We start from the raw sequence: 144,179 nt of genomic DNA, 5'->3' as shown, positions 1-144,179 counted from the left end.
TTGGACTATTGTAATGCTCTTTATCAGGGCATTAATAAAGGTCTTATTCACCTCCTACAGATGCTGCAGAATGCCGTGGCCAGACTGGTGTTGAACCTTCCTAGACATTATTCAGTCTCAGCCTCGATTAAGCTTCTGCACTGGCTTCCGATGGACGGTTGGATCAAGTTCAAGATCTTATGTTTGATTCATGTAGCATTTATGAGTCTGGCTCTGAGGGCATCAAGGCGAGTGTCCAGCATTATGCTCCCACAAGATCAGGTTTTCAGGTTCAGGTTTTAAAGTCTTTATTTCGATTATTAGCAATCATAAAAGACATATTAAAATACAAAAGAATATAACTGGTTCATTTAAAATATCCAAAGGAAATCAATGAACATAATTATTATTTAGACACTCACAAAAATACATAAGTGCACAAACAAAAGAGCATTTCTTAACAAGTGAATAAAACAGGATTAAATTTCAATTAGTGAATAAAAAAAACCTGAATATTTTATGTAGAATTTAAAAAAATAGGAAAAGACAAAAAATATTTAAAAAGTTAGGATTACAGTTCTAGATCGCGAACAATGAATGCAGTTAATAGGACATAGTCGTAGGGTGGTTTAACAGGTGTATACTTAAACTAAACAGATTATGGCAAATAGCAGAACGACTTTTGCACTTGGCGCTAAGACGAGCGCTTTTTTAACCTAAGGAGCCAAGCCCAGCCCAAGTACTTTGCCAAGGCTACCACAAAGACCTCTGAGGTGTTAGTCCTGAGCACCTGTATGGCTTCCATTGCTGTTTTATATGGTAAATTTTGGAACAGAGGTTTTAGCCATTTTTTCCGAGGTGCTCCATACCTAGGACAGGCAAAAAGGAAGTGACCTTCTGACTCAATATGACCTAAGCAGCACATACAATAAGGTGATATCCCTGTGGACCATTTGTTCAGAAAGATGTTTAATGGCAAAGCGCCCACTCTAAACAGTTGGTACAATTTCTTATCTAGCGGTCGGGAAATAACATCCCAGTATGGCTCTCTCAATAGGTCAATTTTGAATGTTAGAAACCTGCCTGTGAGGTCATTTTTATTGGACAGCATCACTCTTTTTAGACGGGTAGTGGCCCAATATAGAGATTTAAATTCATCTTTAGGTGGGAAGGGATTAGATTGTGGGGATGACCAAAGATGTTCCAAGCCCATGTCTATCAGAATTGTTTTTACAGCAATGAGCCATGGTATTTTCCCTGAACCCCTGATGGACCTAACTTCTGACAATTCCTTTGCAAAAAGGAATAAGTCTGGGGATGTCCATATTCTTCTCCACAATGCCACTAACCTAAATCTTGCCATTTCATTTATGGGGGGGGGTGCCAAGATCTAGGCAGAGAGGGAGCGAGGGTGTAGACTGTGGAAGGCCCACTAGGTTTCGGAGGAATCTACATTGAGTTTTATACAGATTAGACAAGTCCATAGATCTGCGCCATATAAGATGGCTGTAGAGATTTTAACATCATAGATCTTAAGGGCCGGCAGGACCCGTCTAGTGATTGATTCCTTCTGCTCTTTAACGAGACAGCCAGTAAGCCTGGCAAGTTTGAGTTGCTGCATATTGATCTGATCCTTCCATCTCAGACGGCTATCAAGGGTGACCCCTAGATAGGTCATGGTATCAACCTGTTCAAGGTTTACTCCATTCATCTTCACTGAACTTCGGACTGGGTGGTTTTTTGTGAAGACCATAAATTTTGTTTTCCCCACGTTGACTACCAGGTTGTTGATGGCACAAAACTCCTCAAAGCGGTCCAAAGCCCGCTGTAGTCCGCTGCGTGTTTTAGAGAGGATTAGAGTGTCATCTGCAAAGATGAGTAGCGGGAACCTCATCCCTGCCAACATTGGGGCATCAGTGGGAGTATCCAAGAAAAATTTAACAACTTGGTTGATAAAAAGGAGGAACAGGGTAGGGGCCAGGACACACCCCTGGCGGACGCCTCGGGTTACGGGGAAAGTTTCTGTGACTTGTCCCTGACCCCCCCACCTCACCCTCGCAAAGTTGTCCTCGTGGAGTCTTATAATAAGGTCCAATAATTCGGGTGGGCATCCCAAAGTTACCAGCACACCCCACAACCTGTCCCTAGGCACCAGATTGAAGGCGGACTTCAGATCAATGAATGCAGCATAGATGTTACCACCACCTAACCAAACCTCCTTCCAATAGATCAGGCAGAATCTAAAAACCTGATCTATGGTGCTCATTCCCGATCTGAAGCCCACCTGCATGGGGGACAGGATGTTCTCCATTTCTATCCAACCCTGGACCCTTCCCAAAACCATACGCGCCACTATCTTTTGAATCGAGTCGATTAAACTGATAGGGCGGTAGTTTGCTGGAATAGATTTATCACCCTTTTTATAGACTGGAACTATTTCTGCCCCTTTCCAGGATTTCGGGACTGTAGCTCCAAGTGCCAAAGTATTAGCTATTCTAGTGATATACGGGAGCCACAAAGTGGGATTAGATTTAAAAAGATCCGCCGGGATTAGGTCCATACCGGGGGCTTTGCCTCGGAGAGTAAGTGCCAATGCCAGCTCAACCTCAGCAACCGTAAAGGTGAGTTTCCCGCTTTCTGGGGTCTGCGTGAGTGGATTGCCTGAGGGATTTGAAGTATCATCGTCCCCAGCTCTAAATTGGGCCGAGTAAAATGATACCCAATCCTCGAGTGGCACATTATTTCCGGGTGTAGAAGAGTCGATGTTTTTGCCCCATTTAACCAACTCCCAAAACCTTTTCTGGTTATTAGAGGATGATGCCTCTAAAAGATCTGACCAGAACTCATCCTCCCACTCCCTTTTGGCTTTGCTAAGGGTTTTTTTGTAATGGAGTCTAGCAGCTCTCACTTTAACCATGTCCCGAGATTTAATGGCAGAGATGAGAGCTGTATGTGCCTCTCTACAGTCCTTGTTATACCATTTTTGGGGCAAGGGATTAGTTTTAGTAACAACTTTCCTACATGGTTTGGATAGCATTGATTTTAAGCTGTCAAAGCACTTAATATGAACACCCATCACACTATTTGCAGCTCCAATCTCCACCCGACATATCTATTTGCAACATTTCATTAAGTGCATTTCCTACTACAACATTGATATTATTTAATAAGCATTCATCTTCTATAACCTGTGACCACTTCAATCTCCTCCTATCATTGGTAAGTAGGTCATCCCCTGTATAGGTTGCAGATGGTTCCTCCCTTCTATTTAAATCCGGTGTCTTCATCGATAGGGACAGTGGGTTATGATCGCTTTCCGGGCGCTCTAAAACTACCATATCAATTAAGAGAGCCCAATGCTCCATGTCCAGTAAAATATAATTAATGCGGCTTTGCCTATGGCCATTATCAAAAGTGCTTTTTCCCTTCGCATCAGAGGCAGAGCGGCCATTACATGCCCTGAACCCATTTTGTAAGCAAAAGGCCGTCCAGGACACTGCAGCCTCTGTAGCTTTAGCCATCTTCTCCACTTGTAAGTCTGGAATACCCCAAGCAGAATCATCTGCCATAGTCCATGTGTCTCCCATATCTAGCACAGGTTCTATAGTACAATTTAGGTCCCCAGCAATGATGGTAGTAATACCTCCGACCATTTTCGTTATCATGTGATCAACAAGGTTCAACAGGGGTGGGCATCGACCGCCAGGAAGGCCTCTAGCATAGATGTTAATAATATTCATAGCTTGCTTGTTCCCTTTGTTTAAAACAATGGATAACAGATCCTGATTCTCCACTGGGAACTCTGTTGGGTAAAAGCCCAGGGATTGGATTGTTTCACCCAGATTAACAAGCCACCTGCGGCCCGCCCTTTACCTCCTTTAGTTGCGGGTTTGAAAAAGTTAGTATATCCCAGCTTATGGACAGGTTCCGTTGCCCATGTTTCCTGCAACAGGATAATATCGTAGTTGTCCATAAAACTTGACCAATACGCAGACACAAGGCGTGCCTTAATACCCGCTATGTTCCAGGACAAAATTTTTAGATGGTCATTCAAATTGCCTGGCAACAAAGAGTGTAAGGGCTGTACAGATCCATGAGCAGCCCCTATATCATCATTATCCACTAGATGCTTAACACAGTCTACCGGGGCAGTGATTTTCTCCTCGATCTGGGACCCCTGGGTAACTACGTGTGGTCTAGGGCTGTTTGGCAGATATGTTCGGCCTCCCTCCCCGTCAACTAGATTGGTCAGTTGAATTGGGCATACCACGTTATAATCACTGGGGACTTGGGCTATCACACTACCAGTCGGAGACTCGCTAAAGGGATTGTTAAGTCAATCTATAGCTTCCAAGCCAGAAAGGGGGCCAAAATGATTAATGAGAAAGGGGCGCTGGCAGTCAATCGGGGTCAGTACCATGGGATGGCTTGCAGCAGGACCTTTACGGAACAGAGGATAGGATTGGAAGGGTATATGCCTGCGCGGGTAGAAGTAGGATAAATCTAGTGTTTGTACATCCCCCTGCCTTGCAAATCTGGGTACTCGTTTAATAGCATCTACTACCCATGAGTCTTTGAACGATATAAGGATACAGTCTCCTTCTAGATCTTTAGCCTCAGGCCCCACCCAATCTACTCTCCTCACATACAATATCTCCGTAGGAGTGGAGGGGGGTAGCGGGCGATTTTTGTTCAGCCAAAAGGTGACTTTATTACGAAGGTCACCATATGATTCCCTAGATCCTGGTTTTAATGGTGCTACGCCTGTCAAAACGATGGTGTGTAAGGCCGCTTCAGGTGGAAGATCAACACTGGGGATGTTTGGCCTTTTACGCCCCCCCTCCCTGCGACTGGTAGAAGCAGTATTTTGAGTTCTTGAAGAAATTGGTGAAGGACGATTTATATTAGATTGTATTTGAGGACCCATGTGTTGGCGCCCAACCATATTTTGTTTAGCCTCTGTTTTCGTTTGGGGCTTTAGTATCTGAGTCTGAGAACTAACACCTGGTTTAGAAGAGATGGTAGAAGAGGTATTGGTTTTTTGACCCCCTTTAGCTATGGTGTTATTTATTCCTGTCGTTTTATTGAGGGAATTTTTGCCGTTTTCCATATTCTTACTAGTAACCTTATTAGGTGCCTTACTTGGTGCTGGTGCATTAACAGTGCCCTTATTATTTAAGCCACACAATGCTTGCAACATTGCGTGGTTTGATTGGATCAGACCCTCCATACTATCGATCTTTGAGGTCATGAGCCTAGTCCGCTCCAGGACTGGTAAAAGTAGTGTTTTAAACATGGCCTCCATTTTTGCCAGCAGAGCCTCATCACTATTGAGGCACATGGGACATGTAGTGGAGGAACCCAAAGCCAAAAGTGAGGGGCATAGCATATTATTATTGTTAGGCACCGAGGGTTTTAGCAGGTTTAATTGGGGCTCGGGCCCCTGGCGCCATTCCCCTTGGACTGTATTTGCTTTATTGGGTGTCATATTTCTTTCCCCTGACATTCTAGAATCCCGTTTTCTCTTTTTGGTATTGGGGGCAGAGTTGGATATAGGTGAATTAGCCTTTACAACAGGATTAGAGATATTGGATTGATTAAGAAGAGGAGTTCCGGATAATTGGCTAAAATCCTGCTCCTCATTAATCACAGAGTCATTATCCACCATCCCAATCTCCTGCGTATCTTTAGAGTCGTTAATACTAAGCCTTTTTTCCATTATTTTGTCTCTTGTGGACAGGCTACCCCCAATATTTTCTATATGGACTATTGCGTCCGTAGAGGTGGTATGGACACAATTGAAGGCAGCATGGGGTACAGATGGTGCAGGGGAGACAGATGTAGCTAAAGCCCCCAGCGAGGATCGTTTTCCACTAATCAGGTCTATTGAGAGCCTTTTCTCAACCATGGCAATTTCCTTTTCTAAGATGCCAGTGGCCCGGGTGATAAAAGCGTCCAAGGGGCCAGAGACGACGCCATTAGATGTGTTGATTTGTACAGTACGTTCCTTCCCTGATCTTAATGGCATTTTGGGTGGTCTTCAGAACGTCCAGGGGGAGTGGGCCTGGGCCGGACTCTGCCGTACTCGAACGGCCTCAAACGGCCCGCTCTTTGCCCGGTCTCCGCCCCGGCCGTTGCCCCGCGCGCGTCCTGCGTGCGCGTTGTCCACACAAGCTATGAAGGAAAAACAAGAGGAAGGGGCGGGAAGAGGACCAGCTGCGGCCGATCCACGCCGCTAGGAATGCTGGTCCTCGCAGTCCCGCCTCTACCCCTGTTGACCAGATGACAGCTTGCAAGGGGCGCGTTGGTGCTCAAAGCACGTGAAGGGAGGCAGAAAGGATGTTCCCCAGAGAGAGTCTAAGCCTACGAGCGGCTCCCGTGAAGCGGGGGCCGCGAGGCGTGGCGAAGTGGCCAGACAGCAACAACACAGGAACAGCGCTTCTTTGCAGGAAGGGTCCCAGGGCTCACTCACTCCACACAGATTTTAAAGAGGAGGAGGAGGGGGCGGGAAGAGGACCAGCTGCGGCCGATCCACGCCGCTAGGAATGCTGGTCCTCGCAGTCCCGCCTCTACCCCTGTTGACCAGATGACAGCTTGCAAGGGGCGCGTTGGTGCTCAAAGCACGTGAAGGGAGGCAGAAAGGATGTTCCCCAGAGAGAGTCTAAGCCTACGAGCGGCTCCCGTGAAGCGGGGGCCGCGAGGCGTGGCGAAGTGGCCAGACAGCAACAACACAGGAACAGCGCTTCTTTGCAGGAAGGGTCCCCCACAAGGTCCCTTCGGTCTGCGGATACAAATTTGCTTATTATTCCGAGATTTAAGAGGGTTAAATGGGGAGGCAGAGCCTTCTCCACTGCTGCACCCAAATTGTGGAATTTGCTTGGTCTCCTTACCACAAATTTGCTTATTATTCCGAGATTTAAGAGGGTTAAATGGGGAGGCAGAGCCTTCTCCACTGCTGCACCCAAATTGTGGAATTTGCTTGGTCTCCTTACCACTGTTTCGCAAGGCCTTAAAGACCTGGCTTTTTTGTTGTTCCTCTGTTTAAGCTGGTTCTTCTCCCTCCGTCTCTCTGTCCATGGATGTTTGCATCTAGCACCTTGACGCCCTTGGGCTAAGTTTTGCGCTCTAAAAGTCTAATTTGATTCATTGATTCATTCAGTCATTCATATTATCTTTCCACCACTCTGTTCAAAATACTGTGTTTACTGTTCCTCTGCCTTTCAAACTTTCATTAATTCCCTTGTATCTGTGTTAAGTTCCAAGAAATGTGCTCCACTTCCGCTGAAGGTAGGTCCGCACAATAAAAGTATCAGAAATTAAGTAAAATTCCTCCACACCTCCCCTTGAACAAAGTGCTTAATTTGAGCCGGTGGTTTCCGGTGATGGGCACCTGCACTTATTTTTCAACACCAGCATAAATAACAGTCCACCACATAGGGGCACTCTCCGACTAATTTTAAGATGACCACAAAAATAGTGTTTAATAATTCAATATACATCAATAATTGAATAATTCCTGCCACCAATTACTTTAGCCTAACTTTGAGGGACTGGAATAGTCTGAATTGGCAGCCCTAGCAGGGACAATGGGTGGTGCCACCTGCATTGCCTTTCTGGAAAGGGCCCTGGCATTTGTTTCTCTTTTACAAACTAAGCACTGATTCCTTCATCAACACTTAGTGCCTGATCTAGACTTTGGCAGACAGGCTGCTTACTCCATCCGAAACATGGCGAATACCCCGCCTGCTTATTACCAGCGCCATGAACTTGTCTGCTGCCAAGCTTCCATTTTACAGCATGTGCTGGCTCAATCCAGTGAAATCTCTCACTTGTTTTCTCACTATAGTCAACCGAATGTATTCAAGAGGTACACCAGTTAAGTAACAAAAGGGGCATGCACCATCAAGAGGCAGATCCTGCATATGTCTAACAACTCACCTGAAAGATTATATTTATCGAATCTCTCCTCTGGCTGCTGCTTTGCATAGAATCACTCAGGAGAGGTGTCCGACTCATGAGGGCGAGTGTTTCTTTCATAATTTTCCAAGATAGGCTTGCTTCAAAGTGAAAGAATACTGATTGTTTGAAAAAGTCTTACAAACTGACAGCGCCTGACAAAATAGTATATAATTTTTGGTCTGTGGCATCCTGTTCTGCATGCCTCGGGGTGAAGTCTCTCTGGGACTGAAACACTCTTGAACAGCATTTCACAGCACAAACACCGGTGTTTTAGGTAACACCTGTTCCTTGAAGTATTCTACAAGGCAGCAGGTCTCAACCCCTGAAGTTTTTTGCACAATTGTGGAGTTTGAACATTTGTCCATTTGCATCTTTACACACCATTCGGAAACCCACCAATTCAGCCCAATTCATGTAACTTTACCTGTAACCTATTTCGTATGTGACAATGTGCTCAGAAGTGGCCACAAAGTGACTTGCTTGGTGCAGTGCTTTCTTAAAGTGGAATGACAACGGTGGCAGGCCCCAAAATGGGTGTGGCGTGAGAAGTCTCTCTAAGAAATCGTCCCAAGAGGCTCAGCCTCTGTAGCTAAGGGCTCTACACATCCATATATGTAGTCTTACTGGACAAAGCACAATCAAAAAACAGCAGGACACTTTAATTCACTGTTTAAATAGCACCTTTATCTTTGCTGGTAACCAATAAAAATAGTTGAGAAAGTAAATATGAAAGTAATTGACTATAAATTGCTTATTCTATTGAAATTAAATAGTGCTTAGGCACCGGAACACAACAGATAAACAGCAGCTCCCATGATGCTTAGTCCCCGTGCCACAAAGAGGACTGACTTCCTGTACCAATGCACTCTTGCACTAGAGTGTTTCAGGGAGGCAGGTACCGTTTTTACCCTTCAGCCGGCGAACAACAGAAATAAAGAGCCCATAGGGCTCTGCTTCAGCATCCATATTTTACTTTGCCAGGGACCCGCCTTTGATAACTTTTACATTTTTCATGCAAATCTTCTATTCTTCCTTAGTTGTCACCCCATTGGGGCACATCACTTTTATTTCTCCACTCAGAACCTATTATTACCAAGTTGTGCCGATGGCTAAGGGGCTCAAATCACTCGCCCCTCCTCACAAAGATGGCGCCCAGGTTTTAAGCAAATAACACCAGGCATGCTCTCTGCCCATCACTCAGATGGCCCCTGAGCACGTGGAACACAGAGCACTCTGTAGACAACAAATTGTAGCTTTTATTGGAAAAAAGTGAAATGCAAGTTAAGATATACAGAATCATTTGGGGCTCATTCACAAAACCGTGCGCATGTGCACACAACAGACATATTCTGGTACATATTTGAAACCAATGGAAATTCCCGTGGAAGTGGCCAGTTTAACGCCTTGTAAACGAGGCGAAATCCATACAATGTATTCTGAACTTTGCTGCTACTGACATGCATCTCCAATGCTTGTATCCGCTATGTTCACAGTTAACACCGACATTTAACAACTGAAGGTTTTCAGGCCTAAGTGCTACAGTTAAGGGTACCACATTATTTCCGAATCAATTCAATTCAAAAAAATCTTTATTTCGGTAAAAGTTTACCATAAAAGACAATTATATAAAAACAATTCATTTAAATGATTTATACAGCGAATTGTAAAATTCATAAAACGTTACTAAATTTATTTTTTATTTTATTGAATTTATATTGCGCTCAGCTACCCATAAAGGGTTTCCCGGCGCCAGGGACAGCCTAAAGAAGAGGGATAGGTATTTGCTGAAGCAGGGAAAGCAGAAAACATTTGATCACCTAAAACAGAAAGGTTTTTAGCTTTTTGCGAAAAGCCAAAAGATTAGTCTCCGTTTTGAGCGTCAATGGAAGAGCATTCCACATCTTCGGCCCCAAATGGGCAAAAGAGCGACCTCCCATTTTTGTCAAGCGAATTCTAGGAATTACAAAATTTTCTTGATTTGATGACCTAAGGGAACGATTTGGCTGATATGGTCGGACAAGATTGTGCAAATATGCAGGAGCAGAACCCTGATGGATCTTAAACATAAGGCACAAAGTTTTAAAAGCTACACGGTCAGCAATTTTTAACCAATGAAGGTCACATAGGGCTTGTGTGGCAGACATTCTGCGAGGAACATTGCACAGAAGGCGGGCAGCTGAGTTCTGCACAACTTGGAGAACATTCATTGTAGCTTTATCAGCTCCCAGATAGAGCACATTGCCGTAGTCGATACGAGACATTACAAGAGCCTGGACAACAGTTCGACGAGTAGACTCAGGCAGCATCCATAGGATCTTCTGCAACCAGCGTAGAGTATTAAAGCAGATTGCAGCGACCTTAGTTGCCTGTTGACGCATCGAGAGTTTCTCGTCGATTAGAAAGCCGAGGTTACGAACAACTGGCACGGGGGTAGGCAGTGGGCCCATATTACTAGGCCAATGTCTGGAACCCCACAGATCTTTATGTTTACCAAGTATGATAACCTCGGTCTTTTCACCATTGAGTTTTAGCAGGTTAACCTGCATCCAGGCTGCCACCCTAGAAAGGCCGATTTTAAGGGCAGAGGTGTCCTGAGACCTGCTGTCAGACAAGGAGAACACGATCTGCGTATCATCTGCATAGGAATAAATAGACAGACCGGCGTCTTCTACAATCGTGGCCAGGGGTCTGATGTAAATATTGAACAATTGAAAAAAGAAATCCTTATATACTAAACACAAGTCCGCACTCAAGTCTGTGTTTTGACACATTTCCTTCTGATAGACCAGAGGGCACCCAAGTACTTGGCCATAGCAAACACAATATGGTCTGACAAATCAGTTTTTAAGACTCTAAAAGCGGCCAAACACTTCTTGAATCCCAGATTCCTGCATAGGGGAACAATCCAGTACCTTCGGATCTCTCGGTAAGCTGGACAGAAGAAAAGGATGTGGAGCTCACTTTCATCCAAAATTCTGCATGCTGGACAGGTACTACTTAAATCATGACCCCATTTGGTTGTGAGAGTTCTGATAGGGAGTGATCCATGTCTCCACTGGAGGTATAGTTTTCTTAGAAAGGAGTGATAAATTTTATCCAAAGTTGGTTCCATATTGTAATTCACCTTGTGGGACAAAAAGGAAGCTGTCAAGGACCCAAGATGTTGGTGGTTGAGTATCAGGGAAAGTTTGCTTTCTCGGTATGACCTGGCTAGATCCTTTTTAGAGAGGATATGGCACGTGTTCTGGGGGTCAGACCACATTGTTGAGAGACCCAGGGCCTCCAATTCTATTTTGATAGAATTGAGCCATTTAATTTTTCCAGCACCTGGAGTGGCAAGAACCTCCCGGAGTCCTTCCCTGTAACTGGCCAATTCTGGAGTTGTCCATATTCTGCGCCAGAAGGCCAGTGGGCGTAGAGCCAGATCCTCATCAAGCGGGCATAGGCCTAGTTCCATCCTGAGGGGGACAAGGGGGGTGCTCGGTGGTAGCCCAACAAGGTTACGAATGAATTTATTTTCCACCTTCAGCAGCTTTGATGTTTTCTCATGGCCCCAAAGTTCAGATCCATAGATGACAGCCCCCTTGGCCTGAGATTTGTATATCTGTAATGGGGGGCTAATCGGCCTGATTGAGGATTTGTTACTTGCCAAGAGCTTCATTATGCCTCCCGAATGCTGGGTCAGTTTGAGTGCAGCTTTCTCCAGGTGTGAGCTCCAGGTGAATTTATCATTTAGTACAATTCCCAGGTATTCGAAGGTTTTTAGGTCTCGCCTGTCGATGCGCATGCGCATCGAGCAAGCGAGACTATTGCGAGTTATCCACTCTTTATCTGCACTGCAAGGAATCGTGGCGATTCCTTGCAGTGCCCGTGACTTTTAAGGTCAATGCGCATGCGCATTAAGCTTATGCGCATGCGCATTGACCTTAAAAGTCACGGGCGCGTGCATGTCCGTCTTTGTTTACCCGCTCCGCCCCCTCCCGCCGTGTCGCCTTGTTTAACTATGTAGACGTATACTTTGTTGTATTTCTTAGGTTTGCTGACAGACTTAATATACATAGCAAGTTGTTTTATCATCAACCCCTTACCAAGTGTCACATTCGTTGTTCCTGGTGGTTGGCTTTTCTTTTTTCTCTATCACGCACTTTTTAAGATTTTTCCTACTCCAAGATGGCCGACACCAATTTGCGGCTTAGTCCATTTTCCATCTTCATAACACATATGCGTTAAAACGTCGTGTGATGGAGTCGACGTTTTCTAGCGAGACTCGAGCGGTGCCGTCCTGACATCACGCTGCGGTAGAAAATCTTGCCGAAGCTTTGTTTTGCATGCTGGCGAGTCCCCTCACATTTGATTAAGTTTCACGGCATTTTCGTAATTACGGCACTCTAGATTACAAGTAGCTTACTGCACCCGAACTGCTGTCCTTAAGTCTGAGCTTCAAATGGGTCAAATCAGGCGAACAGTTAATAAGCAGCCTTCGTTCTATGTTTAAGTGCAGTTAAGTTTATCCTGACTCTGAAAGATGGGCTACTTTACTCTTTATTTTTTCATTTTTTATTTTTGAGGCCCCGCGTTTTCCCTCTGTAAGATCGCCGTTTTCTATACAAGCAATTTTCAACCTTCGTTCAGTTAACAGCTTTACCTGTGATTTATGATCTACGGCCGCCATCTTTCCTCTCTAGAACGTGCTGGTTTACGTTCTAGCATTCCGGTGAATCGTTATTACCAGGTGTACACACTTGTACGCAAGGCGTTTTGTATTTAAACCCTGCTCCAGACCTCGCCTCTACCGTTTCCGGCCTGCACGTTCGAGGGGCGTAGCGGCTGGCTTTCCGATCGGGCTGGACATCCGCTTTGTGTGAGGTAAGCACCCACTGTGGGGGTTCGAGTCTATCACTTTATTATCTCTGGCCTGATTCGCCTACTAGCAATACGTTCTTTGCTTTTTTTCAGGCTACCCATTACTACATGATGTCCTGAATCATAAGCTTCCGACTCCCGATAGTTACGCTGTTTATATTTCCGGTACACTGAATTAACATGGTAAATATATTTTGTGTGTGTACCCATATACACACCATGCTTTTTGGGATGCCTCCTTCGGACTCCTTTGTTATTGAGCCTGATTGCCTTTTTTCGATAGTTCTCTTATGTGTGTCATTGCTCCTTTACCGGTCAGAATACTTTGTTTCACATTGCTTTGTTTATCGTCTTCAGATTTGCCCGTATTTTTCTCCCTCTAGGTCCGGATTTCGCATCGACCCCTGGTGCCCCTCAGGTCCCGATTCTTAAGCCTCACTGTGTATAGCTGCTATTTTATCGTTTTCCTGCAATCTGTCTGTACCTTTGGGTGATTGCTTATTCAGGACTTACGACTAATATTTACGGTAAACTTCCTCATTTCATCCTCGATTCTCTGCTATTTAGATACCAGGGAGTCTTTAAAGGCGCCCTCACCCTCACTCACCCCCACTCACCCTCACCCCCACTCACTCTCAACCCCTCACCCTCAACCCCTCACCCTCAACCCCTCACCCTCAACCCCTCACCCTCAACCCCTCACCCTCACTCACCCTCACCCTCACTCACCCTCAACCCCTCACCCACCCTCAACCCCTCACCCTCAACCCCTCACCCTCAATCCCTCACCCTCACTCACTCACCCTCACTCACCCACACTCACCCTCACTCACACTCACCCACCCTCACTCACACTCACCCTCACTCACCTTCACCCTCACTCACCCTCAACCCCTCACCCTCACTCACCCCCCCTCACCCTCAACCCCTCACCCTCAACCCCTCACCCTCCCTCACCCTCACTCACCCTCAACACCTCACCCTCAACCCCTCACCCTCACTCACCCTCAACCCCTCACCCTCAATCCCTCACCCACACTCACCCACACTCACCCCCACTCACCCACACTCACACTCACCCTCACCCTCACTCACCCTCACCCTCACTCACCCTCACCCTCACTCACCCTCACCCTCACTCACCCTCACTCACCCTCAACCCCTCACCCTCACCCACCCTCAACCCCTCACCCACCCTCAACCCCTCACCCTCAACCCCTCACCCTCAACCCCTCACTCACCCTCAACCCCTCACCCTCACTCACCCTCAACCCCTCACCCACCCTCAACCCCTCACCCTCAACCCCTCACCCTCAACCCCTCACTCACCCTCACTTACCCTCACCCTCAACCCCTCAGCCTCACCCTCACTCACCCTCAACCCCTCACCCTCACTCACCCTCACTCACCCTCAACCTCATGCTAAAGATTTACAAAAAAAACCATAAACAATTCTAAAAGCACTAACTCTAATGCTGCGAGACCTATTGCATTTCTAATGCTTGTTACTCTTTCCAGCTTGATATGTGCAATGCTTGGACTAAAGTGAAATTTCTGTGGGGGGTTGAGGACCATGAATTTCGTCTTGGTGGCGTTAATTTCTAATCCATGGGCCTCACAGAAGTCCACAAAGCCGTCAAGGATTCGCTGGATGCCTTTTGCCGACTTGGATACTAGCAGTGTGTCGTCGGCAAACATAATGGCTGGGACCCTCTCAGCAGCCAATTTTGGGGCGTCAGAATTTGGTACACCCGCTAAGTGGGAGATTACCCCGTTGACATAGAGGCAGAACAGGGTTGGTGCAAGCACACAACCCTGCCTTACCCCCCTGCCAACGGGGAACCTCTCAGACAATTCCCTCATCCTGCCACATCTAACCTGGGCAAAATTAGTGGTGTGGAGGCGGATTATCATGTTCAAAAGACCTTCGGGGACCCCCAGTTTGTCAAGGACCTCCCACAGCTTGTTCCTCGGGACCAGGTCGAACACTGCCCTCAGGTCCACAAATACAGTGTAGAGGCTGCCACCCTCCAACTGCACTGTTTTCCATTGTATGAGGACGAGACGAAAGACCTGGTCCACCGTGTAGACCTTCTCCCTGAAGCCTGCTTGAAAGGGGCTAAGAATGTTGAAGTCCCTGATCCACTCATGCAAGCGATTTAACAAAAGCTTGGAAAAAAGTTTCTGGGATACATCAATTAGGCTTATTGGCCTATAGTTTGCAGGGAGGAGGGGGGACCCCTTTTTGAAAATTGGCACTATTTCGGCCCCTGGCTAGGTGGAAGGGATTGGCAGACCTTTCAAAATGGAATTGAATAATACCCCAAGATAGGGAGCCCAGACTTTAGGTTCATGCTTGTAAAGATCGCCTGGAAGCCTGTCTAGGCCCGGCGCCTTACCTGCAGGCAGGGAGGAAATTGCCAGGGTGACTTCCTTTAAGGTGTAACTATCCATGGCAATTGCACTATTTTTTATGCTGGAACTATCCATGGTAATTACACTATTTTTGATTTTGGGGGACACTCCTGCAAGTTCACTTCTCCCACTGTCACTGCTATGTGGATGGTATAGATTTTTAAAATGCTCCTCCCAGACAGATGGTGCTATGTTGGCCTCAACTGCTGCAAGTGGTTCGGCCGAACCATGCCTAACAATTTGCCAAAAGGTCCGTGAGTCTCGGCAAGCGAGGGCAGCTTTTCCGAATCATAAAGTGTAGTAATTTAAGACATCTAAGGGACAATTCCTAAATGTGGACATGTGTAGTCTATTCCTTCCTCTGAATTGCATTAATTCGCATAGATAATGTGTGACATACAGACATTATACATATACATGTCAGAAGTGTATATGAAATAGCTAAACATAGATAAATTATGAACAGGTTTACTTGAGGGGTAAATAACGCCCCTGGAAGCCTACACGTATTTGTGCGAATGAGGACACAGTGTTCATTGACAATGTGAACAATCTAAAGTAGGCGCGTCCACCCACAAGCTTTCTACCGAGTTCCACCAGACATATTTTGGGACTATTCCGAAAGATTATAAAGCTGTAAAAAATGTATCTATTAGTAAAGTGCAAATCAAAGATCAGATATGCATAGTTAATGTAACAATAAGAGATATAAAGTTTACTTTGTGTGGGCATCAATCTAGTCATGCCTCATTGATTGAAGACTACACATCTTTGGCATACATTGACTTATGCACCATGGCTAAAGCTATGGGTCATTGCATGACTGTAAAACCACGGACTTGGTTACACCAGGAGCAAAGAGCTGAAGCTCCCGCTGTGCCCCAGTCAGTCCATTACAAGTACAGTGTCCATAAATATATCACGCCCAATTCAGCCAAGCAGGGATCACTTTGGTGCAAATAAAACACCGCTAAATACATTAACATCGATTTGCTGCTTGTAAGGAAGAGAGCAAATGGTATCTGTAGGAGGACAAAGTACTAAAACGACAATGTTATATGGACTTTTCAAATATGTAATTCGGAACTATGTTTCAGGGTAAAATATTATGTTCTCTCAGTTGTATTAGATTAGGAGCAAAACCGTGGCAAATCAGTTTGCTCTATCTTCTTATAGGATTTTTTGTGTGGGTCAAGGTTTCAAGGCTAAAATCTGTGTGACACGAATAAATAGTTTAAAAGCAAAATATGCATTACATACGTTTAGCAGTGGCTCTGCAGTGCATTTTGTAATTTTTTGCATGGTGCAGGAAACTTTCCATAACACGGACTGGGCTACAATTATTCGCTGCATTCTGCATTGCACAAGCAGAGAAGTTTTCAGAATTGTTTGTTTTCGGTTTACGTTACTGCCCCAAGTGCCACTTAGGTGCATTAAAATTTAGATTTGGCATCTTAAAATGCACATCTTGATACACAGAATAAGATTTCGAGGATTTATTCACGTGCAAATCACTTGTGAGAAACAGTAGATCTGCCAACTACATCTATTTGTAGATTCTTCTATGTGAGTAAGTAAGTGTTAGCAGATAGGGAGGCATTGAAATAACTTGCGCACATCGGCAATGCTATTAGTTTTTTAACCCTTCATAAACATTTCTAAGTGTTTTCCACAGAAGAAGCGCACAGGTTGCTATTAGTGGCAGGAGTAAATATTTCCAAGGCTGGGAAAAGAGCTGGAAAACTGCACTACACAATACATATCATAATATCAGTCTATCGGATTTATCGTAGTATTATATTTCAATTGAAATCACTGAGTAGAGAATATGATATTCTAGTATGAGCATATCGACCTACATAGTATCAGGTCATATCACTGCGTAGACTGGTATATCACAGGATCAGCATGTCAACTGATAGTCAGCGTAGGGAATATCATAACATAATATCTGCATACCAACTGATGGTCAATGTAGGGAATATCATATCATAATATCCGCATATCAACTGATGGTCAATGTAGGGAATATCATATCATAATATCAACATATCAACTAATAGTCAATGTAGGGAATATCATATCATAATATCAACATATCAACTAATAGTCAATGTAGGGAATATCATATCATAATATCCGCATATCAATTGATGGTCTATGTAGGGAATATCATAATATACGCATATCAACCAATAGTCAACGCAGGGAATATCATATAACAGGATTAGCATATCAACTAATAGTCAACGTAGGGAATATCATATCACAAGATCAGCATATCATAGCATAATATCCGCATATCAACCGATAGTCATTGTAGGGAATATCATATCATAATATCCGCATATCTAGTTTTATGCCATAATATAATTAAATGGTGCAGACTGGCTTATCATAATAGCAGCGTATCGAATGATATAATATCATATCACATGACAGGAGTCAGCCATATCAAACAAATACTGTTCTACAACTAGCAGGACCACTCAGCAGGCGATGAACCAACCCCCTGTTTAACCTGCAAGTCACAGGACTAAATCCTGGCAGGGATGAGGTACCCTCTTCATATATCCCAGATAGATACACAAATAGGGTACCATTCCATCCGGTATTCATATCCCAACATATTAAATAACTTCATATCACATCATAACATTGGGATATCCATTTTCATTGTTATAGCATATCACACCCTGTGACAGTAAATGATTGCAAGAGCCACACCATGCCAATGTTCCTCCCCAACCAATAAGATTTAAAGGTTCACTGAGTAGAATTTTGGGTCACTTCAAGTCAAAGATCTGACTCCTGCAGGGCCCACTAGATGTCTCCTCCTTCCAGGGTGACATATGCAGATCAGCTGCATTAAGTAGTGGTAACGACAGTTATTTACAGTGCTAAGAAGCGGTGCAGCGGTGTCAGTAATAGACAGGCACGAATTCGGGATTTTTAATATTATTGATACGATCAAATGAAGCAGAGGTGACATTATCGGTACATCATGCGATGTCCCACCTTGACCACTGACATCCCACAAACTAGAAGCGCGTAACTTTGTTCCAACCCAGAACAGATAGCAGCTCCTTTTGCATACACTAATCTTCACCTTTTTGAAAGTTCCTCAAAAGAAGTTCCCTAAAAAGTTGTACTTTGCATAAAATATGCTGAGATTTTTGACTGCGCTAAATTGGGGGTGCAAACTTCGGTTCTCAGTGCCTAGAAGTCGCTATCGCAGGCATTCACATGCCAGAACCATAGCTCCGGGCTCTTAGTAAAATTGTCCCCATTCTGAAATGGTGCTTTTCAAGCATAGCTTCACATAAAGCGTTTAATAGGATTTACATGATAGCATGGACTCCTATCTCAAACATGATATTACTACACGCTTTAAGGACCCATTTCACAACCTCTCCTGCACTGCACCTGCGCCTTCCCACACTCAAAGGGCATGCTTCCACTGCAGCACTACATTCTAATACTTTTTGTAAAACAAAAAGCGAGGCTCCTTGTATACCCCAAAATCCAACTTGGTGTGTCCCTGCCCACGAAAAAAAACAATCGTAACATTGCTTTAAATTAACCTTTAATCGGTGGTGTTTGACATAATATAAATGTAATCTGACTTCTACCGTCAGAGGTAGATAAGAAGCCATTGGTCTGTAAAGTATTGGAAATTGGAATTGACTTATATAGCGCTTACCGCCTCCGACGAGACGTCATAGCGCTTTGCGGCTACTAAATCGCTAAAACATCCCAAAGTCTCCCGAAAAAAACTTCCGCGCGGTATCTTTTGTCGAGGTCCATCCCAGAGGGCTGTCAGAGGCCCGCAATAAATAAATCATTTATTAGTATAATCAGACTTACAGAGGATGAGCAGCAGAGACAGCGACGAGCGTGCGCAGGTCTCCATGGCTAAGCGTGGCTGCCCCGAGGGATCATTCCGTTCGCTGCCTCTCTCCTCACACCGGACTGGGTTTGCGGCCTGGGGACGTCCCTTTATAGCCTTTGGAGACTAATCCGGGGCGCGGCGCATTGTCGCCGCGGCAGCCCTTGCATTTTTAGGATGTCAAACCTGTTTTCCCCTGCGTCACTCACTTCGCAGGTGAGCTGGTCAGAATAACGTCTTTATTTAGCTTTTCATATAGCGCTCAGCACCCCTGCCAATTATCAGACACTTCTACTCTGTCCTGTTATAGCTCCAGTTTTTAAACATTGAACAGGTGCAGCTCCAGGCTGAGAGACATCGTGGACCGGCGGGCTTTTATTTTCAAGGTCGGTGCGAACAGCGAGCTGAGAGGGGAGCATCTGATCTAGGATGCTGGGTGCGTCTTAGAAACAGCGTCGCGGCGCTGTCTGCTATGTTGCTTCCTCATTACGAGTTGACTGAAAATAATTGAGTGGATACGGTGTTTGGAGGAAATCGCCGATTCCCGCCCGGTATCCCTACACCAAATTACAGAAATAGATGGTAGTTTCCCGCGCATTTTCTAGCCTATTCTAGGGAGCAAACCACGGGCATTTACCACCGGTCCCAGGCAGGTAGATAGAGTTTCCTCTGCCTGAAGACTAGACTGGGGTCGAGTCGGGGTCTGCCCTGAAGACATTTATATACTCAGGTATTGCCGAGTCCACTCCCATTGGTTGATTGGTTGACCCAAAACATCCTTCCAGACAGGAACCCTGTCCATCCCCAAAAGGGGCCGATAATAAACCATCCAACACAGAACTTGGATTAGGGGTCGGATAACCCCGGCCGTATTTTATTAAAAAAAAAAATTATAATTAACAATTCTTGACACAATTTTAATACGCAGAAAACCCAGACATATTCAATAACATTTCATATACACATATTTACACATCTTTAATGGCTAACCTTAACACGAGTCTAATACATAGCCATACCTAACCCAAAACTGGAATATGTTCTGTTTGTTTTCTGTGTATTCCTGATGAGCCTATGTGCAAGGTCATGACTGTTCCCAACTACTTGCCAGGTCCCCCTTCTTAGAGTAGTGACCTTTCGCAGGAGGCCCATCAGATTCCTTTCTGCAGGCACCCCCCAGGCCCTCCAATACTACCTCCCAGGGACTGATGTTATCAGTGCTTAATTTGAGCAGGTGCTTTCAGGTGCTCAGCACGGGCACTTCTTTCACAGGGCTGGGGCTACGATTTCTGGTCCTGCTGGTGATGGTTTCAATATTATTTGCCCAATTTAAAATAAAAAGAACCACATACCTTGCATGGTGCAGGGCTGTTATATTTTCATAGGGAGGCATACATCTGTTCAGGCAGGCATGGTTGTTTATCATCACTTTAGTGATGATGTCATCACGCCTGTCATGGATCCAAGAAGTCATCACTAACGAATGGCTTGCATTCTATTCCCAGAGTCTGCTGCCCCCTGCCACTGCCTGGGCCTAAGCCTCCCATTGGATAATTGTAGTGGGGGTCCGCAGCCCGGCATTGCTACTATCTTCAACGTGCTTGATGTGGCTGTGGCTCACTGCAACTTTTGTGCACTATGGAGTCACCTGCAGTTTCCATGCGCTGCCTCCAAGCATGCTAATTGCTGACTGTGCTTGAGCCCATTAGGTGCAACTGCCAAACTCACGTCTCACAGGCATTACAGCATTACGGTTGGGGACAGTGCTTTTGCTGTAGCAGGCAGGGTCACAGCAAGCTGAGCAGTGGATGCCTATGCCCTCGCCATAACTGGACCAAACTAATTACAGGCAGCACTAGCAGTGACATGACCTGCTGTGCTCAAGCAGCCTCCTGACCTGCAACAAACCCAGTCAGACCGCACTGATTAATAGGTTAAAAAAAGCATTTTTATTTGGTGTATATTTTGTTTTCGCACTTATGTGTCGGTGTAGGTAAAGAAGTAAAACGCATGTCTTATGGGACAGACAGCACAGTATGGTTACAGGATAGAGACTGAGGCAGTGCGGGTGTTGAACAATGGGCACACCTGAGGGAGAAGTGAGATGTAGCCTCCTTGGCAGCATTTTCAGCCCCAGCACTTCATTTTTTACAAATTAAGCACTGAATGTTATGCCACCTTTGCGCCCTTGCTCCTGTGCAGGGGTTGGCCCAAGGGGCCTGCCAGAAGCAGAACTTCCTACCCCGCACCCTGCAGTCTACGGCCGTAAACGCCCCCGCAGTGTGATGAGAGACCACTGCCCCCCCCCCCCCCAGGCGTCCCCATTAAATAATGGGATGCCTACTAAGAGATGTAAAAATTGACCTAGCAGTCATGACCTTACCGCCACAGGCCAGTATAGTTGATCAACTATATGGCCTTCTGCATCCCCTGCTGACAACAAGGTCATGTCCTGTTTGTTGCCCCTAACATTCAGGCTAGCACGTTCTCAATGAAAAATTCATTGCCCTTCTTAGAAAGGTCAACCCCATCCTGTAGAAAAAAACACTACCCCCCCCCCCCCCCCCCCCCCGGATGCAACCATGTGCAATCGTCTGCAGTTTGGGAGACTGGAAACGCTTATCAATCCTATAAAGGAAACTAGGGTTTTGTTTCTCACAGCACACCATTAGACATTATTTAGTCATTTGCACATATATCTCATCTAGGGGTATGAATAACCCCAATACTGTTTACTCAAATTTCAATTGAAATTGAAAATAAAGGTATTGAGACTCAAGAAGACTAATTGTTTTGGATTCCGATTTCCGGATTGATATTGTTGACAGTGTCTCTGAGTAAACAGTATTGGGGTTATTCATACAAACAGATGAGATATACGTGCAAATGACTAAATAATGACTAATGGTGTGTTGTGAGAAACAAAACCCTAGTTTTCTTTATTGCCTTTTTGGCACATCTAGGTGTGTCAGTTACACCTCTAGGTAGAAGGTGTTTAGGGTTAACTAAAGCACCGACATTTATAAATTGTTTATCTCTATCTGTTGACTTTCACGCCTCCATATTTATTTTTGTACAAGTAACAAACTATCTTTCTATTGAATGTGTGGACATTTCCCTGTCAGGGAACACTACTACCTGTGTGTTTTCCATAAGCTTATCAATCCTGTTATCAATCCTCTCTTGGGAGTGATTCAAAGCCCACACGGGCTTGCCCCCACCATTGGAACCTCGGGATCATGTGAGACCATATTAATACTGCCTGTGGGCACTGCTTGGCCAACCATCCCACTTCCTTGATCAGTGCCTCCATCACTCCTTTCCTACCCATGTGTACGAGATCATTGCCTCCTAGATGTATTATTACTACGGCGGGTATCACTGGAGACCTAGCCAACAAAGCACAAAGACATTATGAAACTGGCTTAATCGTATTCCCCATTGACCATGCAATGGCACCTTGAAACCCGCCTGGCAGGCCCTGTCGCAAAATTTCCTGTGAAAAACTGCTGCTTCAGCCTGCTCACATATGAATGGCCTGTGATCCAGACTTCTCTGTGTCCTGGCCCCAAGGCGGGTACCTAGAATATGCGAGGCTCAGTTGACAGGCGGACGATGGCCAGCTCCACTCCTGCGGCACAGGATGTAGAAACTGCAGAGTATTGAAACAAAACCAAACATTAGCAATAGCACTTAAAGTAAGTGTAGCCGCACATATCGTTTGTAGCAGTCCAAAGACCAACGCCCTATTCTTTGACCCTCATGTCGCATCATTCCCCGAGCCGTGGCTTCAGTGGCTGCCCGATCCTGAAAGAATGGGTACCAAATTTGGAGGCATCTAGGCCTGCCCCCCCCCCAGCGCCAAAGTCAAAATACTACGAAACTGAAACCTTGTGAGGGGAGTCCCATCCTGGTGGATAAATAATAGCTCTCTTGTGCCCCTTTGTCTGCAGGCCTGACACTCCTCCAGGTTGCCCACTGGACAGAATGTGCTCCCTAGAGCTTTGTGCAAGAAAACGTGATCCCCCTCCCGTTCCGATCCATTTTTGATCTGGGAATTGATAAAGATACAGAACCTCCCTGTAGGTGAACATGGGCAAATTATATCCCACCCTGCCAATCGTGTTTATTGCGCGCCACTAATTCCCCTACCCTGAATGCGCCATTGATGGCAAGGGAAAAGGCAGACCTGAACAGCTGGACCTCCCCAGTGGATCTACATACTTTCCCCAATGCCTCCACGAGGGGTGACTGTACTTCAATGATATTCAGGTGTCGAATGTCCGGCTTGGCACCTTGCAGGCGTTGCCACCCTTTCATAGCCCTTTGAACTAAGAATAAGCCCGTGGGATCACTATGCCCCAGCATCTCCGCAAAAAAGGGCTATTGTGGCGTTTTGCGCATGCCACAGAAGGCCCCCTTATGCCTCAATTCCCTCACAAATGTTATGACAGACGCTGGCTCATGCCATGCCCCTTCCCATCCTTCCCCTAGAGATGTGCAGTATGTGGGAAAGACCCCCTCATAGGCCCGCCTAGTCCTAAGTGCTAGGCTAGCTGCCACGAGGTCTGGTAGGTTGGGACACCAAGTTGACACAGATGCTCCACAAAAGGTGTGGGACAGTTCACTGGTTCCGGGTGGTAGGACCTAAAAACCTGCATCTTGAAACAAGAAAATGCGTAAACTGCGTGGTTGAGTATTCCCGGGATATGCCTGGCCCTAAACGTCACATTTAATCTCATACATTGCAGTACTATCTCTCTGAGCAAGGAAAGCATTATTTTAAACTTAGCAGACTGCTGATTAATGCATTCAACCACTGCCATATTGTCGAACCAGAAAACCACAGACTGATTGCAAAACTGGTGTGGGCAAATGTAATTGCCACCAAAATGGGGATTTGTTACAGAAAATAAATTTTACTTGTTACACCGGCGTCAATCCACCAAGTGGGCCAATGTTGCGCGGCCCATTGCAAACCCAGAATGGCTCCAAAACCCTCACTCCCTGCAGCGTCTGTCATGAGGCCAAGTTCCGACTGGACCTGGCAGGGCTGGGTCACACTACTGTGCAAGTGAAATCATGCAGGTATGCCATCCAAATCCGCATATCCTGCTTAACCTCGCTGGAAAACCGAGTGTAGTAATGCTTTTCTTTGAGCCCTGACATTGCCTGTGCGATGGAACGTGAAAAGAGATTCTTAATGCAAAGTGAAGCATTCCCACTGCCTCTGTAGTTGATGCAAAGTGACCTTTTACTTGCTCCGACATTCCACCAATGCTAGAGTGAAACCTTTTACCTTACTCAGTGGCAAGCATGATACACCCGCAACAGAATCCAGTTCTATTCACAGGAACTCAATGTTCGAGGCATATGGGCTGCAGATGGTACATTATGAATAGATCGCCATCTGGTGTTGGGCTCGGATGATTGCACTTTGTTTTTCTCTTGGAGAGTCTTTTGTATCTTGGTGACTCCTCCCTTAGTTGGTAGTGCGCATGGGCATCGGCTCCATCCTTAGATTGTTTTTTTCCGCCATCGGGTTCGGATGAGGATCGAGACGCTCCAGATCAACTTCAGAAGAAAGTGATTTATCGGCGCGTATTCCCTTTCCAATTCGACGGTATTGTTATCGAACGAGTTTCATTTCCATTTCGACGCGTTGCAAATTCAAAATCGAAGAGAAAAACTTGGATCTACGTCGAAGAACAGGAGGCCTTTCTCGACGCAGTCAAGCCCGGAGTCCATGGAAAGGACTCCATTCAAAAAATGTCCAACGTGTGGTGCTAAGTTCCCACACAAGGACCTACACGAGGTGTGCAACCTCTGTATATCGCCTGAACACGAATCCAGGGACTGCGAAGCCTGTGCAGCATTCTCCTCCAAGCTAACGATTAGAAATCGTCGAGCTCGAAGACATGAGGTTTCCAGAATGCAGGCGGAGGCGATCCCGGAGCTGTTCGGAGACGAACAAATCGAGGAAGAAGAGGACCAGTCGGGGTCGGAAGGGGACCAGTCGGAGGTTGAAGAACTCATCGAGCAACAAACCGTGAGTGACGACGTCCCCTTACCGAGAAACCGACCCCGTGCGGTAACGACCCCGCCCTCGGGCCCGGTCAAACCGCAGAAAAAAGTTTCCGACGCCCCGCCCTCGGGCCCGGCAACGAAACTGAAACTGAAACCGAAACACTCGGACCCCCACCATGTCGAATCCGAGAAAAGGACGACATCGACTTCGGCACCGAGGCTACATACAAGGGAAAGCTCGGTATCGAAACATTCCATGTCGAAACATAAATATGATTTATCGTCCAAGATACACTCGATACCCAGAAAGTCGGAATCGAGCAGACATTCGGTGTTGAAAACAACAAGATCTGACGATCGAAAACAAAAGCACCTCTCGGAACCAGGACCTTCGGTACCGATTCAGGAGCAACAGACAGATCCAAAACAAAAGATCTTGTTTATTGATCCGCAAACTGGGAAAGTGGTCACGAAGAAGAGAAAGAGTGAACAGTCAGAAGATAAACCTCTTCCTTCAAAAAAGAGAACAATGGGGACAAATATAACTCCTCCTGCTTATCCTCGACCTAAAGTCACACCCTCTTCTCCTATTCCTCACAATAGGCCAAATATTCCTACACCTTCCACACCAAGACCAGCTACACCTCAGTCAGATGTAGACAGTGATCTAGGGGAGGGAGAACCTCAAGGGGATGACGAAACTATCCCAGATGAGGAGGACCCATGGGAAAATTATGATGTAGGGTCAGATGAGGACAACGACCCAGAGCTATATCCCTCAAAGCCTTCACCACCTGATGATAACACAGGTTTTGTGCAGCTCATTAATAGGGCAGCAAAATATCACAAACTAGATATGCATACAGAACCTCAAATAGAGGATTTCTTGTTAGAGACTCTACCTAATGCACAGAGAACATCAAGTACTCTTCCTATGTTGAAGGGTCTTCTTAGTCACACAGAGGAAATATTCGAAAACCCAGTGAGAGCCAGGGTGTTAAACCCAAGAATTGATAAAAAATATAAAGCGGCTCCAAAGGACCCAATATTTATTAAAGGGCATGTACCTCTAGACTTGCTGGTGGTCTCAAACGCTCGTAAAAGAGCAAACTCATTATCTACAGGAGAGGCTCCTCCACCAGATAAAGAGTCAAAGTTAATAGATGCATCAGGCAAAAGAGTAGCATCACAGGCAGCGAATAGCTGGCGTATAGCCAATACACAAGCACTACTCGCACGTTATGACAGGGCACATTATGATGAGTTAGAGAAACTTATCACACATCTCCCCAAAGAACATCAGAAAAAGGCAGATCAATTAATACAGGAAGGTAAAATAATAACTAATACTTCCATTAAATGAGCACTAGACGCAGCAGACACTGCAGCAAGATCTATTAACACCAGTGTCATGCTAAGAAGACACGCATGGCTTAGAATCTCAGGATTCAAACAAGAAGTACAAACGGCCCTACTGAACAAACCATTTGATCAGAAGACACTGTTTGGTTCAAGCACAGACGAGACCTTAGAAAAAATGAAGAAAGATACAGAAACGGCTAAGTCAATGGGAGCATTGCAACAGCCAACACACAGAGGTTCCTTTCGTAGATCCACCTATAGAGGGGGCTCAAAGAACACAGGAACAAATCAGCAATCCACCTCTTTCACACCAACATCACCCAGAGGTAATTCAAGAGGCAGTTACAGAGGTAACAACAACAAGGGTAGAGGCCGCGGAAATAATAACAACCGCAACGCCTCAACACCAAAACAGTGACTTCATAGAACTCCCCCCAGACCACATAACACCGGTCGGGGGACGTCTATCACAGTTCCTACCTGTCTGGGAAAACATCACATCAGACAAGTGGGTGAGACAAATTATCCAACATGGTTATTGCCTAGAACTCACAGCTACCCCACCAAACATCCCCCCCAAACAGCGTCCAATGAGTCAAGATCATCTGACATTATTAAGAAAAGAAGTTCTAGCACTTCTACAAAAGCATGCAATAGAGAAGGTCCCAAAAGATCAACAAGGAACAGGAGTATACTCTCTATACTTCCTGATCCCCAAGAAGGACGGGTCCCTAAGACCAATATTAGACCTCAGACCTCTCAATGCTTACATAAATTCGGAGCATTTCCACATGGTCACGCTCCAACAAGTACTTCCTTTACTGAAGAAAGGGGACTTTCTTTCTACACTGGATCTAAAAGTCGCTTACTTTCATATCCCAATTCACAAAGCCCACAGAAAATACCTAAGGTTTGTGTTAGAAGGACAACACTACCAGTTCAAAGTCCTTCCGTTCGGTGTCACAACAGCACCAAGAGTTTTCACAAAATGCCTAGCTGTGGTGGCAGCACACCTAAGAAGACAACAAATACATGTCTTCCCATACTTGGACGATTGGCTAATAAAGGCCAAGTCAAAAGAAGAATGTCTTCACAACACACAGAAGACAATTCAATTGCTGCACCACCTAGGGTTCACGGTGAACTACAAAAAATCGCACCTGCAACCAAACCAGATTCAGCAATACCTGGGGGCTACAGTAGACACAGAGAAAGCAATAGCATACCCCAACCCAGTCAGGATACAAACAATGTCTGGGTTAATACAAAGATTTCAACCACAACACTCACTACCAGCACGAGTGTTTATGCAACTATTAGGCATGATGTCCTCATGCATACTGCTAATACCACATGCCAGACTTCAAATGCGTCCACTACAGGAGTGTCTAGCGACACAGTGGAATCAGGCTCAAGGTCAGATTACAGATCTGGTGTTGGTAAACGACCGGACGTACCGCTCTCTGAAGTGGTGGAACACAGAAAACATTTCCAAGGGACGGTCGTTCCTAGAGCCAATTCCGCAAGTAATAATAACAGCGGACGCATCGCTCTCAGGATGGGGAGCGCATATGGACAAATACACAGTGCAGGGGAAGTGGAGTGTGCAGCAAAAGAAACTGCACATCAACTACCTGGAACTATTAGCAGTGTTTCTAGCACTAAAAGCTTTCCAAATGCAAATAAAAGGCAAGGCAGTCCTGATCAGAACAGACAACATGACTGCAATGTATTATATTCAAAAACAGGGGGGGGGACACTCTCTCCAACTATCCAAACTAGCACAGGACATTTGGAGATGGGCCATTCCTCAAAAGATCTATCTGTTAGCAGAACACCTGCCAGGAGTTCAAAATCAGATAGCAGACATCCTAAGCAGACAGTCAGAGCAAGTACACGAATGGGAGCTGCACGACCAAATACTGCAGCCATTCTTCCAAAAATGGGGGCAACCAGAGATAGATCTGTTTGCCAATCATCAGAACGCAAAATGCAAAAACTTCGCATCCAGGTACCCACACCAACAGTCCCAGGGCAATGCACTATGGATAAATTGGTCCAACAAATTTGCTTACGCGTTCCCTCCTCTACCACTAATTCCGTTACTGGTTCGGAAGCTGCAGCAACACTCAATGACAATGATACTAGTGGCACCCACGTGGGCAAGACAGCTGTGGTTCACCACACTGCTTCAACTCTCACAAGTACCACATCAAAAGCTAAGATTATTACCCATGCATCTTACACAGAACCATGGAGAAATAATTCACCCAGATCCCAAACAACTGAACCTAGCGATCTGGCTCCTGAGGTCATAGAGTTTGGATATTTAGATCTACCACCAGAATGTATGGAAATCATTAAACAAGCAAGACGTCCTACCACCAGAGCATGCTACGCAGCGAAATGGAAAAGGTTTGCTATACACTGTAACAGTAAGCAAATCAACCCTTTGGACGCATCCACTAAACAAATCATTTGCTATTTACTACACTTACAGCAATGTAACTTAGCATATACCTCTATAAGAGTTCATCTCGCAGCTATAGCGGCGTACCTACAAAACAGGCAACATCTTTCCCTGTTTAAAGTACCAGCAATTAAAGCTTTCATGGAAGGACTCAAAAGAGTCATTCCACCAAGAAGACCACCTTCCCCAGTCTGGAATCTCAACATAGTACTTACCAGACTAATGGGGCCACCCTTTGAACCCATGCATAGGTGTGAAATACAATTCCTCACATGGAAGGTGGCCTTCCTCATAGCTATCACGTCACTTAGAAGAGTAAGTGAGCTGCAGGCTTTTACAATTCAAGAACCATTTATGCAGTTACACCAAAATAAGGTGGTTCTTAGAACAAACCCAAAATTCTTACCAAAAGTAATTTCAGCATTCCACATCAATCAGTCAGTGGAATTACCGGTTTTCTTTCCAAAACCACAAACAGTAGCAGAAAGAGCCCTACATACATTAGATGTTAGAAGGGCCATATTGTACTATATAGAAAGAACACAAACTTTCAGAAAGACAAAACAGCTATTTGTTGCGTTTTCTCCAACACACAAAGGCAATCCCATCTCTAAGGCGGGCATTGCCAGATGGATTGTAAAATGCATTCAAATATGCTACTTAAAAGCAAAGAGAACATTAACTGTTCCTCCTAGAGCTCACTCTACACGTAAACTAGGAGCATCTATGGCATTTCTGGGAAACATCCCACTAGATGACATATGCAAAGCAGCTACCTGGGTTACACCACACACCTTCACAAAACACTATTGTGTAGATGTGCACACAACACAACAAGCTAGAGTGGGACAAGCAGTATTAAAAACTTTATTTCAGACAGTTGCAACAGACACTGGCGACCACCGTTAGGGAGAGAACTGCTGTATAGTCTATTCATAATGTACCATCTGCAGCCCATATGCCTCGAACGGAATATGCTACTTACCAGTATGCATCTGTTCTTGGCATAGAGGGCTGCAGAGTGGTACATGCCCTCCCAGCCTCCCCGGAAACCTGTGTCTGTTCCAACATTATTCTTATTTAGATACACTTACATGGGCATTCTTATCTGTATTCTACTACACTACTCCATCTAACCCTACTATGGCAAAACAATCTAAGGATGGAGCCGATGCCCATGCGCACTACCAACTAAGGGAGGAGTCACCAAGATACAAAAGACTCTCCAAGAGAAAAACAAAGTGCAATCATCCGAGCCCAACACCAGATGGCGATCTATTCATAATGTACCACTCTGCAGCCCTCTATGCCAAGAACAGATGCATACTGGTAAGTAGCATATTCCTTATGTGGCCGGCTCCACTGTCTTTCCTTGCACCAGGGGGACCCCAAATTCGCTCATGAGTGCGCAAAATTCTTCTAAAGCCCTGCCACACTCCTGTGACTCTGGCGCCCCTAACAACAAGAAATAATCCCAGTAGTACAATACCCAGTCGTGCCCAGTCACCCGCCTGAAAACCCACTCCAGAAAAGTGCGGAATTTTTCAAAATATGAGCAAGAGACCGAGCATCCCATTGGCATGCACTTGTCCATGTAGAACTTTCACTCTAGCTGGAACCCTAAAAGATGGAAATCTTGTGAATGAACTGGTAGTAAACGGAAGGCAGATTCTATGTCAGTTCTCTTCCAGGGGATCCTCATCAATAGTCATAAGCATTAGAATATTCCTGCCCATGTGCGGGACCCCGGAAACACTATATTATATGTGCCCCACATATATATACACATTTATATATAAATAATATATATATAAAAAAACAAGCAATAGCAGCCAAATCACATTAGAACTGAAATATGCTGTACAGAATTTCCACCATACATGAAAAATAAGCATTAGAAACATGAGAAACAACACCAAAGATTGTTTAGAAATAGTTTTAATGCTCAGAAAGCAGTAGAAATTCTCAGAACTCACTGGAAGCATAGGAAGCTCCCAGGCTGCATTGCAAACACACAGTTAAGGAGACTGAAAAGCTAACCTGTAGCTGAATAGCAAAAAACTGACACTGTGCCTTTAAGGCACTCATGACCCCCTGTATCCCATCATGCCCCAGGGGTGGCAGTTAGGTCAGTTGTTCTTTCCGGCTCCTTCAGTGAAGGACCCTGGTTGCACAGCTCCACTATTTTTCTGGTTTTTGACAGAAAAATTGCTTCTTTTTGACAACTTTTGCTCTTACTTCGACTTCTTACATCTAGTCAAGTAAGATACTGCTTGTTTTCAGCAGTTTGGTGTGCATTTTCCTCGGAAAATGCCTTCTCTCTTTGATAAATGCCCTTCTTGTGGCAACAAGAAGGCCAAATCAGATAGCCACGACGTTTGTATCCTTTGCCTGCCTGAAGATCACGATCCAGGCACCTGTCCTCATTGTGAGAACCTCTCAGGAAGGACTCTCAAGGACAGGGAGAGAATTCGGATTTATGGCCTGGCTCACAGAGCTTCGAGAGGGAGATCTCCAGTGAAGAAGGGCTCCAAGAAGACTCATGCCTCTTCAAAAAAGAAGTCTTCACACCCTTCAACTTTGCACCCTTTGCACCAGAAAAGGTGCCCAAAGTCACCTTGTACATTAGGGCGGCCATATGATGCGAATAAAATAGTCTCTTTTAGACCTAAACCGCTGAACAGTCTTATTTAGAATAGCCTTTTTCAGACATGAACTGCTAAATAGGTCTCAACCTCGGGTTTGGTCCGCCTCTATGGCATTGAGCTAGACTTCGAGAGCTAATCAACCGAGCATTAAGACTCCCCATTCCAAGATGGCACCCACAGTCAGTTTGCACATCAGGGCGGCCCGTTTGCGTAAATAAAGCAAATAAAACAAACACCCCTCGGGCATACCCTTACAGCGCCAGTAAACCAAAGGACAACACATTAAAGGTGTTGTTCTTAGCCATAAATAATATATAGGGAGGATATACACCATAATCCCGGCATCATTTCACCATTCAAAGATGGCGCCCACGTTAACGCCGGTATTTGGAGCCGGTATTCGGCGTAAATAAAATAAACACCCCTCGGGTATACCCCTACAGCGCCAGTAAACTAAAAGACAACACATGAAAGGCGTTGTTCTTGGCCTAAAATAACATGTGGGGAGGATATACATTATAATCCCGGCATTATCTCACCATTTAAAGATGGCGCCCACGTTAGCGCCGGTATTGGGAGCCGGTATTCGGCGCGCTCAGCCAGGTGTTCTTAATTAGGTATTATCCAATACATATAAATACAGGCACCACTTAGACACATTAGAACGAGTGAAGGAACGAGGCAGAAGCACGACTACGGCGCATTCTGGGTAAGTTACTCGCCAGTCCACGTCTCCCTATGAGAGGGGTCCAACACATGGGGTGATGCTAGTTAGTTCGGTGCAACTAGAGGATTAAAGGGTCCTAGCTGGAATAAGGAGAGGGAAGATCATACACCCTAAACCCCTTACCTTCTAATATAATGTGGGAGGTAGCAGATGTAGCATTGACCTCTGAATGCTTTCAGTGGTAACTAGAAACAAGTTGTAAACCCCCACCTAAACCGGCATGTATGGGGGGGTACACAAAGTAGTCAAGTACCCCATCCAGGTCATGTTAAATTACCACTGACAATAGGAGGATTATACAGAAATGTGAGACTTGCCCTGTAAATAGATGGTGATGGGCCAACTACCATGGGTGGATAACAGCAGCTACCACACAGGAGCAGTATAAGAGAAGAGAAGGGAGTCCCCTTTTTTACAATAAGAACCTTAGCACAGGAAAACCAAGATATGATGGTAGTATAAACAGTAACGGTTCCTTCTTATGTATATATTTTTTAGACTAACAGAACATATCCAGTTCTTGGAAATACCGGTGACATTCTATGCCCGTTCAAGGAATGTTTTAATATACCATGAGGTAAGAGATAGATATAATAGAGTATTAGATTAGAAACAGGCACACAGGCAAGACACAGTAAAGATACTATGTTCATTACCTCTATAGATATAAGAAAAAAAAAGTGAAATAGCCTGACAATACTCAAAGAAGACACCCCAAGAGAAGGAGCTCCTAGGCTAGGAGAGAGGTAACTATATAAAAAACTGTTGTCCAATATAGCTTATAAAATGCTAGAAAACGATCCTTTAACAGTATGATTTTATCTGACAGAAAATATCCACGGTAGAGCCTGCAGAACCAAAGTGTGACGCAAAGCAGAACCTAGTTTGGAACGTCTCCTACATCATTTGGGGGTGAGAGTATACTTTTTTTAGATAGAATCCCTCCCGAGTTTAAAGCAAAGACAAAAAGGTTTTCCACACCGAAAACGATTCGGAGGGCATGTCACGCTAGATGCGTAATAATTCTACTGTAAATTTGGTAGGGCCTTGTCGTATAAGTAGTGTACAATGCAAACAAGGTCTAGTTATCTGATGTATCTATAATGAGTTAAAAAGTAACAGCCATCTAGGACAAGAGAAGTCAAGACATATAGCTTTAAGAGGAAGAGAAATTGGCATGATGTACGATAAATGACTCCGTACATTTCTCCCTATATACCTACAGATACGGTGTAACTATCCACTTCTTGAAACCCCAGCAAGAGAAGTCCTGAGGAAGGTGCCACAGAATCTGTTGTACTGCACCGAAACGCGTCGACGCATTGTTCTTTGTTTGAAAGAATCCAGTCAGGGCCGGGTAAAACTTTAGATGGACACTCAACCTCTGCACTAAAGCTTTACAGTAGTTAAAGTGGTTCAGGCCATTGGATCTGGTTATATTCAGTGGCAGAGATATCAGGGAGCCACATCAATACAAGGGGTTTTGTGATTATATATAGTTCCGTTTCTTGTCTATCTATTGTCAATATGTTTTAGATATGTCTCTATGGGTCATGTATTTTATTATTATTGTGTCTGTATGATATGATTATGTTTGTATAATACTGTCCTTATTTAACTTTTATCTTTTCAAGGTATTTTTCCTTGGATTTTAAATTGTATTGTAATAACTGTATGAAATTGTTTTCTCATTTTGCTTGATTTTGGCTTTTAATAAATATATAGATTGTTAACGATTCTATTTCTGTGTGGAAACCCACTTTTTTTTATATATATTGCACTGTGTGACTTCCTTCCCTAATAAGATAGGTTAGGAGTCACTGCCTAATGAGCTGACTCCAGGGATCCCCCTTTGACTAACTGAGAATGCGTCCTCTGCAACAGGCTCTGGAGGATCAGTGGGACCAGGCAACTGGGCGTTGGGAGGACCGAATCCATCTCTCCCAGGCGACGAAAGAGTCCATCAGATGGTGGACTCGGAGACACAATGTGATGGTGGGAGTGCCGTTTCACCGACCCATTCCATCCCAATCTATAGTGACAGATGCCTCCCTGCAAGGCTGGGGAGCACACATGGGTCCGCTTCAGATTCAAGGCCGGTGGTCTGCGCAGGAGCAGACATACCATATCAACATGCTGGAACTCAGGGCGGTATTCCTGGCTCTCAAAGCTTTCCTGCCAGCGATCACATCCAACTCAGTTCTGGTTCAGACGGACAATACAACAACCATGTTCTATCTGAACAAGCAAGGAGGCACAAAATCTCGCCCACTGTCTCGAGAGGCTCAGGCAATATGGCATTGGCTTCTCGCTCGAGATCTCACAATAGTGGCGGTGCATCTTCCGGGCGAGTTGAACTCAAAGCAGACGCACTCAGCAGGCACTTCGAAGATCAGCCAGACTGGGTGCTAAACAACGAAGTAGTAGAAGAGCTTTTTCGTTGCTGGGGACGTCCATCCATAGACTTGTTTGCAGACGACGAAAACACCAAGTGGCGCGCCTTCGCGTCCAGGTTCCACAGACCAGGGATGCAGGGGAACGCTCTTCTGTTGGATTGGGCGGGGATGTTCGCATACGCGTTTCCTCCCCTGGCTCTGATTCCGAGAGTGGTTTCCAAGCTCCTCAGGACGGACATGGAAATGATCCTGATTGCTCCAGACTGGCCTCGGCAGTGGTGGTATCCGGACCTTCTACATCTGTCTGTGTGTCCACACAAACGACTCTCTTGCAGACCGGACCTGTTGAGCAAAATGAACGGGAGGATAATGCATCCCAACCTCCCGTCATTGAACCTAACAGCATGACTCCTGAGGTTCTGCAATACGGACATTTGAACCTGCCTCCAGAATGCATGAACATTTTAAAGGAGGCTAAGAGACCGTCCACAAGAGTATCCTACGCCTTCAAGTGGAAAAGGTTTTACTTGTGGTGTAGGGATCATCATTTGGATCCGATTAAGGGGCAGGAGGATGTCATCTTACCATACCTCCTTTCCCTCGCAACAGCTGGTCTAAAGTACGCTTCCATTAGAGTGCATTTGTCAGCTATTGTGGCTTACAGGAAGTCACCTGACCAGGTGTCTTTCTTTCAGGTTCCAGTGGTCAAGGATTTCCTCCAGGGATTGAAGAAAGTGTATCCCCCTGTGCAAAATCCTTCTCCTCCGTGGGAATTAAACCTAGTTCTATCAAGGTTAAAGTCTCCACCTTTTGAGCCCATACACAAGGCTTCTTTACAACATCTCTCTTGGAAGGCAGCTTTTTTGGTGGCAATTACCTCTGCGCGCAGAGTCAGTGAGATACAAGCGCTCTGTGCAAAGGAACCTTATACTGTATTCCACCATAACAGAGTAGTCCTAAGGACTCACCCATCCTTCTTGCCTAAGGTCATCTCTGATTTTCATATAAATCAGTCTATTTCCCTACCCTCCTTTTTTCCTAACCCTGCGACCCCGGCCGAGCGGTCACTTCACTCCTTAGATCTTAAAAGAGTGCTTACGTTTTATTTGGAAAAGACTAAAGGGATTAGGAAAACGGACCAACTGTTTGTGAACTATGGTGCAATGAGAACTGGCTTTCCAGCTGCAAAGAGGTCCATTTCCAGGTGGATTGTCTCTTGCATTAAGTTGGCCTATCAACTAGCAGGAAAACCTTTGTTGATGTCTCCGAAAGCGCATTCCACTAGAGGGAAGGCGGCTACAGTGGCTTTCTTGCATGACCTTCCCATGTCGGAAATATGCAAGGCTGCAACCTGGAAATCAGTGCATACCTTTACGAGGCATTACTGCCTCGACTCTGATTCCAGGACCGATACTCAAGTGGGACAAGCCTCCTTGAGGAATCTGTTTGGGTAGTCTGTTTGTCTACTCAGGCTTATTGATGAGATTTCTGTCTTATTTTTCCTTTGCCCGCAGGGATGAGGAGAGGCTCGCTATTCTATTCTAATGCTTATGACTATTGATGAGGATCCCCTGGAAGAGAAGGATTAGTTACTTACCTGTAATCCTAGTTCTCTTCCAGGGGTATCCTCATCAAAGTCATAAGTAACCCTCCCGCCTTCCCGGGCAAAGGATACTCTTTCATAAGGCGATATTGTTAACCTATTTGTTATTGGGTTTGTTTTTCAGTCTCCGAAAAGAACAACTGACCTAACTGCCACCCCTGGGGCATGATGGGATACAGGGGTTCATGAGTGCCTTAAAGGCACAGTGTCAGTTTTTTGCTATTCAGCTACAGGTTAGCTTTTCAGTCTCCTTAGACTGTGTGTTTGCAATGCAGCCTGGGAGCTTCCTATGCTTCCAGTGAGTTCTGAGAATTTCTACTGCTTTCTGAGCATTAAAACAATTTCTAAACAATCTTTGGTGTTGTTTCTCATGTTTCTAATGCTTATTTTTCATGTATGGTGGAAATTCTGTACAGCATATTTCAGTTCTAATGTGATTTGGCTGCTATTGCTTGTTTTCTACTGTAAATTTGGTAGGGCCTTGTCGTATAAGTAGTGTACAATGCAAACAAGGTCTAGTTATCTGATGTATCTATAATGAGTTAAAAAGTAACAGCCATCTAGGACAAGAGAAGTCAAAACATATAGCTTTAAGAGGAAGAGAAATTGGCATGATGTACGATAAATGACTCCGTACATTTCTCCCTATATACCTACAGATACGGTGTAACTATCCACTTCTTGAAACCCCAGCAAGAGAAGTCCTGACGAAGGTGCCTCAGAATCTGTTGTACTGCACCGAAACGCGTCGACGCATTGTTTTTTGTTTGAAAGAATCCAGTCAGGGCCGGGTAAAACTTTAGATGGACACTCAACCTCTGCACTAAAGCTTTACAGTAGTTAAAGTGGTTCAGGCCATTGGATCTGGTTATATTCAGTGGCAGAGATATCAGGGAGCCACATCAATACAAGGGGTTTTGTGATTATATATAGTTCCGTTTCTTGTCTATCTATTGTCAATATGTTTTAGATATGTCTCTATGGGTCATGTATTTTATTATTATTGTGTCTGTATGATATGATTATGTTTGTATAATACTGTCCTTATTTAACTTTTATCTTTTCAAGGTATTTTTCCTTGGATTTTAAATTGTATTGTAATAACTGTATGAAATTGTTTTCTCATTTTGCTTGATTTTGGCTTTTAATAAATATATAGATTGTTAACGATTCTATTTCTGTGTGGAAACCCACTTTTTTTTATATATATTGCACTGTGTGACTTCCTTCCCTAATAAGATAGGTTAGGAGTCACTGCCTAATGAGCTGACTCCAGGGATCCCCCTTTGACTAACTGAGAATGCGTCCTCTGCAACAGGCTCTGGAGGATCAGTGGGACCAGGCAACTGGGCGTTGGGAGGACCGAATCCATCTCTCCCAGGCGACGAAAGAGTCCATCAGATGGTGGACTCGGAGACACAATGTGATGGTGGGAGTGCCGTTTCACCGACCCATTCCATCCCAATCTATAGTGACAGATGCCTCCCTGCAAGGCTGGGGAGCACACATGGGTCCGCTTCAGATTCAAGGCCGGTGGTCTGCGCAGGAGCAGACATACCATATCAACATGCTGGAACTCAGGGCGGTATTCCTGGCTCTCAAAGCTTTCCTGCCAGCGATCACATCCAACTCAGTTCTGGTTCAGACGGACAATACAACAACCATGTTCTATCTGAACAAGCAAGGAGGCACAAAATCTCGCCCACTGTCTCGAGAGGCTCAGGCAATATGGCATTGGCTTCTCGCTCGAGATCTCACAATGGTGGCGGTGCATCTTCCGGGCGAGTTGAACTCAAAGCAGACGCACTCAGCAGGCACTTCGAAGATCAGCCAGACTGGGTGCTAAACAACGAAGTAGTAGAAGTAGTAGAAGAGGCTCCGAAAAGAACAACTGACCTAACTGCCACCCCTGGGGCATGATGGGATACAGGGGTTCATGAGTGCCTTAAAGGCACAGTGTCAGTTTTTTGCTATTCAGCTACAGGTTAGCTTTTCAGTCTCCTTAGACTGTGTGTTTGCAATGCAGCCTGGGAGCTTCCTATGCTTCCAGTGAGTTCTGAGAATTTCTACTGCTTTCTGAGCATTAAAACAATTTCTAAACAATCTTTGGTGTTGTTTCTCATGTTTCTAATGCTTATTTTTCATGTATGGTGGAAATTCTGTACAGCATATTTCAGTTCTAATGTGATTTGGCTGCTATTGCTTGTTTTTTATATATATATTATTTATATATAAATGTGTATATATATGTGGGGCACATATAATATAGTGTTTCCGGGGTCCCGCACATGGGCGGGAATATTCTAATGCTTATGACTTTGATGAGGATACCCCTGGAAGAGAACTAGGATTACAGGTAAGTAACTAATCCATTTTGCCAACAAGGTGCCTGAGCCAAGCGACTGCAGCATTGCAATTGCTTGATCTAATGATGCGTATCTCACGGTGCACAGGGCACCATCAATAGCATCATTCATTGACTGACCCCTGGGAGCGGATAGGTTATGAATCAAGCAGAACTCCCCCGGGTCCTTTTTAGGCACCACACCCAGTGGTGAGCAGACAAAATCAGCAACAGGAATTGAATCAAAGGGACCAGTCAGCATCCCCAAATGCAATTCCTTCAACATTTTAGCTATTGCCACTGGCATGTTATCCCTCACTGACTGCTGATTGCAGCAGTTAGAGACCCCATAATAGCCAGGATCAGGAATCCTGAAGCCACCCCTGAATCCTTCCAGCAAAATCTGGGCTGTGTTTGGGCAGCAGTATTTATTTAACAAGAAGATCACAGCCATTGTGTTTATGGGTGAGTGTGCCTTACTAAGTAACAAACCCTCATTCCTGTTTTTTACCTCTCTTTTCCTTTGATTCCTTAAAACACTTTGATTCTGGATGGGAGGATAGGCCACAGAAAGAGCAGGCATGCTTGAATTTGCATGACCCATTGGGCCTAGTGCTGGTCCATTTGTTGAAATTCCAACATGCTCCCTTCTTGCCACCCCCTCCCCCGCAATGGGGTGTACATGACCAAAAGGACTGCCCTCTTGGCATGTCCTGGCTTGAGCTTCTCATGTGCCTTAACCACAAAATGACATCCATTTGATTCCATGTTAGGACCGGGTCAGAGGCCTTCACCCTTCTAAATTACTTGTCATATTCTTTCCAACACACTCCCCCATACTCATTATGTGCACATCTGATCCTATTCTGATTGCACGCCAATTCAGCACCGAGCCCTGGGAACTTCACTATCATTATCGTATTAAAGTTAGAAAATGCCTTTATCCAGTTAACCAAGGTTTCATCAATCTTTTTCCTAGTGGACCAATTGCTCCAATCCCTTTGATGAGCCCATTCCCTTAACTTTTTAGCCTCCTCTTTCTCATCCTTATCAACTAACAAAGAAAACATGTCAACATATTCCCCTTTCCAGATTTGTTCCTTCACATCCTGTGCGATGTGCCTGCCCAGATTCTCTCTGTGCTCATCTCCCCAAAACTAAACTTGGTAACACTTGCACCGTACCGGCAGACGTGCTGGCTTGCGTGTTCAGTTCCTGCAGCTGTGACCGTTTTGGGGGACTGTGGGCCACTCTTGTCGCTCCCTGTGCTCTTTTGCCCTGCTCCACTGGCAGCCCAAACAACTGCTGCTGGTGAGCCCGTCTCAACCGACTGTGGCACCCCCTACTTAGACCTTTCTCCTTGCGCTATCAAATGCTTGGCCCTCTCCACTGGGCCCCCCTCAACTAACAGGACCCCACTGCCTACAGAAGGAATTACTGTCTCTGCCTTGGCTAGCCCTTGGAGTACTGCCACTAGATTGGCAACTAAATCTGGTTGACATGGAACTAAACTCCTCAGGGAACCGCAGGCAGTTACCACTGGCTGGGGTGGAGCCCCCTCTAAACCAGGACCCCCGGGCGCACCAGGCTGACATGGGCCACCTGTGTCCCCTGGTGGTGCTACTCCCAATGGAACTGCTCCATTCCATTCCTCTGGCTGGGACCCCCCTGCTGGGACTGAAGGTCCTGGGATCGCTGTACTCGGCAAACCTGCTGGAACTGCCCCCTCTCTCCCACGCTTGGGCTTAGATCTCCGGGGTACCGGAGGAAAAGGCGCCCTTGGGTCCACCCCAAAACACATGGGCCTGACCTCAGCCTCTTCCTGCCCATCCACTCCCCTATGTAACTCTGCCACGATCTGACCCAAATCATTCATTGTGTGCATCATTGTAGCCATCCACTCCTCCATTCAAGCCGCATCATCGCCGCACTGGCCCCGCAGAAGAAGTGTCCCGGGGACCGGAACAACCGCCACATTGGCGGCGTGACCGAGTTTGCGGTGGCGCCTCTGGATAAGTGCATGGCCTGCAGTTCTACCTAGAGTATTGCTCTGGGTGAAACAGCATCACTGGTTGTGTGAGGTTGTTGGCCTAGAGTAGGAGTGTCTAAATGTGACTTCCCTTCCTGCTCCCCGTTTCAAATCCTGGACCCTGAGTCACACTTACTAACCCCTGCACTTGGCTCACCCCAAACTTTCACATTATAATAACTTCTGTTAAAAAGACATGCAACGTGTGTTGCGCTTTTGGGAATTCTTGGCTGCAGTTTTATTATAATGTACGATTGTCACTGGTCCGTCATTTGAGGCCATACATCGCTTGGACAGGGTCCTATATCATTCTAACAGGGTCTTAAAACTTTTCTGGCAGGTCAAAGATCATACCAAGTTATAAATCAATCACGCTTGGCCATAACTCCTGCCATAAATAATATCATACTTCACTTGTTGCTATGTCATCAATTATACACGTCAATTTTCTGAGGTAAATAGAGTTTCTGTGTTGGATTTATCCTCTGACTGTCAGGGGGGTTAGCCTTTCACTGCTGTTAGGCTCAACTCGCTGCCTTGTCTGTCCATTTGTGCTCTGCAGTTGGCGGGTCTGGGCTGTGAGCGCTGTGCTCTGCGTTCTCCCCCATCTGCTGTAAGGCATCCCCACGAAGGCAGCCTTATTCTGGCACACCGCTCTGCCTGAGTGCCTCCTTTTTCCAATGCTTGTTCCTTGTTTTACCGCCACGCCCCCTGTGGGTCACACATCTCCAGATGACTCCCTCCCGATGCGGGGTTTCTCACCTCTTTTTCTTTTCTTTTAGGAGCAGCCTGTCATCACCATGATTTCTCACAGGTTCACTCTGCACACCTCAATGCCCTTGTCTGAATGGTGCACTCCATCTCCAGCGTACAACTCCAGGCGGATGTATGATGTTAAAACGCATACTTTTACCACACATACCATTACAACGCAATATTGACAACGCAGAACCCTTTACAACGCATACCTTTACAACGCATGACATTACATCGCAGATACTATTACAACGCATGCCATTACAACGTAAGTATAGGTAAGTATATTATTTTTAAATATTATTATATTATTTAAAAAAAATATATAATTAATAAATATTTAATTATTTTTATTTATTAAATCAGTTTTTTATTGGTCATTGCAATTTTAAAATTATATATATATATATATACTTTTTTAAATAAATATAATTACTAAAATAAATGTATTTATTTAAATTTAAGTATTTTTATAAAACTGAACCCTTAAAATACCCCTGTTCCCCAAAACCCAAACCCAGCCCTGAATCCTAAAAATACCCCTGTACCCCATAACCCAAACCCAGTCCTGAACCCTAAAATTACCCCTGTACCACATAACCCAAACCCAGCCCTGATCCCTAAAAATACCCCTGTACCCCATAACCCAAACCCAGCCCCGAACCCTAAAAATACCCCTGTACCCCATACCGCAAACCCAGCCCTGAACCCTAAAAATACCCCTGTACAGCAAAACCCAAACCCAGCCCTGAACCCTAAAAATACCCCTGTACCCCAAAACCCAAACCCAGCCCTGAACCCTAAAAATACCCCTGTACCCCATAACCCAAACCCAGCCCTGAACCCTAAAAATACCCCTGTATGCCAAAACCCAAACCCAGCCCTGAACCCTAAAAATACCCCTGTACCCCAAAACCCAAACCCAGCCCTCAACCCTAAAAATACCCCTGTACCCCAAAACCCAAACCCAGTCCCGAACCCTAAAAATACCCCTGTACCCCAAAACCCAAACCCAGCCCTGAACCCTAAAATTACCCCTGTACCCCATAACCCAAACCCAGCCCTGAACCCTAAAAATACCCCTGTACCCCAAAACCCAAACCCAGCCCTGAACCCTAAAAATACCCCTGTACCCCAAAACCCAAACTATATATAAAATTACTTTAATTAATTAATTAAATTTATTTTTAATATTTTGGTAATTAAAAAAAAGGTAAAATAAAATGATATACTTACCTATACTTACGTTGTAATGGCATGCGTTGTAATAGTATCTGCGATGTAATGTCATGCGTTGTAAAGGTATGGGTTGTAAAGGATCCTGCGTTGTAATGGTATGCGTGGTAACAGTATGCGTGGCAAAAATCGCGTTGTAACAGTTACATACCACTCCGGGCGCCTCAGGTTGATCAGCTCATGCCTGATACTCTCTAAGCCATTTGCCTTGCAGAACTTGCTGACTGCAATGTTAAGTTTTCTCCTGGGGGTTTCCACTGCCCATTCAATAGGGCCCCTCCCTATTTCTGTGTGGGAATGATTTCGGACCACATGATGTTGGCCCTGCAAAAGGATTTTGCGGCTTCTTTCAGCCCTATTTGGATGCCATGGAAGAGGTCCTGCCTCCCAAACTGGGCGGGATCGTTGCCACCCATGTGTATTATTAGAATATCCAGGTAATGTGAGGCACTTACCGATAACTTGGCCAGGGTTGCCGCCAGTTGCCCCATCTCATACCTGGGATGCCCCACCATCTTATTTTAGCGGCCTTGGCTAACTTGTCTAGTGTCTGCGTATGTGGTTCTACCACGTCTGCATCAGCTGAATAAATGAATGACCAACCACCCAAGCTGTCTTGGGTCTGTCCCCTGCCCAGGCAACAACAAAAACTGTCAATTTGCATGTCTCGCGGTCATGTGTAATCATGATAGTTGGTGCAACATGTAACGTTGTAAGCATTGGAGTGTCACCTGCCATTCGCTTTGATCCCTGCCTCTGGCATCCCGTATTGCATGGCGTTCATTGTCACCCCATCATAAATGAGTGGGACCCAAATAAAGAAGATGATAGGCCCACCCACCCGAGAGCCTTGAGAGCCTTATGCATTGCTGCTGTGAATTGAAACTTGATCTTGTGCCTGAACAGTGCCTACCCCTTGTGGGCCACTCTACCAGGTAGGAATACAAGGAGTACACTGGGCAGTACTTGAAGCCCACTGGACAATGCAGTATTACCCAGGACCCATTGCTTATCTGTTTCTCAGTGGTAGCTCCACCTCTGTTAAGCTTGTTTTAGCATCCGCCGCTTGCAGGCATGCTGTGCTCGCTTCCCTTTTTGCTGGGATCATCAGCTCGCTCAGTCTGAATGCCCCAAAAAACGCTGTGGCAAACACCGCCTTGAACACAGAGTCCTCAAATGTGTCTACGGCCACTAACTCAAGAGCATCCATGATCTGGGTAAGCTTTTTGAAGTCTATGGGTAGTATCATGTGATGCATTTTCCTGTCAAGGTGCTTCCAGCCTTTCATTGCTGCCCTTATGTAGTGGGAGGTGGTAGGGTCCATCCCTGAGATCAATCTGGTAAAATGTGCTAGTGCAGCTATGTGAGCTTGTGCCCATGATTTTGACTTTCTCTGGTTGTATGCCCATTGGAAGAATCATTTCCTTGCTCCGGCCATGGCTTTCATGTCCCCAGTGTCTGCAGCCCTTTTACCTGCATCATTGTGCTTGTATATTTATTGTGGTGCTTTGCTGAACTGGGTGTGAGTGCATGTCAGTCAGACATCTGGAAATGAGAGAGATACCCCGTGAACATGCCTTACCTTTATCTCGAGGTTGCCCTCTAATTCTAACTTCACCATGTACTTCATAAGCCTCAGTATAATAGGACATCTGGCTGAATTATTGTTTATTGCACGCACCACCCATTGATTGTCAGACCAGGAGGTGTGTTTCATGTCTCTCAATCTTTCCTGCCCGACTGTCAGGGCCACCACTATGGGGAACCACTCTAGGTAGGTGATTTTCTTTGTGACGATCAACTCTTATCACCTCCTGGGCCATTTCCCCACCCACCATGAACTCCCTAATATTGCTCCAATGCCTTGGCTACGTGCTGCATCATTGTAGAGGGCTATCTATCTGGCAGTCACCCTTCCCTCTCACCATATTAATTGACCATTGAATGCCTTCAGGAATAATTGTCATATAGCCAGGTCGTGCTTTACCCTTGCACCAAGCCTAACAGGGTGATGCATGATACTTCTCATACAATCCAATGGTCAGCCGGGTCAGGCACCTTGCGAAACTAGCCCTGCTGGTGTAACTCTAGACGTTAAGTTTAGCTTTCCTATGAGCCCATGTAGTTCCTGGAGCATCACTTTTTCTTTGCTGCATATCTTCCTTAACTCCTTTCTCATTGCACAGACCTTGTCTTCTGGTATCTCGGATGTGGCAGCTATGGAGTCTAACTCATTCCAGAAGAACTCCAGTTCTGTTGCAGGGTCCACCATCATGTTTGCTGGTAGTGGAACACGTAGCTTTAGTTTTTGGAATGTCTTCAGTGCGTCCTTATATTCCCCTTTTCCTGCTTGTCCAACAAACAAGTAGCCGTCCAGGTGGTGTAGTTTGCCTCCCTCCAGGTGTTGCTTGTACAGGGCCCATTCTAAAAATATGCTGAACCGCTTGAAATAAGAGCATGATACTGAGCACCCCATTGACAGCTCTTTAAATGTAATGGGAGGAGCCAAAAGGTGGAGTCAATGTAATGGGAGGAGCCAAAAGGTGGAGTCAATGTCCACCTTTGCCATGAAGGACCCTTTTCCTGTTACCTTTACTAAATCTATGGCATCTTCTACTGTTGAGTACCCCAGTGAGCATGCCTCTGGATTGATCCCACCATTCATGTGCGCTCCTTTTGGGAAAGATAGATGGTGTATGAGTCTGAATTGGCTGACTTCATTTTTTGGTACCATTCCCAGAGGGGACATCACCAGCCTGGCCTGCTACTTTTTTGGTTATCACAAGCCCCTTGGGGTACGGTGGGGATAGCAGACCCTTTATTTGACCCAGGTCCTTTTTAATCTTTAGGCAGACTATTTCTTGGTGCTGGGCAGACGGTAGGTTCCTTGCTATGCTTGTGGTGATGGAACCTTCGAATGGGATTCTAAAACCTTCATTGAAACCTTTTATCAGTAGTGCTGCATCCCTTCTGTTGTAAATATTAGCTAGCTTTCTGAGCTTGTGTGTCTTTGTGGAGGATTTGCCTAGCTGGACCCCCCCACCCCCTATTCTCTGAGGTCCCCCACTATGGCTGACCCTGCTAGCACTTTTTCTTGTCCCCATCCCCCTTGCCATGCCTGAGGGTGGGTGACTTCCCCTGCAGATAACACATGCAAGCCATGCAAGCCTGAATGTCCATGATGCGCCCCATGTGCACTCATCTGAATTGTACTTCCAGCATATTGCTGTACTTCCATTGTCCAGCTGGAGTATGACTTTGCTTTGTAACAGGATCTCTGCATATCTTGCCTCCCCTAAAGGGGGCACTCCGAAAAGGCTGTTCTACCTTTCCTGCCCATCCCTAGGCTTCCTTCAGCACTGTCATTTTATGGATTAACTTATTGATGGCCTCCTCATCCCTCTCTATGTCAGGGTGTGTTTGCATCTTTTTGCGTTGTCTTTTTGCTGTCCCTGAGTCTTTTGCGCTAATTGTCAATTGCTGTCTGAGGAGGAAGGGGAGGGAAGAGGTGACGGGGGTCTGGGTCGTGTACTTTGTGTTGAGCTGTCTCTAACCTCCTTAACACCTTGGCTGCTAAGGGGTTCCCCCCCCCCCCCCTGGTGCTGGATTCCCAGATTTACCATTGTTCATGACAAGGTCAACTCGTCATAAGCACAGGGCAGGTAAAACCCATGACGAGCTGACCTTGTCATGAGCATGTAAGGGGTTAAACAATGTCCTTGGTTGCACCCTGCTTCCTGTTTATATCCCGGAACCTCCGCTCTTGATGCCTCTGAGCTGCAGGGGCTCCTGTGCTTGCTCGCCACCTCTTCCCTTGACAAGGCTCTCTCTCACTCAGCTTGAACCTTGCATAACTGTTATCAGGGGTCAGCACACCGGGTCACGTCCCTGCAATACAGTTGTCTCCGGGTGCCTTACTTTTTATCTCTTTTTGTCTGTCTCACTCAATGCTAAGCAATCTCCTAGGGGCCATGGGCTCTTCATTTGCCTGCCTCTTCTACTATTTAATGTCTCTTTAACAATACCTGTATGCATTTTTTGCCACAAACACATGGAATCCACCTAACCCATGAGACCTGTGTGTGTGCCCTCGTTTAACTGTTTCAGGTGGTTTCTTGCCATTCTACACCACTAGTTCTTGCGGTGCCTCCCCCTTTAAGTGAGCCATGCTGCCTGATCCCCTCATCAGTTACGAGCCGGGATTTCCACCACACGCTCTCTTCCTCCTTCCTTAGCGGGCTCACGAGTAACTGCTCTCCTACCTCGCCTACTGTCTGGACCCGTGTCACAGCGGCACCCTGGGTGTAGCAGGATAATGCTCCCTGATTGTGAGAGTGCACAGGGCTGTGTCCCGAGTGCGTAGTCCAATTCTTGGGCAATCGCCATGCTGGTAGATGTCAGCTCCCTGCAGCCCCAATGTTGCCTCCTCCCTGGCTGTTCCAGTTCCTTCACAGGGACTTGTTTGGCTGTTGTAGCAAAGGTGGTGCCGGCGGTGGTCGCGATAAGGACTGGGCAAGGACGAGGGCTAGAATAGCCTGCGCCACCATTATGGCAGTTTCACTCGACCCCAGGGAGGGGCGGGGGGTCGCCGCGCCAGTGGACCCAGCGCCTCCTACCCCCAGGTTGACCTATGAGAGGACCTTTTTCGAATTGAACCGGAAGCACTTTAGTGCTTCCGGTCCAAAGTCGTGCCGTCGACCAGGCAGACCAGTCTAGACCGGCCTGCCCAGAGGCTCACCCTTTAAGAGGGGCCGCGGGGGAGCAGAGCAGCCTCTTGTTCATTTTTCCCTCCACTCATCACGAATACCAGGCCTGCAACAGCCCATAATCTTCTTTTCTTTTCTTTTATTTTCGGTGTCGTTTTAAGCGGTGCAGTGTCGGGGAGGAGTCAGCGCGGCAGCGGAGCGAGGGACCGTAGCCGAAGGGCCGACATCCGAGGAGGAACCGGGCGTGATTAGATTTGTCTGCAGAGCGGCAGCTTGAGGAGTCGGGCATCTTGTTGGAGATGGGTGGAGGCGAAGGTCGCATCGGCAGCTAAACAGACGTTTCATCTGCTCGGGTACTCCCCAGAGGTTGGCAGTGGGAGTACGGTGAGCGAGTGGTGAGCGTGGTTTGCGGAGGTTTCAGCTAAGCGTAGTACCAGGTGTGTGACCCCATTGTGAGCGCGGTTTGGGGGCGTTTTACCGAGCGCATTAGTGAGCCTGATGGATGTGTTAGTGCGGTTTGCGAAGGTTTCAGCTAAGCGTAGTACCGGGTGTGTGACCGCATTGTGAGCGCGTTTTGGGGGCATTTTACCGAGCGCACTAGCGAGCTTGGTGAGCGCATCTTTTTCTGTGAGCACTGCTTGTGGGGGGCTGTTTCAACTGGTATATGAGCTGAGCAGTGCTAGGGTAGCACAGTGTGTTGAGCGGATATAAGCACCCATTGGCAGGGTTTGTGTCCACTCTTCCACACCTTTCATTGGAGGCACACGGCAGCGCAAGTGGGTGTAAACAAATTCAGGCAGGAATCAACTTGCAGGAAAATTTAAGGTCACATCTGTGGAAAACAAGCAGAGAGGTAACTCCCACATTTGGCACATTCTGGGCAGGCGAGCACAATTTCTACTCCTAGCCTAATCAGCTCAGCTGCTGGGTAGTAGTGTGGCGAGCAAGTAGAGGGGGGCAAAGGTGTACGGATTCTAAATTTTTGGCATTAGGCACGGCAAAGGCATGTGTGTGCTCGAATCTGGCATTAGGCACGCTTGGGGAGGGGACAGCACATTTGTAAACAATAATTTAAATACAGGGTACAAGGGGTGCTAATCTTGATTACAAGAGGGTCTTGGGGGGGCACACTGTGGGTGCGTGATCACAGGTGGGGGCACAAGCTGCGAAACAAGTATTGTTTTTCGCCCCTAGGCTCCGGTGTTTGTCGACACCGCAAAGCGGACGGGGCAGTTTCCTGCTCGGCGCATTAAGGACGCTGGTGGACAGTCAGTGGAAGAGCCTGTTGGGACAACTGGTGGGCAGCATCGGCTAGCCAGCATTTCATCGCTTCCGGGAGCCACAGAGGGTTTGAGTGGGCGACTCACCTCAGCCTACTGGGTTAGCCAGTGGGTCGTGGCTCTGGTTGTGTGAGTGCACAGGCTGGCCGGGGCTGCTGCAGGGCGTGAATAGAGGGCATGTGCGGGTAGATACAGATAGGAATTTCCATCTGCAATGACCCCTAAGGTGCGTCTGAATGAGAAGAGGTCACGCACCGATGTTATGCTTTAGGCTTTAATGCAGCAAGTACAGGTCATGGGGCAAGCCCTCAATAGATTGCAGGAGAAGATGAATGGTCCCGAGGTAGCAAAGGGGAGGCCCAGATGGCCTATTGTTCTGCCTAGATCATACTCCCCACCTTTGCCCGAAACGGAACAGGGTCGATCCCAGCGGGAGAGGGGCGGGGTGCCCGGGGCCGGCACCAAAGGAGTCTATGCCGGTACCACATGCACCCCTGCCATGCCCTTAGGGTAGTGGGGTGCCTAGTATATCAGTACCTACCGGCTCAGCAGAGGGCCAGCCCCTTGCCCCATGGGTACCTCTGGAGGTGGGTCTATTAGGGGCCATGCCGGAACAGCCAGACTTAGCGTCCAACCAGGCGGCAGTATTACCTTGGCTAGAAAAGTTGGGGCAATGGTCTCACGCTGCGGGGACATCCAGCAGCGGTGGCGATGTAGTCGAAAGGGGCAGAAAAATAATGGCTGAATTGGGTAAAGAGAGGCCAGAGGGGTGCCGGCATTACTGGCGGGGGAGGCACCACCCATTGTTGCGGTTCTGACCACTGGTGGCAAAGGCACGTTGGCGACAGTAAGCACACCAAAGAACACAGGAGCACAAAAGACGGCTGATGCGGCAGCACCAGTAGGTATGAGTTATACACTGCCTCCTTTAGGTTTGGGAGAGAAGCGTTCCGATAGGGAACAATTGGGGCGACATTTATCCCAGGAGACCAGAGAGAAGATCTGGAAGGGGGCATATGTCAGCATGTTCTCCCTGCTGATAGATGAGGCAGAAAGGGAGGAGGCAAGAAAAAACAAAGAGTGGATGCCTCACAAAGAATGGGCAAACATAATTTTGAAATAGATGGTAGAGGAGAACTTGGCCAATTGGATCCAAGGTTTCACTATATACATGGCAGTCATGTTAGAGCGCTTCCCAGAGGTTGGGTCTGAAATGGCATGTTACCAGAATAGGATCACCTTCGCGCATGCAACTAAGGGGGGCGATGGGTGGAAGGAATATGATAAGGATTTCAGAAGGGCAAAGGCGCAGGACCCAGCATTGGTATTGAATCAGACCAATATGTTGATCCATTTGAAGCATTTAGTCCAAGGACCATCAGATAACATGCGGGCGCAGAAACAAGACAGCGGGCGGTTTCAGCCCTTTAGAGCATGCCCCTCCGGTAACGCGGGGGCGACGCGGGTAAATCAGGGGGCACGGGGTGAAAGGGTGTCTGTTTTGACTACAACAAGAGAACCTGCAGTAGAGCACAAGGTACATGTAGGTTCAAGCACTCCTGTGCTTTCTGTGGTAATACGTCCCACCCTGAGTCCAGGTGTTTCAAGTAATCCAAGGGGTCAAGAAGCAGGAATGACGAGGCACAACTAGAGAAGGCTAGGTACCCGGTTAACGTCAACGCCATGATCCCCTGGTTAAACGTATACAACTGCCCTGAAGCTGCTAGGGCTATCAAGAAGGGATTTGTGGAAGGTTTCAGGATCCCGGCGCAAGACTACAATGGGGGGGGGGGGGGGCACACTGTAGAAATCAGCTTTCGGTGAGGTCCAATGTGGGTATAGCAGAACAAAAAATTCAGAAAGAGATAAAACTGGGGAGAGTGGCAGTCCCCTTTGACAACGTCCCAATGGATGCCTTTGTATGCTCACCTTTGGGGGTGGTCCCAAAGAAAGTGCAAGGTGAATTTCTGACTAATCTATAATCTTTCAGCACCAAGAGGTAATTCTGTGAACAATGCAATTTTAGACGCAGTGTGTAGTGTAAAATATACATCTTTTGACCAGGCGGTAGACATGCTCAGTTCCCCAGGACGGGGGCTTTATTGGCAAAATCTGACATTGAGTATGCTTTCAGACTGCTGCCTGTGCACCCCTTAGATTTTCACTTGCTGGGTTTTCAATTCCAAGGGAAGTATTACGTGGACAAGTACATGCCAATGGGGTGCTCGGTGTCTTGTGCATAGTTTGGAAAAATTAGCTCCTTTCTGGGGTGGGTTTTCAGGCAGGACATGGGCGACCAATGGGTGCTACATTACCTCGATGACTTTCTGTTCCTGGGGGTCCCAGGTTCGGGGGTATGCAGGACCTCATTGTCTAAGTTCTGGGTTCTCATGCGTGAGTTTGGCGTGCCATTAGCACCAGAAAAGACAGTGGGTCCAAGCACACAGATCGAATTCTTGGGGATTGAGCTGGATTCTATATAGGGGGTGTTGAGGCTTCCGGACGATAAAGTGAAGGATTTCAGGGTAGCTTTGCAACACTGCCTATACAAGGAGAAGGTTACGTTGCACCAGTTGCAAGTGGTAGGTCAGTTGAATTTTGCATTACGCAGTATCCCGATGACAAGTTCCTTTCCCGCACCATTACTCAAGCCATGCTAGGTCTTAGTGAGAAACATCACCACACCAGACTATCTGGCGAGATCAATCAGGACATGCTCATTTGGAAGGCCTTCCTGCGTGATTTCAATGGTAGGGTGGTGTGGCTCAGCTCTCCTAGGTCCAGCTCGGAGTTGGGCCTGATGATTGACGCAGCAGGGAGCAAAGGTTTTGGTGCCATTCTGGGGTCTGAGTGGGTGGCACAGCGCTGGTTGGGTTGGTGGATTGACTCTGGGCTAACAGGCAACCTAAGCTTCCTGGAGCTCTTCCCCATCCTGATGGCACTGTCTGTATGGTCCGAACAGCTGAGAAACCAGTCTGTAATATTCTGGTCTGACAACATGGCTGTGGTGGAGTGCATCAACAACCAAACTGCGAAATGCAGTATGATGCTGCGTTTGTTGAAGGAGTGTGTTTTGCAGTGTATGAAATTGAACGTACTTTCAAAGCCAAACACGTGTCAGGTATATTGAATCATGCAGCTGACGCATTGTCTTGTTTCAAAATGCAGGCATTCAGGTTGCACGTCCCAGAGGCAGCGGTACACCCGACACATTTCCAAGAACAGCTCTGGCAACTTGGTGCCCCAACTATCGAACCTCTTGGCAGCTAGCTTAGCGCCCAGAGGTACTTATGAAGGAGCGTTTGGGTCATTTTTGTCACTTCTTGCGGGAAACTTGGGAGCAAAAGTGGTTTGAGCCCGGGTAAGTGGTAGGATATCTTGCTTTCATGAGGGAGCAGGGGGCGCAGGGTAGCAGGGGTCAGGCGACATATCATGGCAATATCATTCTTTACAAAAAGGGGTGGGGGATCCCAGTAGGAATTTTGTGGCGCGCCAAGCTTTGAAAGGCTGACAACACTTGCAGGGGGGCCGGCCTAATGTTTGCAGACCAGTAGGGCTGGAAACTTTAGCTTATCTAACGGTAGCCCTGCTGCGGGTTTGCAAATTCGCAAGTGAAGTGGTGTTGTTTCAGGCAGCATTCTGCCTCACATTCTATGGCGACTTTAGGATCAGAGAACTAGTACCACAGAACAAAAGGGATTGGCAGGGGATAGAATGGGTAAGCCTAAGCAGAGACTCCCTGCTGATTTCCATACACAGGTCCAAATCAGGTAGCCGGGGGGGGGGCATAGTGCTACACAGGGCAGGGAATCATACCTGCTGCCCCGTTGCCAGAATGGAGGCCTTTATGGCACAACGGACACTGGTCACGGGTAGGCCACTCTTGATACATAGGGATGGGACACCCTTCACTATATTTCAGTTCAAGAGAGTCATGGTTCTGGCCATGCAAGATGCCGGGCTGGATGCAGCTAACTTTGGGACCCATTCGTTCAGAATAGGGGCAGCCACAGAAGCAGTGGCCAGGGGGCTGAGGAAAGACCAAGTCAAGAGGATTGGTAGGTGGTCCTCAAACTGTTATAAGAGATATGTGTGGCTGCACATGCTTTAGAATGTTTTGTGAGAATTGTCATGCTGTTTGCAACTTCCTTCACCCTGTGACTCAGACAGGAGGTGACATTAGTACACTGTTACAGGGTACTACATACAGTTGGGAATGTTTATCAGGCATGACAGTGACGGTGCACTTACCTATCTTATTTTTCACATTTACTTGCAGTTTCTGCAACCTTTCTCAGTGGAGAAATCTGCTCCAGCCCCCAACCACGAGAGGACTAGGACACCGGGTAAACTGGGGAGGGGGGACAGATGAGCTATGAGCAAAAAACAAAGGTGATGGTGCAAATGCACTCTTGGCCTTAGGAACAGTGAGAAATTTGGGTTGTGGGGCATTCATATGTCTGCTGTTTAAAAAGCTTTCTTTTCAGAGGCCTAAGAGGCCTGGACACGTCAGTTAGGGACAAGGAAGGTGTTCATGGGACAAGGAGGCCTGTGCGTGGGGCACTTCAGGGAGGTGGCGAACTGCGCATTAAAAGAAAGAAGGGGACCACCAGCAGCCTGGATTTTACACCTACGGGGTAACGACTTGGCTCAACTAGGGAGGAGAGTACTAGTGGAGGACCTGCTCACCAGGGTAGGGTGGTTATCAAGGAGTCAATGATCGTCTGGTCCCACATGATCCCTAGGTTCCAGTGGAGAGGAGGGGAGTCAGTGACAGTGTTGAATCATGCAGTAAAGCATATCAACAATCAGTTCGATAAACTATTCAGGATTCCAAAATTGAGGTCAATAGGGAATAGGTAAATCAGGGGGGGATCACTTTTTTCTGCAAGACCGGGTTCACCTCTCATACAGGCGGAATCAGGCCTTTATGGAAGACATCTTAGCCTGGGTGGAGAATATGATAAGACACAGGACATAACCTTCCTAAAGGGCTGAGGGGGGAGGCCAGATAGTCGGGCAACTACGCTGCCTGTAGTGGTAAGGTCATGATTGGTAACCATAGTCTTTAGTCCTTAGCGGTCAGCACCATTTAACTCCAGGGGCAGTGACAGCTGGTAAGTAGGCTGTCGGGGTGCGGTGACCGAGGGAGTCATTTTCTTCCCAGTGGGCCTGGGGCCATCCTCGCACGTGCAGGCGCATCAGCTTGCCAGTTTGCAGAAGTTTGCAGCCCCGTGAGGGAGTTTAAGGGTCAGGGTGTAGGGAGGGCCGTGGGAAAATCTTCGTCTGATAAGGTGTACCCCCGCGCAACCTTTACTCCAGTAGAGTATTTGTAGTTTACTGGGGAGCTGGGGGCTGCCAGTCATAGACCTTGCCGTAGGATCTAGAGGGGACACGCAGAAAGTGAAGATATGCATTGTTTAGATTAACAATAGGAGTGTCTTGTGTATTAGAATTTGTTAAGGTTAGCCACATGACAGCATTTTGTCTATCAATGTATCTGTACTTTCTGTGTAAAATTTTGTACATAAAAATGTTAAAAACAAATGTTTTTTACCACTCTAATAAATACGGCTGGGGGGTCACAACCCCAATCCAAAAACCTGGTGTTTGTCCCAATAATTGGTCTAGGGGAGGAAGTTTGTTCCATCCTCAAAGATAGCTGTGGTATAGCCATATTCTTCTGCTTGTTCATGCGATTACAGCTACCATTCAGTCCAGATAGCACACTGCCGCCGCTCCTCATATTAAGCATACTCTTGGGGCAGCAATCATTAGAACCCCTTTCTCTCTCTACCCTGTTTGGTGTTGCTTTCCTCTCATAGGTGAGTTATAGAAATGCCAGCCCCCTGATTGACCCTTCAGCTCCTTCTTGGTGCTCTTTTTCTCGACTCTCTATTTTCTTGAGCAGGCCCTCCTAATTTGCATGGCATGTCATGGTGCCAAGAAACATTTTTTCAGGCCCCAGGCGGTTGGGTAGTTGGTTGGGTATTTGAGTGTTCTGCTTGATTAAATCACAGATCCAGAAACCTATATAGGGTTGGGACTAGGGCTAGGGTTAGGATTTCTATTGGGAGTAGGGACTAGGGTTTCCTGTGTTATTGGTTGTTGGGACTAGGTTTAGACTTTTAATTGGAAGTAGCGAATAGGGCTTTTGATGTGATTGGTTGCTGGACTGGTTGTGAGACTAAGAGTAGGGTTAGACTTTCTATTGGAAGTGGGGACAAGGGCTTCCTATGCCAATTGTTTCTTGGATTTGGGGTGGGCCTAGGGCCTCTATTGTACGTAGAGATTAGGGGTTTTGAACTGATTGGGTGTTTGGACTAGGGCTAAGAGTGGCTGTAAGGGCCTGGTCTCCTATTAGTTCTAGATTTTTAGGGCTAGTGTTGTGATTTGATAGTGTTAGGGTTCCCATTGGCTGACGGGGTCACCTGATTACTAGTGCTATAAAAGGCTAGGCTTAGGGCGTCTCAGCTCCGGCGTTGAGGCTAAGGGCGGAGAGGACAAGGGCAGTTGCCTGTTTGAGCCTGTTCGAGACTGGCCAGGGCCAGAAATGCTGCCCAATATACATACCTCCATTATGCATCTATATACTTTCAATGTACTTATGGATCTATATATTTATCACTTTCTTCTAATTTAGTTTTTCCAATGCACTTCCCTATTTCTCAGCTTATACTTCGCTCAATATATCTTCTACATCCACTCTCTCATTTAACCCCAAACCCCATACCACTACTATAATCCCCAAAATAATCCTTTCTAGACTCTCTCCTTCTCTACCCCTCCTTGCATCATCTTACACCTCTTTTACTATTCCGATCCTCCAAAACAAACCTTTCTAAACTCTTCCCTCTTTTCTACCCCTCCCCAACCCATCTCAATCTAAATAACTGACTAACATAACCAGCAATAAAATTACTTTCATGTTTCACCATACTAATTCAACACTAATCCTGATAGGTTCCAGAGTAGCATGCTCCTTGTGCTTCAAAACCTCGTCAGGGGTAGCAAGCGCTATATAAATACAAACCTCTTTCCCTTCACTATCCTGCCACCTACCCTTCTCCACCCAAATAACTGAATAACATATCCAATACTCAAATTAATTCATATTTTACTATACTAATTTTCAACACTAATCCTTTATGAGTTCCTGAGTGCCGTGCTACTCGCCAGAAAAGCGCTTCAACATCCATCAGGGGTAATAAGTGATATATGAATGCAAACCTTTCTTCCCCTTTTATCCCTTTGCTATCCTTCTCACTCCAAATAACTGACTAAAATCCACCACTGAAATTACTTTCATATTTCACCATATTAATTCACCACTAATCCTTTATGGGCTTCCTGAATATCATGTTTCAACACCCCATCAGGGGTAGCAAGCGCTATATAAATACAAACCTTTTTTTCCTCCTCTATCCTTCTGCTATCATTCCAAATCCAAATAACTGACTAACCTATCCACCACTTAAAATGTACTTGCATGTTTCACTATACTAATGCAACACTAATCCTCTATGGGTCCCGGAGTAGCGTGCTACTCGCCGAAAAAGCGCTTCGACGCCTCGTCAGGGGTAGTAAGCGCTATATAAATGCAATTACAATACAATACAATAAAGGTCCTTGTATGAGTGCTAATGAATTCTCAAAGTGATACTGAGCATAGCTTTACAAGCCCAAATGACAGGAGCATTTGTAATGAGACCTAAGATGCATCATCCTCAAGAGAGAAGGCAACTACACACCTGGGTAGATGAAGATTGACAAGGGCTATTTAATGTGTTGAACCACATTGATTACGGCAGATCAACAAACATGTTTAGTCTAATTTGAACTACACTTACAATGCAAAGTGTTTGTGGATATTTACAGCAATAAGGCAGCTTTTCTGTAGTACCAAACAGTGTGTGTGATGGGGCAGGCATGTAAAAAGAAGGGAACAAAAGACACAATTCTACAATGCTATACATTTACGTTTGCTCATGTTATTACCTGCCCTGAAGCAGATGTAAAACTACTCCAGTGAAAAAACAAGCAATAGCAAGGCAGCAGGTTTGGTCCTTGGCAAGCCAATGCAGTGGTTTGTTTTTTTATTGAACAATACTAAGGTGCAAGCCTGGGTGCACTGGATGGGGTCAATTGATGGTCACTGCCTCTTCGTAGTGTTGGTAATGGTCTATAATCCGTAGCCCGAGACTATTCTCAGACTTTGTTCAAGTTATGATACTAGGGCACCAGTCATCTTGGGCACTGGGGAGGTGGGTAGTTTTGAGCCCGCAGCACAAGGTGTTTGGGTGAGGGTAGAGTGATAGGGGGTTGAGTTTGTTCGAGGGTATGTGTGACATAGTGTAGGTCCTGGCAGAAAGGGACTGGAAGCATGGGCAGTAAATCAGTCGTCATATGAAGAGCACAGTGCCAGTGGGCCTGAGCTTGAAGATCCTCTCCTGGAAGGTGAATGGTTTGGGGGATAAACTCAAGAGAGGGGTGGTGAGGGAGTACTTGCTGAGGCACAGGCACAGCCACGATGTAGTCCTGTTACAGGAGATGCTTCTTGTGAGTAACAATTGCGGATTCTTGGGTCATTGTAGATGCGTTTTGCTGGCACACACAGGTTTCTCCAAAGGTTCCTGGGGAGTGGAGATCCTGGCCTGTAGATCCCTACCATGGGAGGTCTGCAAAATATGGGTCATGGAGAATAGGTGCCAGGCATCAGTTTATGTTGGGTGTTATGGTACAGACCTGGTGTCGAGCTTCTCGTACTTTACCCCTGGTCTTCAGTCAGAGAGCTTAGAACGGCTGGGTTGGGGATGATGAAAATCCCAGTTGCACTTATTGTTATTAGAAGTGATCTCAATCTGGCATTATGAGGGGCTCTAGACAATGTTACAAAAACAGGAGATCAACTCAGGACAGACACGTGCCTGGCCACCTTTAAGGAAGGTCCTCGGACTGCCCAGCCTGTGGAGGGAGAAACTTCCAGGACAGAATCAATACTCCTATGCAGCCGACTTCATGGGGACCTTGTCAAGACTGGACTATCTCCTGGTGCCCAGGCACCAGATGGGTAGATTCACTTACACAACCTTTCTCCCTCGAGGGATCTCGTATCACTCACCCCTAACCACAGTGGTTCAAATTGGGATCCCCGGGTTGCAGAAAACCTGGCAACTGGATCCTTGGAAACTCACAGCCGATACCACCAGAAGACTGGTGGTCATGGCCACAGAACGATATTTTGTGGAGAATGAAGGCTCTGTACAATCTGGGATCGGCACGTAGGAGGCCTACCAGACCATTATCAGGGGCCAACTAATAGCACATATAGTGGGCAAGAGATATAAGGGGAAAGAAGAGTGCCAGCTGATTGAGGAGACACTTTGCGAGCTGGAGGGCGACTATGTTACCTCACCTTCAAGGGAACTCGCGCATAGCATAGAGAAGGTAAGAGGACAAGTAACTGGTCCGCCAGGAGGCCAGGGCCCAGTTTCGAGCTCAACAGGGTAGACTTTACGAGGTAGAGGCCTAAAAAAGCTGCGAAACCTCTGACCTGGATGGTGAAGAAAGAAGAGGGACAAAGGCGGGTACCGGGGGTAAAGTCAGGAGTGGCAGGGCTCTGGGTAAATCCTTTGAAAATTGCACATGCATTTGCAGAGTATTTGGAGAGGCTGTATAAGATGTGAGCCATGGCCGATCAAGTAGACCGGGAGGCTTTCATCATTGACCTGCCAAAACCCCACTTGAGCCCTGATCAGAGGACCCTTTTGGATGCAGAGGCCACTGAGGGTGAGGTAGCCGAAGCCTTATCCCAGCTCAGCAGTGGTAAGACCCCTGGGCCGAACGGCTTTGCACCAGAGTTTTTCAAATGTGTGAAATCCAAAGTGGTGAAATCAATGCTTAGAATGGTTTCTAGTGTGAGGAATCAGGGAGTTTTTCTGCTGGACCATAGGGAGGTGGTGATTGCCCTAATGCATAAGGAGGGTATGCCAGTAAACAACTGCACCTCCTATAAGCTGATCTCACTGATCAACATGGAGGCAAAGGTATTGGCAAAAATTATAGCAAACCACCATACGCAGGTAGTAGACTCCCTGGTTGATCAGGACTAGTATGGATGTATGCTGTTCAGGGCCACGTGGCATAACTTAAGACATTTGTTGGGTTGCTTTGTGGACAGCACTTGGCTTAAGGAACAGTGGGTCCTTCTGGGCCTTGACACAGAGAAGGCTTTTGATTCATTGTAATGACCATACATGTTTGCGGTGCTTAATAAGATGGGCTTTGGAGCTTACTTCCTCTCTTGTATGAGGCTGCTATATAGGGATCCAGTAGCAAGTGTCCGGGTCAATGGGGTGCAGTCTGGGGTCTATATAGTATCCAGGGAAACTATGTAAGGTTGTTGCTTCTTTTGTTTGCGGTGGCCCTGGACCCGCTGGTGGCCTGGGTCTGACGGGATGCGCAGATCAGAGCCTCCAATGGGCCCCAGAATGGAAATATGTCATCTCTCTGTATGCAGCCAATATCCTTTTATATCTGGCGGACTTAGCAAACTCTGTGCTGAGAAATCTGCGTACCTTAGAAATCTTTGGCTCCTATTCGGGACTCTGGATCAATTGGCACAAATCAGTTGTGTTCCTCATAGGGAGGGAGGTTGGATACCGGACATGGGTGTACCCATTTCGATGGGTAACTGAAGGGTTCTTATATCTGGGAATCTTTGTGACCCGGACCATGATTTGCTTTTTTTAAAGAATTTGAAAGAGTCCTTGTAGTGTAGCATTGCAATGTGGAGAGGTGGCGAAAACTGCCCCTGTCCTTGCTGGGCCTGGGGGCTCTGTATAAAATGATTTACCTACCTAAGTTTTTATATGTATTTCAGAATACCCGCTTCCTAATTTAGGCCTGTGGATTTGGATCACTAGGGGGTTCTTGTGAAATCCCACAGGTTGCTTTATCATTGCTGACTAGACGCCAGGTGGATGGGGGTATTGCTTTTCCGAACTTCCAGCTATACTGTTAGGGCACCCTTCTGCAGGTAATAAATGATTGAGCCTTTTTAGCCCAGCAGAAACCTTCTTCACAAGCGACCGGAGTAGCATTGGCCCCAGAATGCTACCTGCAGAAGCTCTATGGAGGCAGGGCCCCCCCACTCTCCATGCCAGTCAAGAGCACTCAGGCCAGCGACCTGCCATACTGCAGGGGCTCACCCCAGCCATAAAAAAAGGATTCTGGTTCCTGCATTGGTCACATGCGCCCTCTTATCTGACAATTTACAAACATCAGTAAATACTGCTGCTGCACCCTCCAGCAAAGTTACAAAACACTGCCTCCAGCCGGCCCACCAAACACATCCTCCTACTTCATGACACACTTCCAAGCGAAGCCCGCTCAGTTAACCACCTCCAAACACAGACCACTGCCTTCGTGCCTGCTACTAATGCAGCCATTAACTCTACTCTCACCCCTACGAAACCCGCAGTTATGCTTTTCCACCCGCCTTTAAAACCACCCCTCGGATGTCACTGCGAACCCGTGACTGCCGCCCACTGCTCCCCTGTCCACAACCGACAGAAAGGCTGATGGCCGGTCCCCATCTAACCACTGCCTACCAGTAAAGAGAGCCATTCAGCTGCTGCCCTCCCCAATGCCACTGTGGTAGTTTCAAACATGTTAAACAATCTCTTCAACTGACCACCCCAAAACCGTTCTTCCTGCTAGCCTCTATTGCATCAAAGCTGTTCCTGCTGCTTTCATCCTCTGCATGATGCACACAATAATATTAAATGGTCCGATTTTTGTTTCCTCACGCCAACATTAATTTACACTATGTACCCCACTAAAACATACATCCCATCAAAGGCAAACCTGATCCAATATGTAGCACTAGTCAGCAAGTACCCCAATACAAACACCAGCGAGAATGCTTGATTCATGTAATTAAACCTACAGTGACAACGTAGCATTTCCCCACCCACTGTCAGCCCAGCGAAGGAAGGAAGATGGCCGCCAAGTAGGAGCTCGGTGCAAGAGGTCCGGGGTTGGTGGATCACCAAAACGGTATAAATCCCTGAATTAACCCCACCAGCGACGTACCGGCCATCTGAATTAGAAGATAACTGGGAAAGGAACAGTTCGGGAAAGAAAACAGCCTACCTGGATTGCGGCAAGGCAGCCACTCCTCGCCAGACTGCAGGGTGCACTGGCCTATGGTGGACACGGAGGATCTGTCGGCATCGCCAGCAATTACGCTACCTCGACCTGCATCGGGAGAAGGCCGCTGCAGCGTAGTCTGCATCGCGGTGGATGCGAGCGGAGACGGGACGCCACAGTCATCAGTTGTGCCGCACGCAGTGGACTCGATGCCCCACGGAGTTGCTCTGCCTCGACCTGCATCGGGAGAGGACGGCTGCTGCGTGCAATAACATCCCGGTGGCTGCAAGCGGAGACGGGGCACTACAGGCATCAGAAGTGCTGCCGAAGATGCGGTCGGAGCGCACTGAGGTAGGGGGAAATGATCTGGGGAACTGCCGCGGGACAAAAATATCAATAGGCGGGCCTCAGCTCTCTATCTATCTCTCCCTGCCCCTCCCCCCCCTTGCCGGTGAGAAAAATAGGGGCAAACAGGAAACACAAAACGAGAAAGGCAGGATCCGCCCCGCCTGACTTCAAAATGGCGGCCGTCGCGGACAAACAATTCGTAAATTGAAGTAAATTCCAGCTAGTGGCAAATCGAGGGCTGCTGCTGACACCTATCCTATCCGATACGAGAACAGCAGCGGAACTACAAAACGGGGGCTTCATCTGGACCACAACACGCAAGCCAAAAAACAGGACCTGGCCGCCTGACTTTAAAATGGCGGCCGTTTCGGACAAATATCTCGTAATTGCAGCAAATGGCAAATCGAAGGCTGCTTTTACACATATCTCCTCAGTTGCTGGAACAGAAGCTGTACTAGAAAACAGGGGGTTTCATTTGGAACACCACAAGCAAGATAATTCCGGATTCGCCCTGCCTGACACTAAAATGGCGATCACTACAGACATCATGAGTAGAGAATAACTACAAGCAAGCACAACTAACTGGGAAAAACAAGAACCCGGCCCGCATGACCTTAAAAAGGCGACCGAACCGGAAAACAACACCACTCTAGCAATAAAGAAACACATTTGCCAATTCGCAACCCAAAGGTTAAAGTGATGCATAGTACATAAAAGAGTAAGATTTACATTAATATGGAACTTAAGAAGAGACACTTAGGTTCATTGAAAAAGATTGTTACAGAGAAAGCAATCTAGGTAGAGATGAGAAAAGACATATAGGTACAAGAATATAATTTTTTGCAGAGAAAGCAAACTAATATACAATAGAGAAGGGGATCACATAAAGGATCACAACATTGGATACAAGTAGAAAATATAAACAATAGAGGCGCTCACTGGAAGACTAAAAACAACGGGAGATAGACGGTGACATTTTAAAGAGTTCTCATCACTTTGAGAGACCTTAACACCATAGAACGGGACATGAACTAGCAAAAATGGCCGATAACAACTTAGAAGCGGCAGGCATAAACGCACATATCATAAAATATCCAACTTATCTATCCAAAACCTCAGACAAAAAATTTAAGCACAATCTAATGAGGAAAAACCCGGACACATTGACCTCTGACCCCTCCTTTAACCGAGACCAAGGCATGATCGTAAACGACATGATCTTTTTCACCAGAAAAACAGCTAAATGGCGCACCGTCATTACAGAGAAGCTCAACATAAAAACTGTCAGCAATATACCACATGGCACTAAACTATTGATTATACCCTCATCTAGACTCAGAGCAGACCAGTGCATAACATTATACAAGAATGGAATAGTGCTTATACAAGCAGCCAATGTCGAATTAGAGACATTTGACCAAATATTCTCTACCTTAAAAGAATGTGTAGAGAACCTAAGCGATCAACAACATCTTCGGACCGCACAAGTAAACATTCTAGACTCCATCTACTCTACCACCACAGGCAGCATATTGCTGAGAGAACCACAGGACTCACAACGCGTAACGATACCAGGTGACACAGACATCGCTCTACCCAATGAACCTCAGCATCCTCAACACCCGATGCCATTAGGAGACACAATTGAGACAAAAGACAGTTTTAAACGGAGAGGATACAGAGAGCAGAGATGCACATGCACATAGGGAAGAATCATTGTTGCCCCCTCAGGAGAGAGGTACACAACGCTCAACAACACCAGGACACTCTACGGAGAGTGAAGACAGGCTGAATGAAGAGGCTACAAACAGAAAAGAAATAGCTATAAGCACTCGCAATAAAGCACTGCAGCAAACACGGAGGGATGAATCAACGCTGCTCTCACAGGAAGTGACTTTGCCTATAAATAGGCCACTCAGTAGGAATCTAGACACATATGATACAGAAAGTGCCACCCCTCCATCAAACTCCCCATATACAACACAAAGGCCAGATGCGAACACACGAAATGTTCGTCACCCAAAAGTGACAGAAAGTTCACACAACATAGTTAGAGAATCGCACTTCCCGCAAAGTGGAGGCACGGACAACAGAACTAAGGGCACAAAGGAAAGAAATCTGAAAAAAGGAACAGATCTTAAACATGGGAACACAAACGATGAACACCGAACCGAGAGGATGAACACTCCTAATACAGAGCCTCAGACCCGGAGGGACATTAAACTGACAGAAGTCTCGCCTAAGTTAGGAACGTCTGCGCCCGTCCGCGGCCGACCGGGGCTAGGGGCACTCCACCATGCCCCTCTCCTGTCCTATTCGGCCTCGCAACTTCGCTTTCATCAGGGTTCATGGGTCCCTCCCCACTCTTACTCGGATCATGGAGCTTGGGCTGGCTCGGGCTAGGCCCTCCACCTTCCTCCCGGTCCCTCTGCTGCCTTCATTGATTTCCCCTCCCCCTCCCCCTAATCACACGCCTGTCCCCACAACTTCGGCTTTTCTGCTAAATACCAGGTCTGCAGTCAAGCATCAGACAAAGCTTTTTAGCTTTTTGAGTTCTCAGAAACCTGACCTTATGTTTTTAACAGAAACTTGGTGTAGATCAGACTCTCTGCCCAATGTGTTGGCAGCCCTCCCCCCCTCCTATTCGATCCTTCGGGCCGATCGGCCGGAGGGGAAGATGGGAGATGGAGTGGCCTTGATCTTCCGTACTGGACTTCATTTTCAGGTTCTTCCCTCTTCTCCCATACCGACTGCCTACTGCCTAGTGGTACGTTCCGTCACATACGTCTTAGTATATCGCCCTCCCTACCCTATTCCTGGGTTCATTCCTGCTCTTTAGGACTTATTAGCCACCCTAGTAGTTAATAACACAGCTGTTTCAGTTCTCGGGGATTTCAACTTCTGGCCTGGCGACCTGGCGGAAGACGCCCCGTCAAGAGATTTCTCTCAGCTCCTTTCCAGTCTTAATTTTGTTTCCCATGTCCACTCCCCTACCCATTCCCGTGGCCATACTCTGACCAAATCTGGACGTTAAACGTCCCTATCTCTACGCCTATTGTTATTCCCTGTCTGTGGTCTGACCACTTTTTGATTTCTTTTCATTTAGACCTCAACTTGGTTAATATTCCCTTTTCCCCGAGAAACTCCTGGGCCAGGAACTGGAGCAAGGAAGACATTTCCGCTCTTTGTGCCACGCTGTCATCCTCCTGCCCAGATCTAATGAGCGCCCCTTCATCGTCCCAAATAGCCATGCTCAATGGCTGGCTCTCGAGAGCTTGTGATCAAGAAGCCCCTCTGAGACGTGTCACTGTTAGGCGCGCTCATGAGGCAAACAAATGGTTCTCCCCCCTACTTAAGACAAAAAAGTTGGAGGTGCGTCAAGCGGAACGTGCCTGAAGGCTTGCTTACTGCCCCTCTCGCAAAGCCCACTACAAAACTGTATGCAAGGAATATAAAAACGCCATCTTACAGGCCAAGACTGAGAGCCAGCCCAGGGAAATCTTCGCCACAGTGCGCGAGCTGGCTTCCTCTGATAGGACATCCCCAAAAATTCTTCCTTCTCAGTTGTTGTGCGACTCGCTTAACAACTATTTCATCGACAAGGTCGCACTGATCAAATCCAATATCCTTCCCCCCCCTCTCTTTCTCTGATCCCCAGCCCCCGATCAATAGGTTGACAATAAACATCATACCCCCTTTAACTAAGGAGTCTCTCCTTCCCCTCTTGGCCTGTGTTAAGTCAGGATCCCCAGCGGATGTCTGCCCGGCCTATGTCCTGCGAAAAATTTTCTGACTCCTACCTGCCACCGCAGACTTTTCTGAACGAGTCCCTATGCAAAGGCACAGTGCCTGCTCTTCACAAGGAAGCCTCCATTATCCCTATCCTGAAAAAATCAGGGGCTGACCCTGCTTCCCCTGCTAACTACCGTCCGATCTCACTCCTCCCTTTCTTGGGTAAGGTCCTTGAGACCCATGTCACCCAGACACTGAGCTCCTTCGTGGAGGGCAGCGGCTATCTTGGTCCCTGCCAGTCTGGTTTCCGCCCCCGAGAAGGTGGTCATCTCGGTCATGGACCAGCTCAGGGAAGGACTAGACACTAACACCTCCCAGGCCCTCGTCCTCCTCGACTTATCCGCCGCCTTTGACACGGTTGATCACTCCATCTTATTATCCTGTGTCAGGGCGGCGGGTATGGGGGGTTCGACTCTGGCCTGGATCAGTTCCTTCCTCAATGGCCGCACTCAGGCTGTCCATCTAGCCGACTTCTCAGCTCCCCCGCGAGAAGTTCAGTGTGGTGTTCCTCAAGGATCCTCCCTTTCTCCCTTATTATTTAATCTGTACATCCTCCCCCTTGTGCTTGCTTTGCAACAGATGGAGGTCACGGTGTATAACTACGCCGATGACCTCCAGCTGATTTTTAACCTTTCCCCGTCCCAATCTGGTGTTCACTCCTTTCAGTCGGTCATGCTATTTATCCGGGATTGGATGAATCACAACCATCTGAAACTCAATCCGGATAAAACTGAGTTAGTCTTGACCGGCGGTAGTGGTACTTATCACCATCAATCATCAACTCACCCTTCACTCCCAGATTAGTTCTGTTGTGTCTTCCTGTTTTTTTATGCTCCGAACCATACGGAAAATTTCCCGTTTCTTCTCTGTCCCTGCCCTTAAACTGATCCTGATGGCGACGGTTCTTTCTCGGCTAGATTACGGGAACATCGTGTATAACGGCGCTCCCGCCTATGCCCTCCAGCGCCTTCAGTCACTCCAGAACCAGGCGGCCCGACTGATTTTCGGGCTGCCTAAATTTCACCACTCCTCACCTTTACTGAAGTCCCTTCATTGGCTGCCGATTAAGGAGCGGGCTTTATTCAAATTAGGTTGTACCACCTTCCAAGCCCGAGCGGCAACGGCGCCTGCCTATATTTCCTCGGCAATTCAAGCTTATCAGCCTACTAGGGAGCTGCGCTCCTCCTCCATGTGCCTTCTGACAGTTCCCCGCTTCAAGAAGAGCCGGATGGGGGGCCTGAAATTCTCTGTCTTGGCCCCTTCCTTTTGGAACTCCCTCCCGCTGGCCTTACGCTCAGCTGCCTCCTATATGGAGTTCCGAAAATCACTTAAAACCTTTCTCTTCCTGAAAGCTTTCCCAGCTTAATAATCCTCTTGCTCCCCTGTTTCTGGTCTTAGTGTTTATCAGCGCCATGAAACTGCACGGCATACGCGCGCTTTATAAATTCTTTTAAATTAAATTAAATTAAAGGAATACAGACACAAATTGACTACATGTCCCAGAACATCCTAAACACACTGAAAACAATGGAAAAGATCCTGGAAATCACTGTAGGCACACACTCCAAAGTTGAGCACATCCAAGGATTAATGCAGAAGTCTCTCGAGAAAAGGAATGAGATGGCCATGCCACTGACAGATAGGCACAATCGACCAGATAGGACTCTTAGGTACATAACAGAAGAAGAAACCGGGTCCTTACTACAAGCATACAAGCCCACAGAATATAGTAGAGGGGAGGTAATTAAAACAGTTACGATTGATGCTAATAGAACATCCAGACATAAGGTAAGGAAACCAGACCTCAACAACTTACACCAAGTCCAGCTATCCGCTAACCTGCTTGAACAGGACCCTAGTAACACAAGAAGGCCACTGAAATGCCTACTGCTCAACTGTAGGTCCGCAGTAAAACATGCGTCAGACAACGCTGCACTTATCATCAACCAGGAAATTGACCTAGCGATCCTAACAGAAACATGGCTTTCAGAATCATCATCTCCATGCATAGATCTGTTAGTGCCCCCTCAGTATAAAATAGTGAGACTGGATAGACCAATAAAGATCGGAGGTGAGATAGCCTGCATCCACCGATCAGACATAGAAATAAACCAAATACAATCCGATCCTCTGGAGTTGTGTGAATACCTAGGTCTTAATATACGATCAACAGACAATCAAAGATGCAACCTGCATGCCATGTACCATCCTCCAGGTAATAATGCTACTTTTATAGACCAGTTAATGGAGATTATCACGGATAACTCTAACACTCACTCAAACGACATATCCCTGGGCGATTTCAACTTACACTGGGACGACGGGGAGGACAAACTGATCAACACTCTTAAGGACTTCTTGACTGAGCTTAACCTTATCCAAGCCTGCACACAGCCAACACATTCAAAAGGAGGAACGCTAGACTGGATATTATCAAGAAACAAGAACATAGCGATCCAATCAGTTATGCCGTGCGACTGGTCGGATCCCCATGCCATAACCTTCCTAATACCAACACTGAAAAGGAAAAAGATCGTGCAGCCTATTAAACTCAAAAAGTGGACCCGGGACATTAAAGACTTGAATATTGAACGGTTAGTAGAAAATTGTGAGAAAGATCTGAATCCACCGAACAACTTGCGGAAGGTGAATGATCTAACTGACCACTACAATACGACAGTAACAAATATAGTTAACTCCACTATGCCTCTAAAGCTGAAAAGAGTCTCGGAAAAGGACAAAAAACCTTGCTTTAATGGTACACTGAATGATGATAGGCGGAAACTAAGAATGGCCGAAATAAAATGGAGACAACACCCTGCAACCCCAGAGCTGAAGTCACTCAGCAAAATCAGAAACGAGTACAACAAAAAGATCCTCAAGTTCAAAAAGAATATATTAGATCAGAATTGGATAACGCCAAAAACAGGCCATGGAAACTATTTGAGATATTAAAGCAACAATCAAACAAATTGGCAAAATCGGCCCAAGAAACCACTAAAACTCAGCTGAGCTGTGAAGAATTCTCAAATTTCTTCACCGACAAGGCCAACACTTTGGAAACAGAGTTCAAGATGGCAGCGGACAACCTGCCCAACCAACCACACAGTCTGATCAATACCACTCTGACGTCCGACCCCGAGGAAGCAAAAAACAAAGCTCATTGCGATACTTTCAAGTTATATGATCAGAATACCATTGCCAAAACGCTAGCGGATATCAAACCGAACAACCACTATAATGATCCACTCCCCACCAAATGTCTACAAAACATCAACCACATCATCATCCCAATATGGACAAAAATTATAAATGCCTCGCTATCACAAGGGATCCTCCCAGAATGCTTAAAAACAGGCCAAGTTGTCCCGATCATCAAGAAACCAACAGCGGACCCAGCAGATCCTAATAACTTTCGCCCAGTTACCAACATTCTGTTACTGGCCAAACTAATCGAGAAATGTGTACAAAACCAACTGAGCCAACACAACGCTAATTTCATGCTACTGGACGACTGCCAATCGGGATTCAGAACAGGACACAACATGGAAACAGCGATCCTACATATCGTCGATAACGCAATACAGGCCCTAGATCTCAATAGAACATGCTTACTAGTCCTTCTTGACCTGTCATCTGCATTCGACACTGTAAACCATGAAAAATTACTAGACAGGCTAAATAAAAGGATGGGAATGACAGGAATTGTGCTGAAATGGTTTGAATCCTTCCTTCAGAACAGATCTCAAAGATTCTTGGTCAACCAGACACTATCCCAATCATATCCGAACTCGATCGGAGTCCCTCAAGGATCTACACTATCTCCTTCACTTTTTAACCTACACGTCGACCCTCTGACAGAAATCCTCCGAGACCCAAACATATCCTATCACATGTACGCGGACGACACGCAAATCTACATCAAGGTCGCATCTATGGAGGACATCAAGTTAATCAATGAGGCTTATACGACAATACGATGATTAACCAGCAATCACCTGAAGCTTAATGCACAAAAAAACGAATTCCTATTAATCGCACCACCAAAAAAAACACACAGAGGCGATAGAATGGACCAAATTGATCACAGCACTAAACTGCACCCCTACACTAGTGGACTCAGCCAAATCATTAGGAATCACGCTGGATAAGAATCTAGACATGAAAGCCCACATCAAGTCAATGGCAAAAAATGCCCGCTTTCACTTGAACTACTTAAGGAAAGTGAAACCATTCATCTCGTCGGCAGATCTCAAACTGGCAATACAATCATTAGTTATCTCATGGATTGAATACGGATGCACAACCTTAGCAGGGCTTCCAAAAATCTCCACGGCACCACTAAAAGCATGCCTCAATGCAGCAGCAAGGCTCATTACAGGATCGAGGAAATTCAACCATATATCTCCTCACCTAAAAGCGTTAAACTGGCTACCATATGAAGCCAGAATCCAATTTAAAATGGCATGTATCACCCACAAAGCACTCCACTACAAAACACCAAGATACCTGGCCCAGGAGATTGAGCTCTCTGGAGGAGGGAGACCAGCCAGGAGTGCCAAGGTGCTGCTGCTGAGCCCACCCATCTTCCGGAAGAAGAAAACATACGACAGAGCTTTCTCGGGAGCAGCCCCCAGAATATGGAACTCACTCCCGCAGAATATCAGGAAAATTACAAACACGGCAACATTCAAAAAGGAAGCTACGATCTTCCTAATGAGTAAGTTCCTTACATAGACTAGAACGGACTTTTCCGCCACCGCGTCTTAGATGTGCCAAGATGGAACATCGAATGGAAGAAAGAGAATGTCTCAATTTAAACGGGGAACAACCTACCGGCGCTATACCTGGAGTTCTGGACTTTTTGGTTCCGTCCAGAGGTGTCAGGGAACAACACCCAAAGACCCCGGAGTTCCACCTGTCTTGGTGCGCAAATGAACAGAAACACGGGCTTCTCGGTGGTGGCGTCAAAGACCAAAGGTTTATTACTGCAGGGACACAGAAGTCACAGAAACCACACATGGGCAGATTCTAGGAGCCTGTTCAAATTGTACAAAGAGGGTTGCTCCTTATATACTAAATTTTAAGCTGGGGGCAAATTCTTTACATGCAATACATTCTCAAAACCTTTGTGTCTAAAACAATAAATATTTGGCGTTACACAGGAATCATCGATAATATCTGATGCCAAACGTTACGAAGAGGGGTTCCCACTAGTTCATCACAATCCCTTGTCAATATTGCATTCAAGAGCCGGACCGCCTCATCGTAAATTTCGTTACCTCCCCCTAATAAAGATTCAGAAAGAAAGGAACGGAGCCAGGTGTGGAAGATAGAAAAGCGGGATAAGAGATGTTTGTGGGTTGTAAATGGGCAAGGCTACCGGCTTCGGCCGCCTAATCGTGATCAGGACAATGGACGCGAAGACCAGTTTAGCAGGACTGGCCTCGGGCAGAGGAGGCAGCCTTTGTCGAGTCATGCAGCTACAGCGTGATCTGGTTTAAGGTGCACGTGTCATGAAAGAGGTGAATCTCCGGCTAAGGCTACGTGTCCTTATTTGAAATGAAGTGATCAGAGGTTATTGCATATGTGAGGGCAAGAAACACAAAATGGCTGCCATGATCTAAGATGGATGCCGTGGGTAGATCAGAAATGTGTTCATAACAGGAGTGCTCTTGCTCGTAGCATAGCGAGAATACCAGGATATGCTAAATGGATCATTTGCGGTTCGCTGATACCAATATTATGTATTTCCGACAATATTGAAAACACGGGTTCAAATCGTCACGGAACCTCAGACCCTCCTTTTGCCCTTACATAGGCAATTACTCAGTCTATATCAGAATCTAATTCTATGCTCATCAGGTCAGTGACATGCTGTTGTATCATCATCCTTTCTCGCGCCTTTTCTCCAAACGCAGGTGGTTTCCTAAAACAGGTTGCAGCACAAAGGCTACACAGAGCTGGACCACACTGGATAATCAGGCAGCATGAGAAGAGGAATACTAAGATGACACCAATGACCATTAGAACCTTCCATCCCCACGCTGATATCAGAGTCCAAAACCACTCCATGAAGGACCAGTTTCCCTTGTCTACGTGAATAGAGTCGGAAATTTTGTGTAGCTTAGAGATCGCCTCATAGACTGTTGGAGCATTATTGGGAATAAAGACACAGCAGCTCGATTGGATCATTCTGCATACCCCACCTCGATCTGCAAGTATAACGTCTAGAACCATACGGTTCTGCAACGTCATGAGTCTATCCGCCTGAAGCTCAGCTGTCAAATTGCTAAGGGCACCAGCAGTTTCGGTAATAGTAGATTCAACTACCCGTGTTAGCTGACGTATGTTTCTACTATTGGCCATAGGCCCCCAGAACGGAAGGAAACCTTTGAAGAAATCTCCAGCCTCCTGGCCAGCGGTATCTTCCTTGCTGAAGACACCTCTCGCTACTCTGGTCCTGTGGTAGTCAGATGAAGCAGTGTATGTTGGAGGCAACAATCGAGCAACATAACAGGAACCCGAAAAGTCGGCAGGTAACCATGTATATGCTCGGTCTCGACAGATGAAGTAGGTACCCCTAGCAGTAAGGAAGGCAGGGGAAGAGTTAGCCGGAAACACATAAGTCTCTACGCACTCACTCCTCCCTAGCTGAGCTCTCGGATTTCTCCCATTACCTTGCAAACAGACCTGACCTCGGTGAGGTACGACCCAGATTGGAGTTGAGCTTTTACGCTTGCTTTCTCCCAAACTAAGGCGATACTCTGAAGAATTCCAACTTAAATATACTCGCAATTCGTCTCTAGGGTAAGATAGAGTATTATTGACGTCCTTGATCATGTCAATAATTCCCTGGACTAAGGCTTTGTTGGCAGAGTTATATTTAGTGGAACGTGGTGGACGCGGAGGATAGGTTTCAAGGGCATAAGCAAAGATGGTTTGAAGGGCCTGAAATGATCCATTGTAGCTGAAAGGCAAAACCAGATAGGGAATGCCTTTATCCATAGTGTGGGGTATCAAGCCACACACCCAGCAGTCTGTAGTGTTAACTACCAGTTGGTGTTGGTGCAAGAGCTGTATAAAAGTGTTGTTGATGAATTCTGAGCGTCGAGCTTGCTCATGTTCAGGAAACGAGTGAAAAGAGTGTACAGAAGAAATAGTAGAAGTAGCAGGATCAAGGGGAGGTACTGTGGTTACTGGTACAAAGATCAAACTCATACCGAAAACAATTCCACCCACCAATGTTATCAAAACAATCAAAAATGTAATGGCACATTGTATCAAAAAGCATTTGCTGTGAAGAATTCTGTAAAGTCTGTTTCTGCGAACATAAATCACATTTTCTCGTTGCAGCGCAGGAAGCTCCATCTTCTACAATCCGCTCGCGACCACTGATGATGTGTACGTAGATGAAAATGCCTCTATCAGCCCTGGGAGTTCCCAGAACCAACAGAAAGGTCGACCTTGTGTCAGACCCCCGCAGATTCAACTAGGCACACAGCCACGACCCTACGGCTACCCAGACGGCAAGGCAATTTTAAAAACAATGAAACAACAGCAAACTTCCTGGCTGTAGGCAAAAGTTTAAAGTTTCAAAATATCACAATGGGCAGTTGCCTGCTTTATTTGTCCATTTTACGAGGTCGTAAATTGTATCTTTGCTTTGCAGGTACTGTTTGATCGGCAAATAGCGTATCACTGGTAGCTGTTGCAGTGTTCAGGTTCGCAGGTGACAGAATGTACAGTTGCTCTCGTTGATAACAAAGCCAGGGGAAGTGCGTCTGGCCAGGACAAACCTGTGGAGGCTTGAATTTTGGCTAGTTTTAGTTTGAGGGTGCCATTGTAACCCTCAACTAAACCAGCAGACTGAGGATGGTTCGCACTGTGGAACTTCTGTTTTATGTTCAGACCGGCACACACACTCTGCATAACTTTCCCTATGAACTCACTTCCGTTATCTGACCATACAATCCGTGGCATTCCAAATCTAGGGAAATATTCTTTGAGAAGAATTTTGGCAGTTGATAGGGCAGTATTGTCCTTTAGTGGATATGCTTCGATCCATCTGGAAAAAGCACAGACTACCACCAGGACGTATTTCAGATTATTACAGCGATCCATGTGAATGAAGTCTAACTGAATCACTTCAAAAGGACAGGAAGGAGGAGCGAAGTGACCAGCAGGAGTTGGAGTTCCCTTGCCAGGATTATGCATCAGGCATACCATGCAATTTTTCACCACTCTCTCTGCACACTTACTGATCCCATCATTCTTCCAGACTGGAGCCAACATCTTACAGATTCCTTTAGAACTTATATGCGCTACTCCATGCGCCATCGTCACCACTGCAAGCACATACGCATCAGGCAACATCCAACGCTGCTGTTCTGTCAAATCAATCCAACACCCATTCGAATCCAACTTGCCCGTACTCTCTCTCCATACACGTTTTTCCTCCTCAGTTGCCTCTTTCTGAATCTCTTTCACACTTTCCATTGTATCCTCACACATTCCAGAATCAGCAATCCATCTTGCAGACGTAGCAACATACATTCTGCTCATCATGTCTCTAGCTGTCTGTTTAGCGGTCTCATCAGCAAAAGCATTCCCACGACCAACATCATCCGTGATTGCTTTATGAGCACTGCACTTCACAATCGCAACTTCAGTCGGCAAGGTTAGAGATTCCAACAAGTCGTTAACTAGTTGACCATGTTGAATCTTAGTCCCATGGGACGTAATGAAACCTCTTTCTTTCCACAACCGGCCAAAACTATGGGCCACGCCAAATGCGTACTGACTATCTGTAAAAACATTCACTCTCTTTCCCTTAGCTAAAACACACGCTCTTGTTAGAGCTATTAATTCTGCAGCCTGGGCAGAATTCTGACTCACTCTTGCAGTCTCCACAATCGTCTTCAAAGTCGTTACTGCGTAAGCAGCAGTCACATCACCATTCTCTAATTTAAAACATGACCCATCCACATACAACGTGCCATCTGGATCTGATAATGGAGTGTCCTTTAAGTCAATACGTCCTTTTGTCTCTTCCTCCGTTCTAAAACAACAATCATGTGGCTCGGAATCACTCGACTCTTGATTAGCCGGCAACAGCGTTGCTGGATTCAATACATTACATCTTTTGATCTGAATATGACTCGCTAGTAATGTCAGCTCGTAACCAGATAGTCTCGCACTGGTAAGGTGTTGTGTCTTGGTTCGATTCATGAGTGTATCCACAGCATGAGGAACCATGACCACCAGCATGTTGTTCATCACCAAACCAGCAGATTGTCGAATGGAAGCCGCAGCTGCCGCTGTAGCTCTCAAACAACTAGGTAACGCTCTAGCTACCGGATCTAGTGTTGATGAAAAATATGCACAAGGGCGTTGTTTATCACCGAATGTCTGTGTCAGAACACTCAACGCGCAACCTTCTCTCTCGTGCACATAGAGCGTGAATGGCTTGCTGTAATCGTATGTACCCAATACGGGAGCTGAACACAATGCTTTTCGCAACTCAGAAAAACTCTCCTGACATTCATCAGACCATGGCACCGGACTCGGAACATTTTTCCCAGTCAAAGCTACCAATGGTTTCGCTAAAAGAGAAAAATTCGGGATCCATTGCCTACAGTAAGAGGTAATACCTAGAAAGGCACGTACTTCTCTCTGCGTGCGGGGAACACTCATCTGCGTAATTGCTTTTATTCTCTCTGGGGTCAACTTCCTTCCCTCCTTTGACAAGAGATGACCTAGGTAGGTCACTTCTTGGCAACAGTATTGCATTTTTGAAGGTGATACCTTGTGATTCAAATTGGACAAATGATGCAATAACGAAACCGTAGCTGCTTTGCAAGTTTCCTTGTCATCGGCAGCCACTAGAAGATCATCTACATACTGTACTAGAGCAGAACCTGGAGGAAGGACAAAGGAATCTAACTGACTTTTTAGTGCTTGACTGTAAATAGATGGGCTCTCACAATAGCCTTGTGGAGCGCGTTTAAATCTGAAACTTCGACCTCCCAGACAGAAACCAAAAATATCTCTGCTTTCTTCGGCTATCGGAATGCTGAAAAAGGCATTCTTCAAGTCGATGACTGAAAACCAAGTAGCTGTAGCAGGAATCAATGTTAACAAGGCAGTAATGTCTGGAACCACAGGAAACTGCGGGACCACAATCTTATTGACTTCTCTGAGGTCGATGACAAACCTATACACTGGAGGCTTTGTGGGATCAGTTTGTTTCAAAATCGGTAATACAGGACTGTTACAAACATTTCCTCTAGTTTCTTCAACCACACCTTTCTTAATTAAATCTTGCACAATCAATAAAAGTGCACGCTCACCTTCACTAGATATTTTGTATTGAGGAATTCTTGGAAATTTCACATTTGCTTTCAAAGTTACTACATATGGTGGTATTTCTAAAAGGCCTACATCATTAGGACCAGTCGCCCAAAGAGAATCAGGGAGTGAACGCAGCTCTGGCGGGAGTGCATCCATTGACAAGTACATCGGAGAGGTGATTCTTTTACCCAATGTAAGCTGTACCCCTTCCGGAGAACAGTACAATGTCGCATATAGTCGTTTTAACAAGTCTAAACCAAGCAGATTTTCATTACAACCTGTCGTCAAAATCAGGGGTGCTTTTAATTGGCACGGTCCAACAGAAATAGACAAAGGACCAGATATGGGGTTGTAAACAGGGGCGCCTGAAAAACCTACAGAAACATTTGTTGAGCCGGACAAAGGTGCGCCAGGGAGTTTCGCATGAATGATAGAACTTTTTGCGGCACCAGTATCCAACAGAAACGGTTCGACTACACCTGATGTTGCTACTGCGACATAAGGCCCACTCTGATCCACTGGAACTGATACTACTCCCTCTCTCTGTCCATGGCTGTCCTAGTACCCATTTTGCTGAAATCCCTCATCCGCTTCACAATAGTCTTCAACAAGATACTGTTGAGATCTATTTTGTTGGGAAGACTGTCCATTTCGTTGATCAAAGTGATTGGAAGGACGATCATTCGTCTGTGGAGGCATAGCACCTCGCCCTCGACCTCTAGAATTCTGCACAAAACCACCACGACCTCTCTGAGCTGCTGCTGCATTATTTTGCGCTAAGATCGGACACTCATTCTTGTAGTGACCCTCTTTCTTACAGTACGCACACTGGTTCCACTGATATTGAGGTCTAGGTGAACTATAATCTGTCCTTTGATACGAACCTTGCTGCGTGTTAGTCTGATTCATGCGAGGCGGATACGCCTGTTGCAAAAGAACTTTAGTCTTTAAATCTTTCGTTTTCTTGTCTGATTTTTCTTTTTCCTCTTTATCCCTATTTTCATAATACTGTGCAGTTGCAAGTATTTGCGCAGTTGTAGAAACAGCCCACGCACTCTCTGAATCCTTTAATTTATTGCATAACTCAGGTAACAAATTATGCACGAATTTATCGACAAACAGTCTCTGTCCTCCTTCTGTGCTCATATCTTGACCACTGTGATCTACAAAAGTCTCTTCGAACCTCGTGAAAAAGTCGGAGACACTTTCGTCTTTCTTTTGCCTGCATGCGGATAACTTGTCCCAATTAACACGCAATGCGGGCATCAGAGTCTTCATTAAGTCTATTATCCTACCTGGAAGATTAGCAATTAGGGGTTCGGGTTTTGCACCACCTGTTTGCTGACCATCCGTTGCAATGATAGCTGCCCAATCACCACCTAGGGCAACTGGATGATTCTCTCTACGAATTTTAGCCCAAATTGGTTGCGGAACTACATTTCCAAATAACATATCGATGTCTGCTAAGTTCATTATACAAGCCTCAACTGTTTGCGTCAGTTCTTTATAGTATCCAGCAGGGTTCTTACGCGGGTCTGGCAAGGCCTGCTTCACTGCTAGCACTTCGGCTCGCTTCCACGGAATGTGTATCCACACTCTTTGGAATTGCGCCGGAGCAGCTACAATACCATTAACATTGTCAGCTTGTACAGCTTCGCGCCAAATTGGAGGAACCTCCCTCATTGGATATTGGCGACTTAGCTTCGTCTTACCTTTCTCTAAATCTCTTGGCGAACGAAGAGATGGATCATTTCTAAAACTTAAGATCAGTTCCATCGCTTCTTCTATATCTTGACCTACTATCATTCCTGCAGCAAATTCTTTCTGAACTTTAATTAAGTCTTCTAAATTCGACTCAACATCATCTTCTTCTATTTCCTCACGTAACAGCGAGCACATCTCATCGAAGACATACCGCTGCGTTGGTTCCTTCCACTGCATAAATGTGTCTAGCACATCTCTCGTACTATATCTCCTACTCTTCGAAATCCATCTAAGAGCTGTGGAATCCAAAATTCCCCGTTCCTCAGTACTCGGAAGCTGACTACGTCTCTGAACAGAGTCAGAAGTAGGAGTCTTGATTAAGGTTTTATAGAAAGGAGACAGAATGTTAGAAACAGAATCAGTGATTCTTCGACGAACAGAAAGTGGAGTCAACACACTCGCAGACGTAGAGAACACAGTAGAGGTAGGAACAGATAGCGGAACAGTAGGAGTATCGAGGAAAATACTTTGTGGAACAGTAGGTGTAAGCGAGACAGATACAGGTATAGAAGTCGGCAACCCAGGAGGAGGAGGAGCCGTAGGAATATTCACATTGACCACAGGAGGTACAGGAGCTTGATTCTGAGGGGCAGGAGCAGGAATACCAGGTTGTCCAGCAACCAGCAATTGAACATTCGGTAAAGGTGGAGCCGTAGCACCTTGTGCATACGGTGGAGGTGACCGTAACAGATAAGACAACAGAGGATCATTTTCGGGGTCCTCTAGTATCTTAGCTGTTTTCGATGGCAAAGCAGGATAGCACTTGTCAATCGCCAAATTATGCTCTCTAATGGCCACCTCTATGGCCTTCTCACACTCGTTATCTTGCAGCTGCTTAGCCGCCTGCTCCAGAGTCAACTCTTCTTGCTCTTTCTGTTCTTTCTTTAACCTCTTAATTTCTCTCTGTTTGGATTCTTTTCGCCAGTAACGGAAAGAATCAAACATTGCCGGCCGGGCTTTCTTCCTAAACAATTTCGCTTCTAAATTATCAAGGATTTCGGGTTCAAAACTACCATGCAGTGGCCAACTAAGGACACCATCTTTCTCAGTGTATCGGACCCACACCTCATTATAAGATATAGGACCCACACCATGTTTACAGTACAAGTCATATAAGGGAGTCCCAATCGGAGGAACCAGACATGAGTCCTCCAATCGTGAGTCACTGTTGCAACCAAAACAAGACAACATACAGTTTCTCCGACTTACCATTTTCCGTCCGGAACACAAAAACAAACAAAACAAGAAACAGATATGTGCACCTGAACCAAGAACTTAGGCCTACCAAAACGAACTGATGTATCGATCGATACCCAAACTAAACCAAATAGATTATCGTAACCAGAACAACCAGTGATAATCTTACGAAACCAAACCAAACCAAGAACCAAAAAGGATTTTAACAACCCTCACGAAGTAGCCAACTAGCAACCACTAAATACTTAACTGAGGCACTGAAGACGTCACCAAGGAGAAACCCGTCACGTTTCGCTGTACTAAGGGCTACACCTCGGGTCCAAGACAGGGCGACGGTCAAGGCAACGGCCCACTGCAGCCGTCCTGAACGGGAACCCTCGTGGAAGAGAACTTCGGGCCACTTTTGCGATATGCCGGGATCGATGAAGTGGGGCGCCTCCCTCAGGAATCTTCACACGAAGCTTCTCGAACTCTTCAGGCTTTTGGACCGGTACCGAATGACGTCGCCCCACGTTGGGCGCCAATTGGAGTTCTGGACTTTTTGGTTCCGTCCAGAGGTGTCAGGGAACAACACCCAAAGACCCCGGAGTTCCACCTGTCTTGGTGCGCAAATGAACAGAAACACAGGCTTCTCGGTGGTGGCGTCAAAGACCAAAGGTTTATTACTGCAGGGACACAGAAGTCACAGAAACCACACATGGGCAGATTCTAGGAGCCTGTTCAAATTGTACAAAGAGGGTTGCTCCTTATATACTAAATTTTAAGCTGGGGGCAAATTCTTTACATGCAATACATTCTCAAAACCTTTGTGTCTAAAACAATAAATATTTGGCGTTGCACAGGAATCATCGATAATATCTGATGCCAAACGTTACGAAGAGGGGTTCCCACTAGTTCATCACAATCCCTTGTCAATATTGCATTCAAGAGCCGGACCGCCTCATCGTAAATTTCGTTACCTCCCCCTAATAAAGATTCAGAAAGAAAGGAACGGAGCCAGGTGTGGAAGATAGAAAAGCGGGATAAGAGATGTTTGTGGGTTGTAAATGGGCAAGGCTACCGGCTTCGGCCGCCTAATCGTGATCAGGACAATGGACGCGAAGACCAGTTTAGCAGGACTGGCCTCGGGCAGAGGAGGCAGCCTTTGTCGAGTCATGCAGCTACAGCGTGATCTGGTTTAAGGTGCACGTGTCATGAAAGAGGTGAATCTCCGGCTAAGGCTACGTGTCCTTATTTGAAATGAAGTGATCAGAGGTTATTGCGTATGTGAGGGCAAGAAACACAAAATGGCTGCCATGATCTAAGATGGATGCCGTGGGTAGATCAGAAATGTGTTCATAACAGGAGTGCTCTTGCTCGTAGCATAGCGAGAATACCAGGATATGCTAAATGGATCATTTGCGGTTCGCTGATACCAATATTATGTATTTCCGACAATATTGAAAACACGGGTTCAAATCGTCACGGAACCTCATACCTTCCCAGAACCCGGAGGAAGATTGCACAGATATAGACAAGTCAGAACTATTTGTACAGGAAGACAACTTACAAGATAGTAGGCTAGTAGAATAACATATATGATAACCTGGGAGATAGACGCAGACTGAAAATTAGACAGAAAGGTGTAATCCCGATGCTAATACTAGCCTAATTTTAGCAAACCATTGTTCATAGTCTAGGATATGTCCCCTCTTTTGACATGTACCTAACCTACCTCATGTCAGTGTTATGTTTACTACATAGCTCTATACTTGCCAACCTCACTCAGTATATGGTAATGTTATATGAGATGATTCTCAAACCTACCTCATGTATGTGTATGTGTAGATGTATCTGTGAAGCGCTCTGATACCCAAGGGTCACGTTCGCGCTATATAAAACTCTCTAAATAAAATAAATAAATAAACCGCATAGTAGCCATCAATACCGGCAACATCTAAAGCGCATTTCTACTTCCTTTGATTGGCAGCTCCTTATACATATACCTATGCCTTCGGGGCGGCATCTACCAAAGACCACAGCATTCTTTGTCTCCCTAAGACTAACCGATGAACGATTCTCTACCCCCGTCCTTACTAATAACTGATGGAGGATAATGAAAAAAATATAGTATTTTCTTATGCAAATAGCATATCAAGCACTTGCTGCCCGCAGTCCTCACCAGATCCACATGTATCAACATTCTGCTATTGCACCATCCTGTCAACCCTATTAATATCTGGAGTTTGTTTACCTATTCCGTGAACTGGGAAAAGCAATACCTTGCATGAAAACAATTCCCTTGAAATCCTTTGCTACTTACACAGGCTGGGAAATCACTTACTTATTTTACTAACTGTTGTGGTAAAGCAAACAGGTAACTCATTCTAGTCCTGGAATTACTGCTTAGAAGTGTGGAAGTTAATACTGAGACGTAGGATGATTTTTCGCATGTCTGCTAGACACTCTTTCTTCCCTGCATGCACACACAATGCAACAATACAATTTAACTTAACAAGTTGTTCAGAAATGTACAGAAGGTAAAGAAATAGCCTATATTATTTTTATAAAGAAAAATAGACAATAGTCAACTTTATACCCCATGACATAAAAGCCTTAGCGTGCACAGCTTGTCCAAATCCACGCCACCTAATTCTACCACACACAGCACATTTGAACATCTCATAATTATATGCTGCACAATTCAACTATACCTAATTTAACCCTACAACATTCCATACCACATAATTACAATCCTAAAAATTAAAAAACACATATTTATACTTAACTCCATACCACATAATTCTACATCACATAATAACATTTTCACAACACAATTCAACCACACATAATTCCACTTCAACCTATGTAATTATACTTCACATAACATATTTACACTCAACTCCAAAACACATAATTACCTTCCACAAAATACAACTTTGCAACATGCTGCATAAGTCCACTGCGCACAATTATACACCACACCATGCCACATAATTCCACATGTCAGTCACACAATTCCACAATTCATCCCCACACAAATCATAAACAACATAATTACACTCCACATAATACCACTCAGCACCACATAATTAACCTCCACATAATTATGCTCTACTCCATATTGCATAAATACACTCCACATAAATCCAGTCTATGCTGTAGTGTAGCTCCTATATTCCTAATAGGCTCTGCCCATTAGAATAACATATACTATAGTTTAGACTTAGGACTGAGGTTGACTAGGTTTCTATCGTATATATTAAACTTAATTGTGAGTGCCAGCTAGCTCAAAGGTCACTAGAAACTTTCTTGAATAAACAAGAAGGGATTAGTTTCTGACAACTGCATAAACATGACAACTTTGTTTCCCAAGAATAAGAAATCAATCTCTAGAGTCACGGAAACAATAGATAACTATTTTACTCAGTCAATCGTGCATGCTTCGTTTCACCAGAGGTGCTGAGAAAATAGAGAGACGGGCGTTTTCAATAAAAGGTATTTATTGAACAGTCTTCTTTCTCAAGCATAAGAAATGTACTGCTACAATCATAATACTGGTTATAAAGTACAGGGCATATAATATGAAAAGTATTATAAAGTAGTACTGTAAAAGCATGATATTTTTCTAAGCCATAAGTTGCCTAAAACGTATAAAATGCATACAGTAATAAAATAATGCCTAAAAGTACTCAACTGGTGCTTCGAAAATACGCCTACCCCGGTGTACCTAACCTAAGTCTAGTACAAGGGAAGAAGTAAGTGAGGAATAGCTTAAGTTTAGTATTTCTCTGCCAAGGATCTATCCAAGAATTCTCTAAGGGTCCAATCAGCTCCATACCTTGGTTTTAGAATGAAGGAGGTCTTGTATCTCTTTCTCAGGACTCGATTTCCCAGCAACCCGCAAGGGTAGCCTGGAAACACTGGAGCTGGATTTCTCGGCAGGAGAAAAGACATCGTCTCTCAGTGCGTCAGCTGGAGGGCCGGCTTCCTTCGGCACTTGCTGCTGCAGGGCGTCGGGCAAGTAGTTAGTGGATCTGCTCCAAACCACCGTATGTTTTGTCTGGGCCAGGGCCGTTTCTGCCATTAGGCAAGACTAGGCGGTCGCCTAGGGCGGCAAAAGGGGAAGGGCGGCAAAAAACATGTAAGCCTGAACTTTTGTTAAATAAATATACCCCTTTTATTTGTGCTGTACTCGTTAGAATACAGCTTACCGGAGACACTGTGATTAGACTGAAATGTGGCGGCTACCATCGGCAAAACGCATTTAGCGCATCTCGGTTTTTTTCATGATTGTTATGCTTTCACACCATCTGTAAACTGCATTTGAAACAGTCCAACAATTATTCCATTTAGAGCTCTAGACAGTGACATCTCTGCATAGACAGCGCTAGAGAGATTATTGCATCTAATCTATATGCATCTCCAGAAACACCTTGAAATATTTTACTAAGAGCACTAGTCAATCTTACATCTTTTCTGTATACATCCCTAAAGGCAGTCGCATAATATTGCATCAACAGCTCTAAACAATCTACCATCTCATCCGCATACAGCTCTAGAAACAGTCTAACTCCACACAGAGCTCTAGACAGTCTGGCATCTCATCTAGAGACAGTTCCTGACAGTCACGTCACATCTGTATGCATTGCTAGAGGCAGTCACGGAATGTTGCATGTACAGCTCTAATGAATCCTACATCTCATCTGCATACAGCTCTAGAAACAGTCTTAGAAGTATTCCACACAGAGCTTGAGCCTAGACAGTCTGGCACATCTCATCTATAGACCGCTCCTGACAGTTGCATCTCTTCTGCACACAGCACAGCACAGCTCTAAAGTCACAGATCTCCAGTTTGTGTGCCTCGTATCGGGTGTCGTGCGTCCTGTCTCGAACTTGGCCCTGTACATTGCAGAAACCAAGAGCCATACAAAGAGACCCGTGTAGAACTATAGCGAGCAGGTGGCGGGGTGTGCGGTCCGTGGTCTTCCGGGGGATCCTGGCTGTGCATCCTGGGACTTGTAGTTTGCTCCCACACATGCCCCTCACACTCGACATGGAGAATGTGTAATCTCGGGAACGAAAGCGATGAGAGATGGGGAGACAGACTAGGGAGAACAGGGAGGAGGGCGAAGATGGCGAGAATTGATGGACGGGGGAGAGAAAGGTGCGAGGGGCAGAGCTGAACAGATAAGGAGGAGGGAGGGGGAAATGGTCGTATTATATTGAATTGAGGTGGAGCGGTGGAGGACGGAGATGAATGGGAGAGAGGAGCAGTTTGCTGAGAGACAGGGAGAGAGAGAGAAGGGTGGTGGAGGGAGGGGGGACCCAGACCTGACTGAGGAAAGGAAGGGGACTTGGAGACGAGGGGCTGAGTGCTAGGGATGATGTCCCCATATAGTATTAAATTTTAATGGCAGTGAGATTTTGGACTCCTGCATGTCTGGGATCTTCAGATTAAATCACCGAGGCGTGGAGGGGTGGGGGAATTCTGTCCTACTGCCAGTGTCTGAGGCATTCAGCCTTAAGAATAGTGTGGTCATGGCATGCTAGCGGTGTCTGAAACCCTTAGAATTAATGGCAGTGGGAGCTCAGATGAACTTATTCTTTAACTTCATGGAGCCTAATTCCTGTGCTTGGAGCCCTCAGTGGCAGTCTCTGATTCCGCCTGCTTCTGGTGTCTGTGGCCCACAGCTTTAAGAATAGCGTGGTTCTGACCTGCTGTGGATATCTGAGATCCTTAGAAATGCCATTGGGGGTTCAGACACTTGCCTGATGCTTGTGTTCAGAACCCTCCGTTTTCATTATAACAACTTTTCATTAGATTTTGCATGGAACAAAGCAAAACAAAAGTAAAACCTAGGGTACAGCTTACAAGAGATAAAAAATACATTGGCAATGTCACCCACACATCAACCTGTAGCGGCTTACACATGTCCCATGGGTCAGAAAATGTATTTCCATCGGACACAGCAAACCAAGGGGCCACTGTGGAACGACGATATAGGGCATCCCTCTCCCAAAACTCAACCTGAGACAAGCTCATAGGAACGCAACTCTGTCAATGAGTCGCATCCTGGGTGTGTAGGGTTGTAATAGAATCCCTCTATGGTCGGCCCAGTCCTTCTCGCCCCATAAAGCAGCATTCTATGGGTTGGTTTGATTCTGGGTGGGTCTGTGTATCTGCCTGTGTGGGGTGTGATTGGAGGTTGTAGAGGCCAGTTGCGCTACTGTTCTCCCAACTCAAACCCATAATAGCATAACTGAGTTAATACCCTCAGAAAAGGGTAATAACACTTACATAGCTGCAACAATTGATATAGATGACTTACTTTAATATGGATTTGACAGTCCAAACGAGATATAGAGGCACCAAAGCATGCCTCTATTCCCCAACACTGGATGACAGGGGGAGAGAGTGATGGTAGTTAAAGTGAGGGAGCGGCATTTTTAAATTCTTGCCTAGGGTGGCAAAACACCTAGAAACGGCCCTGGTCTGGGCAAATGTAGGCGTATTTATACTTTTAAGGTGCCGTGTTTGACGTATGATTGGACTTAATAACGGCACTCAAAGACCCAGTTCTGTGAAAACTCCATGATTTCCTAGATAAATTAGTATTCAGGCGAGGGGAAGTCCCTAGCTGCTGAAGGCGGGTTTTTCTAAGAAATCGTTCTTGATTCTCAGAACTTAGTGGAAGTAGCCATGCCGTATTTGGGCTGCATAGGCTCAGTCTAAATATGGTAATGATTTCTATGCCTATATAAGGATCGGGTAATTTATTCCTATAGAAGGGCATGATTGGGAACAATTACACTAGGGTCCTAGATTCGTTTACAACAATGCCACACAGCAACATTCCACATAACAACACTTCACACCATGCCTCATAATACAACTCAACATAATTTTCACTCAACAGTGCAAACTCCCATGTCACACAATTCAACTCTACACATTTCCATTCCACACAACATAATTCAGTGCAGTTGATCTGTGCATGCGCCTAATGCACCTCAGGAACCGAGCTGCTGCTCGCTTTTAATACTACCTTGTTTTTCATTTATTTTAGATTTTAGTTATTATCCCCTGCTTTTAACTAGCGCTGACAGCGCCTGGCCCTCACTCGCATTTAACTTTGGGACACTCACCGCTGTTTGGCGGGTCCGCTTCCCGGCGCAGGTCCGTTTTCAGCGCCATCTTGGATGGGGATGGTCGAGCATTAGCGCTGATTGGCTGGTATCGCGCTCTAGTCGCCAGGAGGACGCTAGGCGGATACTTAAGAGAGGTAAATCTCTTGCTCTTCCTCTACAGCTGGCAGTTGATCTGTGCATGCGCCTAATGCACCTCAGGAACCGAGCTGCTGCTCGCTTTTAATACTACCTTGTTTTTCATTTATTTTAGATTTTAGTTATTATCCCCTGCTTTTAACTCAGCGCCTGGCCCTCACTCGCATTTAACTTTGGGACACTCACCGCTGTTTGGCGGGTCCGCTTCCCGGCGCAGGTCCGTTTTCAGCGCCATCTTGGATGGGGATGGTCGAGCATTAGCGCTGATTGGCTGGTATCGCGCTCTAGTCGCCAGGAGGACGCTAGGCGGATACTTAAGAGAGGTAAATCTCTTGCTCTTCCTCTACAGCTGGCAGTTGATCTGTGCATGCGCCTAATGCACCTCAGGAACCGAGCTGCTGCTCGCTTTTAATACTACCTTGTTTTTCATTTATTTTAGATTTTAGTTATTATCCCCTGCTTTTAACTAGCGCTGACAGCGCCTGGCCCTCACTCGCATTTAACTTTGGGACACTCACCGCTGTTTGGCGGGTCCGCTTCCCGGCGCAGGTCCGTTTTCAGCGCCATCTTGGATGGGGATGGTCGAGCATTAGCGCTGATTGGCTGGTATCGCGCTCTAGTCGCCAGGAGGACGCTAGGCGGATACTTAAGAGAGGTAAATCTCTTGCTCTTCCTCTACAGCTGGCAGTTGATCTGTGCATGCGCCTAATGCACCTCAGGAACCGAGCTGCTGCTCGCTTTTAATACTACCTTGTTTTTCATTTATTTTAGATTTTAGTTATTATCCCCTGCTTTTAACTCAGCGCCTGGCCCTCACTCGCATTTAACTTTGGGACACTCACCGCTGTTTGGCGGGTCCGCTTCCCGGCGCAGGTCCGTTTTCAGCGCCATCTTGGATGGGGATGGGCGAGCATTAGCGCTGATTGGCTGGTATCGCGCTCTAGTCGCCAGGAGGACGCTAGGCGGATACTTAAGAGAGGTAAATCTCTTGCTCTTCCTCTACAGCTGGCAGTTGATCTGTGCATGCGCCTAATGCACCTCAGGAACCGAGCTGCTGCTCGCTTTTAATACTACCTTGTTTTTCATTTATTTTAGATTTTAGTTATTATCCCCTGCTTTTAACTAGCGCTGACAGCGCCTGGCCCTCACTCGCATTTAACTTTGGGACACTCACCGCTGTTTGGCGGGTCCGCTTCCCGGCGCAGGTCCGTTTTCAGCGCCATCTTGGATGGGGATGGTCGAGCATTAGCGCTGATTGGCTGGTATCGCGCTCTAGTCGCCAGGAGGACGCTAGGCGGATACTTAAGAGAGTCATGCAGACGCGCAGCGGATACGCGCTGCGGGGACGCCAGACTGACGCCGGAGTTACGCCAGAGTTCAGCCCGTCTGCGCCCGTCCGCGCTGAGGACGCGCTGCAGGACGGGCTGGACCCTGGGCTTTCCGGCGCACAACCTCCCCCTTCACTGGAGAACCTCTACGGTACTCTTTTTTCGCTGAGACCCCGGGCACTCTGTTGCCATCATCGGCTTAGACCTGAAGCTCTGAGCCGGGCCCGTTTATGCCCCTCTTGCAACAGTTCTTTTACTCGTCCTATTCAATCCTGTATTCATGCTATCCCTCTTCAGTCCACCAGCCATATCTCTCAACCCAAACAGGGTTTTTTGGTTAATGCTCGTTCTCTGATTAAACACGGGATCGAATTTCATGACTTTGTCAGTTTGAGGAATCCTGACTGGGTCTTTGCTACAGAAACTTGGGCCTCTGAGTCCGCTGGCCATGATTTGCTCTTGGCCATACCTGAAGGATACACCTTCCTAAGGTTAGATAGAGAACGTTGTAGAGGAGGTGGAATAGCCATTCTTTTTAAATCTACTCTCTCCTGCACAATAAAACCCTTATCAGTCTCTACGGATCCCTTTGAGGCGCTATACTTTTGTATTACGCACACTCCGGTGAGTTCCTTTTCCGGCATCTTACTCTATAGGCCCCCTGGGTCTAGAGCCAACTTTTGCCCAGAACTCTTCAGAATTTTAGAACCTTATTTTGGTAGGCCTCACTTTACCATTCTGGGCGATATTAATTTCCATTTAGAGGACTCTGCTTCAAAAGATACCTCCTCTCTGCTTAATTCTTTGGAGGCATGTGATTTTGTCCAACTCGTTCTCCACCCGACCCACCAGGCGGGGCACATCCTTGACGGGATTTTTTCCAACGATTCCAGACTAGAAGTCGGTTTACCGGTACCAATTACCTGGTCTGACCATCTAGCAGTCCCGTTGTCCTTGGACATTCCCTGTCCTGATGTTACGGTGGACACTGGCAAAAAACAATCTAAAAGGAGCTTCAAAAATTTCACTAAGGAGGCTCTTGCCCCTTTTATTCGTAACATCAGTATTTCAACTAAGCAGAAGGTGGATGAATCGGCTCAAGATCTCACTGATGCCATTATTAGAGCCGTTGACAAACTAGCCCCCCCCTCCTTGAAATCTGCAGCTAGACAGAAGCCATCTGCCCCCTGGTTCTCTGCCGATCTGAGGCTGCTCAGACAAAAATGTAGACAGAAGGAACGTGGCTGGCGTAAATCTTGGGATCACAAAGATAGAGAAGGCTATAAGAGTCTACTACGGGAGTATAAAAAGAGAGTCATTAAGGAAAAACAGGACTATTTTTCCAACCTAACCTGTTCTTTAACATCCTCCAAAGAGCTTTTTAAAATTGTAGACTCCCTTTGCTCTCTTCAGGTTCCTGACCCAGTAGTTGCTTCCCAGGAGCTATGTGATGACATATCGAACTTTTTCTACAAAAAGATAGACGATATTTACATAGCCCTAAAGTCGCAGAGGAACTTGCTCAGTTCAGAGGACTCCTCGCAAATTACACGACTGGAAGCCTGGAATGAAGACTCCCCTCAGTCCCTTGAACACTTCCCGGCTCTTACGCTAGAAGATCTCAATAGCCTGTTGGATAAAACTAAATCTTCATCCCCCCTTGATCCAGTGCCCCTTAAGGTACTTAAGAACTGCAGAGAGATCATTCTTCCCCCGATGCTTGAGGTAATGAATGGAGCCTTGGAACAGGGCATCTTTCCATCACTCTGGAAGAGAGCCATCGTAAAGCCGCTTCTGAAAAAGACCACCTTAGACCCTGGAGTGCTGAAGAACTTTAGACCCATCTCTCTGCTGCCAGCCCCTGCTAAGATGTTGGAGACCCATTTGAATTTCCATCTTTCAAACTTCCTTGACACCTCAGGTTTCTTGGATGGGTCCCAACATGGCTTTAGAAAGCTACATAGTACGGAGTCTGCCTTGACGAAAGTCATGGATAACATCCGCAGAAAAGTAGATTTGGGTCTCACCACCGTACTGGTGCTGCTTGATCTTTCAGCAGCTTTCGACACCCTGTCTCCCCTGACTTTAACATCTAGGTTAAGGGAGGCAGGGGTAGTTGGACCGGCGCTCAGCCTCCTAAGCTCCTTTTTACAACATCGAGAGCAGCGTGTCATGCTAGGTGAATACCTCTCCTCTGCCAAGTCTTTGCAATGTGGGGTGCCACAGGGGTCGGCATTGAGTCCGACCCTGTTCAACATCTACGTGGCCCCCCTTGCAAGACTTGTAAGATCTCAGGGGATGGAGGTAGTGTCGTATGCTGACGACACGCAGATTATGGTATCCCTGACCCACTCTGTTAGTGAAACTGCTTCTAACTTTAGGGCCTGCATGCAACTTGTTGCAGAGTGGATGGTCTCCAACTCCCTAAAGTTGAACGGGGACAAGACAGAGGTCCTGGTCTTTGGCAAGGACCAGGACATATGGTCAGGTGACTGGTGGCCTCCTTCTTTAGGTAGCTGCCCTATACCTACCAAATCTGCCAGGAACCTAGGCGTCATCTTTGACACCCAGCTCTCCATGGAGCTACAGGTTAACAGAACGGTGGCGACCTGTTGGGGTGTCATCAAGACCCTGAAAAGGATCGTGCACTATCTGTCCCCACAGGCGCGGAAACAGGTGGTGATTGCCCTTGTTGGCTCAAGGCTTGATTACTGTAACTCAGTGTACGCCGGGGCCAACAAGGGCCTGCTTCAGCGTTTGCAGGTCATACAGAACGCTGCAGCGTGGTTTGCTCTCGCTTTGCCCTGGTTGGCATCTATGACCCTAGCGAGGAAGAACCTCCATTGGCTCCCCATTCCTTCAAGGATCACTTTTAAACTCCTCTGCCTTACATATAAGGCTTTAACTGCAGGCTCGGCTGATGCCCTTGGTTCATTACTCACCAGATATGTTCCGAGCAGATGTCTACGATCCAGCGAGCAACACCAACTGGTAATTCCCAGAGCCAAGAAGGCTAGATGGGGGACCAAAGCTTTCTCCATATTGGCACCTCTGATGTGGAACTCACTCCCCCTTGAAATCAAACTACTTCCTTCCCTCGACCTCTTTAGGAAGTCACTGAAAACTTGGCTCTTTATTAAGGCATACCAGTAGGCTCTGTTTCTGTCTGCTAACAGCTTTTTATTTGGTTTAGGCGCCTTGACGCCCACTGGGCATAGTTGCGCGTTATAAATAATATTTCATTCATTCATAAACTGCATAATTCAAACCAACAACACAATTACACAACACACCACTTACCTCCAATGAACACCACAAAATTCCACCTCATGCTACAATATTTACCAGCACACCACATAAGTATACTCCACTTCATACCGCTCCACAACACAAAATACCATTCCAGGGAATCTCACTCCAAGACACACAATCCGACTCCATGACACACAATCCAATTCCACATATTTCCAGTATACTCAATACCACATAATTACTATCCACATAATTACACTGCACACTATGCCACATTATTTCATTACACAGATCCAATCCACACAATACAATTCCACAACGAACAATTCCAATTTGAACCACATATGTCTACTTGACACCACACACATTCACTCCACTCCAAACAGAAAACGCATAGGTAAAATACATTGAGCATCAAAGTTAGGAATATGCGATTCCTAAATTGCGATTTTTAAGAAATCGCAATTCCCTATGCATGTAGGAATCGCAATGTGATTCCTACACATTCCTCATTTGCGACTTGTAAATTGTGAATCGCAAATAAGTAATTGCTTTCCATTCATTGATATAGGCCTTGAGGCCCATAGGAATCAATGGGGTAGGTACTCGCAAATTGTGCATGCAATTTCAAGCGTGCAAGGGTGCCAAAAGGACACCCTGATGCACCCCTGAAATTAAAATTTAAAAACATGTTGCACACACACATGCCCCAAGGGTATGTATGTGTTCAAGATAGAACTTTGAAAAATGCACTTTTGTGCATTTTTCAAAGTAATTGCAAATTACCATCAACTTTGAGTTGATGGTAATTTGCATGTAATAAATGAGAAATCACAATTTTTTGTTGTTGCATAGGATTTAGGGAATCACAATTTGCGATTCCCTAAATGCAATCGCAATCTAACTAATCGTAAATTTAGTGATTAGTTAAATAGCGTTTTTTGCATTTGGGATGATGCATCCCAACTGCAAAAATTGCTGTCGGAAAGGAGTAGACTCTGCTAATCTGCCCCTTTGCGACTACAATTTCCAATGATGCATGTGTCCCATAGTCCTTTACAACATCAACAGCTCTAACTCTCACAAATGCAAGACCAATTGCATTGCCAATGCTTGTTTACCTTCCAATGCGTCCCAGCAGATCCTACCGAACTGCAGAAGCCAGACGCAAGAAGCTAAATCTACTGGCTCAAGTTTACATAAACTTGTAAAGCTGATTTCAAGTGTTCCAAAACAGAATCAGCCTTTTTCCACACCCTGCTGGTTCTTTAATGGTGTTTGACATTGCCTGAGAGGCTCAGGGCTTTGTGTCCCTTAGGGGTGCTGGTCACTTGGCTATCTGTGGACCACCTTTCCTGGCTAAAGGCTGCTAGGCCTCAGAGGCAGCCATGCCGCAGGCCTGTATTTAAAAAAGGGCTTGTGTCCCTCTGAATCTCTCTTCTAAGCCCAGCAGTACAGTGTTCTTATCCACACCCTTAGCCTTCCCAACCCCTCAGGTCGCACCTAAAAACAAAGCCACCAGCAAGATGCACTGACCTCTGCCATAAGTCCTATCACCGGTTCCTTGCTTATAGGAGGGCACAGAATTGCTCTGAATTACTCCCATGCCCTGTAAGGAGACAGCAGCCCCACTGGGCGCTGTGCCTCTCACCTCTGCTTGGCCTCTCTCATGCAGACCGGGCAGAGTGATGACTTTTCCACAGTGCGGGTGGAAGGAAGGAAGAGGGCTGTTGTTTGGTTGTTGGCGAGTTGTCCCAACAATATGAGGAACAAGGGTGAGGGAGGGTCAGGTTTGGCAGGTGTGGTTGGAGGGGAAAACACTTTTTGAAGCCTTGGCAGGCGTGATTTGGCCACAATGCAGCTGATGCTTACATCAGCTAAATGAGCCCTCGGCCTCCCCGGCCCTGCAGGCCTCAGCTAATGCCACAGCCACCAGCAGGATACACGGGCCTCTGCCATAGGTGCTATCGCCAGCTCCTCGCTTCTAGGAGGGTACAGGGTGGCTCTGAATTACACCCAGGCCTTGAGAGGAGCCAGCAGCTGCAACAGTACGGAGTACGGAGTCTCTCACCTTTATTTGGCCTCACATCCCGGGCCTGCCTCTGACTGAAGAGAAACAATGTAAGTTGTTACTTAGTTTCTCTTCAGTCCTGGGTCAGGCGAGGAGCTCAGGGCAGGCTGCACACACTATAGCTGCTTAGAGCATGCCTGTCTCTCTCACAGCTCTCTGCCAATGAGCTGAAGGGGCCCCCCTACACCTTCTAAACTAAAGACTGGGGGCCCCGCACTGCGTTTGTTACGCCCCTGTATGGAGGCAGGGGGTTGCCTCCCCTGCCTTATCCCATGAAGACCGAGGTGACAGTATGGAATCTGGCTACAAGGAAGCTAGGATGGTAATTAATTAATTAATAATTAATTGCAAGTTTATATAGAGCTAGGATCAACTCCCGGAGGAGTATCTCCGCGCTTCGACCGCTGCGAAACCTTTCCTGGCTTCCCTGAGAGATGGTCCCTTAATGGGTATCTCCAGTGTGAGACCCGGCATCCCCGGCGGTCTGGTGGGGCCGTTAGTGAAGATGAGGCAAGCTAGTGCCCAGAGTTGCCGAGTGCGATCGCTGATCAGAGTGGGCACCAAGGCGAGAGAATTATCGAGTCCGCTGACCCTGGTCCAGAAACCTGCCGCGTCGGGAATCGAACCCTGGTCCCGGGCCGTCCTCTGCTCTCGGGTCTGCCGCCTCTAACCAGTGAGCCACACTACTTCACTGGGGGCCCCGCACTGCGTTTGTTACGCCCCTGTATGGAGGCAGGGGGTTGCCTCCCCTGCCTTATCCCATGAAGACCGAGGTGACAGTATGGAATCTGGCTACAAGGAAGCTAGGATGGTAGGGTAAATTAATGCTGAAGACCCCCCTGTGGGACTCGGATCTTCTAAGTGGGCTCTGTAAGCTTGAGGGTCATGGGAAGTGAGATCTCTTTGGTATTTCCAAGGTGGGAGACGTTTGGAAGGAAAAGGGAATGGTTCAGTTTGCTGCACTGCAGACAGAATGTAAACTTACTGGGAGACAGGTGCTACGATATTAGCAAGTTAAATACAACCTGGAAACTAATAGGGCCCTTCAAGTCACCATAGAGGAGGAATACCTGCTAGAATACAAAGTGCTCAGTACCCCCCTGATGGATCACTTAGTGTCCCAAATCTATTCCACACAATTGAATAATAGTTTCCCACCACTAGATCCCCTCAGGGAGAAATGGGAGAGTAAACTAGGCAGGCTTGAGAACGATGAGTGGAGTCCGGCATGCAGATACGCATGTGAAGTTGCAATTAGGGTGGGTTTCTGACTGATCCTTTTTTAGATACTGCACAGGTCATATTTCATGTGGACCCAACTGTTTCGAATGGGCAGGGAACTGACAACATCTGCTTGCTCTACTTGTGGGTGCGGGGCACCCTGCTTCCACATTGTGGTATTGTTCGGTGATCAGGGCATACTGGGAGCAGATTGGTTAACAAATATCAGAGACACTGGGTTATGAGTAAGCCTGGGCGGAGTTTGCGCAGTTGTGCTATGCGGAACTCTGCGTAGTGGCAAAAACTCTATAGAAGAATGCCGTTCGGGGTGATTGCACAGTGCGGATGCTTGTCTGCAATGTGCAATCATCGTGAACAGCACCTTGCACAGTGCAAGCGGTCCCTTGTTTTCCTTTTCTGCCGCTCAAGTAGATTTTTACTCAAGCAGCTTTCTCAACGCGAACAAGCAGTTTCTAATTGCGAGAAATGAGAAACCTGACCATCCCGCGTTCAGAAATCTTGCCGGTATGTTTATTTTCCACACTCGCGCTCACCAACTTGATGTTGACGATCGCGAACGAAGAAAAATCTCGCCGGGAGGTGGGTGTTCCTTGCTTGGAGTTGGCAACTTGACGTTGATGATCGCGAGCGAGGACAAAAACTCTGCTTTGTGAAGCGAAGAGGAGTTTTTCGGAACTCCACGAGCTCCACGTAACGCGGATTGTGGGAAATTCCGCCAACTCCGCGAGCGGAGCATAGTTCACCGCTCAGGGTAAGTTATGAGATACAACTCACACCCCAGTTGACAACACTGTGCATCTGGGAGGAACAATCTTCGGATAGATATGCGTAGATTTTTAGTAACTTGGCATTGACGGTGGCTTCCAGAGACCGCCTCAAACATTGGGGTGCCAAGGGGACATGGCCAGCCGCGAACGATGGTAGATGACTGAGAAGCGAGCTCCCGGGCCGGGACCACTAAAAACCCCAAAAATCATACAGAATTCTGGGGCACCAATGGTGGTGCTGCAGCGGAAGATCTGCGGAAACTCCTGGACGCTGCACGGGGTCGCACAAGAGTGGAGCCGAGCCCTGACGAAGTAAGAAAGTGTACAGTAGCCAGACGGCCGGATGACAACCAACGCGAGGCCCCGGGTTAAGGCCTAGTCACCCGGGAGGAGCTGGGCCAGGCCCATTAACACTACGCCCGGAGGTGAGGAGAGGTGCCGTGCTTCCCTGTCATGGCTCCTGCCCCTGCTGTTAAATTGAGAACTGCCCTGCCGGTGTGGGTCTCTCCCACCAATGAACATACGCACGGACTTAGCGTGTGATCTGGCGGTCTGCTGTGGCCCCGGATGAACAACGTGGCTGGCTGAGGCCCTTAAAGGTGCTGGTGGTGGCCCGTAGCGGCCACAGGGACAAAGGACACCCCCTGCACTACAACGGTGGGTGACTGTGTTGGCCCTGGGAGGGCCCCTCTACTGAGTGAGTCATGACTGACGAGCGGCTGTGGGGGAGAGGGCGTGGCCCCGCCTGCCCTTGCTGCGGAGGTGAACTTTGGTCCTGGCGGCATGAATCCCTCCTGCCATTGAACACACGCATGGCTGCGAAGTGCGTGGCGGGTGCTCCAGCAGTCGGCTGGGGCACCGGGGGAACACTGCAGTTGGCTGGGGCCCACGAAGGTGCTAGTGGTGACCCGTACTGGCATAAAAAACTGCGGACCCCCCTACGTCACAGTGGGGGGTGTCTGTCCTGTCTTTGGGAGGGCTCCTTAACTGTATGACCGGTGGGATCAGAGCAGAGAGGGCGTAATCCCGCCGGTTTGTTGGGCGCCTGATAGAAGAGCGAAGGGGCGGTGAGATCCCCTCCCTGAATTGCACGCAGTGAGGGCTGCGGGCCACGATATCCATAACTTGCTTGCGGTGGTGCCTGAGACAACCCCGGCCTGGAACTTTACACTCTCAATCCCAGACCAGCGGTGCCAGTGACGATGGAGGTGAAGTCCCTGTAATACCATTGGGCGCATATTTGAGTGGCAGATTCCTTGGTGCCAGAGTGTCCGTTTGGTGATCTGTGAACCATCCATATGCACAGATTACTTGCACAGAAGCAGTAAATACCGGCCTGGAATACTGGGGGCCAGGTAGGGACACTGGTATACCGATGTTGGGCTGCAGCCTAGAGGAAGTGTGCTACGCAGCATGGGGCAGACAAAAGGAAAACGGGTGGACCAAGGACAGACATCAGAAATGGGTCCTCTCTCGCAGCGCGACTCAGCCCACGCAGGATGTGATTCAGATATTTTAATGCAAGAAGAGCAGCCTGATGACACACTTGACAATATCCTGAAGGAAATCCGCATATCTAGGGCATTGTTGGAGCACCAGCTGGGAAGCTTGACAATGGACGTGAGCCTACTCTGTGTGTATCATAAGAAATTGGAAGAGCGGGCGCAGACACCTGCAACTACCCTATCAGATATCATGACTTGGCGTAAGGCACAGACAGAGACGGTTTCCTAGCTCCAGCGACAAGTGAAGGAACTGCAAGACAAAGTGGACGATGATGAGGGACGAGCTCGGAGAGAGTAAAGGCCGGGACCCCACACAATTTGTTGAAAACCGGTTGCACACGGAGGTCGCACTAGAAGGACTGACCACAATGTTCAGTGTTGAGAGGGCTCACAGGGTGCCAACAGGACTAAGGGCTCCCAGACTGCCACCTCGGCATATAGTGGCAAAGATTCTGAATTACAGAGACAGAGATTACCTGCTCCGTAGGACAAGGGAAAGGGCGCCACTTCTGTATGAGAAGAACTCGAAAGTCTCTTTGATTCCTAACGGCACAAGTGCAATGACAACGGGAGGCTTTTTACAGAATTAATCATCACCTGCAACAGCTAAATCTACGATTTGCTTTAATATTTCCAGCCAAATTGAAAGTTCTACACGATAATGCAAGTTACTTCTTTAAAGACGGTGAGGCTGTGGATTGAGGTAAACTTCCCAAATTTGGCGATACAGGATGAACATCGGCAGCCATGAAGACCGAGTCAGCAATCCAGGCGCACAGGAATGCGCAGCATGTCTAAGCAGAAGGCACAGGATGTGAGGGAACCCACCCTTGAGCAACAACTAGAGAGCAAAAGAGCGGCATTGAAGGCGGCCGCCACATGGGGAGCCTCGGAAGCAGCCAGCGGGCGGGATTCGTCGTTGGATGGTGCGCCGGCAACGGACACGGAGGCCAGTCAACCATTGTTCCCAGCTTTGACACAGCAAACAGCCAGGGAGCTGGAGGATTAATCATGTTGTCAGAGCGAAACTTATGCATACATATAAGGTACTGGTGCTTCTAGTGGAGGACTCATTCGCTCAAGGCTCGGCGATGCTATGTGTCGATAAGTGATGAAGATGTGATTCGTGCACTGACGAGAGCTGGTAACTGTATCATTATGGTTGCTCCATTATGTATAGCATATATTGTTGGGGGGTGTGTCTCAGGCCCGGGAAGCAATCTCATTTCTCCACCAACCAATGTTTTTCCCTTTTTGCATATAGTATTTTCTTTTTTTATATATTTTGCATTGATTTTTAAAACAAGGACAAAGTTTCAGTTTGCTAACACTGCAGTAAACAGAAACAAAGCGTGAAAGTGGTGTGGCGCGATGGTGCGATATGGTCAGTGGCTGGCGTATCATCTCCCCCCTTGCAAAAAAATTGAAAACGAGTTCTTGCTGTTATTGTTTGCAGCAGCTGTTTGGTCGAGCACAGTTTTGGGTTTGGACCTTCGAATTGGGGTTGTTTGGGAATTAAATATAGCAGTTACAAGGGAACACCCGCCTATAAATGACAGACTGGACAAGAGACGAGGACGAAGTATAAGTTCCTCACCTGGAACATGCAAGGTATGGGTTCCCTGTATAAACGATACCGCATTCATGCCCAGCTCAGTACATGGACAGCACAAATTGTTCTCCTACAGGAGACACATTTAAATGACGGTGAAGCAAATAAATTACAGAAAAAGTGGAGAGGTCAGCTGTATAATACAACTTATTTGTCTTTCACACGAGGTGCGGCAATTTGGATATGGGTGGGGGTCCCACACAGATTGCTGGAGCAGAGAGTGGATGTTGAGGGCAGATACATACTGCTGAGGGGCGAGATGGACAGGCAGATGCTTGTGATAGTGAGTATTTATGCACCAAATTCGGTACAGCAGGGGTTCCTCCAATGATTGAGCAATGCATTGGTTGACTGGATGCAATACTCTTGGATACTAGGAGGGGACTATAATGCAGTGCTGGATGTGTGGAGGGAACGATCACACCGCCTCTCCGTGGACCATTGGCAACTCGACAGGACGGGAATTAGAGGTATGAACGAATGGGTGGGGCCTAAATGACACATGGCAAGTTAAACACACATCGACACGAGAATACTCCTTTTATTCCTACGTACACACAGTACACACTAGGATAGATAGACCATGTCTTCTGCTCCCCCTCCCTTCTCCAAAAGGTGGTACAAATATCACACCTGGGTAAAACGCTCTCGGACCACAGCCCACTGGAGAGGGTTCTTGAATGGGGTTATGTTCCAACACCGGTGCTGACGTGGAGATTCAAGCCACAAAGATTAGTTTAGAATACTTGTAGATCGCATGGCTGTCTCGGCAACGAGGCTTCCCAGGTCTGAAGCAAGACGGATGGGGAGCAGTTGTGGAGTTCGCATTGAGAGAAGAGTCAGGTCTTTAGTAACCTTCTGAAGGCCTGGTGATCAGAATTGCTACGGATGTGTAGAGGGAGGGAGTTCCATAAGGCGGGGGCAGTCGCCTGAAGGAGCGACTGCCAGATTTTGATTTTCGTATACGTGGAATTCTTGCAGAAGCAAGTTCGCCGAGCGCAGCGCTCGTGAGGGTGCATAATGGGCACACAGATCACTCAGGATTTCTGGACTGATGCCTGTCATAATCCTGTGCGTGATACAGAGCGCCTTGAAACGAACTTGTTGTTCAAGGGGCAGCCTGTGCAGATAGTGGAGGAGGTTGGAGACATGGGGAGAGCAAAGATGGCACGGCTGTAGGGTTCTGGAGCCGCTGCCATCAATTCATCACAGACTTATTGGAGCCCAGAAGAAGCACATTACAATAGTCTAATCAGGCCAGTATGAAGGCTTGGATGATCAGCTGACGTGTTTGGGCGTCAAACAGACAAAGTATCGGCTTAAGGCCACGAAGTAGCCCAAAACATTTCCCGGCCACTGATTTGGCATGCGTCTCAAAGTAAATGTTTGAGGACGGGGTTTTTCGGGAGCATATGGCAGCTACTGTTGCAGATTTCTTTGCTCGGAATATGGGAACTGCCTCCTCCCCATTATTAGAATGGGAAGCGTTCAAGGTGGTAGTGAGGGGTGCCTCCATTGGAGCAGTGGTAGGAGCGAGACTTGAGGTTGTGCGCAAATAGACAGAAGTAGAGGGATGATTGGGCCCCTTGAAAAAAGCAGCTGCGGAATCCCCTGAACGGATGGGTGAATTGCAGAAGATGCGGATAGAGTATGGTGAGCTGATGGAGAGGCTAAGGGTAATCGGTGAAAGGGTATGTCCAGAGAACACATGTAGAGGCTGATAAAGCAGGTACCCAACTAGCACATATTATTAGGGATCAACCCCAAGTGACCACAATAACACAAGTTTGCTCCCCAACAGGAGACATGGCTGATACCCAAATTACGATCAATGAGGAATTGCAGGTGTACTATATCTGTTTGTAAGGTGCCCCCAGGCGCTCATATACGCCGGAAATTAAGGAGTTTCTCCCGGGAGTGCAGCTGCCGGAGCTAGCCACCATAGAAGGAGGCGATTCTGGCTGCAATCCGGGCCCTGCCGCGGAATAAGACCCCTGGGCTAGATAGCCTACCCACAGAATTTTTACTCAACCTATGCCATGGAGCTGGCACCCCACATGGGTGCATTGTATGAAGCCTCTGCTGAGGCTCTCCCCCAGACAGCAAAGCAGGCACTAGTAGTGTCACTGCTCAACCCTGGACGTGATCAGACTGATATTTCAGCATATTGCCCAGTGTCACTCTCAAACACGGAGTATAACATCCTAAGTAAGATCTTAGCAACGCGTTTGCTGCCCAATCTCACCAGGTTAGTACATGTGGACCAATGAACGTTTGTGCCCTGTAGGAGCACTGCACAGAACGTGAGGCCGCTATATCAAATAATGTGGGCCCCCTTGAAGCGTTTCCCAATGGCGGGCTGCCTATCCCTGGATATGCAGCTGGTGTTCGACACGCTGAGCTGGGAATATATGCTTGCGGCACTGGCCTTATATGGTATACCAGTTGAATCAATTGGGTTAAGTAATTGTACGCCATCCCAACGGCACGTGTTAGGACCGGAGGCCATATTTCCGAGGTGTAAGGGGGTCATAAGGGTACAAGTCCGGGTTGCTCCCTGTCCCCCATGCTTTTTATAGTATCAATCAAACCACTTGCACACACACTGCACATGTCAGCTCAAAAATGGGGCATACCAGTAGGTCCAGTGTTGCATTCTACGTTGCTATATGCTGATGACATAATCTTGTATACCCGTGATTTATACAGTGGTATTCCCGTTGCAGCGGCGATTTTTGAGAACTTTGGTCAGGTGTCAGGTCTCCATATAAATTCTGATAAGTCTGTGGCCTTTATCTTTAACCACCAAGAGGCTCAGAGTAGGGTAGGGTTTGGTGACAATGAGATACATGTAGCCCCAGTCACGTTTAAGTATTTGGGTGTGCATATATATAGAATGCAACAAGACACGGTAGACAGAAACGTGCAGAGAGCAGTAACTACGTTGCGCTCTCAAATACTCTGCCATTGTCTGTCACAAGGTGTTTGGCCATCGCTAAGATGGTAATGTTGCCTAGAGCGCTGTACTATTTTACAACAATCCTGATATTTCTCCCTGTGACCATATTCCGGGTCCTAGATGCCTTATTGATAGATTTAGTGTAGGGCACTTGTAGAAGGAGGGTGGCACTCAAGAAATTACAACTATCAACCGCTGCTGGAGGGGCCTGTTACAATGGCTGTCATTCTGGCTTGTGGGTCGTAACCTGCAGGAAACTAGTTATACGGCCAGAATGTTGACGCAAACTACACTGCATGCAAAGTTACATAGCGCATGCACAATTGATACTACAGACGCCCTCCTGTTGCAAGTAGTATTAAAATACTTGAATTCTGCCAAAAAATATACATGTCCCTGCATACCCTTTGCACCGAATATCCTATTTGTAGGATTGCCCATCCCGTCGGCAGTGGTCACGCGGGGATAAACAACAGAATGGGCGGAAGGAGGGATAAATACGGTGGGGACACTATTTCAGGAGGGCACATTGATGTCGCACACTGACTTCACAAAGTCTAATGGCCTGTTGGATACTCTATTCCTTTTACATGCGGAATTATCTCATTGTGTGAAACAATCCATTTCTGTTTCATTCCAATGTTCAGGGGTTTCAGCTCTAATAGTTATACCCCTTAATTTCTTTGACGTTTGTTTGTGCTCAGTGTCCTTTCTTTGACGTTTGTTTGTGCTCAGGGGTCCCTGACCCCTCCCTCAATCAGTTCTGGGTGTCTCCCTCCCAGTGTCACCTCTCTCCCTTTGATACTGGGGGTATGGATCCTTCATCACCCAGCAGGAGATTGGTCAATTGGTTTATAGCACCTCCCGGGCTTCTCCTCCCCCTACTCTCCAGATGGCATCTCAACCCCTCTCTGGGTCAAGACCTCTCCGAGCTCCTCTCACCTTTCAGATCCAGACAAACAAGCCACATTTCAGCAGAGACACACAGAAATGCTTAAAGTACAACACTCAGCCACTTTCGAAAAGGGCGGTTTCTGAACACACAGTGACAAAAACACTTTCATAGAAAGAAATGTTATGACACTGAGTTCATACATACTAAGCTTCACCTCTCCATTATAAACTTACAGGAAACTAGGCTAACAAACACAACACCCAGCCTCCCCCATTCTGTCCTATGGGCAAGATGGCCTTTCAGCAGTGAAAAACGAAATGGAGTGTTTTTCACTGTCAGGACATAACACACATCTTAGTATATGGCCTGCCTTTTACCTACAGTGCACCCTGCCCAGGGATTCCCCGGGACCTACCACAGGGGTGCCCAATGTGTATGTAAAAGGGAAAATCAGGCCTGACAACATGCTAACTTAGCAAACTGCGCATAGGCCCTACACTGTAGACCTGAGTTCCTTTCTCAGCGCGCCCTTGCATTACTAGCCCTGGCACACACAGTGCACATCACGAGGGACTTTACTAGTAAGGCAAACATACCAATAATGGCCAACCAATTACCATTACATTTTACATGGGGAACACTTGTACTTTGACACTGATCAGCAGTGGCAAAGTACCCAAAGCATCTAAATTGGCACCTCTATGTCAGGAAAACGGTCTAGGGGGAAAGCAAAACGTTTAGGGAACTTTAGTCAAAAAGGCCAGGTCCTACAGCAAGATATGCTTATAAGATGTTATAAATAAACTGTAATTCACTACCAGGACAAGTCACACACACCAGTACATGTCCTACCTTTAATATACACGACACCCTGCACACAGGGGTATCTTGAGCCTACTTTAGGGGTGACTTACATGTAAGAAAAGGGGAGATTAGGGCCTGGCAAGTGTATGCACTTGCCAGGGCGACATGGCAGTTACAAACTGCACACAGACACTGCCGTGGCAGGTCTTATAACCCTTTTCAGGGCTGCTTGGGTGAGTGGCACAATCAGTCCAGCAGGCCCACCAGTAGCATTTGATATACAGGCCCATGCACTCTCAGGGCACTTTACTAGGAACATACTAGTATGTCAGACATGGCAATCATGGAAACACCAATCCATGATACAATTTACAATAGGAGCACTTGCACTTTAACACTGAACAGGAGTGAGAAAGTGCGCAGAGACACTAAACCAGCAAAACCAGAGTCAAAACTAGGAGGTCAGAAAGCAAAAAGACTGGGGAAACACGCCAAAAGAGGCCAGGTCTAGCAGGGGCATTTATGGTTGTCGATGATGAGGAGTACCTGGTTCTAGACATTTTTGTCAGAAGGGGTTCCTTATGACTAAAAAGGTTTGAGAAGGGGTCTTGGCATCAAATTTTGCAGGTAAGTCTGACAACTTAACAGGAGTTTGCTTTGACTGGTGCTTGGTTTCCAATTCCAAGTAAAACTCAATAAGGGGTTATGCCCAAATAACCCTCCTATACATGAGCAAAAAACATCAAAGATGTATATCAAAAACAAAGAAGTACAGAGGGATCAATTCAACATTTATTTTCATTCAAGGTACAACTAATTACCCTGATGTTCTCAATATTATTTACATATCCTGTATATCCATAGGTCAAAAAACTCATATACGTGTCAAAGGACGAGGTAGGGCACAAATATACGCAAATGTATATATACACTTCATATATGTTAAACAAAGACAAAACGCTCTTAATCACATTTGAATCACATTCATATCTATATTACAGTACATAATACATTATATACAACATCTATATTACATATATAAACAGAAAAATATACCCCTAGTAGGAATAGAACTATCACGGTGTACAATCCTAACTCCAAGTGTACACTCAGAGGAAATCCTAATTGCGCCGGAGGTGGAACATCTCTAAATGAATATTTTATAGGCGCGTTATTCTTTTCAGATCAACTCAACACTTAAGAGACTCCTCGTCAAAGTGTCGATGTAGTCGCGGTCGCGTTTCAGCCAATCATTTCTATAGGCTTCATCAGGACAAGGGTATAATATCACTTAGATAAGAGTGAAAGAAAAACACTTTCCAATCCCTGGATTACAGGTGAGGTCCCCACAGCCACCCAGTACGTTGGCTCACTACAAATTGAAGAGACGCAGTCTATCGGTGCACACTGAATCACAAACGAATCACTCCTTGATTTTCAAAAAGCCGACGCTCTGCATCTCCTGTCTTGGTGGTCCCCGTCACTCTACACAATTCCTCAGCCAAACGATTGAATCACGTCCAAACAGCACCGTTTCCAATTCCAAGCAGAGTGTGGCAAACAGGTGTGACATTTATGGGCACTGAATTCAAAATGGTCACCAAGAAGATTCCAATAGGTTCTAGATTCAAAATGACTGCCAGAAAGTCTCCAGAACGTTCCACATTCAAAACAGCCACCCAGAATAATCTTAAGGTAGGTAAGCTACGACAACTGGGAAAATCAGATTGGTGTTGAATTCTGTGGACAGATGGCCCATTTAACACTTGATAACTTAAATGCTATGATTTTAGGTCTGTATGCTGTGTGTGCCATGTGACTACTGGGTTCCTTGCTGCTCCTACTGTCTGTGATACTACACCCTTGTATATGTGTGCGATTGTGATGCTTCAGGGGTCCCCATGTGATCTTGCAGGGATAGTGGCGACTCAGGGCAGAGCACATTAGGGGCTCTGGTTGGGTATGACATCTCCGACTCTGTATTCTCCCTCTCTGTTTCTGCCTTTCTCTCTCTTTTTTCGTCTCTCTCTTACTCCTTATTCTGCCTGTGCCTTTTCCTCCACCCTTGCTCTTGTTCTTCCACAGTCTTCCTCCATACTGCTCTGTCTTTCCCATTTCTATCTTTTTCCTGTTGTTCCTTTTACCCTCCCTCCCTTCTCTGTTACCCCTCTGCCACCTTTAGGCCCTCTTGTTCTTTCTCTTGTTTCTCTGTCTTGCCTCTATAGCTTACCCTCTTTGTTGTGGCTTTAAAAAAAACAATTTTAATACCTATTATTTTGAAGTGGGAACTGTCAATGAAATGGATTTCCCAGGGCGTGTTGTTTATGTAGTCCGCCGCGAAGAGTCATACTTTTGCCATTTCCGAACCAGAAGAGCTTGAGATTCTTTCTGTTCTTTTGCGAGCTATATGTTATGTTATGTTATGTTAAATCCGCTTGTAGCGCGCACGGACACTGATACGCAGAAGAATGAACAATTGTATGTAAGTTTTTGTCCACGCCTCCACACTATTGGCATGGATTTGATTATGTCTGTTGTCTCAAAGGGCTGTGGAGCTGATGATGGATCATGTGAGGGAACATTTAAATTGGGCTATCACTTCATTATATTTTACAATTATTCTATGCCTTTCAGAGAACATAGGGGCTGATTAAGAGCTGAGAGGTCCATCTGACCGCCAAACCCGTGTCGGTGGTCCACTTGCCGTATTCTGATTACGGTAGTGTGACCGCCACAGCCCCACCGCAACCGCCGAGGATCACGGATCCCGTGGCGGTGGCACAGTGGTGAGAGGCCCTAATATGCTGGTGGTGGTGCTGCATCAACAGCAAGCATATTAGGAGTTTCCCCACTGCCGCGGGTTTCATGACGGTGAGGCTGCCATGAAAAGTGTGGGGGTGAGAAAACAAAGAGAGCCCTACAGGGCCCCCTGTTTCATCAGGGCCATGGGTGCCTGCAGAGGTGCACATGTTGTTCCCCCCTGTGTGCATTCACGCCCTTTCCTGCACAGCATGGACTGCACAGTTTATGCCGGGTAGGAACGGCCTTTGGCGCTCCCATTGCAGCGCCTTTTTAATGGGCACCACCGTGGGACCACTAAAGCACCCCGCCAGATATGAGAAAACTCGTAATCTGGTGGGAAGTGTCAGTACGGCTCTGGCGGTGTGGGAGCGGGGCACTGGCATGGTGGCTCACTCCCACTCCGTCAAAGTCATAATTAGGCCCATAGTCTTTCATCCTCATTCTGTAACAGTCATACTTTGTCACCATCTCAGAATCATAAAGAACACAGGATGGATGAAATACTGAACAATGCAAACATTTACCCCCAGTCAACAGATCTGGGTTAAATCCATTGTTTCTTTGCCCACCACACCACCACAATTTGTACCCAGCCATATGCAAGTGAGTCTTGACCCTGCTCCTCATGGGAACAGTCCAGCCCGACACGCCAAACCAGGTCCTCCCTGGACCAGAAACATGCATCTGGGACCAGCAAAAATACAATGGATTTAGGCCCAGATCTCTGTACTGGGGGTGATTGTTTGACATTGTTTCAGCATTCAGTCCATCAATTGTTCTTTTTGCATTTGAGAGAACTTCATTGCTCTCCTTGCCATCCCTTACCGTCTTCAAAACCAGCGGCATCATCTACAAAGCCATCACAACTGGAATCTATGCATATCTGAGTGATAAGCTCACAGTCTCTGGTGGGTCTTGGCACTTCTGTAGTCAGCAATTCATCAGACAATAGATAAAGTGCAAAAAAGAAAAGAAACAAAGCAACAGGCCTTTATCTATGCTCGCGGTCTTTCAAATAGCATCTCTATATCTATCAGGATTTCCCCAACATTGGTCCAATATAGGAAAAAAGCTAAAGACACACCGTGTTAAAGAATACTACATCATGCATGAGTAACAGACAATTCTTGCTCTTAGAACCAGATACCACTTCAATCACATGATGACTGTATCTCTTCCATTGACCCTGTACAGTACTGCATTGCCTGTTGGCCAGGTTCACAGAATGCAAATACTACATATATAAATGCATACACCAGTCCCACTCTGTTTCCTACCAAATTTATTGGGTCAGTGATCCATTGGCAGAGCCCAGAGATATTCAAATCTGAGATTAATAAGTCACGAAGATTGTTAGATAAATCCTCCATTAAGATGTTCAAATTAGCAAGTTACCAGCCCTAAGAAGAAACAGTGTGGCCTGAGATGAAAGAATTGCAACATTTGCCTGAACAAATGGAAAGGCGTCATCATATCCAAAAAGGAAATTAGCTAAGAATGAAGACCAGTATTGAGTTTAGAGGACCGGCCAAGTCGATCTATAAATAGGACTGTACACCCTGAATATCAACCGCAGAATATAAATGGGGCACAATATTGATGACAAAGTATAAAAAACAATACAGACAGGTAAGTGAATCTTGATTTTCTATACCTAACGCCACATATATACACTTACACTGTACATATATCTACATGGTATGTAGATTTATAGTTAGGAATAGTAAATCTGTACTTCCCTATATCCACTTACCTTTTGATATTTTGTTCCTTAATAGTCTGCCTCTGCCTTTTTGTATCACAGTATTCTGGAGTTCGATATTCAGTAGTACAATCCTAATAAGTTTATTTGACTGTTTTGCTATTATGGAGCCCCAATTACTCTCCCTTTCCTCTCAGGCCCTGATTAAGAGTGTAAATAGCACCTATTACGAGTTTGCGGAGAATGACATGCACATTTTGGTGTTTAACACACCAAAATCCGGATTATAGGGTAAACAACATATGCTTTTCCCTGTTAAATTGTGGCAGGTATGATCTGTCGGAATGTAACAAATGCGGAGTTATTTAACACAGCCAATAATTGTCTGATGCCTTTAATAATACTCGACTCAAAATTCCAACCCATGGGTCGGAATTTAATGAGCATCTGGTAATCAGGGCCTTAGTGTTTCTTATAAATTACTTTAAAGCCCATAAATGTACATTTACTTATAGTCCATTGGAATCTATGGGCTAGCTTTCTCTAATTTAAGTCTGTCTCGAAAGCAGCAGCTTCCTGAGAATACTGCTTGTTTGAGACGTGCCCATCTAATAAATACCTATGAATTTCAAAGATTTCCTTTTAGGATACCAACAATTAGCTAAAACTGGCTCCATTTACCTCCAAAACATGATATGACCACATAAGCCTGAGAAAACCGTCAGACCAGAGACAGCACATCTTAGAATTCATCACATTCACTGCACCAGACTAGATGGCTGATCCTTGTCTTACCTGTTTGCTCAGCTCTAGAACTTCGTCCTGACAGAAATTCGGAAACCTTTCTCAGTACAGCTCTTTTGCAAACAATTGACAACGTAGCTATTCACTCAGCAGTAACTTATCCTTGCCCTGTGGTTCGACAACACTGGCACAGGGTAACTGCGCTTAATAAACTATTCATTCAATCAATCCGCTAGCCAGGTTGCCTTTAGAGATAATCAAAGTATGAAGAAATGTACATAAGGTACACAATTCTACACTCATACCAGCTGTCAATTCTGTAATTAATATATTACGCATTACAATTTTCTTTATTGTATTTAGCTACACCCACATACAATGTCAGTTTCAGGGTTATGAAATGAAGTTGTGTTTGTTCAAACTTAAAACAAAGACACAAACTCACAACTTTTCTTGAATTTATGGAGGATGTCATCACTTGGGCATTTACTACCAAAATAAAAAAAGACCCTGCTCACACTAGGTATTTGGTGCTTGGAACGAACAAATTGCACAAAAAAAACCATCAATTCTTTTTTAATTTAATATGTTGAATGGACACAACAGAAAGACATAGCGAAGAATGAAAGACATTCATTAGCTGTACCATGCAGTGTTTTGTTCAGATGAAGAAACAAGCATTACCTCACCAACAAAACCATCCTGAGTAAAAATACATTCTGGACACCTTTAGGCCACGCAAGTACTATATGTTGGCAAGACAGTCACCTAAGCTACAGCAGTAACAATAGATCAGCCTCCCTAATGAAATGGAAAGCACTAATTTCCCCTTCTATGTCTTGGTTCTTTGATGTACAACTGTTGTGCTGACATGTCAACACACATATTTATTTATTTATTAATAACATTTTTAGAGCGCGAACAAAGGCCCAAGGGCGTCTCGGCGCTAGAATATCTGCAGAATTTAACCGGTGAGGGGAAGAGTAGGTCTACTGGTTAAAGAGCCAGGTCTTGAGTTGTTTACGGAAAGACCAGAGTGAATGGCTTGATTTGATCGAGGAAGGCAGTGTGTTCCAGAGTTTGGGGGCTGAAACAAAAAATCTTCTGTCTCCCCATGAAACAGATTTGCTGCGTGGAACCACGAGGTCATTTAGACTGGAGGAACGTAAGGTTCTGGAAGGACAGTAAGGAGTCAGGTTTTGCATGAAGAAGGCAGGTCCCATATTGTGCATAGCCTTGAACACTATACAGAGAGCTTTGAATTTTATCCTATTCCTTATAGGTAGCCAGTGTAGCTCTCAGATAGTTGCAGAGGCGGAGTGGTGTTTGGGGATTCTTCCCAGAAGTCTTGCTGCTGAGTTTTGGATTATTTGCATTTTATTCAAGACTCTTTCTTGTGCATTCAAGAACAGAGCATTGCAGTAATCCAGGGTCGACAGTACCAGCGAGGTTACCAGTGTTTTGCCTGCAGATTCGGGAAGGAAGGGGAGAATTTTTTTGATTAGTCTCAATTTATGAAAGGCTGCGGACGTAATCTGGTTAGCGTGAGGGAGAAAGGTGAGACGGTCGTCGAAAATGAGTCAGAGATTCCTCACTTTGCTAACCGGCTCAGGGGGAGGGCCCAATGACGCGGGCCACCAACAAGAGGACCATTCCGGGGTCAGATGACCAAAGATGACTACTTCCGTCTTGTCGGAATTTAATTTTAGGCAATTGGAAGCCATCCAATTCCCAATTGCCAACATGCCCTGATTGAGGTCATTGGCTTTTTTTTGGCCATCATTCTTAATGGCCAGGACCAGCTGAGTATCGTCCGCATAGGAGGTAAGGTCCATCCCATGTGCACGAATGGTATTGGCAAGGTCCGACACGTAGATATTAAAAAGTGTCGGACTAAGGGATGAGCCTTGAGGAACTCCACATGGCAGAGACAATGTGGAAGAATGGAAAGAGCCCATTGTAACCACCTGAGTCCTATTGGCCAGAAAGGAAGCCAGCAGTTTCCTGGCGTTGTGTTGGACACCAATGTTTTCGACACAGTCGATCAGAGTGACATGATCGACCGTGTCGAAAGCTGCCGACAGGTCAAGCAGTATTAAAACTGCAGTGCCCACGGCATCCCGGATGGATCGAATATCATCCGCGGCTTTAATCAGAGCCGTCTCCGTCCCATGATATTGGCGAAAGCCAAACTGGGAGTCGTCGAGAAGATGATGTTCCTCTATAAAGGCCGAAAGTTGTGAATTCATGGCCTTTTCGGCTATTTTTGCCAGAATTGGAAGGTTGGCGATAGGTCGATAGCTCTTTAATTCTTCCATATCAAGATGAGGTTTTTTTACCGCATCGCTGCGGCGGCTTTTCCCGCTGTGCGCGGCAAATTCGAAATTACCGCGTTACGTGACGAGCTGGCCTTGTCATCCGTGCAGGACAGGTAAGCGCGATGACGAGCCCAGCTCGTCAATAGCCTCGAAGGGGTTAACAGAGGTTTGATAAGGGTCTGTTTTAATGTGGCTGGGTAGTTGCCTGAGGCGAACATGGAGTTGCAAATAGAGGATATTTGTAAGGTGTACAATGCAATGAAAATAGACTACATATATAACACAATGCTTAGTATTACATGCAGCCTCTTTATTCATCAAAATACAACATAACATATGGGCAACATATATAGTTCATAAGAAATCTTCCCAACTACAACCAATATTAGTGATTTGCATCCTAACACCTGTTGCTCCAGGGACTTGTGACCTTTTCATTCTCTTCCCTTGATGGAGGAAAAAATATATTTTGCATGGCTAAATTAAAGAGTGTGTTTCTCAACATCTATTCAAAAGGGTAAACTCTTGAAATAACAACTCAGACAAAAATAAGAAGTACAGTAAATCAGACTGAAATAGATTGATTGCTGATTGAAGTGCACAGGGATATGTAAGGAAAAAGGTAATGCCCTTCTACTGGTGCACAAACAGCAGCGTTCACAAAGCCAAAATCCAGCCCCTAATTCACAGATATCCCTTGAATATGGTGGGTGTGCAGCTGAAGGGGGTTATAATAATAAAAATATTTTACCCATGGAGAGACAACAGAAAATATGCACTGGAAAGACCAATAATTCTGGTTTACCTATGTTCCATGTAAGGTAAGGTAAGGTAAGGTAATTTTATTATGCATAGTTAATTAAAACCAGTGCAAACATTTTACAAAACAGATTAAATATCATAAAAGAAGTTGTGTCTTTAAAACGTCATTAAAAGAGCAAACAGTAAAAGCCCAATACAAATTTCCGGATGCGTTACTTTTGGGTAAGAGCAGGTGTCATTAAGTTCAAATTAGTGTCTATATGCTGTGTAATGTTTTTTGGCAGTTTCTGCTCAATTAGCGCAAGGAACTTTACATACCTGCAGTTCAGTTTTGTGTTTGCAGGGTTAAGACAAGCCAGTACTGCTTGCCTTCTAGTGCGAGTTCCTATCTGTCTAAGTTGGTCCTTTAGGAACAGCTGGCGTGCTGGCCTGAACTCTTGGCAGAGGCAAGTCATATGAAGTATGTCGCCCTTCTCTGTATTGCAGAAGGTGCAGGGTTCGTGGCCATTGCTCCTTAGCCATGGTGGCAGATGCTCTCTGGTAGGCAAGACCCCTAGTCTGTATTTCAGAAACTTCAGTTTTATTGTCTTGGGATAACCCTGGCTGAAGTATGGTTGAGGTGTCAGGGATTTATATGTGTTTATGGTCATCCATGCATGGTTTCTTTTAGCGAATGACTCTTTATCCTCTAGTAGTGAAAGAGTTTTGACTGTTTTCCAGACCAGTTTTTTAAATGCTTTGTGGCCGAGTTGCTAATCCCAGATCGCAGTTAGTTTGGTAGTCCCCAAGGCTGTCTTCAGGTAAGATCTTGCCTGAGAAGCCTCCCTTCTTTGAATGTCTTGCCATAACAGCTCATTTAAAGTGTTAGTAATAGCAGAACGAAGTTTGTGGCAACAGATGATGTAAGCTCCCTGTCTTGCAAGAGCTTGTTTTTGTAGTCCAAATTCCAGCCTGAGTTGGGCGGGCGATGTATAGGATGGGAGCGAAAACATTGTTCGGTAGGCTTTTGTCTGGATTACGTCCAGATTCTTGACATCTCTCCCACGTAGAGCCTCGCTGCCGTAGCAGATGCATGGTAGTAGCTTAGCCTGGATGATTTTCAAGTAAGGAGTCAAAATTGGTCCTGTTAGTTGGTTAGCTATGCTTTTTAATGTGGCGGCAATACAAGACGCTCTCCTTTTTGCTTCCAGCATTTGCTGTGAGAATGAACCATCTTGGTCGAAGATGACTCCCAAGTATTTATAGTCCGAAGCTGGCTCAATATTTTGGCCCCCCAGTGTCCATATCTTCTGCGGCTTTTTGTGTATGTTTATTGACATAGTACGAGTTTTGCTTAAATTTATTTTTAGTTTGTTTTCCATGGCGTAACTGTGCATTTGAATTAGTAGTTGCTTGAGGCCGATGTAGGTATGGCTCAGTAGCACGACATCGTCTGCGTACAGAAGGTTGCTCAGGGGTTTCCCTCCCAGCCTCGGGGGATGGGAATTGCAAGTGTTTAATACGCCTGGTAGATCCGCCATATACAGATTAAACAGTGTTGGGGCGAGCACACACCCTTGCTTAAGGCCTTTGGTGGTGCGGACTTTAGATGATAAATGTGTGCCGCCTCCTAGCTTCACCTGCACCCAGGTGTCGGAATGGAGAAGCTTCAGCATGCTTAACGTGGAATGCGGTATTCCCCATTGTGCCAGTTTCCTCCAGAGTCTGTCTCTATCGATGTTATCGAATGCCGCACTGAAATCAATGTAGCACATGTGCAGCGGCAATTTCCGTGTTTTTGCTGCGTCGATCATTAGTGAGATGGCCAGAATATTTGTGGTTGTTCCAGTGTTTTTACGAAAGCCGGTCTGGTTCAAAGGTATAATCTCATTGGAGTCCGCCCATGAGACAATCTCCTCCAAGATTGTACCCGCAAAGTATTTTGCCTCGTTGTCAAGAAGGGCTACTAGACGATAGTTGTTTGGATCAGTTTTATCGCCTTTTTTATATATGGGGACGATTGTCGACCCTCTCCAGGATTCTGGGATTTTATTTAGAAGTCTAATTTCACAGAATAGCGGTTGCATGATAGTGGCCCATTCTGTGCTCTTTTCCTTGAATAAAGCTGGCGGTATGCCATTGGGACCTGGAGCGCCTTCTTTCCTGCCCTTGCGAATTTGTGTTGATATTTGTGTTATTTGCTGAGAGGCTGATGCAACCATGATGCTTTCCTGTAGGCCTTGCTCCTTCTTAATCTGAGACTCCGACGAGGGCGTTATGCGGTGGGGCTCTTTTTTGTTGGATTCTTGGGTTCCTGCCTGTTCCAGGTGATTGTTGAAATGGCTGGAAAGGTAGTTTATCCATGTCTGTTCCATGATGTGCGAGCCTGGTTCTTTATATTCTGGACGCAGAATCCTATTCACCGATTGCCAAAAGCGTGCGCTATTACTGCTTTTGGTATCAAATAGCAGTTTTGCCCATGTTTCGTTTTCAACCTCTTGTTTTATGTTCCATTTTGTGCATTTGAGTTCCGCTCTTTGTTTCCTCAGCTCTATCCGAAGGTTTGTTTTCTCTGCAGATGATCTTAGCTTCCGTAGGGTCGAGTTAATTTGTTTTTTGTGTGACCTTAGTTGTGCTCTCTGACCTCTTTTTAAGTTGGATGTGGTGCCCTTATTAGGAAGTTTGCTTTTTTGGATGGGCTTGGTGGCCAGATCTCGTAGCAGAGACTCAGTGTATAGCTCCCAGTATTGAATGTGCCCAACCACATTTGATTGTAGCGTGTTATGTAATATAAGGGCAGTTTCTGCCAGAGATGTTAGATTGGTTGGCGTGCATTTAAGTCTTTTTTGATTGATGGAATGAATAGCCCCTATCATTTTGTCTGGCTTGAATGCAGTGGGCATTTTTGCCGTTAAATGGCATTCCTGGGGGCGGTGATCACTTTCACCCTTGTCCCCCATTCTGAATCCCAGGATGTGGGGAAATAAGGCCAAACTGGCAAATGTATAATCCAGGATGGAGCTCGCTGTTTGTGAGTAGAATGTTTCTACAGGCGGAGAGTCGGTAGAGAATCTTCCGTTTAGTGCCCGAAGATTGTAGTGTTCTAGGTCTTTGAGTAGAGCATTGTTTAAATTCCTTTTCCTGCGTAGCGGAGAGTTTTGTGGAGGTATGGTGTAAATTTTGTTTAAGGCCAGAGCCTCTTCTTCTGTTGATGAACCGAGCATGTTTTGATTGAAATCCCCAGTCAAGAGGAGGAGTGGTTTTTCCATTTGAGCGACATACTCCGCTAGTTGGTTTGAAATTGAGTTAGAGTCATTGACTCTATGTTTGGGGTGAACATATGCGTTAATCAGGCATATCTCTTCTTCTTTGTTGCCGAGCTGTAATTTTATCTTTACTGATAAAGTTGTTGATGTGGAAGATTTCATAAGAACTGCCGATGAGATTGCTGTGTTAGATATGTATGTAGCCAAGCCTCCTGACTGGTGACCAAATCTGTTGACTCTAGTTGCTGCCGATGAAAAGCAAGTGAAGCCCATGATGTGTTGTGTGGATGTTAACCACGTTTCTTGCAACATAACTATGTCAAATTGAGAAATATACTTTTGGAAATCCATGTCATCCATTTTTGACGAGAGGCCATTTATGTTCCACGAGCAGATGCCTATATGTGGCGCACTGCCCTTTGTGTCGTCTGTTGTCTGTTGGTGGCATCATGCCTCCTCGGGGCGTAAGAAGATTGTTCGAGACAGTGTTTCTCTTGTAAATGCTAAATTTTGATGGGGGGCTCCCTTCAGTGTAGCTTCTGTCCGATCCCATGGTCTGCATGTATTGTTGTTTGGCTGGCTTCCTCTCAAAAATTTGGTCGTAGGGAGGGTGTGTGTCTGATTGTCATTCGGCATTGGCCTACGCCCTCTTGTTGGATGAACTTCTGATACCCTCGGTCTGTCTTCCGAGTATTGCCACGATAAGTTTTTTCTTTTTGTGGGCGAGCTGCTCAAGGCACCTCTAAGGACGCTAAGAGTGTTTGCCTGTATTGCCGCTGGTTCTGGGCTTGTCCTCCTCTGTAGTGGTGCGGGATAAGCTGGTTTTGGTACGGGGACTAGCTTAATGCCCCAAGACTTAAATTGCTCCGCTTCTGCTGCAATTAAGTCTGCAACGATGCTGGAGGACCAAGTGGTTTTAGTTGCTTCCGGACTATTTGGGTTTTTGGCAGGCAGGAATTCAACAGATATTAAGTTGTTCGAACTTATTCCCTTCAGACTGGGAATGTGTTCCATTAATTTGAGAATGTTGCCGCAATTTAGCGTATCGTGCTGCCCTTGCGACGTATACTCTGGAAGGAAAACAAGCATCTCCGTTGCTTGGTTAGTGCTTCTTTCCTCCTGATGTTTATTTGTTGTATAAAGTGCTAGAGCTGACGAGCCCTGAGCTGAAGGAGCTTCGTAAGTTGCCGGGGTTGTGTCTTCGCCATGCCAGTTGGCTGTGTGTGTTGTTACTTTAAGAGGGAGCATTTGCTTTGGTGATATGTGTGTTTCAGAAGACCACTTTGTTTGTGGATGTTCCAATTGGCTTGGATCCAGGTAGATAGTCTTAACTATTGTGTCTTTAAGGTGGTCTACATGAGTTTGGCTTAAAGTTTGGCCAGTCTCTCTATTCCTGTCCCCAACCTCAGAGTTTGGCATGAGTGAGCAGTTAATTGCTGATGTTAGTGGCGTATCTTGAGTGGTAATTGCTTCAATTAGTTCCTTTTCCCTTTGAAGCGGAGGATCCATATTATGTGGTGTTGGAGCTCTCAAGTGGTCATTGAGGTCCCTCTTTGTCGTATTCTTATCACAGTTTGGCTGTATGAGTTGTTTGGTCTTTACTGCCATGTCTCTGTATGTGACTGTTTGTTCTGGTTGGTCGTTTGCTGGTAGTCCTTGAAGTCCTTGCTCTTCTTGGTTCTGCAGGTTGCCAATTGTATTGTGCTGCTGCTGAATTGAACTGGGGGGTGAGCGATCTTCGCCCTCTATGGAGTGGGCATTAATGATGTTAGGAGGAGATTTATCCTTCGTACCGAAGAAAATTGGGAAGTATTTGGAAGTGGATGTTTCAGTGTCAGTTTTTTGCTTCCGCCCTTTCCTTTTTTGTTGGCGCCGTTGCTTGGCGTTGGGTTTCTTTGGAAGATCCTGTCCCATCTGGCTTGTATCTTTGTGTGCGGGAATGTGATCGACTATTGGCTCTCCTTTGTTTCCGGGTAACTCCTCCTTCCTTTGCGTTCCATCGTCATGTATAGTGAGGCCCTTTTCTGCAGTTGCGTTTCCTCTATGTAGGTTCCTTAGGTCTCCTATTAGGTCAGTTAACATAGTCGGCAGTGTGGCTACTTTGTCCAGTGCCTGGCTGCAGTTGCAACTTGGGTAGATGTTTGTCTGTGCTCTCACTATTAAGTTGTTTAAGTTCCCTAGCTTGTCGTCGATGCCGGCTGTGAAAACAGCCAGTGTATTAAGAAGAGTGAGTTGGAGCTCCATTTTTTCAGATTGATACTGTAATGCATCTACTGCTAACTGAATGGTATTTAGCAGTGAATTCCACGTTCCGGTGTTTTGTTCTTTCCCCCGCCCGTTCTCCTTGGCGGTGTTGGTATGCAAGTTTGTGTTTTTGGCTGCCAAAAATGGATCAAGGGCGGGGGGATCTTTGTGGTCTGGTGTGTAGGTTGCTAACATGTCTTCCCATTCTTGTGTGTTGAGATAGGACATTGTAGCCTTGCCTTCTGCTTTACGGCAGAGGTCGTGTTGACTTAGTGCCTCGTGGATTCCCTGGTCTATGGGAGGTGTTGCACATTCAGCCGTTGAGCGAGACTTAATAGGGGTACTATGGGTTTGGCCCAAGGATTGTGAAGCCAGCGCCGGGCTGAGTGGTGCTTCCTTTGTGTAGAGCTGCTCTTGTGTCTGTAGGCCTGTCTGTGGGCCTCTCCCAGAAGCCCTATCAGTTGGGCAGATGTCTGTTCTATTCGTTGGTTTTTGTGCTGAGGTTGGTTTTCTCATACGCAGTCACATCGGCGCTGAGATCGTCTAATGGGGTTGGTAACACAATTTCCCTGTTGTATGGGGCCTTGCTGTCTGAATGAGAGGGTAAGGTATTCTGATTCCGGTTGAACTCATCAGCAAAATTAGGTGTCTCTTTGCCTATGCTTGCGCTCGAGCTCTCCAGAGGAGTGTTTGCACTCATGTGCTTCGCAAAGCTAATTTGCGTAAGGTCTTGCGAATAATTACCTATATTCCATGTAGAAATTGCTTGTTTTGTTGAAAACATTGTTGAAAGAGACAGATCTTGTGTTATAGCTTTATTTAACTATACAATATATCTGAATTGTCCCAGATATACATACTTATAGCATCAGAAAAGAAACAATAAAATGAAACTATAATACATTCGATAACATGTGAACACTTTGTTTCACATCACCGCAGGGAATGTTCAGCACAGGGGTCTCCAAACTTTTCTGTAATAAAAGCTACTTATGGGTCATTGAAAATTCTCCCGAGCTGCTAATATTATTTGTGACGTAATAGATCACATCAGACAAGATTACATTAGCAGCCATTTTATGCAAGTTTATCAGCAGCGATTACCTCAGTGCATCATGCACGGTTGCTAGCAGTAATGTGAAAAGGCTTTGTCAATGTGGAAAGCCTCTACATGACAGTTATAGGTGCAATGCAATTGATGCAGCGCTACTCTGTAAATGTTTTCTAAAACCATATCACCTTTCCCTGACGTACCAAATCATACATTACTCATCAGTGGGGCCCATGACACTGCGAGTTACTCACAAACACTTTCACCCTACTTCATGGATCGGTGTGATTCAAAGGAGAGCTGCTGGATCATAGCGGAGTGCCTAAACCAAAACTAAATATTTATACTATATACACCTGCAGTTTAAAGGAATTTTACCATGGTCTTTATTAATGAGACATTTTATTCAGACACACCACCATTATGGTCAATGGATCTGCTAGTAACAAATTAGGCTAAGGAAAATACAAGACCAGCTTATTTCTCCGTTTATCTAATTTTTATTACAAGCAAAGTGTAGCATGTCTAACAGTTAATTGGCGTTATTTATTTCTTTATTCAAAAATAACCTTAAAAGAGTACAGTTTTATCTCAAACAGTTATATTCATTTATTTCAAAGATTCAGAAATAGACATTATTATTTAGTTTTCAGATCACAAGTATTAGCAAAAGACAGATAGTTCCCAAAGTTAATTTTCTTCTAGCTCCCTAACTAACAACCTCATCTGAAACTCATTTCTCATTCTAAGTAAATAGAGAATTTACTCAAAGTCTTACATCTCAGGAAAAATCAGCATTCCAACAGCATCTCATGAGGAAATCTAAAAGAGAGTGTTTTCTTAAGAAAAGTCACGTCTTTTTATACCCTATTTCACTAACTTTATCTATCTACAAAAGTAACTATCAGTACAGACTCAAGTCCTGATTGGACAATTAGAGGGTGGATGAGCATCACCTCATCATTCTAATATTCAATTTCTGTAGCATCAGATGAAATTAATGAGTTCATTGTTTTAAAAGTGTCCAGCTTGGTTACATCCTCAACTTGTTATATGTGGTTCCTTTCCCACGTTCTGAAATTCAGATGTTCACATTTTGTTGGCAGTCATCCGGACTTTCAGGGCAAGCCGTCCTCGAACCACTCTCGCTCAGGCACCGGCAGCTCACATTCAATCTCGGCTCTAGCCGCGCGTGTGCAGTATCTTTCACTGTCAAAGTAATCGAAAGCCTCCATTTTTAGGTAGGCCTCATAAGCCAGAATGGGAACTATCATAGAAACAAACACAAATAAATGTTAACTATTGAAATATAGCCCTTTTGTTTACCTCCCTCGATACTAAGGTTTTCCCTATTAGTTGTTACCTAGCAAATAAGCAACACAAATGCATGGTACACTCGCCTGTCTCCATGTTTTTGCCACGAAATACATAAACAGAAAGCACATTTATGCCACTTTTGAATAAATTAAAGCTTTGCATTAGTAAACACCATGACAACATTACTAAATTAGTCAGTTATAGTTTTCCATGCAATCAGATTAATATTCCCACGTGTATTTGTGTGTGCATTCTATACTACGTTCATTAGTATTTCAAACCACACAATTAATAAAAGTTACAGTTATGAGGAAATGACTTCACGAGGGGTATACACATTTTGTTTCTTCACCTCGCTCTATCAACTCCCTCTTTTGGTGATCTTATCACCAAATATCTCCCAAAATTTTGCAAATTTTATCCAAACATGTTTCAAGTTCTTCAGATTAGTATGGTTTATACTCTAGTATCTTCTTCTCTGGTCTCTTTAAAGACCTTTTCTTGAAATTCCTCCATTTCTATATCACAGTTTTCTCTTTCTCTTTCTCATTTTTCTTGAACTGCTTTCTTTATTGATTTTCTAACATTCCTTCTTTTTCTATATATACACAACATAATCTTAACATCAAAATCACTAATACTGTTATTGTTACTGGGATTAGTATTTTACCTATAATTGAACTACCTATTTCAAGAAACCAACGTTTAACTGCTGAAAAACCTCTACAAAGTCGTTCAAGAACACCATCAACCTCCAGTGGTCCAGTGGTTCAATTTCCTTATGCAATTCTGTAATGTTTGCAATGTACTTTTCTATATTTTGACTTTTGTCCGGAATGTAGGTACAGCAATGCTGTACCTTAAAAATTCCTCCTTCTTTTGCCAGGATTATATCAAGAGCAAGACGATTTTGCATCACCATAGCTCTCATAGCAACCATTTCAGTATTTACCACTAAAAATCCACCTGCTGTGTCTGTTGACAAACAATCTACTATCGTTGATAATTTTCGAATTCGATTTGCATGAAAAGATATTCCCACTGCTGGTAACAGTGCTCCAAAAATATCATCTATTATTTCAATAACACTCTCTCTTTTTCTACGACTTAAAGGTTTACCTATCTAATGTATCTATAATCTATAATCTATAATATTATAATCTATAATCTATAATAAGCTTTGTTTCCACATATAAAGTATATGCCAGGGAAAACTGGATCTTTACCTCCTTTAAATCCCCAACCCCCTATTATTCGATAAGTGTCTTTACATTGACTTGCTCCCACAAAATAATTGTCATACACAGAATTGTCTCTTCTTATACAGAATTTCCCTAATAATGAAGTGTCTATACTTATGGCCACATTCACATTTCTATCATCAAGATTTTCATCTTCAAAAGTCCAATATTTGGATTTAGCATGGTTCATTCTTTCACTACGTTTATAAGCATTTCTTTTCTCTTCGACCATATCTAAAAATGCTTTTTCCTCATTTCTCATTTTACAAGTCAAATTATTTCTGAATGCATATTCGTGACTCAATTCATCCATTTCCTAGAAAAATTCTCCCATTACTTTAGCAGGCTTTACTTTGCATTAATGACTTTCAATTTTGCAAATATATCATCAGAATTTGAATAGTAATATTCTAATTTCCCTGTTTGATAAAACAAGCTTGCAATTACACTACATGTAACTCCATATGTAAGTGGAAGGTGATGATATGTCACCCCCTCTGAGACTGATGCTGGCAATTTCACACACACATAACAATCACTGGCATCCATGGTCCTAACATACTCAGGTAACAGTCTTCAAAATGTGTTTCTTGTGTAATCACTTATAGATCTATCTTGGTGAATTTCTGGCTTATATACAGGTGGTTTATCAGACTTTGATTCAACATTCTGTCCATTCAAAGTTACATTTGGTTTAAGCTTTACTAGATTGTCATTGAAAGGAATGATAATAGCTAAAATTATCCATATCAAAATTAATAATCCAATACATATTAAACACATCCTACACCATTTTATAAAAATAGAACATTTCGTTTTATGATCATTGTTAGCCATTTTATTTTTGTTACACAGCGATCTGCCTTACAATTCTCTTAGACCTTTGTCACCTATAGGCTTTCACCTTTAACTTACAATGTTCTCTTTATGTCAGGATTTCATGTTTTGTCTTTACCTTGTACCTTTGATCAATTACTTTTCTCTGTGATTCAGTTCTTTACTCACTTTTCCCAATTGACTTTGGGCAGTATAAGTTCTCTTGGCGACTGTTTACTTCTTCAATCGGAGACAAAATAATATACGACCATTCAGGTGATTTCTCACTCTTTTTGGCCTTTGAACAACTTCTATTCGTTTTCCCAACAACTCCTTTTGACTGGTTATTTCATTTACTTGATCTTCTGGTTTTCTTGCTTTAATAACCAGTTTGAATTTCAGTCCATCACTTCCTTTAGGCCAATTATCTCCTTTTAGTTTTAGGCACCGTGGTGTAATGTTCCACTCTCCAAGCCCTTTTTCTTGAACTCTTTCTCAATGGAATTTCATCTGCACTGTCGTCAGTTTCACTTTCAGTCTCTTCGACAGTTTCATTTATTACAAACTTTATAATGTCTTTCTCTTTCGACAGTTCTTTCACTCTGTTAGGAACATCTCCATAGCTGGTACTTGGAATCTCATCCTTATCGTGAGTTATTTCCTCTTTTCCAGTGTCAGGATTTTGGTTCCTGCTTTCAGAGCTTTCAGACTGTTCTTCAATATTTTCTTGATCACCAGTTTTATCTTCACATTGATCAGTGTCCTTATTGGTGTCAGTCTCTACCAAATCTTCATTTTCAGATTGATCTTCAGAATTTGGTATTTCAACAATTTCTCCTTCTCCTTCAGACGCAGAACCAGCATCTGATACTTCCAGATGTCGACGTTCTTGTTGAGCTTCAGTATCTACATTTTTCTCTGGTTCCCCTTCAGAATCAGAATCAGTTGTGCTTTCACCTTCCTCGTTTGGATTCTCAGGTTCAGGCACACGGATGGTGTGACTTGCATGCACCCATCTCTTTACTCCAGCACATTTAACTGCAGTGGTGCTGACCAGTATAACAGCGGCACTCATCCTCCTGGACCTCTCTGCAGCATTCGACACTGTCTGCCACCGCACCCTAGTTCAACGCCTAAGCAACATCGGTATCCAAGAGAAGGTACTGGAGTGGATCACCTAGTTCCTCGCTGGAAGAACACAGAGAGTCCGCCTCCCCCCGTTTCGATCCGAGGACACTGAAGTCATCTGCGGCGTCCCGCAAGGATCATCGCTCAGCCCCTCCCTCTTCAACGTCTACATGAGACCTCTTGCAGCCATCGCACGCCAACACAACCTCAACATCATCTCCTACGCCGACGACACACAGCTGATCCTCTCCCTCACCAGAGACCCCGACGCAGCCAGAACTAGCCTACACGAAGGGATGAAAGACGTCGCCGAATGGATGAAGAACAGCCACCTGAAACTGAACTCAGACAAGACGGAAGTCCTCATCCTGGGATCATCACCCTCTGCCTGGGACGACTCCTGGTGGCCCCCCGCCCTAGGCACCGCCCCCAAGCCAACAGACCACGCACGCAACCTGGGCTTCATCCTGGACTCCTCCCTCTCGATGACCAGACAAGTCAACGCCGTCTCCTCATCGTGTTTCAACACCCTACGCATGCTCCGCAAGATCTTCCGCTGGATCCCGACCGAAACCAGGAAGACAGGCACTCGTCACCAGCCAACTGGACTACTGTAACACCCTCTACGCCGGAACCACAGCCAAGCTACAGAAAAGACTCATCCTGGACATCCCCCGACGCAGCCACATCTCCGGCCACCTGAGGGACCTGCACTGGCTCCCCGTCAGCAAGAGAATCACGTTCAGGCTCCTCACCCACAAGTCTTTCCACGACCTGGGCCCCAAGTACCTCAACGACCGCCTGACCTTCTACATGCCCACCCGTCAGCTACGTTCCACTAGCCTCGCCCTCGCCGCCGTACCATGCATCCGAAGAGCCACCGCTGGAGGCAGATCCTTCTCCTTCCTGGCGGCCAAGACATGGAACTCCCTCCCAATCCACCTTCGGCTGACCCAGGACCATCTCGCCTTTAGGAGACAACTCAAGACCTGGCTGTTCGAGCAATAGCAGACCCCCTCCCCCAAGCGCCTTGAGACCCTTCCGGGTGAGTAGTGCGCTATACAATGGCTTGATTGATTGATTGATTGATTGGTGGTGCTTAACTTTGTTTAGGTACACCTGATTAATTCTTGCATTGATTTTTCTGTTTTAATTGTTCTCCAATGGGACATTTTCTCATTGTACCTTTAAACTGATCTCAGGCTCCAGCAGTGCACACACACATGTGCAGAAATTGCATCTAGCCTCAAAATTGCCCTGCCCTATTCAATACTAGGGACTTAAAGGTAGTTTCAATATCACTGCCCTATTATGTACCAGGGCCTTATAGGGGAGGTCATACCAATCACAGGAGTACCCTAACCCATAGTGTACCCTAGTGCTTGTAGGTGTTTTCATTGCATTCTAAGTGTGTTTTCAGCATAGCACTGTCCCTGGACCTGGTTAGGCAGAGCCCAGGGTCAGTCAGAGTCAATTACCACCAGTAGCAGTCAGCAAAACAAGTTGGGGGTGCCCAGGGCAAAGGATGACTTTGCAACGCCTGCCCTCACACAAAGGGCTGATTTATTTCCTACTGGGAGTCTGGAGCCAGGGCTGGGCTGAAAAGGGATCCTTCTGCACTTCAGAGAGTTCCTTTGAAGTCACACCCTACATCAAAGGCACTTTGGGGTATAAGTACTAGGGCTGTGGCCCAACCAAATCAGTACACTACTGGACCTGGGAAGAACACTGCTAGAGTAAAGAGTGCTGTGCTGAAAGGATTGCCACTTTGCTGTTACTCACTGTTTTAAGGAACTGACTCTCTGATTTGCTTAGCTGCCCTGCTACCTGCTGATCTCTGCCCAGCTGAGGACTAGGACTGGACCCATCTCACTTGAACCCAGAGTCCAAGTGCTTGCTGGCTTGCCTCGTGTTTTCTGAAGTCTCAAGGTCACAAAAGACCTCCTACAATTCTGCTGGTGCTGCTGGTCTCTGCCTTCTGTCGGTCCTACCCTGGCCTGAGGTTCCTCTCCAGTTCTGGACCTCAGAAGTGGGTGCTGCAGGTGTCTTGCTACAAAATCAACGCATCTCCTGTCTGCTGGTAGCTGAACCGGCGGATCGATTCAGTTGAGGGAGTAAAATCAGTGCATCGCCTCAGAACAAGATGTCTCTCGACTCCAGCACCTGTCTTCGGAACTGAAGCATCGCCTTCACTGCGTGGAGAAGATTGGCACATCTTGCTCCTGCGGGACTCGAAATCAACATATTTCGTTGCTTGCAAAAAGGGAAGGTACTTCGTTCATAGGGCCTGCATGGGTCCTGTAGATAGGCAGTGCTCCATTGCAGTCAACACTAACTTTGACTTTTCCCTGGTTCAGTGCGACCTAAAGTAACTTTTTTTATCAATATTGCTTCAAAGCACTTAACTGTATTTACTCTTTTAAAATTCAATATCTTGACTTCTACTTATTGGATTTTTGACTATTTTGATCTTGTTTTGTTCATAATAATATCTATTTCTATAAACCAGTGTGGAGTCCTTTTGTGGTGTATTCATTGTGTTACTGTGTGTGCGTGTGTTGCACAAAAACTTTACACATTGCCTCTTAAGTTAAGCCTGACTGCTCTGTACCAAGCTACCAGAGGGTGAGCACAGGTTAAATTAGGGTGTCTTACCCTAACTAGGGTGGTGGTCCCTACTTGGGGTGCATGCAAACCTCTACCAACTAGAGACCCCATTTCTAACACCACCCCCATCTCCTATCTCCATTGCAGCGTTCTAATAATCCCTTGGAGGCTTAAAGCATAGACATACTAGGTCCTGTGCAGGATCAGCGTGGAGTAGCAAAGTATATTATCATATTGATGGACTTATTTTCTAAATGGTCTGAAATACAAATGAGGGAGAAAGTGGATTCCACTGCAGTTATAACATTTCTGAGTGATTTGTTCCATGAGAAGGCATAATGAAAACTTTGTTAAGTGATAATCGGCCTCAATTTATCTCTAATGAGTTTCAGGATTTTATATCCAGGAGCAACATCACTTGGAAGCACACTAAATTACATCACCCATTAGGGAATAGCTCAGTGGGGCGATTTAATAGAGTTCTTGTGGCAAATATACAAATTACAATTAAATCTTGCAAATATTGGAAATAAACAAGTTAATTTGAGTTACCACATCACACCCACAGAGTTTTCTCCTATCAAAATTTTAAGAGGAAGGGATCCTATAACCAAAAATATTCAAGCTCGGATAAAGGAAGAGAGACAAGAACAAGGAGCATATTAGCAAGGCCTTTATCGCCGCATTAACGGCACTTTTCTGCTGATAACGCAGTGATAATTTTATCACCCTATTATCAAGCCAGCGTTAAGCCACTTAACGTGGCTTAAAGTCACGTTAATTGGCTTAACGCTGCCTTGATAATAGGGCCCCTTTCATGAAAAACTTATTGTGAAAGGGGCGTGCAGTGGGTGTTGCGGTAGGCGTTCCAAGGCAACACCCATTTAAGTTGACGCTGCCAACTATTATCAAGCTTGGCGATAATAGGTGGCAGCGCCAAACATAAGACCTGAATAATCCTGGTCTCAAGGTGGCAAAATGAGGAGAAATGCTTTATTTCTCCTCGTTTTTTTCTTTTTCCATGGTGCTGCCTTGTGTATCAAACATGGGAAAAGCAAAATGCCCTGGTCTGTTCATGCACAGGAAGCTGTCCCTTCCTGTACATGAAAAAAAAGTTTTTCAAAATGCCATTTCGGAACTTTCATGTGTGCTGCATGAAGCAGCACACATGACATTTACAAAATGTCATTTTAGGTTTGTTTATGTCAAAGTCAAAGTTACAGAAACTTATTAAGAGCACAAATCACGTAAAGTCTCATGGTGCTTGCGTGACCCCAGTGGGAGAATGTTCTAAGACTGAACCTTGTTAATTTTGGTCGAATAGCCATGTTTTTAATTCCTTCCGGAAGCACTTAGATGGAACGGAGGCTTGTTCCAGAGGTAAGGGGCGAGAAAGGAGAAGGAACGTCCTCTACTTCGTACAGTTAGGATTTAGTGCTGGATCTTAACAGTCTAACTGGTTGGTACCTGCTAAGCTTTATCATTAGGTAACTGGTTCCAGTGCCATGTATGGTCTTGTGAGTGAGACATAAGATTTTGAAATGCCCTTTTTTTTTACCGGAAGCCAGTGAAGGGACCTGAGGCTGGAGGCAGAAGAGGACCTAGATGGAAGGTTTAGAATGAGTCTGACAGCAGTATTCTGCAGGATCTGCAGTTTGGAGAAAAGATCTTCATTTAGGGAGGCCAATAACGCATTCCCAAAGTCCATACAGCTTACAATTAGACCCTGTACCATAGGTTTCCTGGATTCAATAGGTAACCACATGAAGATTTTGCGCAGTTTATGCAGGATCCCATAGCAAGTGCCTAATACTAGATTGACATGGTTTTTCATGGATAGTTTAATGTCAATAGTTATTCCAAGATAACGCACTGCTTGCTTAGGGGATGGGCAGACACCCAGTTCCTGCGGCCACCACTCCTCAGACCAATGCTCATCAGCCCTGCCAAACAAAATGATCTCGGTTTTGCTACCATTGAGCTGTAATTTGTTGTAGCCCATCCATTGGTTAATATGGATCATGCAATTCTTAAACCGGGTCATTGTGTCTGCAAGGTCCGGACCAAACATAATCAACAACTGAGTATCATCAACATATGACACAGCCTCAAAGCCATAGGACCTGATTACCCTGGCCAGTGGTGTTACATAGATGTTGAAATGCATAGGGCTCAAGATGGATCCCTGTGGAACTCCTATGCTTACTGGCCTGCTATGTGCGGCCAGAGTATCTATGTGTACCCTGTTAGAGCGGTTCGTTAGATAGTTTTTGAACCAGTCCAAGGCATTCTCTCTGACTCCCACCTCCCAGAGCCGCTGTTCTCAAATACTGTGGGAGAAGGTGTCAAAAGCGGCCGACAGGTCCAAAAGGACCAGCATAGCTGAATCTCTTTTATCCAGGGCCAGCCTGATATTATCGACCATCTCTATCACTGCCATTTTGGTACTATGTGCCGACCAAGCCTGATTTTGATGGATCGAGGAGTCCATGGTTTTCCAGGTGAGCAGTAAGTTGTTTATTTACCAAGGACTCAAGCGCCTTCAAGAAACAAGGCATTAGCGAGATTGGTCAGTAGTTTCCTGGTAAACTGGGATCCGAGTTTGGCCTTTTCGGAATGAGCTTAACTTGAGCTGTTTTCCATCTTGTTGGGACTATGGCTTGATCTAATGACATGTTAAAGATCTCGTTCAGATTGGGTATTAACAGGGGAGCTATTTTCGTGAAGAAACGAGGTGGAATTGGATCTGCTGGAGAGCCTGATTTCATTTTAACTGTGGCTGCTAATACTTCTTCACGGGTCAATGCTTTAAATTCCGTCAACAAAGGTATAGTGGGATGGCTATTTTCATCTAGATAAATATCATTGTCGGATTGTTTTGAGGAAAAGATCTGTATATATCTATTACCTTTTCATCAAAGAAGGAAGATACTGTATCAACCCAATCTTGAGTAGGTGGGAGGCCGCGCTGGTCACTACGGGGGGTGGTAAATTCCTTCAATATTTTATATAGCTCTTGGTTGGAATTTGCGGCATTATTAATTCTATCTGTTAGATATACTTTTTTAGCATGTTTGATCTTGCTTAGATGCGATGGATCTGTTTATATTTTATTTGGTCTTCAATCATTTTAGTTTTCCTCCAATGATGCTCGGCCATCCTACTGGAGAGTTTGTCAATTTTTATTTCTGGCATGAACCAGGGTGATGCTTTGGCTTTGACCCTGCCATTTGACAGGGGTGCCACTATCTTTAAAGACAGAATGATGGCATCTTCAAAAGCTGTTCTTCCTGCTCTACGTTTCCTAAGTGAGATCTGGTTTCAAAATTAAAATGGGCTGAAAAAGCTTCAAGGGTAACTTTACGCCAGGGTCTGATCAAGGTGGAGGCATTGTTCTGGCAATTACTTGGGACATCAATGGGGATGCAAAATGTTAGCAGATGATGGTCTGACCAGAGTAAGGGTAGAGGTTGTCCCAATGTGAGTTTTGTTGAGTTAGTAAATAGCAGTTACAAGGTGTGCCCGGCCTGATGGGTAGGGCCCGCCACCATCTGGACCAGCCCCAGTGTTTCCAGTGATATTATCAATTAGTTGGTGTCTAGCTCCAATGACAGCTCTGCATGATAATTAAAATCTTCTATGAGAATAAAATTATTTGCAGCCATTACATGTGGTGCGAATAATTCCAGTAAGTGATTTACAAATGTTTCGGATGATACAAATGAGTATTTCCCCTGTACTCGTCCTCCATGAGTCTAGCACAGTAATATCTATTTTTTCCTTAGAAATTACTCCTATCCCTCCCACTCTACCAACAACTCTATCTAATCTGGTTAGGTGGTATTGGGGTGGGAGTGCTGTAACTACATTGGGGGATGCCAGGTCATGTAGCAAGGTTTCTGTAATGAAACAAATGTCAGGGCTTTTCATGTCTAGAAGACTCCACAATTCCAGTGCAGTTTGGGGATCGACCGGGCATTAAGATACAGTCCACATAGCTGTTTAGGGGTGTTATGGTTATTGTTTATTTTAGTTTTATGAGAGGTGGGTGCCGTTGCAGATTCGTAAGTGGTCAACTCAGTATCCGATGTAGGGGAAACATAAAACACCCCGGTGTCTGATAATGCTTTTGGTTTCAAAGTGTTGCAAAGAATGTTTAGTGATTTTAAGTCTGCGCTGGAATATACCAATACGCTTATGTTGGTTGGCTAATCAACGAAAACTGTCTACCTCTCTAGAAAAGGGCAGGGATCCTGGCGGCTGGCGGCAGTCAGCCGCAGACGGGCACAGACTGACTTGCTGTTGGTGCGCCCCTGGCCCGCCGCTGCGTGTCCGCGCCCCTTCCTGCTTTAAATAGGCAGAAGGGGGGCGCGCAATGCTGCTAGACCGCTGACCTGACCGGAAGTGAGGAATGTCACAGCCAGTAGTGAGCAAAGGCGCGCGGGTCCCTCCGCACAAACGCACAAGTCGCAGCAGACCGGGGACCAGGCCAGGATACCTGCGAGGCCCAGGACTCCAATCCCAAGGGGGCCTCGCGGTGCGCAGAGCCTGTGACACAGTGGTAGGGCGCCAGAGGCCATTAAGACCGGCCCGGCCCTCCAGTAGCTCGGGACGCGGTTCAACTTGCAAAAGGCACCGACCTTTGAGGGATTCCAGCGGGAGTAGGAGCCTGCAGCGCCGGCTGCCATTGTGGTGACATCGGAGGGGGAGCGGAGCGGCCAGGACGCCAGGATACCCGTGAGGCCCAGTACTCCAATCCCAAGGGGGCATCGCGGTGCGCAGAGCCTGTGACACGGTGGTAGGGCGCCAGAGGCCATTAAGACCGGCGTGGGACACGCGTGGGCCAAGGGCGGGCCCGTCCGCGCCCGTCCTCACCCCTTCAGAGGTCGGGCAGAGCCACCTCTCTTACTTCCAAACTTGGGGTGCTGAAACTGAGGTAATGTTTATATTAATAATGATATGCCAAAACATTGTGCTTATTACCGGACTCCTGTCGGATTGCAGTTAAACCAGTGTATAAGACAGAATATTACGGTCACATCAGGAGGTCTCAAGTGCACCAGGAATAGTTTGCATATTCGGATCTTTACATTTAATGTACATATTCTGGCCCTGCTTTAAACACTGATTGAGCTGTGCACCTTTTGCTAATTGACTAGCGTCCTCTTGCTCATTTTTAAAATCTTAGAGCCAACGGGGAATTTTGATGTAGAACAGCTAGAATGGGGCAAAGAGCTTGTGTGGAGAAGAAGCTGGTCCTGCCTAAGCCAACACCAAAATCCACCTCCATTGACAGGATGCTAGAAAAGGCACTGGGTGCCATGACATCCAAAATCGAACGGACCGAGAGACGATTGTCCCTGACTCCCAATTTAGAAATTCCCTCACCTGATCTCAGATCCACGCAAATCCCAGAGGTTTCGCTGCCCAAATCCCCTAGTGACCAATTACCAATAAATGAAGAATTCACCCAAAGTGAAGTAAAGGTCACACCACAAGTTCAACTAGGCAGGAATAGCAAACCGAAACCTAAGGCGAAACCAGTTGTAAAGAGGAAGAAGGTCCAGGATCATTTGGTAGAAAAGGGGACAATAGGGGTGGGGATCCAGCAAGCGGGGAACGCGGAAACTAGAAGTGAACAGCCAGTATGGGTCACAAAGTTGATAGTGGATTTACAGATCAAAATGAGGGATATCGTAAAGGATGAACTCAAGTTCCTCCAAGAGAAGGTTGAGGGGTTGACTGCACTTTTTAATGACTGGATACAGAGGGGCAAAACTCATGGCTCCACCAATTCCGAGAATAGGATACAATCCCGAACTACCCCAAACCATGCTCCTGACAATGTCCACTCTAAATCTAATGTTCAAACAGTAGCCCTAAACACAGGAGGGGTATCACGTGTAATGGAAGCTAACAGGGATAGTATTGCTAATCCCCCCCCCCGGTTACCTCAAATCAACCTACAAGTTTACCCCTTCCGAACTTGTCAGTTGAGCATTCAGTAGTTAACTCTAGACGAGTGGGGGGCTGTGCTCCTAAAACAAAAGATGACACCAACTGTTCTCACTCCCCAAAAGTCATTAATCTCCCCCCTGCATCAACCCCATATGTTCTTATCCTTGTAGGTGTCCCTGAACATAGGAGGGAGCAAGTTCAATCCCATCAGTACCTAAAGAATAAATGCGTCCACTGGTTGGTAAATAATAGACAATTCAGATATGAGAACGTGGATGAAATTTTAACCACACGTAGAGTGGGTTGGCTTGGCAGATGTCAGAAGGACATACTCGGGGATTGCATAATTATTAATTTTAGAAATCCTAGAATGACCCAAAGTATTTTATTTAGAAAGGAAGGAAAACAATCAAGTGGTATTCAGGCCCTTCCACTAGGGTATTTTTATCCCCCTGATACTCATTTCAATGAATCTTGGCAAGGGGAACAGCGAAGGAGTAATGATCACACATGTTTTGTACCACCACATCCGGATCAGCAATGGTAGGGAGGTCCATCTATAATATACCTACTGTAAATAGATATAGCTGCCTAGACGGAGTAGATTGACTGAGGGAAAAGTCACCTACCACTATAGCACAAACTGCTCTAGCACAACTGGAAACCCATGTTGAGGGGGGAACAACAGGGCCCCGCACTCGATCCAGAGGGGAGCGAAGCAGAAGGAGCATGAGCGGCTTCCATGCTCTTTCCTGTAATGAGGGCGATCCAGCAAGGAACGTTAACATTCCAACCATGTTATCACCAGGGCTAACCCCCATGGATGATAGCGGGATAACAAAAGCAACAATACTCTCACCCACTGCAGACCTCCCAATATCGAAATCTACTAATCCCCTAATATTAAGAGGCATATCATGGAATGTGGCAGGGTTGAATAACAAGGTGGAGGACCCCTCTTGGAGTTCCTTCACCAACCAATTCGACATCTGCTTGTTCCAAGAAACCTAGGTTAGAGGGGTGATCTCTAGGTTGGACTTTGCCACCTTTAGCATCCCTGCAACCTCTGAAGGAAGAGGGAGACCATCTGGCTGTTCTGAGGCTCTCAGAATACTGAAGTACGACACGAGTATCCCGTTAGTGTACTCAATGGCCGGGTTCCAATTTTCTATGTGGTGCACGTGCCGGACATATTTGAAAAGCGTGAGTGAGGAGTGATAGGGTCTTTGCCCATGTCGGATTTGAACTATTGACTGTCCTAGCCAGTTAGCTTTAAATTAGGCCCTGTTTTTATTACAATAATCTAGGACTGTTGTTGGCCTTAGAACACGGCATAGCAAATCTTGATCCCCAGGTATCATGTTTGAAGAATGATAAAGGATAGGCCATCTTTTTATATTATGTCGGTAAGACAAATGTTTTTAGGTAATTTATTTATTTATTCAGCATTTTGCACTTCCAGAGTACAGAGTACTGTACACAGCCGTGAATCAACCCTTGTTTTTAGCACTTTTGCATGTTAAATCAACTTGACACGTATCTTTTTTATTGCTATTTTTACAACTTTTTATTTGTATTTGTTATGTTTTATGATTGTACTTTTGAGGTTTGTGAACCGAAATAAAGTGTTTTTGAAATGAATGAAATGCAAATGAGCAAATATTAAATAGATTAAAACAACTAAAACACAATCACTTGATTTTTTATGTTTGAAAGCTTTATTAAGAGCAATAATTGATAAACAACAAGAGACATAAGCAGAAAATTTAAAATACAAGAATATAAACTGAAACAGTGTTGTTGCTAATGTCATAACAGAAAAATAAAGCGTTTTATGGGATTTTAAGGGTAGAAGGTAGGAGAGGGAAGGGAGGGGCTGAGGGGTAAACTTACGGCAGAATAGTAATAATATAAAAATAATGGCATTTCAAACTGTGAGAAGAAAACATTCGATCAAATATCAGTATACATATGTAAAAAAAATGGGATAAAAATAGGAAACATTTCAAAAACATCAATTAAACAAAGAAGGAGAGAGTATAAGTCCTTCAAGGCGGTTTAAAATTCTCCGAGGTGATATGATTGGATAACGGACGAGCTAGTTGGTTTAGAAATGTAGTAAGGGGTATCCAATAAAGGTCCACATAACGTCGTGGTTTACAAGAAGAAGCAAAGGCAACATCAAGTCTGTGAAATTGACACAAAGAGTTCCACCAGTGTTGTATAGAAATGTTTGAAAGGGATTTCCAGTTGGAAGAAATGTGTTGGAATGCAAGTGCTAGCATGAGATCATAAAGACCATGCGAGTGTGGAGGGAGATCTAAAGAGTCTGAGAGACTGCCCAGAAAGAGATGGATGTTCGAATAAGGAATAGAATCAAATAGAAAGTGTAAAAATGCGAGAAAGGTAAGACCATATTTTATTCCAAAAAGCAGAGACAGGGGGACAGAGAAAAAAGAGATGGAAAAGATCAGCATTCAAAGAGCCACAGGTCCAGCATTTAGAATCAGAAGAGAAAGAGAACTGTGATAGAGCTAGAGGAGAAAGATAAAGTCTATGGTAGAGGAAAAATAAGGATTGAGTGAGAGAAGCAGAACGAGCAATCTTTAAAGATCTAGACCAGAGCTTATCCCAGAGAGTAACAGACCAAGAACAATCAAAATCATGCTCCCAAGAGAGTTCCACTTTGGATTTGGAACGTACCGGATTGGGAAAGGAGAAAAACGTATAAATTAAAGATGCTTTAGGAAGAGTAGAAAGAATAACAAGAAGAGGAGATTGAAGGGCTAATGAGGACAAAGAAGGAAGAGAGTAATAACGATCAAGAATTGTCTCCATGAGAATAGTAAATTTAGGTAAGAAAGAAGAAGGGCAACGAAACAAAAGTTGAAATTGGGGAAATGAATGAGGTGAAATACCCTCAAAGAGATGATTAACCCAGATAATACCTTTTAATCTTCAAGCAGTCCAACAAATGGGTCTACTGTTAAGAAGTATAAGAGAATTGTACCAAGTTGGGGTGTTTAGAAAGGATTCCCTCGAAATATCATGTGGAAAGAGCAACGGTTTTAGAAAAGAAGAAACGTGTTTAAACAGAGGAAGGGAATTTTGAGGAGTTTTGGTAGAGGACCCTAAAATTTCCTTAAAAGAAAAGGGGAACACCAGAGTATGTTCAATATCAAGCCAAAGAGGAGAGAAGGGAGAAGTGTCGGGAGAAAGCCACCGGGAAGCTTGTCGCAGAGAAAAGGATTTGTGATAAAGGCGAAAGTCTGGAAAATTAACACCACTATTCAATTTAGATCTTCGTAGAGTTACTAAAGAAATTCTAGATTTTTTACCTTTCCAAAGAAACTTGGAAAGAGAAGAATCAATATGTTTGAAATAAAGAGCAGGGATGTGAAGAGGTAGCGTGGAAAAATTATAAATAAGAATAGGAGCAACCATCATTTTGATAGAGTCGAGTCGACTCCACCAGGAAAGAAAAAGAGGATTCCATGAGGAAAATAAGTTCTCAATTCGGGACAAAACTGCAGACATGTTTAACGTGATGGAGGAAGAAATGGACTTAAAAAATAGAATTCCAAGATATTTGATCTTTGTAGTACTCCAAGCAAAGCTAGTCAAGGAGAACATATGCAGGAGACAAATATTGGTCAGGAGGAGAAATTTGGTTTTGTTAGAGTTGATTTTATATCCAGAGACAGAGGAAAAATCTTCAAATTCGGATAATAAGGGAGGAAATAAGAGAGATAAATTTAGGGCCAAAACCATACCAAAGTAACGAAGCACACAAAAAGGACCACTCTACTCTATTGAAGGCCTTCTCCGCATCAACAGAAATAGCAGCTAAGGGAATGGAAAGGGAAGAGGCTTTATTCAAAACATTGAAAAAGAGTCGGAAATTATCAGAGGTAAGGAGACCCTTAACAAAACTGCACTGCTCCTTACCAATAAGATGAGGCATGAGGGGATCTAAACGTAAAGCAAGTCATTTAGCGAAAAGTTCATAATCAACATTAACTAGTGAGATTGAACGGTATTTCTTACAATACTTGGGGTCACTGCCATCCTTTGGAATCAAGCTAATGGTCGCAACCTGAAAAGAACCCTCAGCTTTGCCGGTAGAATAAAATGATTGGAAAAGTGACAGAAGTTTGGGTAATAAAAGGTCAGTGAAATGTAAATAAAATTTGACAGGAAAACTGTCTGGACCCGGTGTTTTACCTGTAGTAAGGGAAGATAAAGCAGTAGAAAGTTCTTGCAGTGAGAGATCAAGTTCAAGAGCAGGAAAGTTAAGATGGGAAATCGTAGGTTTGGGTAATTTCTCAAAATAAGATTGAATAAGGGAAGAGGAAGGGGGAGATTCAGGAGTATAAAGCTGTTGATAAAACAGTTAGAACTGATCGAGTATATCTTTATCTTTATGAAGAAGAGTATTGTCAGAAGAATAGATGGAGTTTTTAAGAGTGCGCTCTTTACTGGATTTAAGATAGTTAGCCAAAAGTTTACCAGATGTATTGCGACCTCCATAATAACGGGTGCTACTGCGAAGAAGAATGGAAGATGCATTATCAGTTGTGAGTTTATGAAAATCAATTTTAGCCCGGAGAAGTTCTGTGACATACCTTTGTCTGAAGATGTGTAAAAATGATGCTCTAGTTCTTTTATATGAGCTAGAGAAAGTTTCAGTTTCTGAAGAAACTGTCTCTTCTTCCTAGAAACAAAATCAATAATAAAACCACTTGCAGTAGCTTTATAGGAACCCCAGAGGATATAAGGAGGCATATGAGGGTCAGAATTGATTTGAAAGAAATCATTAGTGAAGGAGCGAAATAAAGAAGAGAAGTTAGGATCTGAAAGGAGGACGCAATTAAAGCGCCAACGAGATGATTTAGGATGAGGTGAGAGCAAATCAAGGTCAGTCACAATGGTAGCATGGTCAGAAATAACAATAGGTTCAATTGAGGTGGAAAGTAAGTTCAGAGATAAGGATTGAGAAAGAAAAATATAGTCCAATCGAGAAAAGGATGAATGAGGAGGAGAAAAGAAAGAGTAGTCCAAAGTGTCAGGATGTAAGAGTCTCCAAGAGTCAATGAGATGAGTTTGTGAAATGGTATCAAGAAATTGTTTATGAGACTTGTGAGGAGTAAAACGAACAGTTGATTTGCGATCAAGGAATGGATCCATAATTTGATTACAATCACCACTTAAGATGAATAAATCCTTTTTATGTTGAATGCATTTGTTCGTAATTGAAGTCCAAAAAGTACAGTCAGGTTGGGTGGGGCCATAAACATTAAAAACAGCTTAAGGAATTGAGTTAACTAGGACATTGGCAAGGATCCATCTGCCATCATCATCTTTGTCCTCAGATAAGACTTTACAAATTAACTTTTTATGAAATAGGATGGCAACTCCATTCTTCTTGTTGTTAGAGGGGGAAAAGAGAACCGTACCAACCCAGTTTCGTTTTAATTTAAGGGAATCAAGTTCATCAAGGTGAGTTTCTTGTAAAAGGACAATGTCAGGGGTGTAGGAAGCTAAGTGAGATAAAACTCTCTGCCGTTTAATAGGGTTAACAAAACCTTTCACATTCCAGGAAAGAACTCTAAATATTAAATAGGGGGAAGATAATTAGAACAATAAGTGCAAACAATATGTATACATCATAAATACAAAACAAACAAGACATATATGCCAAATGGAGCTGAAGAGAAAAAAGAATAAGGAAAGAAGAGAGAATAAAGCCAAGAGAATCAAAAAGGGGAGAAGAGGGGAAAAATGGAAAGGAAGGGGAAAATGAAAGAAAAGAGTAGACAGTACAGATCCAGAGGATGACTGAGAGAAACATACCTGTGAGGGACAAACAAGAAGGAAACTGAGCTATGTCGACACTCAACAAGACGGATCGCTTGAAGAGCGAAAATCCAACCGAACCAGAACAAGGAAGTCGAAGACAAGAAGCCACACGGGATGAGGAAACAAATGCCAGGAGCCTGTGTGAAAAATAAAGGAAGGAAGTAAATGATAACAAATACACTATTACATCATAATGGCATTGTATAACAACGAATACAGAACAACGAAAATTACATCATACATATTCAAAAAGAACCAGGAACAGGTAAACAAAAAGAGAAAAACATTATCAGAACCAATCAAAAATACCATGAAAGATCAATCAACAAATATAAGCGACCCATAAATCAGCCATTAGAAGAATTGGAGGTATCCATTGAACTATTAGACTGAATATGAATAAAGTTCCTAGGTTCTCCAGGGTCTTGGAAAGTCCATGTTCGGTTCTGATGAGTGACCTTAAAGATACATGGATGAAATAGGCCATATCTTGCACCAAGGGAGCGCAATGGCGCACGAAGATTGAGAAATTCCGTTCTTCTGGCTGTCATAGCATTGGAGACAACTTGAGAGAGGAAAACTCTCTGGCCCAACCAGGAGACTTGACGCTGGACCTAGCTGCAGAAAGAACTGATAGAAGATCTGTGAATTTCAAGAAGAGGATGATGTCTCCTCGTGGTTTTGGAGAGGTAGAAGAACGAGGACCAAGTCTATGTGCTCTTTGAATGATGGGAGAGGTGGTGGGTGGCATATACAAAAATATTTGGGAGAAAAGAGGCAAAGAAAGTAACAGGGTCGTCACCCTCCAAAGATTCAGGAAGACCGTAAATACTGAGATTGGTCCTTCTATTTCGGTTTTCCAAATCCTCCGTATGCTGCTGAAGGGTAAGAATAGACTTTTCCAGGGAAGTGATGCGTTGAGTATGTGATGGAATTTCCGCCACTTGCTGTTTCACCAACGTAATTCTGTCATCCATAACTGACCACTTCTCTTTCAGAAATTTCAAATCATTGTTTGTATCTTCAACAAATGGACGTAGAGCACGAATCTCCTCTAAAATTAATTCCATGGAAATTTGAGAGGATGTTTTATCTGGAGAAGGAGGATCCTGCTTCAACCGCTTGGACGAGGTCACAGGAGGAGAGGATTTGGATGACGCGGAATGCGATGCAGAAGATCGGTTAGAGGGGACCCCAGCCATTTGAGTTGAAGAAGCAGGAGGAGGAGTAGAGGGGAAGTCAGATCCTCAACAAAGCGACGAGAAGGAAAAAAAATACATTTTGGTTTGCGCAGTTTGCCCATATAGCGGCAGCCAGGTATAAGCTAAAAAAAGGGGAACTGGAGATGATGACACCAACGCAATAACAACTTCCAACGTTGTAGTAAAACATAGCAGTGTCCCAGGCCGCCAAAGGTGTCACAACGCAGCGACAAATCAAAAGACACAGTCTCAAAAATGCAAAAACAGTAGGAAAGGTCTCTCTTCATGTAGCATGCAGAGATAGTAGAAACAGGGCATTCACAGGACGTCGCAAGTTACAATATTAAAATTGGCGAGCGTGTGGAGGCATATGAAAGGAAGTTCATCCCAGAGAAATAACAGGTGGCAAACTGACAGATGAGGCAACTCCAAAAACCAACAGCACGCCAGTGAATAAAGGAAGCACACAGCAGTATCACATTGCAGAAAGAAATGTCAGATGAACATGCCAAAATATGCGAATGCTAAAGAGGCAAACCAGTCCTAGATGGTGGCTGAGGTATTGAGAAGAGCAAAACATCATGATGCAGTAGATATCATTGTGCTGTGAGGAGATATGAAGGCACCAGGAAAAAGAGCAGAGGAGGTCAGAAAAAGCCACAAGAATTCTATATAAGTGGCAGGCTACTGGTAGCAAGAAAGAAAAACATTGAGAAAGGTAACAGGATGCTCAATGTAGCATATTAGCAGTGCGCATCGGTTCGTGAGGAGAACCGCGCCTGAGGAAAATGGTGGCCGGCACAGCTCAGCTGAGAGAAACGGCAACATTCACAATCAGGGAAAGCGTTGCGCCGGAGGAGGCGAAAATGCACTCATTCTGTAGCGGTTACCTTCCGATGTAAGAACGCTGTTGCTGAGGCTCAGAACATGCCGTGAAAAGACTGGAAACGGCAAGTAGAAGTTCCGATTAGGCTGAGAAGCGCCCTCAAGCCGCCATCTTGCATGGTGCCGAAACCACGCCCCACAGTTACTTGATTTTAATAATGCGGAGGAGGCTTCATTCCGGGTATCGGCTGTTCAGCCTGGAGTCCCCTCAAACTCCTTCCTACACATAAACAAACCTCCCTGCTCACAGACACCCTTGCACTCTGGTGCCTGCGCTGGCGATAAGTTGTGTAACTTATCACCATCGCAGGGGGAAATGTCAGGCTGCACCGTTTCCTTGGTAATATGGTGCAGCCTAGCGTTTCCGAAGTGGCAAAGAGAGGCTATAGGCCAAGACGGCTATCGCCTCTCTTCGCCACTTCATTGATAATATGCCCCTAGGTATTATAGGAAAAAGTCAGAGAGAATTTTACAAAAAACAGTTTGGGCCTGATTCACAGAACTAACTTAAGACAAAATCCTAAACTCACTACTTTTGGTATTCACAGAAGTTAGGATTTTGTCTTAAGTTTGTCTTAACCTCTTGGCTGCTAAGGCATATATTCTGATATCATATAATTTCCATTGAAATCAATGGAAAGTCCATGACGAGTTACCCTTGTCATTAGCAGCCAAGAGGTTAAGACAAAATTAAGACAGACTTAAGACAGACTTAACTTAGGATTTTGTCTTAAGTCTGTCTTAAGTTTGTTTTAAGACAAACTTAAGACAAAATCCTAACTTCTGTGAATACCAAAAGTAGTAAGTTTAGGATTTTGTCTTAAATTTGTTCTGTGAATCGGCCCCTATGACAATAAGCACTGTGTGAAAGCCTTACAATTGTTTGCTGGTTATTGAGTTATTGTGAAGCACCAGAATAAAATGGAAAAGGGTGCAATAAGTTTCTAGGACCCTATAGAGTGATTGACAGTTTTGATAATTCAGTCAAGCTCAAAAATGGAAAAAGATTGGCATTTTGACAAATTGGCTACATGTGGAAAAGATACTCGAGGTGACAGTGAAATTAGAATTAGCGAAAATGAGTTAAGCAAGAACAATCTGCATTGTTGGATCGATGAAGCTGTTGATGAGAATGTGGTGCAGGTAATTCATCTGAGAATAATGGAAGAACGTCCAGATCTGGGCGAATGTTACAGCATCCTAAAATATGGGAACATTCTGTTGTAAGGCACAGCTATTCTTAGAGATCAAACTATATGTAATTTTATGATATAACGATTGTTGATATTACTGTGAGTATAGAGTTGTTTTGTATGTAAGATTGCTTTTAATTTTGTATAGTGCTGTTTGTTCATGATATATGTTTGTGTTTGCTCATTCTTCAGAGGGAAGATGTGTGGTGTCCTATGTCATTGCATTCTGTACCTAAATAACAAATAAAAAAGATTCAGGCAATTAATGATTCTTGTCACAAATCTAGAGGCACATACTAGGACAATCAGATAGACGACAATTACATCAAATAGAAAAACATATTCTTATTTATTGTTCTAATAAAAAATAATAAAGATAACAATATGTCTGTAATATATTCTTTTTGTACAGATACATAATCATTGTAATATATTACACAAACAACAATTCATTCACAAATCTTACTCTCCAAACCTCACACAATCTCACACAATCCTACTATTACACAACCCCCATCCATACTGGTGAAAATAATAGTTATTATAAATAAACATATTACGGCAGACTGATTATTGAAATAATGGTTACAAAGAAGTGTCCTGACATATATTGTTCATTATTTTACTCGCTTGTGTACCGTCATAATGCATGACGGGATATTGGAATGCTGGGGGTGAGGAATTAGAGGAAGGACCCTGAGGTGATGGTCGTGCTTCAGCTGGTAGTCTGTGGGTAGTATTGTCGTAATTTGGCGGTGATTGGGTTAGCGTTAAGCTTTGCTACACGAATTTCCCCTTATCTTGACTATAGTATTCGGAGGCCATTTTGAGAACACTGGCGTCCATTTTAGATGAACGTGCTGCCTCGTGGTCAGCATGCCCTTTTGTCCTTTCTCTGTACCACTGACCACTTAAACTTGCCCAGCAACAGGCTATTTTTAGTATTGGTCAAACTCGCACATGCGTAGTTAAACCCTCTGTACTAGTGGACAGTCATTGCTTAGGAATGTACTCCAAACTGACCAGTGGTGTTGTAACTCCTCCCATGAGTTGGCTGTGTTCCAAAAATGACCTTATATGTACCTAAACTGAGTAAATGTGTTCCGCCTACTCTTTTTATTACTGTAAAACTATATAAAAGAGGTCGCACCCCGATGTTCGGGGTGATACTTCTTGCATTGCCGAAGGGTGCTGTAGGAATGTACCACCACCCCATGGGGTCTTAATAAACTTGTCTTTTGCATTTTCCAGTTTCCGTGCCAACGTCTGTTTTATGGTGTAGCGGGTTTTGCGGAATATGTAGGCCTGGAGAACTCAATACCACAAATTGGCGACCACGAAGAGACTCAACAGCGACTCGGATGCCCGAAGGAGAGGTCGTGACGAAGGATTGGAAACTCGCTATGGACGCGTACGCTGCCACTGAGTGACCCGAGTCTTGGCACCCATGGTGTTTTCTTCCTTTCCTTCTGATCTGACCTTCCAGGTGGCGCCGGTCCTCGACTGAGATCCTGCTCGTTCGAGTTGTCGTACAGTGCCGGTTTGGCTGATTCGATTAAAGAACTTGGCAGTTGGAACCTTGATATTTGAGAATTTGGTAAGCTTGTGATTGGTAAGATAGTCTACGGACACTTACTGTGGCTCTTTGAATATGTTTTGAGTTAGCTAACATTTGGTTCTATGATTTAAGTTATATGTGCAGTGCACTTCACATAGGAGGGCATGTGGAGATATTTCTCTAAATTTGTCTTTGTTTGAACGGCACACCTTGTGTGAAGTATATTAAGTGCCATTTTTGTGATATCGCGTTTCTGTAATATTTTGACATGCCTGTTTTAAGCACACTCCGAGGAATGTGCTGTCTTGGAAAAGGTACCAATTATCGATTAAATGAATCTCAGCCGGCTCCCCCAGAGGGGACACCTAATCGTGAAATGTACGTTAAATTTGGCATTCCCCCTATTCTATACAGTACATTGTGGCACAGATATACAAAATCTGATCCTGAATTGCAATGGCCACTACATGGGTCGTTTGATTTACGAAAGGTTCAGTAGGTGGAGCAATGTTCATTTCAGCGCAGGTCTAGACAAGATATGTTTGATTGTATACGTATGTGAGAGAAAGCGGTGCGTGAACGAATGAAGCGTGAATTAGCCTTGGCGGACAAAGAGCAGCGAAAGGCTGCTCGGGATAAGGCTTTACAGCTGGAGGAGAAAGAGTTGCAGGAAAAGAAAGAGAGGGAGGCACGGGAACGTAATTTGCAAACGAATGGTCAATTTCCTATTTGACGTCCTCTTTATCCTGTCCTTACTAATGAAACTGATGATTTTTCATTATTAGATCGTTGCCCGCCTCCGTATGTTCCACCTACGGCCCCAGATGAGGATTAGGACGGAGATGATCGAGGGGGTAGTCGTAGTAGGTTAAATGCTAGTGAAGCTGCGGAATTGCGATTCTCCTATTACCATGACCAGAGAATCTGGATTTCATTAAAGACACGGAGGCTAACATTATGCATACAACTTTTAATGCAGTTCCAAACAGCCGCATATGTCATAAAGCAAAGTTCCAACTTAGAACCAACAATAGCAAGTATCACTAGATAATCAGTCTCTTTTAAATGTGGTGACAAAAGAAAGGAAGGTCCAATAAACTCCAGAGTAACATCAAGATTGAAGAAGAAGAAAGAATATATTCAAAACATCATCCATCCATGAGAGATCCAAAAGATGGTCCGAAAGATGGAAGATTCATCCAGAAAGATTATCTGAAAAGAAAAGAAAGGATGTTAATAAATCCTAAAATTTAAGCAAGTACATAAGCATGTAACAAAACTTTTCTTGTAAAGAAAAAAGCATATTAAATCATTAAATCAACCACCCAGGGAAGGGTGGGAGGGATAATGTTAGCCTCTGTGTCTTTAATGAAATCCAGATTCTCTGGTCATGGTAATAGGAGAATCGCAATTTCATTACAAGACCGGAGGCTACCATTATGCATGTTGGTAGCCATGTAACACAACATCAGACATATGAGATACAGGTTTGCAATAATGATGAGCAAAAGTCCTAGAATTAGACCAATCAGCTGCTTTAAGAATATCATCTAACTTACCACCTGACCAGAAAGACTTACTGGCCATTGCGCCTCTAATAGAATGTGGTTTAAAAATATTCAGATCAATTCCAGCAAGCTTCATGACTGTCTTAACCCATCTAGCAATAGAGGAGGAAGAAATTCCTCTATGGGGTTTAACAAAAGAAATGAGTAGTTGAGAAACGTTCAAAGAGCGAAGAGAATTCATTCTAATGTCATATTCTTTCATACATTGAACAACACAGAGTTTAGTACAACTATCAAAGCGAGGATAGAAAATAGAATCAGACATAGTCTTAGTTCTTCTATGTATTTCAAATTTAACTCCGAACATATCATAAGATCTGTAAGAAATATCAAGAGCTTTCACATCAGAGACTCTCCTGCATGAAATTAAACAAAGAAGGGTAGCTAGTTTAATTGAAAGATTCTTCCTATTAAGGAGAGAATTAATAGGCCAACTACAGAAAAGCTGGAGAATTAAATTGACATCCCACAGAGATTGATATCTAGGTCGAGGAGGTCTTCTAAGTCTAATACTTTTAAGAATTCTGCAAATAATAGGATTTTTACCTACCGTTTTATTGTTAATTAGAGAGTGTCCGGCAGAAATAGCAGATCTAAAACAATTGAGAGATCTGTAACTTAATCCTCTATCGAATTGTTCTCCGAGAAAATTGACTATATCAACAATAGGTGCCTCCACGGGATCCAAGTCCCTTTCCAAGCACCAACGTGACCAGACTTCCCAAATGTTGTTGTATCTGTAATGAGTCCCAGGGGCCCATGACTCTCCAAGGAGAGTTGAAGCTGTTGACGAAAGTCTTGCGAGATCGTTAGATCTCCTGACACCTTCCAGGCAAGAAGGTTCAAATTCCCTGTCTGTATAAGGGGGTGAATATGACCGTCTACGTCTGTGAGAAGATCTGTCAGAGGAGGAATAAGGAAGGGAAAATCGTAAGTTAGTTCCAGAACTGTTGGGAACCACGCTTGAGATGGCCAGAAGGGAGTTATTAGGACAATTGAGGATTGTTCTTGTCTCAGTTTCTGAAGAAGTCTCTGAATCATTGCAAATGGAGGGAAGGCATAAGCATTGACCCCTTTCCAGGATTGGAGAAAAGCATTTGCTGCTAGAGCACCAGGATCGGGCATCCAGCTGAAATAGGAAACCAATTGGGTCGTTAACCTGCTTGCAAATAGGTCTATTTGGAAAGGACCCCAGAAATGATTGAGTGAATTGAAAACAGAAGTGTTGAGTTTCCAATCGCTGTAATCCAGAATAAATCTTGAATTCCAATCTGCGCAAAGATTGGATTTCCCGGGAAGGTATTCTGCTCTGAGAGAGATTTTGTGTTCTAGGCAGAAGAACCAAAGCTTTTTGGCTAGATTGGAGAGGTCTTCTGACTTGGTCCCTCCTAAGCGGTTTATGTACGCTACAGCAGACATGTTGTCCATTTTTAGTATAACCGATCTTCCTTGGAGAAAATGTTTGAAGCTCATTAGAGCATAAAGGCCTGCGGTTAATTCTAGATAATTGATATGGTGCAGAGATTCTTCTTGCGACCAAATTCCTCCCGTATTCTGGTCCTGAAGACAAGCACCCCAGCCATGAAGGCTGGCATCCGATTCTAGAATAAAATCTGGTGCTGAACCAAAAATCGCTCTCCCATTCCATGCATCTAGATTGTCTAACCACCAAGTTAGTTCTAAGATCGCTTCTTGGTTTAAGGAAATACGGTCTCCGTACCAAAAGCCCGACCTGAGAGCCCTTGCTTTTATTCTCTGAAGAGCTCGATAATTCAGTGGTCCCGGAAAAATGGCCTGAATGGAAGAAGATAGAAGACCCAAAAGTCTGGCTAGTTCTCTCAAGGAGAGATTTTCTTGTTTCAATACGTGTCTTATCTCCTTTCTGATTTTGGTAATCTTCTTGGGAGGGAGAAGGAGAAGACATTTTGTTGTGTCTACTGTGAAGCCCAGGAACTCCATCTTTTTTGAGGGAACCAGAATAG

The sequence above is a fragment of the Lissotriton vulgaris genome, chromosome 8, assembly GCF_964263255.1.
Source record: "Lissotriton vulgaris chromosome 8, aLisVul1.2, whole genome shotgun sequence".
Taxonomy (NCBI): domain Eukaryota; kingdom Metazoa; phylum Chordata; class Amphibia; order Caudata; family Salamandridae; genus Lissotriton; species Lissotriton vulgaris.
This window is presented reverse-complemented; position numbering follows the sequence as displayed.